This window comes from Camellia sinensis, chromosome 8 (genome assembly GCF_055761805.1).
Source record: "Camellia sinensis isolate YWXY chromosome 8, ASM5576180v1, whole genome shotgun sequence".
NCBI lineage: Eukaryota > Viridiplantae > Streptophyta > Magnoliopsida > Ericales > Theaceae > Camellia > Camellia sinensis.
Genome location: NC_138968.1, coordinates 174,733,147 through 174,877,325, shown reverse-complemented (window position 1 = coordinate 174,877,325; position 144,179 = coordinate 174,733,147). Strand labels below are relative to the sequence as shown.

Sequence of the window (144,179 nt, the reverse complement as noted above, 5' to 3'; positions counted from 1 at the left end):
TGGGTTTATTGTTATTATTTTGAGGGCGTTACAACTTGGTATCAGAGCGTACCGGGTTCGAATACTTTGGGTACGTGGGAAGTGATTAGGATCACAATGGGTTTGTCTCGCTTGATAGAGACTTAGATGTAGTATCATATGCTATGTGCTTAAATGCTAACATGCTTATGTGACTATGTGGGTATGGGATTTAATTTCTAGGATGTTGATTGAATCCTTGAGTTTCTGGAAGTCTTGTTGGAAAAGCACTTGATCAATGCTGTTTCTAACCGGAACTCTAGTAACGTCTTGGGACTATCATTATCCGGAAATGAAATTCGTAAGTGCTTATGTGTTTATGTGCTTATGTGGAGTGAATTACAGTTGTCCATGCATTAGGACGTGAGTGATTAGTTTCGGCACACCTATGAATGTGCTAACGTTCTGTGTTGCCTTTATTAGGATGTCAGGACGAGGAAGAGGTGCTAGGCGTGGTAGACCTGCGAGGCAGGAAGTACCGTTACAGGGTGAGATTCCGGCAGTGCAGGAGGGAGTTGGGCAGGCCAATGTGGCCGAGCCAGTGGGTCAGCAGGCTATGGGTGCCTTGGCCAGAGAGATAGCAGGAGCTTTGGGTATTCTTCGAGCTGGGAATCAGGCAGCTGAGACAGGGCCTTCCTTCTTGAAGAGGGAGTTCTTTCGGTGTAATCCGGATGAGTTTATCGGGGATCCTAAAGAGCCACTTAAGGCAGATGAATGGCTCGAACAGACAACGAAGACGTTTGAGATGCTTGGCATCAAGGACGGAGCACTGAAAGTGACCTTGGCATCCTTTCAACTGAAGGGAGATGCGGGTCAATGGTGGAAGTACGAGAAAGCTCGTGTTGGTGGTACTTGGGAGGCATTTGTGAATGCTTTTCAGGAGAGGTTTTTATCAGCAGCAGCTAGGGAGAAGCTGAGGGATCAGTTTAGCCGGCTTAATCAGCAGGGCTTGTCAGTGGCCGAGTTTGAGGCTACTTTTACCAGTCTGTCTAGGTTTGCACCTGAACTGGTGGCGTCTGAGGAACGCCGTTGCTATGAGTTTGAGCGGAAGTTGAGGCGGGGCCTCAAGTTGAGAGTTGGTGGGTCTTATATTCGAGAGTATAGACACCTAGTGGATGCTGCAGCTCATATGGAGCTTATGATGCAGGAGGAGGATGAGGGTCAGAGAGGCTCCAAGAGGAGCCAGGATAGTCAGAGTGATGGCAGGAGGCAGAGGGGTTCTAACCCTCACCAGTCTCAGGGTGCAGTCTCTAGATCGACCTTTCCAGTGCCTAGTATAGGCTCGGGGAGAGGCAGTCAGGGAGAATTCACTTGTTACAAGTGTGGCCAGCTGGGTCACAAGGTTTCTGTTTGCCCGCAGAAGGGTGGGGGTCAGAAAGCTGCTTCTTCTTCAGCTAGACCGCCGAGTCAGAGTTTGGGCAGGGGGCAGCTCTTGATTTGTTATCAGTGTGGACAACCTGGGCACATGAAGAGGTTTTGCCCACAGTTGAGTGCCACTTCGGGAGCGTCTGGTTCTAGGCAGACGCAGGGTTTTCAGCCAGCTCAGTCTGTGCAGGCCTCGAGGGCCAATCCGGGAGCTTCGTCATCCCAGTCTGTGCAGCAGTCTTTTGCTCCGAGAGGTGAGCAGGTAGACCAGGGGCCTACGGGACGCGTGTATGCTGTTACCGCGCAGGATTTAGTACCAGCTCCATCAGTAGTGAGAGGTACTTTTTTATTTTGCAACTCGGTTGCTAATGTGTTGATAGACACGGGTGCATCTCATTCTTTTGTATCTGCTGCATTTGCATCTGTTTTGGAATTGGAGTTAGCACAGTTAGCATCTCCTATTTGTGTGGTATCGCCTTTGGGCGGTGAGTTGATTCTGAAACAGGGTGTTAGAGGATGTGATATAGAGGTCGCCGATTATAGGCTTCCTTTTCCGTTTGTTGTCATGCCCATGAAGGGTTTTGATGTTATTTTGGGTATGGACTGGTTATCGTCATACCGGGCTGTTATTGATTGCTACCGCCAGAGGGTTACGTTATGTACCTTGAGCGGGGAGTGGTTCCATTTCTTGGGAGACCGGGTTGGTAGTGTTTTGCCACCGGGGTATGATTCGCGAGGGCGAAGTGAGCTTAGTAGTCTACTTGCTAGCTTTGAGAGTGGTGAGAGTGGTGAGACCCAGCATGTATTGCCGAGGGTGGTTTGTGAGTATTCGGATGTCTTTCCCGAAGATCTTGTTAGTTTGCCACCTCACCGAGAGATAGAGTTCTCTATTGATTTAGTGCCTGGTACGGCGCCGATTTCTATGGCACCTTACCGTTTTGCTCCAGCAGAGTTGGTTGAGTTGAAAGTTCAGCTCCAGGAATTGCTTGATAAGGGCTTTGTTCGCCCTAGTGTTTCACCGTGGGGAGCACCGGCACTCTTTGTTAAAAAGAAAGATGGTGCCTTGAGATTGTGTATAGACTACCGGAAGTTGAATCGGGCTACGGTTAAGAATAAGTACCCTATGCCCCGTATAGATGATTTGTTTGACCAGTTGAAGGGTTCCCGTTGTTTCTCTAAGATAGACTTGAGATCGGGTTACCATCAGTTGAGGGTCAGGGAGGAAGATGTTCCTAAGACGGCATTCCGTACGCGGTATGGCCATTATGAGTTTTTGGTGATGCCATTTGGGCTTACCAATGCACCGGCAGTCTTTATGGACTTGATGAACCGGATTTTCCGGGAGTTCTTAGACCGCTTTGTGGTTGTTTTTGTGGACGATATCCTTATCTATTCGTCATCTAAGGAGGAGCACGAGGAACACTTGAGAGTGGTGCTTGAGTTACTTAGAGCCCATAGGTTGTATGCCAAGTTTGGGAAGTGTGAGTTCTGGCTGGGGGAAGTCAAGTTCTTAGGCCATGTGGTATCCGGGGAAGGGGTGTCTGTTGATACATCCAAGGTTGAGGCAGTGCAAGATTGGGCACAGCCTAAGAGTGTATTTGAGATCCGCAGTTTTCTGGGATTAGCTGGGTATTACCGTCGGTTTGTGAAGGATTTCTCCAGGTTAGCGTCACCGTTGACTAGACTGACTCGGAAGGGAGTCAAGTTTGTGTGGAGTGAGACTTGTGAAAAGTCGTTCCAAGAGCTGAAAGTTAGATTGACCACCGCTCCGGTATTGATTATTCCGGAGAGAGGGTTGGGTTATGCGGTTTATTGTGATGCCTCACGAGAGGGTTTGGGTTGTGTGTTGATGCAAGAGGGGAAAGTGGTAGCTTATGGCTCACGTCAGTTGAAAATACACGAGAAGAATTACCCCACACATGACCTAGAGTTAGCAGCTGTGATCTTTGCCTTGAAAGTCTGGAGGCACTACCTTTATGGTGAGAGGTTCGAGGTATTCTCGGATCATAAGAGTTTGAAGTATCTGTTTACACAGAGAGACTTGAATCTGAGGCAGAGGAGGTGGATGGAATTCATCGAGGATTATGATTTTGAGTTGCATTATCATCCGGGAAAGGCCAATGTTGTGGCCGATGCCCTTAGCAGGAAGACCATTAGTGATGTAGCTCGTATAGCCATCCGGGAATGGGAGATGTTGGGAGCACTTGGCGAGTTTGATTTGCTACTGGGCGAATCTGTCGAGGCTGCGGCCTTGTTTTCTGTTGTTGCGCAGCCTACATTTGTGATTAGAGTGTTAGAGGCACAGAGAGGTGACCTTGAGGTAGAATCCCTCCGAGAGAAGATCTCCAGTGGGAAAGTTGAGAAGGGTTTGACGGTGTATCCCGACCTGAGTGTGAGATACCGAGACCGTTTGTTTGTACCGGAGGCTTGCCGAGAGGAGGTACTCCGAGAGTTTCACCATTCGCGCCTTGCGGTGCATCCGGGAGGTACTAAGATGTATCAGGATTTGGGTCGCCAGTTTTGGTGGCGGGGTATGAAGAGAGATGTGGCTGTTTTCGTATCGAAGTGCCTTACTTGCCAGCAAGTGAAGGCCGAGCATCAGAGGCCAGCGGGTTTGTTGCAACCCTTGCCTATTGCCGAGTGGAAGTGGGAGCATATCACTATGGACTTCGTTGTAGGTCTTCCGAGGACTCAGCGGGGTAGTGATGCTATTTGGGTGGTTGTAGACCGGTTGACTAAGTCGGCGCACTTTATCCCTATGCGCGTGAGAGATTCGGTAGATCATCTTGCCGATTTGTATATTCGGGACGTAGTGAGATTGCACGGGGTCCCAGTGACGATCGTCTCAGATAGAGATCCTCGTTTTACTGCTAGGTTGTGGCAGAGTTTGCAGAGTGCCTTGGGCACTAAGTTGACCTTTAGTACGGCTTATCATCCTCAGACTGACGGGCAGTCCGAGCGTACTATTCAGATCCTCGAGGATATGCTTCGGGGTTGTGTCCTGGACTTCAGTGGGACGTGGGAGAGGCACTTGCCATTGGTAGAGTTTGCCTACAACAACAGTTTTCAGTCTAGCATCGGTATGGCACCGTTTGAGGCCTTGTATGGCCGACCGTGTAGGTCTCCAGTTTGTTGGGCCGAGGTGGGTGATGCACCTTTGTTGGGTCCGGAGTTGGTTAGGGAGACGACGGAGAAAGTTGAGCTTATCCGTAGGAGGCTTGTTACAGCCCAGAGTCGACAAAAGAGTTATGCCGACCATAGGAGGAGGCCTTTGGCGTTTGAGGTAGGTGATCATGTCTTTCTGAAGATATCACCTAGGCGAGGCTTGATGAGGTTTGGGAAGAGTGGAAAGTTATCCCCTCGGTTTATTGGTCCTTTTGAGATCCTTGAGAGGATAGGTGAGGTTGCTTATCGGTTAGCCTTACCGCCGCAGTTGTCCGGAGTGCATGACGTGTTTCATGTGAGTATGCTTCGGAAGTATGAGCCAGATCCATCACATGTGTTGGATTGGACTGATTTAGAGGTAGATGAGGATGCCTCGTATGAGGAGAGACCGGTTCGGGTCTTGGATAGGCGGGATCAGGTCCTGCGTGGTAAGACCATTCCTTTGGTGAAAGTCTTGTGGAAACATCACGGAGTGGAAGAAGCCACTTGGGAACGTGAGTTGGAAGTCCGCGAGAAATATCCGGACTTGTTTATTGATATGTAATCTTGTATTTAAATTTTACATTTTGTTGAACTTAAGAGCTTTTGTATATGTCTTAAGTTGTGAAACATTGAAAATGTTTTAGTTATTGGCAGTATGTTTTGGAACTTGCCTCATATGGAAGTTGAATGTAACATTATAGGTGTTAAGTATATTGTTGGCATTGGAAAGTTAGTGCATAATGTTGATGCATGTTGATAATACATATGTTGTTTACATATTGTGATAAGTCTCTTGTTAAAGGGATGGGATGACCGGTAATGGGTCGAATTGTTGAATGTTAAATTGTAACACTGTTTAAAATGGAGGAAAGCTTGTTTTGCAACTTGTGCTTAATTTCGGGGGCGAAATTCTTTAAGGGGGGGAGGTTATAGCGATCCCGGGTTTACCCTTGTTGTACAGTGATCCGGACATGTGTCCGTGGATGTTGGTAGTTGTTTATTATCTTGTTTACATCCTTTCTTACTTTGTATTTGAGTTATAGGATGTGTTGGGCGGGTTGGTTACAGGTTGGTTGAGTTTAGAAACCAAAACTAGTTGCCCAGATTTTTGGCCTGTCCGCTCGAGCGGAGGTGTTGGCGCTCGAGCGGGGAATACATCCATCCAGTATCTTGTTGTGCAGTGTTGTGAGCTCGAGCGTAGGGTTGGGAGCTCGAGCGGAGGCCTGGTTCTGCAAATGTGCTGAGCGAGTGCATTCTGCGCTCGAGCGGGAGGTTGGCCGCTCGAGCGGAAGTCTGTGAGTGGCCGCTCGAGCGGGGTGTTTTACGCTCGAGCGGAGACCTGGGTTAAAGTCCCGAATTTGTGACTCTTTAAATCACTTTTTCACTTTCTCTTCTCTCTCTTACTTTTCCAAAATCACCATTGTTGAGCCTCTCACTCTAGATACTACCTTCTCTCTAGGTTTTGATCTAGTAAGAGTGATTTACTCACCTTTGGCCTTTACAAAAAAGTTGTTGATCGTCGAGGGCTTCATTTTAATCTGAAAATCTCGGGTTTTGGAGCACGTTGGGTTTTGTCGTCTTCTCCTTTGGGACTCCGAATTTGAGGTAGGGATATCCTACTCCTCTCTATGGGTTTTGTCTTTAAATTTTGGTATTTTGAGATGTTGGGCTTGGTTTGGTAATTTTGTGAAAGTTTGGGGCTTTTGTGTAATTTTACAAAAGTTGGGGTTTTATTCATAATAAACCTAGATGCATGTTTAGCATGAAAAAAAATGGAATGATTGCTGAATCATTGAAGAAAATGGGACCTAAGGGTTGAAATGGTAATTATGGAAAATGGTCTAATTGCATTGTTTAATTAATTGGGATAATTAATTGATGAAAAATGAGGAAATGAAATGTTGATTGAATATCCATTTGTGCATTTATTTTCTGTTTTAGAAATAACTGCTTTGGGCTATCGGTGGAGGATAGTCGTGATTGTTGTAGACAATGTATGTTGATTAGGCAAACTGAAACTAATCAATGGAATGTGTTATGGAACTTGACAGTTGCTAGAATACATTAATTGTTTGTATTGTGTGATTGTATATAGAACCAATGTGTTTATATACGTTATGTGTAGAGGAGGAGATAGGGGATGTACTCCGCGGTTTAGGGGAAGATAGGGGATGGACCTCTAAACCGGATAGGTATTTGGAGGAGATAGGGGATGTACTCCGTAGACAGAGCTCATATGCTTGTCTAGAGAAGTGAAGATAGAGCTCATATGCTTATCTTTGTGAAGTGAAGTGTGGATACAGCTTGTATGCTTATCTGTGGATATTGTTGATATACATATCTGTTGTAGAGTGTGGATACAGCTTGTATGCTTATCTGTAGATATTGTTGGTATACATATCTGTTGAGAATGTGGATATAGCTTTTATGCTTATCTGAATGTGAGATATAGTTTTTATACATATCTGTGGAAATGATGATAGAGCTAGCATGCTTATCTGTGAAAAAGGGAAAATGAAAAGTAATTGGGACTTGTAAGTCGTCGACATAAATATGTAATTTATGTGATTGAATCAGTGTTGACCAACTATCAATTGCTAATGTTTTAGTCATTGTCCATGGTTGGTTTAGTGTATTTCTACTGGGCTGTGGCTCACCCTATATGGGAATATCATTTTCAGGTACAGGAAGCATGCCACCTCCAAGGACGTAGCTGGGAGGCTAGTGGCGGGCATAGTTTTGTCGTTTTACTTTTGATGTATTACATGTAATTTCAAGCCAAGGGCTTAATGTGTAAACGAGTTAGAACTCTTTGTTGTAACCAAGTGTTAACTTGGAAAGCTGTAAGCCCGTAGGGCATTTTGTTATGAGGTTAACATGTAATACTTATGTCTTATCTGATGGGTTTATTGTTATTATTTTGAGGGCGTTACAGTGGTCTTACTCTTTTGATATAACATTTCTCTTTTCATTCGTTTTTTCATCTTCCTGTCTCTTTGTCTCTATCTCTCTCTTTTCTCTTTATCTCTTTCACTCATCACTCTTCTTTCTCTGTTTGTCTGTTTCTCTCTCTCTCATTTTCTCTCTCTCTCTCTCTCTCTTCTCTACCACTGTTGTCACTCCACCTCTACAACTATCATTACTACCACCATCGCTACTACTCCACTACTACTACCATTACCTCTCCTCCACCACCGCTACTCTATCTCCTCTACCACTACCACAACTTCACCATTTATCTCCTTCACCATCACTACCACCGCCACTATTACCTCTTATCCACCACCTTCACCACTACTGTCACCTCCTATCCTCTACCACAAAAAATTAGTTCTTGATTTTTAGTAACAAAAAAAAAAATGGGTCAAAAAAAAATATTTTTCATTGACCACAAAAAATTAACTTTATTTTAATAGAAAATATTATCCCTACTTCTACCAAATTAAAAATAAATAAATTATTCATTAAAATAAATATGAAACAAATAAATTTTCAACCTTACTAAATGAAAAAAAAAATCATTAACTATAAAAAAAAATTATTTTAATAAAAAATAATTTCCTTTGGCAACGGCATTCTCCGTTGCGAAAAAAAAAATCGCTTTATTATTTAAATATTCATTTGTAATGAAAATAAAAAAAAATAAAAAAAATTCTAAAAAATTTCCATTCCTCCTCTCCTCTTTTCCATTCTCGCTCGGGTTCCCCCCACCCCCAAACCCAAAATCCCCAATCTCAAAAATCCCTAATCTCCCCCTACCCCTCATTTTTTCCATTCCTGCTCGGGTTTCCCCCCACCCCAAACCCAAAATCCCCAATCTCTTGAACCAAAATCCCCAATCTCAAAATCCCTAATCTCTTCTTTCGTCTCTCTCTCTCTCTCTCTCCGTCTCAATTTGTTTCAGATGCTGATTCGGATGATTCACGGTCGAGGAGGAAAAGGAAGAGTAGGAGTTCTAGGCGTAGAAGTAGGAAATCGGAATCAGTCGGTGATAGTGAATCGGATGAGTTGAGTGACCAATGCCATTGCCTAGGGCAGGAGGACATATTAGCTATGGAGGGGCACTCAGGCCTGGTGAAGGTGATGCCATTGCTCAGTACGTTCAACAAGGAAAGCGTATCCCACGGAGAGGTGAAGTCGGTCTTTCAGCTGAGGAGATTCAGAAATTTGAGAGCCTTGGGTATGTGATGAAATCGATGGGTTGATTCTTCATCTTCTTCAAATTTTTTTGCAGATTTCTACAAGTTTGAAGGAATCAATTGGTTGATTCACTCTCTATCAAGGTATTTCTGGGCCCTACAAGCTATATTGAGTTTTTAACAAAAAATGTAGCAATTTTGAAAAAAAAAATAAAAAAATAAAAATGACGTCGTCTTACTCTTTTGAACATTTCTCTTTTCATCAATTTTTTCATCTTCTATCTCTCTGTCTATGTCTCTACTCTCTCTCTCTCTTTCTCACTCATCACTCTTCTTTGTCTGTCTGTCTCTTTCTTTCTCTCTATGTCTCTGTCTCTGTCTCCGTCTCTGTCTCTCTTCTCTTTCTCTCTCTCACTTATCACTCTTCTCTGTCTGTCTGTCTGTCTCTCTCTCTCTCTATGTCTCTCGTCCATCTTTCTTCTCTTTATCTCTCTCATCTCTCTTCTCTCTTTCTTCTCTTTATCTCTTTCACTCTCCCGCTCATCTCTCTCCGTCTCTCTCTCGTTTATCTCTTTTCGCTCTTTTCTCTCTCTCTCTCTTTGTCTATATCTTTTCATCCATTTTTTCATCTTCATCTTCATCTCTCTCTTCTCTTTCTCTCTCTTACTCATCACTCTTCTCTCTCTCTGTCTGTTTGTCTATTTCTCTCTCTCTCTCTCTCTCTGTGTCTTTCACTCCTATATCTTCTGTCATATCTTTTCTCTCTCTGTCTCTTTCATTCATCTTTCTTCTTTTTATCTCTCTCGTCCATCTCTCTTCTCTCTATCTCTCTCATCTCTCATCTTTCTCCCTTTCTCTCTCGTTCATCTCTCTTCTCTTTATGTCTCTCTCGCTCATCTCTTTTCTCTCTATCTCTCTCTGTCTCTCTCGTCCATCTTTCTTCTCCCTCTGTCTCTTTTCTGTCTCTCACTATCTATTTCTTTCTTTCTTTTTTTTCTCTCTCTCTCTCCCACTATGTTTGCGTTGCTCACTCTCTCCCTCCCGTCTTCTCAATTTACTGATGAGTTTGTTTGGTGATGAGTTTTCAAAATAGTTTTCAAAACTTAATTCAACCTATAATTGATAATCAAACACACAACTCATAACTCGATATTTGTATTTTTGATCAACAGTCATAACCAAACTATTTTTAAAATACTCAAATAAAAAAATATTTTTTTTTCAATTAATTGTTTTTAAGTAATTTTTTTGAATATTTTTTTTTTCAAATCATTTTTTTTTCAAACAACTTCTATGTCAATTATTTTCTGTCAATTAATTTTTTTGTCAAATCATTTTTTTATGTTAGTTTTTAAATAGAAATTTAAAATTTTGACTAACAAATTTTTTTTTAATTATTTTTGTTTTCAAATAATTTTTTTTCCAAATAATTTTTTTAATTAATTTTTTCCAATCATTTTTTTTTTTCAATTATAATGTGTATGATCTCATTGTCATGAATAATAATAAAAATAAATAAAAATATTTTAAGCCTAGACAAATATGTTTTTTTGTTTATGTTTTAATTTTTTTTTTTAATATTTTGTTCAAACCAAATACATGTGTAATTTATATTTTTTTAAAAAATAAACAGAAATTAATTTATAAAAATTTTATAAACATAAACTAAAAAGGTAAACGTTATCGAAAGCTCCCTCAAATTTTCATTTGTGACCAGAAAAACCAAGGCGCCAAAATGAAAATTAATAAGCGCCAAATTAGAAGATAAGAAATTTTCAACACCTAAAAAGTTAAAATATTAGAATAGGAAAACCCTCTCTCTTTCTCCCAATCGCCAATCTTTGCACCAATCTTTGCACTAGTTTCTAGGGTTCCAATCTCCACACTCATAGTTGCGCACACACAAATGGAGCATCAGTTTTCACAGATTAGACACGGCCTTTAATCGATCTCAGCCTCGGCTTGGAATCTAAAGAGAGAAAGTATGGTGGAGGATGGATCGGAGAGAGAGAACGGGAGGCTATCGACAATGGATTCGATTGAATCTCGATCGGTATTTCAGGACGAGGACAAGTCAGAGATCGAGGACGAGGAGGATGATGAAGATTTGACACCTCGAATAGGCATGGATTCGGACGACGATGATAATTCCGAGCAAAGACTCATTTGGCAGGCCCTCGGATCGATTCCTTTGATGTCAAAGCACTTAAGGTCTCCGAAGCACAACGGAACGACTTTGAGGTACAAATTTTTCTTTATTAGCAATTTTTTTCTGATACTTCACCGAAGTTCATAGCACGTTATGGTAGGATTGCTGATTGCACATCTACTAATTAAATGTCTGGTTGGGTCTCATAGTTACCGTGCAAAACTGTCTAATTTTTTCCTTGAACTTCATTGTCTGTTTATCATGTTCCGCAGATACGCATGCACCATTTCAAATATGTAATTACTAATTGAGACTCTAGACTAGGTTCTTACTTCATTGTTTAGGAAATCTGGCTAGTAATGGAGCCTATCAAGTAGATTTTTTTAGCTATTTATATTGTGAACAATATTTTTAGGTCAGTTTTTGGAGTTTTTTTTTTTAATAAAATTTTATTCAAAATTTTTCTTCTCAGGCAATTGAAGTTTTTATTTTTATTTAAATTTTTCTTTGTGTTGGTGATAAGCTAGGCAATTGAAGATGATCCCAAATACTGGGAAATGTCATAGCCAGGGAAGTTCATTCAAAGAGAGAAGAGTGGGAAATTGATTTAGCTAAATTGGATATAAGAAATGCCATAGCTCATGGGACATATGGTACCGTGTACCGGGGGACTTATGATGGCCAGGATGTTGCAGGTGATTCAACAATTACCTATGCTTCATTCTGTTTAGTCAATCTGGAATTAATTTCATTATCATCAGATTAAAAGATATGTTAAATTCACAATCTGTACTCTAGCTACTTAATGCTTATTTTCTTCGTAATTTCTTGAATTAGTCTACGTTTTTTGTTGGTTTCTTTTTAGTAGGATCATTGAGTTGATAATTTCATTCTCCATGATTGCAATTTTTATTTGGTTTTTTCTCCCCCTGCTTTTCTTTAATGATTTCCATGTGAAAACATTATTTTGTAATGGGTCAAATGATACTTGATTTTTTTTTGTTTGTTTGAATAGTAATGATATTGTATATTTTTTTCTTCTTTGAATAGCAATCAAAATGGAACATAATAAGAAATTGCCCTCCTTACTTCGTTAGAGGTTTTGTCTAGAATGTGTTCTCCTACATTCCCCTCAATCCTTTTCTTTTAATGCTAGATTAGCCATTCAATTAAAAGGGTGTTCAGATTTATCTATCTTTTTTTTTATATAAATATGACATTTCAATATTTTATGCTTTGTGATCTAAAATATATGAACACTACTACTAGAAAATGTTAGAGGGAGTTCAATCTTTTGAATGCATAACTATGATAACATTGCTTATCTATTGCTCTACTTACACTCGGTTCCTGTTTCGATAAAAGGATTTCAAATGAAGCATTTGAGGTTATTAAACTTTATAAAAATCAATGAGAGATTGACCAACTAAATGGAAGATAAAATAGAGCAAGAAGACAAATATTTTGCCATTATAATCATTAGCATGAAGGATTTCAAATAACTAATTTGATATTGTCATTTCAAATCCATCATAATAAAGCTCTCAAATTCAATCTTGAAATCCATATCTAAGTTCAAGTTACGATTATTTTTAGTTACACCATATTGAATATGTCTAATGATTAGTTTTACATCATCTTTATGTAGACGTATCTATAACATATGTTTATACTTATGTTCATGCTTGTTAGGTATATATAATCTATTATAATTTTTTTTATGTGTATGTAATCTGTTGTAAATACCAATGTACTGTTGATTATCAACATGTTTAATTCTTTTAGATTTAACCTTGAAATTGCATTTATCTAGTTAATATCACACATTTTTGTTTATATCAATATTCTCACAACTATATCTTTCATAATATAATAGTGAAGGCATTGGATTGGGGTGAGGATGGTATTGCCACAGCTGCTAAAACTGCTGCTCTTTGGGCATCGTTTCGGCAAGAGGTGGCTGTTTGGCTTAAACTTGACCATCCAAATGTTACAAAGGTAAAGCTTTTTCTTTTTTCTTCATCTTCTCTTCCTCCTCATCTTTTTGTAACATGCATGCGAAGCCTGGTGGATCCAGCTAGAGACCTTTCACAGTTTGATGATTTGAGTACTGTTTTCCTACTTCTCTCAAGGACCATTTATAACTCTTGCCTCATAAGTAGTGATTTGTACCATGATATGTATTGTTGTTCTGTGATTAGAGATAAGTTCATGATTGCAACAATTTCTTATTTTTAAGAAGCATTGACACTTCTAAGAACTTGTTGACCCTCATTCAAATGTGTCTTATTACTTCTTTTAATTTTTTAGACTAGGAAATATTTCAGCAAGGTCGTGAATATGTTAAATTTAAGGTTGGTTTGCATCTCTCTTCCTAAAAAAAATTCTAAACCTAAGTTAGTGAAAGCGCATATGTCAATCACTGCTTGATGTTTCTTTTCATAGAAGAGATGAACTAAGGCATAAAGCAGGATCTTCCTCTTGCTTTTCTATGGATCTTTGTTTCATCAGCCTTTTCTTTTTTCTCTTTTATTTTTTGTTGCTTGTGGAATCGATTATACAATTATCATGTGGTCTTGTTCATTTTTGGGTAAAAGAATTGCTCCTGCTTTTTATATAGATCTTTTTCCTAAATTTTTTTAATGTTCCTTTTTATTTTCCATTTTTTCGGGGCGGAATTTCTTGTAGCTTAATGTTTATTTTCTCTTTCTGATTTTCAAGAGTCGATCGTCATATTAAAACCACGACTAGAATTGCAAAGAATCTTTTTTTTTTAAAAGGTAAAGCTTTCTTTCTTGTCAATTCTTTCTTTTAATTTTCATTTGCTTTTAATGTTTTGGTTCTTACACTTTGAATTTACGTGTTAGTTCAGAATGCACTAATGTTTTTGTGTCCTCAATCATCACCAGACTTCTACCATCACATGAACACTTAGAAATGCCTTGGATATGAAAAGGAGGGATCAAAAGAGAGTAGCTTGACATTTTAGAATCTCAAAAGAATTCCAACTCTACAGTGGTATAAAGAACAAATTTCTTAGGTAAATATGATAAAAGAGGGAAAGATAGTCAGTACTTAGCAAACAAATTTTGTGGTGGAATAATAAGAGGCAAAATAGTTATCTTCATCTCATAGTTTACCAAGATTGTTCACTTGACTTTTGACCATTTTTCAATTAATACTCTTGCTTTGAATATATTTGTGAGATGTTAATTTAAAAACAACTGGATCAAGTATGGTTCTACTCACCTTTGACTTTGAAACACCATCTCCATAAGTGGTTGAACTATGATGATTACTCACAAAACTAGACTTATATAGTAGTTGATTTTTTTATGTTTTTTTGTAATTAAAATATTAACACATAATTATATTGTCATTAATTATTTTTATTTTTTGTTTTCAAATATTTCCCGAGTAGTAGTTTGCTTCTTGTGGAATACAGGCGTGTGAAGATTGCGATTTACTTTTATTTTTGTTATCCACAGAAGAATTGAGGGAAACTTTTGTTTTTGATTGACGTTATTTTGAATTGTGAACAACATTATGTATTTAAACATTGTGTATGCATTATGCAATATTTTGTAGTGGGATAATTTTGCTAATGTTTTTGTAATGAATGAATGCAAAAATATTTTTATTATGGATGAATTGTTATTTTTATACTGAAATTTTTATATTATTATGTAACTGTTGGTTTCTTTTTCAATTATTTTTCATTTAATATAGGTAATTTTCATATTTTTAATAATTTTATTGCAGTAGTAGTAGTTTTTTTTTTTTTTTTTTTTTTTTTGAGACGGCACCACATTGCCGTCGCAAATGATATTGGCAGAATTGAGATAAAAGCCTATTGCGACGGTATTCTTAGCCATCGCAAATACTCTTTTAGCGACGGTAGGTATCCCGTCGCAATAAAAATTCTTTAGCGACGGCATTTTTTCCCGTCGCAAATAACTCCTTTAGCGACGGCAAAATAGTGTCGTCTCAAAAAATCTTGGATTGTTTCATATTAATGGCGACGGAAAAATCCCGTCACAAAAAGGCAACTTTGCCATCGCAAAAAAAAGGTGACGGTAACGTGCCGTCGCTAAAAACTTTTTGCAACCCCCTTTGTTGCGACCCCCCACTTGCCGTCGCTAAAAGTCATCTGCCGTCGCAAAAAATCTTTTGAGACAGCATTTTAAGTATTTGCGACGGCATTTTACCGTCGCAAAAAGTCAAATTTTTTGTAGTGAGAGTATAAGATTTATAATTTTGTGTTTGGTTTGGAATATATTAAATAAGTACATATTTTATCTTTTTATTGTTTCTGAATCATATCATCTCTCTATTTTTCTACACATCTTTTTATAAAAAATTAAAAAGTATATTTATTTAAATTATCTCAAACAACTTATAAAAGTTAAAAATTTAAAAATTACTAAAAAAATTAAAAAGTTCATATTATTTGGGTAAGGCTTGTGGGGAAAGCTTAGAGGAAAAAATTATCATTTTTTTCTTTGAATTCAATTACCCAAAAGTCAATAAGAGTAGAATGATCATTTTTATTTTAGTATAATATTTTGTTGCACATTTTTTGTAAAAAGTCAAAAAGTTATCTCAAACATATATTTTTTTCTCTATTTTTTTAGCTAAAAAGTCAAAAAATACATTTATATAGCGCATTCCAAACTACCCATGGCAACTTATGATTGGTCAGAAACATGTGACATCCCTAGATCAACTAATAATTTTTCATATTATAAGGACAATTTCCTCTTTTGCTTCAATAAAAAGGGCACTTGATCTTTCCAAATAGAAAAATTAAAATAACTTATTAAAATAATCAAATAATAAAAAAGAAAAAAATAATAATTTGGCCAAACTTAAATTTGGTTGGGTTTTTTGTGAGTTGAGAGTAGAAGCAAAACCAATTAATGTCTTCATTTTTTGATAATAATTTTTTTAATTATTTTATTTATAATTATAAAAAAAAATTATATCAAACATACTTGTTAGGTTTTTATTCTTGGCAACCCCGTTTGACAAAACTCCTTTCAGATGTATTTATTTTCGCACTTTTATTTCAGTGAGGCTATGAGTTTATTAGATGCGAATCCAAACCCGAATCGAACCATGCAGAGAAGTTTATGATGTTAATGCTTTCAAGATTGCCACTTCGCTGATTATTACGGGGGTCCGGTCAGCTTGCGGCCGAAGCAAAATGCAAAATTGCATTCAAAATTGCATGTCCGTCGTTGCTCGCTCGAGCCAAGGAATTCTCGCTCGAGCTAGGTCTCGCTCGAGCCAAGGAATGCGCGCTCGAGCCAAGGATTGCGTCCATACAAAAACCTGAAAGAATGTATTCCTCGCTCGAGCCAAGGATCCGTCGCTCGAGCCAAGGCACTAGTAGAAATCATGAAAAATACACTGCTCGCTCGAGCCAGAAAAGCTTCGCTCGAGCGAACCTCAGAATCCGGATTTTTCAAGGAGTTTGTTTTCTTCCCAATCTTGGATTACTTTTGGTTCTCTATAAATACTTGGTTTTCTCCCAAAACTAGGTGATTGAAAGAAGTCCTCCAGATCTTCTTTTTGGTTCTTAAAGTTTATATCTGGGGATATTTTGTTTGTTTTCTTTGATGTTTTTATTGAGTCTTCAACTCATGATTTAAAGAGAGTACATCAAAGGTTTGTTTGTTATACACAAAAGAGAGAGTTATTCTTCAGTTGTGAATTCTGAAGAATTCGAGCCTGAAGCTTTGGTGGAATCCGGAGTGGCTCATCAGAAAGACAATTCCGTGGTGAAGATGGGGTTGGAAGAGGCACATAAAGGTTGGTTCAATTAGGCGTTGTGGATTCGCTAGGTAATTGAGAGTATACCTGTGTAATTCCTTTAATTCTTCTTAGTGGATTGTCTTGTGGCTGTTGCCCGTGGTTTTTTGATCACAGTTGGAGGTGTCCAATTGTGATTTTTTCCACGTTAAAATCGTTGTGTCTCTTTGTCTTGATTGTTTGATTGGGATTGTTATATTCTGCTTAAATTGATACATAATCACAAATCAACATCAAGGGGATTTCTAGATTTTTCAATTAGTATCAGAGCGGGTCGTTCTTTTTTTTAAAAAAAAAAAATTCTTTTAGAACGAGATCTTGTTTGATTTGTGATAATGGATACAATTCGTGAAGGAAATTCTATGGTTCGACCACCCCTACTTGACGGATCCAATTATTCTTTTTGGAAAGCTCGGATGAGATCTTTTTTAAAATCTATTGATGAAAAAGTTTGGCAATCCGTCATGAATGGGTGGACTGAACCAACAATTACCGTTGATGGAGTTACAATCCCCAAACCAATTGATAAGTGGGACACAACTGATTACCAAAATAGTAGCTGGAATAGTAAAGCTATCAATTCTCTCTTTTGCGCTGTCACACCTAAAGAATTTAGTCGTATTTGTAATTGTGAAGTCGCAAAAGAGGCTTGGGATATCTTACAAACTATTCATGAGGGCACTCCTTCTGTTAAACGCTCAAAACTTCAAAGGCTCACATCTAGTTTCGAAAACCTTTCTATGAAAGATAGTGAGACCTTTGATGAATTTTATGCGAAGTTGAGTGACATTGTAAATTCCAGCTTCAATTTAGGTGAAAAAATTCCATAATCCAAAATTGTGGGAAAAATTTTGAGATCCTTGCCCGATCGGTTCCAACCAAAAGTTACGGCTATCGAGGAGGCTCAAGATGTTGACAACCTCAAGCTGGATCAGTTGGTTGGAAATCTCCAAACTTATGAGGCACATAGGAATTTCAAAAAGAAACAAAAAGATATTGCTTTTAGTAGTACTCATAAAGTGGAAGAGGATTCTGATGAGGATTGCGAGATAGATTCCAAGATTATGGCTGCTTTTGTTAAACAATTTAAAAAATCTTTTTTGAAAAAGAATCCTAATCTTTTGGAATCTACTCATTCTCATAAATCCAAAGGCAAAGATAAACTCAAAATTAGTCCTATAGCCAAGAAGGAGAAAGGAAAGATACAAGAGAACTCTGAAAGACTCCAATGCTATGAATGCCAAGGATTTGGCCACTTTGCTTCAGAATGCCCCACTCGGTTGAGGAAGAAGAAAGCCCTTGCTGTCACTTGGGATGATGAATCAGAATCTGATGACGATGATAGTGACAACGAAGATCAAGGCGAAGAGGGACATAAGCAATTTCTTGCTTTCATGGCAGCTTCCGAAGCTGAAGGACAAACAGATCCTCCGAAGATGTCAGTTGAGAATATCACTGATGATGAATCCTCAGAGAGTGATCATGAAGAGCTTGAGCAAGCTTATGAAAAGTTGTATCAGGAGTCTCTTAATTTATTCAAATTGAATGACAAACTCACAAAGAAACTCAAAGCATGTGAAAGTGAGAATGTCAAACTTAAGGAGGAGATTTCCGAGGCCAGGATTAATGCCATCAAGGTAGCTGATGATTGACAAGTTCTTTGTGCAAAACTGTTGACTTGTGAGACAGAGAGGAATGAGCTACTGCAAACCCATGCCATGTATGAAGAAAAGATTGAATCTCTCGAGATGTCACAAGTTGCTTTGGAAGAACTAATGATCAAGAAAGAGGAAGAGCTCAAGTGTGCTATGGCTACCATTGGTCTTTGGAACAAAGGATCAAAGACCTTGGAGGATATCATTGGGTCTCAACAAACAAGTTGTGACAAGAGTGGCATTGGCTTTGGTGGTAAGAAAGAGCAAAAACAGAGTGCTTCAACTTCACATGATACAAGAACTCAAGGAAAGGGGGGACAAAAGATTCAACAAGAGAAAAGACTTCTCAAACTCCCTAGAGTTGGTAAGGTAAAAGAAAAAAAGGTACACCCTGTTTTTATTTGTCATCATTGTGGTTTGCATGGTCATATTCGCCCTTATTGTTATAAGTTGCATGGGAAAGTGTCTTAAAAGGGTAGAAATTTGAATACTTTTTGGGTTAGGAGACAGCCTTACATGTCTAAGCGGAATACCAAGATTCATGAGGGTGTTCACAACACCGCGACATTTACCAAGACCGCTAGACCTAATTTTGTTAAGATCAAAAAGATTTGAGTGAGAAAACTTGACTTGTGTTAATTTGTTTATTTATTTTTGCTTTTGGTTTTTTGTGTCTTGTTTTTAATGGAAAAAAAAAATCCCAAAAAGATTTTCTTAGTATGGTTTTGCAAGCTTGAAATTTTTTGAGTGGTCCTTGGTGCATATTGGATTTGATGAGAATATCCATTACCTGTTAATATATGTGTGCTTTCTATGGTCATTACTCATTTTGGAGTGTGTGTTTTTTGATTAGTATGTCTCATTCTGTACACACTCTTGGATTAGCAAATTTTGGAGTCTTCCGTCTTAGTGATTATTTTTTCTCTATGGACTTCTGTCATTGATCTTTTGCGTTTCTAGAGGAATTGACCTATACTAGCATATCTTGGGTGATGTTGAGTCTCTTAACCACCTACCATCCTTTTGCATCTCCATGGCTTTCCCCTTAATTCTTTGCAGTCTAGCCATGAGGAAAAGGCTACCTCAGAGTCACCAACCAGGCCATCCTTATTATATCCATGCTTCTCTGGTTCGGTTTCCATACTCTTGAGCGTGTCAGCCACCAATGATTGTGCAAAAGAAAAAGAAAAAGAAAAAGAAAAAGAAAAGGAAAAAGAAAAAAAAGAAGAAAACAAAATATGCAAAAGAAAGAAAAAAATGTGCAAAAGAAAGAAAACAAAAAAAAAAAAGGGAAAAGATTCATTGATTGAGGGGGAGCCTCCGCCTTTACTCACCAAATACCTCTTGATTCCTAGTGGTTTGACTTTCCTTTGTTGTGCTTAGATTCTCTTGTCGGAGGTCCGGCTTTCATATCACTACTAGGATTGAATCTAGTGTTTGTCGAACTCCAAGAGTCACACACACACGTTTTATCATGGGATCTATGCTTTTCACATAATGCATCACTTTCTTGCATGAGGAATATTCTACAGACTGTGCACATTATGTTTTCTTGTAATGTTGCTTCTTGGATAGTCTTGTGTGTTTTAAAGTACTAATCTGAAATTTCTTGCTTGCTCCACCATATTTTTTTTGTCGTTTTTGTCTTGTTCACTGTTTTCAGTGTTTGTGGTTGCTTTTAGTAAGGGGGAGTTTGGTTCATCTTGTTTTGGGTTGATAAGGGAGCTTGGTTTATCATTGCAAGAGTTTGTTTAGCATGAACACTTTGATATGTTTGGTAAGGGAGATTGGCTATATGTTTTGCATGTTGCTATGCACTATTTGCTCTTCTTGTATGTTCATGGTATTTACATCGTCATATCATTGTTTGTGTGGTTTATGATCTTGCTTTGGCTGTTTGAGAGTTGTTTTTCATGAGTCTTAGTTTTCATCTATTCATGTTTTCCATCTCATGTTTCAAGATAATCATGTCATATATCTATTGCTTTTTCATATACTCTTGTGGGACTAATAGTTGTTTTGGAGATTGTGGCACTAATGACTGTTTTGCATATCATGACCTTGAGAAAGAAGTTTGTTTTTGTTGGATGTAATGGGTTGGGGTGATTAGGATTTTATTTGTTAGATGTGTTTTGTCACGGCATTGCCAAAGGGGGAGATTGTTAGGTTTTTATTCTTGGCAACCCCGTTTGACAAAACTCCTTTCAGATGTATTTATTTTCGCACTTTTATTTCAGTGAGGCTATGAGTTTATTAGATGCGAATCCAAACCCGAATCGAACCATGCAGAGAAGTTTGTGATGTTAATGCTTTCAAGATTGCCACTTCGCTGATTATTACGGGGGTCCGGTCAGCTCGCGGCCGAAGCAAAATGCAAAATTGCATTCAAAATTGCATGTCCGTCGTTGCTCGCTCGAGCCAAGGAATTCTCGCTCGAGCTAGGTCTCGCTCGAGCCAAAGAATGCGCGCTCGAGCCAAGGATTGCGTCCATACAAAAACCTGAAAGAATGTATTCCTCGCTCGAGCCAAGGATCCGTCGCTCGAGCCAAGGCACTAGTAGAAATCATGAAAAATACACTGCTCGCTCGAGCCAGAAAAGCTTCGCTCGAGCGAACCTCAGAATCCGGATTTTTCAAGGAGTTTGTTTTCTTCCCAATCTTGGATTACTTTTAATTCTCTATAAATACTTGGTTTTCTCCCAAAACTAGGTGATTGAAAGAAGTCCTCCAGATCTTCTTTTTGGTTCTTAAAGTTTATATCTGGGGATATTTTGTTTGTTTTCTTTGATGTTTTTATTGAGTCTTCAACTCATGATTTAAAGAGAGTACATCAAAGGTTTGTTTGTTATACACAAAAGAGAGAGTTATTCTTCAGTTGTGAATTCTGAAGAATTCGAGCCTGAAGCTTTGGTGGAATCCGGAGTGGCTCATCAGAAAGACAATTCCGTGGTGAAGATGGGGTTGGAAGAGGCACATAAAGGTTGGTTCAATTAGGCGTTGTGGATTCGCTAGGTAATTGAGAGTATACCTGTGTAATTCCTTTAATTCTTCTTAGTGGATTGTCTTGTGGCTGTTGCCCGTGGTTTTTTGATCACAGTTGGAGGTGTCCAATTGTGGTTTTTTCCACGTTAAAATCGTTGTGTCTCTTTGTCTTGATTGTTTGATTGTTTGATTGGGATTGTTATATTCTGCTTAAATTGATACATAATCACAAATCAACATCTAGGGGATTTCTAGATTTTTCAATACTAACACAAAATTTTAAAATAAAAATACTTTATTAAAACCTTTGAATCAAAAAAATAAAAAATAAAAAAAATCAGAAGGAACTAGAGACTTCAGTAACCAGCTGGATTAAATTTGAAAATTGTCTTACGTTATTGTTCTATCATTTCAATTATTATTCATATTGTGAGTCTTTATTCTCACTCTACTTTTATAAAAATATATATTTTTTGTCATTTATTATACATACATTAATACTCTCTCATACAAAATATATTTTTTTTAAAAAAATTAAAATATTAATATAACTATTTATAATAAATACAAACTCTTCGTATATTTCTAAAAGCTACTTATAAAAATTATTAGAAGTGTATATTGGTTGACCATCATTTATCTATGCAGCTGGCAACAAAGACGGTTGACTCTATCTTCTACTTTTATCCGTCAATATTTTTTGATTTTCTATTTTACACACTATGTTAATATTTTGTAATAAAAGAAATTTACAACTTTTTAAAAATTAAATAAAAAATTTCAATGGCAAAGCCATGAAACGATAATAAGGTGAATGTTATGCCCACAATAGTGTACATCACTCTCGTTGTGGCTCATCCTAAAACACTTGGGCATTATTTGGGATAGTATATTTTTTTATATTTTTATTTTTTTTGTATATTTTTTTGGATAAAAAATTAAAAAAATACACTTATTTAAATCATCTAAGGCCATCTCCAACCGTTCACCAAATCCAAGATCAAATTCAAATTTGATGAAAAAAAGCTGCTTTTTGTGCTCCAACGGTTGCACAAAAACAATATCAAATTGAAAAAATATCAAACGTTTCACTAAACTGAGGACGACTTGCTCCTTTCACCAATTCACTGTGCATAGCCGTTAAAGCAGAAATTTGTGAAAATTTTACACTATAGGGTCGACCACCCGGTCGACCCCGTGGTTGACCACCCGGTCGACCGGCTTATGCAAAAATTAACCCGCGAACTGGTTCAAATGGTTCAAATTATTGTTTCAAACGGTTCAAAAAAAATTAAACCGATCGACCCACCGGTTGTTCCTTTCCTTTTTTTATGCACACTACAGTAACCATAACCATTGGAGCTACGCGTATCAGATCAAGAAAATCAACTTTTTTTTACTCAAATTTGATAAAAATTTTGCTAAACTGTTGGAGATGCTCTAAATAATCACTTAATCTCCCATCATAATCATGACATTAAACTTGGATGGTTATGGTTGTTCTTAAAGAAAAGCAAGTGCTTTATTTAGATAGTAATGATAGAGACTCCCACAAAAAATAACCCTCACAACTCTCAAAATTATTTGAACTATTTATGTCACTGTCAGACACAATTCTAAAAAAAATTCAAACACATCAATGACCAACACATCAGTAGAGGTCATAAATGTCATATTTTGTGGGGTCCCAAACATTTTTCTTATTTAGAATGGCTATGCACCAGACCCCACAATCCTCACCCTCTCCTCCCACGACAACATTTGTGAAAGAGAGAGAGGGAGGAGAGAAAAAATAAAAAACAAAATGAGTGGTCACAAATCAATTGGAGTTAGGGGGTCTCCAAAAATGGGGATCTCAAGCATTTTTCTATAGAAATGCCATCAAATAGCGGCGTTGTTTGGGAAGTTTGTTTTTTGTTTTTTGTTTTTTTTCACTAAAAGACAAATTGGTTACAAAATTAAAAAAAAATAAATTCAAACAAAATATCACATTAAACTTTATAATTATTTCACTTTTTCTTTCACAAATATCATATCCAACCATAAAAAATCTAACTATCTTCCCAAACACAATTTTTTTTTCTTCAATAATATGCTACAACTAAAAAAACTTACAAAAAAACTTATTTCCCAAACACCCCACAGTATGTGATGTTTTGAGAAGTTGATAAAAAATTAACTTTTTAAGTTTTTGTGACTTTTTGGTTTTTTTGTTGTTTTTTGGCTTTTTTTATGTTAAAAAATCTGACTTTTTTGTAACCTTTTTCTGTACTATAAAAAATCTAAAAGCCAAAAACTAATTTTTTTTGTGTTGTTCCCGAAACACCCCTATGTAATGGGTGTTTTGGGAAGGAAAAAAAAGAGATAACTTTTAGGTTTTTATCTATTTTGAGTCATATAACATCTCACATTTTTTATCTATAAAAAAATAAAATAAACTAAAAAAGTTAAAAATTTAATTTTTTACTAACTTTCCAAAACACCACTCTATCTACTTGTGTACAAATTTATCACATAAGAAAAAATTAGCAAAGCATTTTCAAAAATATTTAAAATAAACATTTAAAGATAAACTTTACAGTATAAAATAGGAGATTTTAAAATCATTTGTAGATTGTCATTTTCCAATATATCAAGCGCTAAAAAGTGTGATCAAAAGAAATTGATCGTTAATACATTTTTAATTACAAATAAAAAAAATTGAGACATAATTATATATAATTTGAGAACAAAGTAGACAATAATTTAGAACAGAATATCCCCCAATCAGCCCTCAGATTCTAAATTTTCACTTAGACACTTGTTAACTTGCAATGAATGCAAAGTGGGTATGAACTTAGAAGATAATTTGAGCACACCATTGAGATGGTTTGGTTTCATAACTCTAGATTTACTTTTTAGAAAATTAAAATTTTTTATTTTTCATATTTTTTTTTTGTTTTTATTGAATTTTTTTAATATTTTAAACAATTATTTTAATTGTTAGATACACTTAATATAAATACACTTAAAAAGTAAAATATTTGTGAAAAAAATCTTTAAAAAATTCACTAAATATCAAAAATATAAAAATTCAATATATTTTTTGTATTCTTGTGTTTTTATTGAGTTTTAAAAATATTTTTATATAAATATTTTACTTTTTAGATATATCTAAATAAGATGTATCTAAAAAAAATAAAAAAAATTATATAAAATCTTAAAAATATTTACTAAAAATAAAAAAATATGGAGAATAAAAAATTTAATTTCTAAACAATTGAATTCATTGCATTTCTACTAATTGTTATTGTGCCTGTTTGGTGCAGCTTAAAAGCTGTTTATTTCAGCTTTCAGCTTAATTTAAGCTATTTTGATGTGTTTGATTTAACTTAACAATGCAGCTTATAACTTTTTGTAAGTCAGAAATCAACTTATTCTTTGAGTGAGACAGAAGAAGCTTAATTTATAAGTCAGAAATCAACTTATGTTCATAATTATAAGTTATAAGTTGTTAAGGCATAAGTTATAAGCACCTTTCTACAACTCTACCACACGGAGCCATTATTAATACTAATTCTCGTAATGGGAATTGGTGGTGAGTGAGAAACAAGAATTCAAAGTCCATTCAAAATGCACGAGGACAAACTCAGCAATCTATTAAATGGTACAGCCAACTCATCATTTGCTATTGCTCGTGGTCAAATAATTTTATTAAGAAATAAAAAATAAAAAATTAAGCAACCAAGGAGACAGTACCATCGATACAAATGCAAAATTACTTTCTTAAAGCAAAGTTAAATTATATACATTTGCGATGATATTTTAATAGAAGCAGCTAAAGAAAAGCTGAGCAACCCAATAAGCAATCGTTAGCATTTTCCTAGAATAAAAAAATCCCAATAAATTAAGGCTTAAGTTTATTAAAATAAAGAAAAGAAAAGAAAAATAAAAATAAATCAAACTTCAATGCAAACGTAAACGCGCTGTTTTGTTCTTTGAAATAGTAGTTGATCAGGATAACCCTACACATCAACCATCTCTCAATTATTTTTTATAAAAAAAATAATAATATCACAAGAATTATATCATTTAACTATATAAAAAAAAAAGTCTAACATATAGCTAGAACAACAAAACCAAGGACTAATTCATACAAAGACAGAAAAAATTTCGCATAAATAAAAAATTAATCATAATCGAATCATCTGTAAACCACCGATAATACCTACAAGTCAAGCTCTCATTCCTTCCCTCTTAGGTTAGATTAATGGAAAATGTAATTTATATAAAATTTGTCATAAAAATAATATAACAATGATATTTTTGTAAATACATATCATTGAAATGGACATTTTATTTTAAAATAATAATGCCTCGTTTGGGAACCTTTCTTTTTAGTCAAAAAGTCAAAAAGTTACTAAATTAACCAAAAAGCCAACAACCCATATTAAAAAGTCAAATATTCTCTTTTCTCTCTACTTTTTGCACATATTTTCGTAAAAAGTCAAAAAGTCACCCCAAACATACTAGTTTTTTTTAGCTCATATTTTAGTCAAATAGCCAAAAAGTTACTAAATTAGCCTGTTCCCAAACAAGATGTCAATGACGTCACATCATTTGATATGTAAATTTTATATAATTTTTTTTATCTGTATATCACTATTTTCAATTAAAATAATTGACAAACTGCAATTTATTCCACTTAAAAACTTAAAAATTGTAGAATTTGTCAACTATGCTTCACAAGTGTAGATGGTGACACATCATCACACAATTTCCATATGAAATTAGTTTCTTGATATAAGTATAGAATTATTTATATATGTGTCATATTCAATAACCCCCTCTCTCTCTCTCTCTCTCTCTCATAAAAATAAAATCAAAAGTCTTTGTCCAGTTTGTTCTCGCACACATTTAAACTCACAATCAATACAACCTCCAAGACCGAGTCAGACTTTCTCTACATTATATTACTCATTTAAAGCATCTCACAGTCATCGTCTGTTGGGAATTTATACATACACTCGGTGTTCAAACACGAAGCTCTCTTTCACCTATGCATCATGATCATGATGATCTTCCCACAACTCCTCGCTTCAGTTGTTGGATTCATTTGCTTCGCAACTCTTGCATCTAGAGCCACTCTTCTCCCCAATGATGAAGGTATGAAATATATATATGCTCACATATTGCTTATAGGTGTGTCTTGAATTTGATCCTATTTGTTAACGACTTAAAAAAGGCATATATAAAAATAAGTGGGTGATGAACTAAACCACTTGTGCTTTTAAAGTACTAATTAGAGTTTGTACATTGTAATTTCTTAAGAATGTATAAAATGTTCCATTTTAATGATGAGGTTTTCTTGCACATGCTATAGTCTTGATTTAGTATTTGTATTTGGGTCTATTTTGATTTGATTTGTTACTTTGAGATTTTAGAATTACAATGGTGTGAGTTTTTATATGAGAATTGTTAACAGTAAGACTCATTTTAATATATATTTCACCAGTGAATATAAATTTATTGAACCTTTTAAATTATTATGTATTTGTGTGTCTATTTTATTTTCTCATCTTCATGTTTCATAACAAAAATAATTTATATGATTGTTGATTATGTTTTTGGTAAATTACACTAACCACTTTTAAAGTTTGGAGAAAATATATCAAGCGTTATAAATTCAACATAGTTGATGTAACATAATTTTTTTAAAAAAGAGATTGATGTAATTAAACCAAAAACTTATAAGAATTATAAATTGTATTTTTATTTTTATTTTTTAAAATCTTTGTTTCTTGACGTACTTTAACATGAAGATCATAGATTCATAGTCAATTCAGATTCTTCTATTTTAATTGTTGAGTTTTACAGTGCAAGCTTTACAGCAAATTGCAAATACATTGGGAAAGACAGATTGGAATTTCAGTGCAAATCCATGCAGTGGAGAGTATGGTTGGGCCACACCACACCCAGTATCAGGTTCTGAGAATTCAGTCACCTGTAACTGCTCCTTCAATAATAACACCCTCTGCCACATCGTTAGCATGTATGTCTCTCTATCTCACCATCTTCTTTTCTTTTTCTTTTTTTCATTTTATTTTTAAAAAATTTTCATACTTTCATTTTTTTAATATATTTGTATAATTTTTTTATACACGTAACATTTTAAGAAAATGATAACACTAATTTACGGTGCCCCAATAGTTGTCTAAAAATTTGTCACAGAATAGTAGACCCTCCTCAAATTTGTTTGCGGCATAACTTAAAAAACTTTAAGCCTCCGTTTGGGCAGTGGGTTGATTTTTTTATTTTTTTGGTTTTTTTTGTTATTTTAGCCTGGGCTTAAAAGCTTGGTTTGGGAAGGGCTTTTTGACTTTTTTGAGTTTTTTTATGAGGGAAGAATGTAATGATTATGGGTTGGATGTGATGTTTTGTTTGTTATGACTAAAATAGCCTATTTTATTTTTTGTGACTAAAATAACTAAAAAAACTTGCAAATTCACTTGCCAAACACAGGCTAAGTGAAACTTTTTATTTTTAATTGATACTATGACGGATCTTTTGTTTTTCTTGTGACTTGTACAATCAATCTTAAATATGATGTCATCAGTTTTAATTTATTTTTTTATTTTTTTATACAAAACCAAACGCTAATGCACACATTTTTTTAACAAAAAAGATACTCCCTCCGTCCGAAAATATTAGTCCCTTATTCCATTTTTTATTGTCCCAAAATATTAGTCCTTCTTTATAAATCAAGTACAAAAATAATGTAAATTTCTCATTTTGCCCTTCTTTTAAATTAATAAACAATTTAAAAAGTACAATTATGACATTGATATTCCCAAAAAATGTACTATCAAAAGGGTAATTTTGGAAAACCAATTTTTTTCAAATGCAATAAGTGTACTACCAAAAAAAGTTGGATTCCTCAAAAGGGACCAATATTTTGGGACGGGAGAGTATAAAAGAAACGAGAATATATTTTGCACAAAATTTTAGGCGAGCACGTAAGTTGTCTAATGCTCTGTAATTATAATTTAACACTAATTTTACAGTGCCGTAAAAATTATACCGAAAATTTATTACAAAACAGTCACTCAGTATGGGAACCCTATTCGTTATGCTTTAATTTTCTCGTATTTTGTTTTTCTTTTTAATAATGACGAATAACAAGCTAATGTAACTCAAGTGATAATCATATGCTAATCTATACTATATATTAAGTAAAAGAAGATTTTTAATCTCAAATTTTTTGGAAATTTCAATCTCTCAATCTAAATTTTTGGTTTAAAAAAAAAACTCAGCATTTATAGATTTGGTCAAAATCTTTTGATCCTCATTTATTAATTTTTTTCAATCCACATGCCTACATTTATTGATTTAGTCAAAATCTTTAATTAGCATTTAAAACCCCCTCATACAAATAATTATAGATACAGCCCGTGCATAGTTACTGCAGTAGTTTTTTTAATTTCTCCTGTACACTATGGTTGGTGATAAGATTGTTAAATTATTTTTATAAAAAATCTTAAAAAACATAATTTATATATTAAAAAAATTAAAACAAATATAAATATCTATAATTATCCTGTGTATAGTACGGGTGATAAGCTATCTATACTATATATTAAGTAAAAGAGGGTTTTTAACTCCAAGACTTGTGGGAGCTTCAATATCCCAATATGAATTTTTTAATTTTTTATGTAAAAAAAAAAAAACTCAGCATTTATTGATTTGGTCAAAATCTCCTGATCAGCATTTATTAATTTTTTTCAATCCACATGTCTTTCCACATGCCTGTATTTATTGATTTGGTCAAATTTTTTTGATCAGCATTTAAAATCCCCTTATACAAATAATTATAGATACAATCCGTGTATGGTTACTGCAGTATCCTTTTTAACTTCTCCCATACACTATGGCTAGATTGTTAAATTATTTTTATAAAAAATCTTAAAAAACATAATTTATATATTAAAAAAATCTAAAATAAATATAAATATCAATAATTATCCCATGCATAACACGGGTGATAAGCTAATATGAAATATGATAATGTATATATAAAAATACAGCAATACAAAACCAACATGCGTGTCCCAACGAATTATTAGTCATTGCGAAACTGGGCCATAGAAACGGCTTGGACCGCTATAAATATATTTATGTTTAATTACGGAATTTGAGAAGGGATTTAAGAAATAAAAGAAAAAGAAAAAGAAAAAATATACGTGAAATTAGTGCATTAATTAGTGTATCAATTGATGGTGTGATATAATTTAAAAATTTTTAGTCTTTGTAATTTATATAATAAGTGGGATTAATAATAATATCATAACTAGTGTTGGTACACTAGTTAGTGCATTAATTGATACATGTAGCACCAATAAACTATTTTAGTTGATTATTTAATTTTTTGACTATTTTAACTTGGCGAAAAAAGTTGTATTTAAGATAATAATTTTTTGTTTTGTGTTGTTTTTTTGTTTGTTTGTTTTTTTTTAATTGATTTGCTGGTTGTAGAAAAAAATTAAATAATTATGAGTTAAATATAATGTTTTATTTTATTAGTCATTTTAAATCTACTTTGGGGGTGTTTGACGAGGATTTTTTTTTTTTTTTTTTAGACTAAAATTTTAAAAAAACAAAATAAGTTAATTAATAAGACAAAATATCATATTAAATTTATAATCATTTTTTTTTCTTAAAAACATCACATTCAATTAAAAAAAATTCAACTATCTTCCTAAGCCTCCGTTTGGGAAGTGGGTTGACTTTTTAGCTTTTTTGACTATTTTAGCCTGGATTAAAAAGTTTGGTTTGGGAAGGACTTTTTAGCTTTTTAGCTTTTGTGACTTTTTTTGTGAGAGAAGAATGTAATGATTATGGGTTGAATGTGATATTTTGTCTTTTGTGACTAAAATAGCCTATTTTGTCTTTTGTGGCTAAAATAGCCAAAAAAGTCCCGTTTAGCTCTTGCCAAACGGAGCTTAAATATAAAAATTTTAACCTACTAAAATAATCAAAAACTAAAATAACCTACTAAAATAGCAACTTCTCAAACCTCTGCTTTGTCTTCTAATTTAGCGAAACAACATGCGAAACAAGCCTAATGTAACTGCGAAACCGGGCCTAAAAAAGGGCTCGAACCGCTGGGCTAAGACTAGGCCAAGTTTGACATGTTAAAAAAAAATTAAAAAGTTATTTAAAAAGTTAAAAAATTATCACTATTCATCAAAAGTCAAAAATTACGCTTGCACAACTCCTAATTCTATTTTTTCCCTACACACTAATTTATACAATTTTTTAATACACATTTTTTCATAAAAAATTAAAAAGTTAATCTAAACATCCATATTTTTTTCTTTAATTTTTTAGTCTAAAAAAATAAAAAATACACTTATTTAAGACACTCTAAACAATCCTTGTGCAAATTGCAGAGTCCTGAAAGCACAGAGTCTTCCCGGGACCCTCCCGCCGGAGTTGATCAAGCTCCCTTACCTCCAAGAAATGTGAGTATAATTCCCCCCCCCCCCAAAAAAAAAAAAAACCCCTAATTTCCTCATCACTGTACTTAATTTCTTTACGATTCTATCAGTGGAAGATATTTTATCTGTATCATTTACATATCTTTCTTTCATTCGTACAGTGATCTCACTCGCAACTACCTTAACGGAAATATTCCCCCAGAATGGGGTTCTATGCAACTAGTCAACATGTATTGCTCTCTCTCTCTTTCTCTCTCTATGTATATATACTATGAAGCACGTGTATGGACACTGTAACTCGATACCATAAAATGTAAACAAAAATTAGAGTACACGTGGGTACTTTTGTAAAGGGATATTTATTTTTAATTTAAAGTAATGTGAAAATTATTTGATACCAAAACATGAAGGTGTCATTGTATTAAATAACCTATAAATTATAGTTTAATTTAAAAAATTTACTAAGCATTAAAATAGATAAATAAATAAAGTCTAATGAAATTAATTTTAACTTTGTATTAAAAGAAAATATTGCTTCTACTTGACTAGGTATATTTTGTATATGGAAAAAGCTAGAAGAAGAATTTGATAGTTATTTTGTGTATACGGTATATATAGACAACGGTAAAGTCAGGAAAATAAATCAGAATGGGCACTTATTGATTACAATTTTAATTTTTTTTCTATAACCAACAATAAGAAGATAATAATAATTTTTGAATTAATAATAAGTACAAAAACTTAAATAAATTATTACAAAAGTATTTCACATAAAATTTTATAATTAATTTCGAGTAAAATCGAAAAGAAAGTATTGCGTGTAATTAGTGTATCATAGACAATATAAAAAAATATATATACTTACATCTTAAAATAAATTATATAATGATAAGATAAATCAAATTTTTACAAAATTTTAGTAAAATTTTTATATAATAGTGATATCACGTCATTATTGACATATAATATTACCAATCAATAGTAAAGTAACATATGAAAGGTGAATTTCACATGTAAATATAACTAACACTCTAGTAATTTTTATATATATATAGTAAGATTAATTATATTTACATATCAATAATGATGAATATTACTTTTATATTGAGATTTTTTCACAAAATTTTTATACGTAAAAATATAATTTGAAGTAATCACTTCATTTTCAATAAAACAATCACTATTATTTTCATAAATTTAAAAATATCATTAATATTTTATTCCAAATATTATTTTTGTTTAAAATTTTACAGTGGTGCTACATACCACTAAAAAGGGATCACTAAGCCAGCTCTAATGAGCTGGCAGTGCTGAAAATTAAAAAAAATAAAACAAAAAATAAAACATCACATCAATTGAGACTACAGTATTTTTAAAATTATTAGAACTCATTATTTTAGAGCTCTTAAACAATTTTCAAAATTTTATATATACACATATGTAAAAATAAAAAAATAAAAAAGGGGGGGGAGCTCCGCCACTGTATACAAAAGTATCATATCAGATACTGAGGGTACGGCATATTTGTGGAAATATAATACGAAGTATCAGTACACGGTACGGCACGTTTGTCCAAGTAACTATGCTTCATAGTATATAGAGATTTATACACTTTATATTGGAGATTTTCTTGAAGTTTCTGATAGCCAATGGTGTCACGGCAGATCGCTACTTGGGAACCGATTAACGGGTTCAATCCCAAAAGAATTTGGAAACATCAGCACACTCACAAATCTGTAAAAATTTTGATTACCCTTTTCTTTCCTGGATCTGGTATGAAAATTTGATGTCATTTTGTTGTAAATAGTTTGAATTTTGATGTTTGTAGAACCCTAGAGTTCAATCAACTGTCAGGACCAATCCCTTCAGAGCTTGGGAGTCTTCCTCGCATACAGAAACTGTGAGAACCCTTTTGTTATTTTGCTATATATATATATATATATATATATATGTATAAATATATATTTTAAATTTCCAATCATTTACAAGTTCCTAGTGTTTTGGGATATTTCAACTGTTTGATATCGGAGAGCAGCTTGGTTTTGTGCTTGAATCATGTCATGGTCCTAAAGTATGTAACTTTGTTCACGCCAATGCCGTGTTCAGGAGATGATACTCTTGGAAATAGCCTTGCAAATTGTTGTCATATGCATGCCCCCCTAACAAATTTAAGTCTGGAAAAAGCTACTCTTACAGAAAATTCATGCAAAATCTTCCACCAGAATGACGTGGAAGTGACATCTGGGTGGTTTCTTTATTTTGAAGTGATAGGCCCACAATGCACATCATTTTGCGCGCGCGCACACACACACACATATTTGTTTGCACGACATTACTTTGTAAGTTTTTCGAGTAATTGTTCCGTAGCACTACAGTTTAAGATTAATTAATTCATTGGTTGAGTCTTGATTCGTGACTGCATTTTGTTGTGGAAGATTTTTGACTTCAAACAATTTTACTGGGGAGCTTCCGGGAACACTGGCAAACCTAGACACTTTGAAGAGCTTGTAAGTTTTTTATTTTTTATTTTATTTTTTATGGGTGATTTTAATATTCTTGAATTTGTTCTCCACTTTTCCATTTAAGTGACATTCGTTAAATTAGTTACATTAATGCAGTCGGATTGGTGACAACAGCTTTACTGGAAGCATACCCAATTACATCCAAAATTGGACAAATCTTGAAAATTTGTGAGAGCTTGACCTCTTTTGATATATTCAGTTGTTGTTTAATGTTAGAATTTTATATTGACCATTTTTTCATTTCAAATTCTGGTGTGCAGAGTGATTCAGGGTAGTGGTTTAGATGGTCCAATTCCTCCTGGCATTGCTTTTTTGACAAATTTGTCTGACTTGTTAGTAAAACTTTGTAATCCCTGAGCGTTTACTCATTTTATAGTTGTCTATGTTTAATGATGCTGTTCTTAGCTGAATTAAAAATGCAGGAGAATAAGTGACTTAAATGGAACCCAATCAACTTTTCCACCCCTTAATAATTTGACAAACCTTCAAGTACTGTAAGTTGATTCCCTCTTTAGAACTCTCTTTTGAACAATATACCAATCTCTTCTTGTTGACTTGAACTGGTGTGTATTTGATTGCATTGCAGGATTTTGAGGAGTTGCAATATTATTGGACCATTACCTGAATATCTTGGGCCGATGACAAATTTGAAAACCTTGTTAGTAGATTTATACCTTTTCCCCTTATCGACATGCGTAGTGATGCGACAAATAATTTTATGTTGTCAAATATCTCAGTTCATCACCATGTGTTGGTAGACTGTTCATCCCACTCCATTTGTGGACAATTCTCGTATAAAGTACAAAACAAAAACAGTAGGCAACTGATGAACTGTGAATCTTTAAAGATGACAACAAACACTTCTCATTTGGAAGAGTCTGAAAGCCATCACAACTTCATGAGAATTTGAGTACACCTTAGACACTATTATGCTGTAAAAAAATTTACTTCCGTTGTTATGAAACTTCAATTCATAGTACTGATTATCTGTTTTTGGTTTTTGACAGCTGTAAGCTGTTAAATAAGAAAAAAGAAGAAAGAAATCATTTTGAAATCTACTTATCTATTATTTTTCTTGCAGAGATCTCAGCTTCAACAAGTTAAGTGGAGAAATTCCAAGCAGCTTTGTCAGTCTGTCAAAAACAAACTACATGTATGTACACCGACATCTCATACTATTTTCTAAGTTTTGGTTGCTAATTTTACTTGCCTGCAGTATGGTTAGAGCTGACCAAACTGCTTAAATTGTCCCATAAAGGGATGTTGAAGTAGAGAACTGATCAGTGGCCCAAAGCAACCAATCAAAGTTAAAAAGTAACACATTAAATTGATCAAGTGGTAACTCTACATAATTAGCAGCCTGAAATAAGCTAAATATAAGGCCAAGCTGATGGCCAAACCTCCTTGCTTTTCAGATCCTTTCACCTCTTGGTTATGAAACCAGCGAGAGATTTTAGGTGTAAAGCAGGACCACCGTACCATCGTTTGGCCTAAAAGTCTTGTATTATCACATTGGCCCCGTTTGGTAGAGATGTGGGAAAGTGATTATAGTTTATAGTTTAACAGCTTATAATTTATAACTGTGAACATAAGCTGATTTTTGACTTATAAATTAAGCTTCTCCTCCCTCACTCAAAGAATAAGTTGATTTTTGACTTACAAAAAGTCATAAGTTGTATTGTTAAGCTGAACCAAACACATCAAAATAGCTTAAATTAAGCTAAAAGCTGAAATAAGCCTTACCAAACAGAGCCATTGTCCTATACCAGGAGGCAAGAAATAGACACATAGGTGGCTTGTAAGCCTCCTAAAAGATATCCAACTTTGTGTAATAAAAAGTATATTTAGAAATTCCTAGTTTGCAAAAGATAAAATAAGAAAGAACCTTTTCTGTCCTGCCTCTACAACAAATGGAGAATAGCTTAGGTTTTAAATTGTATTTCCTTTGATATGAATTAGGATAATTCTTTCATTTGAGTTATTTCAAAAGACAAACCAACTCTTTCTTTAATGAATTAAACCTGCAAAGGTCACAAAGAAGCTTGTTACTCACAATAGATGTTCTCTACTCTCTTCTTACCTGACCATGTTCCTCACTCAAAAGAGAGGAATATGATTATCAGTAACTAATTCAGTGGTATTGGATTTGTTTAGTTATTTAACCGGGAACTTACTAAGTGGACCCGTGCCTGATTGGATTTTGCAAAGTGGAGAAAACATGTAAGTTATCTTCTAAAGCCATAGAGTGCCTTCTCTGTTGGTTTTCATGGGCATTAATTAATCCATTATTCACGTTGTGATTACACTTGTAGATTATTGATTGCTTATGGTTCTAGTTATTTATTGATTGACTGCATTCCTTGGCATTGAATTTTCTGTGACTCTCTTGAAGTACACTTCATTATTCTTTAACATTAAATTTTATCTATGTATTTGTTTGATGCAGATGTTGGTTCAATTTTGTAGAAATTTAATGTATAAAGAGAAATAAAGAATTGTATTATTGATTCATGTATTGATTGATATTCTGTCTATTACAAATGGTTCCTTATATAGATGTAGGTGTAGTGGATGGTGGTAGTGGTGTAGTGGGTTAGGTTTAGTGGAGTAGGTGAGGTGGTAGTGGTGTAGTGGGTTAGGTTTAGTGGAGTAGGTGAGGTGGTAGTGGTGGTAGGTGATGGTAAATTCTAACAGCCCCCCGCAAACTCAAGGAGGATAGAAACTAACCAACTTGAGTTTGAAGAGAGGAACAAAACAAGAAAATACATAAAAATAAAAAAGGATAGGAGACACTGTATGGTCGTGTCAGACCATTGGTGAAGACACTGAATGGGGGTGTCATAACGTTGTAGAAGACACTGTATGGAGGTGTCATAACGTTGTAGAGGACACTGTATGGTGGTGTCATAACGTTGTAGAAGACACTGTATGGGGGTGTCATAACGTTGTAGAGGACACTGTATGGTGGTGTCATAACGGTGTAGAGGACACTGGATGGCGGTGCCAGACCGATGTAGAAGACAGTTTATGGGGTCATGTCGGACCGTTGTAGCAGACAATGTTGTGACAGTTTACAGAGTCTTGCTGGACCCTTGTAGAAACTAACCGGAATCAATGTCGGGACAGTTTACAGAGTCTTGTCGGACCCATAAAGGAACTAACCGAAATTAATGTCGGGACAGTTTACAGAGTCTTGTCGGACCCATGAAGGAGCTAACCGGAATCAATGTCGGGACAGTTTACAGAGTCTTGTCGGACCCTTAAAAAGTCGCACACTCAAAAGGTGTGCCCAATCTTTCAAAAAGGCGTGCCATCAAAAGGCGTGCCCAATCCATAAAAAGGCGTGCCATCAAAAGGCGAGCCCAAGTCATAAAAAGATGTGCCGGACATGATGGCGAGGCACGTGAGTGCCTGGACTGGCGCGCCCGTTTGTCGTCTGGTGTCAAGTGGCGCGCGATACGCGTGGCTGCCTCGCTATTTAACCAAGGTTGATGCTGAGGCTGAGGCAGACAAAAAAACTTCTGAAAATCCTCTGAAAACAACTCTTCCTTTGCTGAGAAAGAAACTCTGTAATACTCTGTAACCAACCCGTCTCTGAAACACTCAGCAACATGGCCTCTTCTTCCCGTTCAGCTACCCAGAATATGGCCTCTTCATCCCGTGGTCTACTCACTCTCTTTCCCGACCTCAATGAGTCAACAAGAGAGAGAACTGGTGCGGTGGCCAGTGAACCTCAACCAAACACCTCTGTGTTTGCTCCGTTGAACTTTCCGATGCGGTCGGTGGAGCAAAAAATGGCGGTGCAAACTGATATTGAGGCCAATCAGTATACTCTGAAGTCATGTGTGGAAACCATGACTGCGGTCACAAACTTGTCGCACCGGCTGCAGAGCAGGACAAATGAGGTGCAACAGTTAAACTCCCAGCTGGCTCTGCTCCAACGCATGTATAAGGATGCGCGAGCAGAGATAAGTGTGCTAAAGGCAGAAAACAAGGAGCTGAAGCGGAAGGCCACCGTTATGTTCCGATTTGGAGGGCCGCCATATGCTATAGTGGAGGAGCAGAGAGGAGGCAACTTGCTTGGTGGTCTAGGAAGCATGGAGGCTGGGCAGTCACGGGACAATCAAGAGAAAAGCAAGAAGAAGAGACCCGCAGTAGAGTAGAGAAGAAAAATCCCACTGTGGGTGCGGTTGTTTTGTTTTTTGTTTGTTTGTTTGTTTGTTTGTTTTTTTTTTTTTTTTTTTTTTTTTTTTTTGGATGTAAAATGGTGATCGGGGTGAGTCCCGATATGAATAAAGCAAGTGTGTTTGGCAAACTCGAATGGTAGGTGTGGTAATGCAAAAAAATTAACTGGAATGAAATTTTTTTTTTTTTTGTTTTTTTTTTTTTGATATTGGTATCATGGAGTGGGCGGTGGTACAAAAATATTGTGTAGAAAAAGAGGGAGATGGTGGAAAATTATTGTTTAGACAGAGAGAAGGCATGTGAGGTGTAAAGTGGAGGACAAAATAAAAGAAAAAAAGGTGAGAAATGTGATGATTTCTGTCCCTTCGCACAAAAACAGTACCACTAAAAGATGTTGTGGCTGCAAAGCCTGAAAAACTCAATGCATCAGTGGTTGATGGCGGAGACAATTGGAGTGTGGGACAGAGACAGCTTCTGTGCTTGGGGAGAGTCATGCTAAAACACAACAAGATTCTGTTTATGGACGAAGCAACGGCTTCTGTCGACTCCCAGACCGATGTTGTCATTCAGAAAACCATTCGCGAGGACTTTGTGTCGTTTACAATAATCAGCATAGCTCACAGAATACCCACAGTTATGGACTGTGACAAAGTGATGGTTATGGATGCTAGATGGGCAAGGGAATATGAAGCCCCATCTCAGTTGCTCGAGAGGCCTTCGTTATTAGCCCAGCAATACTCAGATTACTATGCATTTAGAGGCCATGAGGTGTACCAAACACCATTCAAGGAGGGGAAGAAAAGAGGGTCTGAGAAGCTTGATCAGAAGCAGGTTGTCCATAGGAAGTCCATTGATGCATTTGGACAGAGGACTTCACAGTATAGAGGTGTCACAAGGCATAGATGGACCGGTAGATATGAAGCCCATCTATGGGACAACAGTTGTAAGAAAGTTGGAAGAGGCAGGAAAGTGAAGGTATGTGTACAAAATTCCAGCGGGCAGCGGAGGCAAGGTTGCCGGCCGGCTGCCCGCCAGTGAGAAAACAAAATACGGGCCTAAATCTTATGGCTCTGATACCATGTAGAAATTTAATGTATAAAGAGAAATAAAGAATTGTATTATTGATTTATATATTGATTGATATTCTGTCTATTACAAATGGTTCCTTATATAGATGTGGGTGTAGTGGATGGTGGTAGTGGTGTAGTGGGTTAGGTTTAGTGGAGTAGGTGAGGTGGTAGTGGTGTAGTGGGTTAGGTTTAGTGGAGTAGGTGAGGTGGTAGTGGTGGTAGGTGATGGTAAATTCTAACAAATTTTTATTTTTTATTTTTCATTTTCTTCATGGGCTTTATTACTTCTTGAACCTTGTGAACTCCGCTTGGATGAAAGAAGTCCTCATTTTAATTTGTGGGAACCCATTGGTCTGGAAGATATGTGAATATTTTTCATTTGTATTGTATTGCCTCTACAAGAATATGACTTCTAATAACCAATCATCTTGGAAGTTGATAATCTGATCGTACCATCTTAGACAAGCCTCTAGCATGGGGTGAAATTTTCGGGGCGGAGGCACATGAGGCCCAGAGGGGTCACGTGCCCCCCCTCAATTTTTAAAAAATTATTCTTTTGCCTCTTATAAAAATATATATTTTAATTTAATCCTTTTAAGTAATATCATGAAATTTTTATATCACTATTTTCTTTACTTTTTTTATATAAAAAATGTTTAATTTATTACTTTAAATGTTTAATTATGCTAAAAAAAAATTCTTATAAATTTTATAGTAGAGAAATGTTATATATCACTTATATTTTGTCACTGTTTTATATCACCTTTTATACGACACATAATTATTACACAATTAATGACAACTAATAATATATTGTCATGTAATTCAATTATTCAAAACGGTGAAAAAAACAAGTAATATATAATAGCTTCTGTATATTATTATTCACCTTCCTCTCATTTCTTTCTCTATTGTCACTATATCTCTTTATGTGTGCGTGCATCTTAATATAATTTCGTTCTCATATTTTATGAGGGTATATGTAATTATTTTTTAAACCGTGATGATCATCATACATAAAATAAATTAATAACAATAAAGATAATGATTAGTTAACTTGACCTTATATTTAAATATAACTATTGCATCACACTAATTTTTAGTTCTACCATCAAATAAAAATTAAGTTAAATTATGATTTTTGGTTAAGATTTCAATTCAATAGTGCCCCTTCTCTTTCTCATAATTAACTAAATAAAATCCAATATGGCCACCTAAGTATTAGAAGCCATGGATAGATCATAGCCTTTTCTTAGATTAGAGTGGTGGATATAGCAATTAAGACTTCAAGTGGTTTATTGCCACTGCCCATGGTTTATTGCCACTGCCCATTGTTACCAATCAAGTTATTAGTTAAGCTGAGTGGAAAATAATAAGTACCCACATAGAAGGCTGAGGTAAAATTGTTACAACTTAGAATTATTATTGTTCCCTTTTCAATTATGTCATCAACTAAAATGGATGAAATATAGTTCTTATCTCATGTTATATTCAAGCCTGGGATGAATCATGGTGTGAATTCTCCATGCAGTGATCTTTCCTATAACAACTTTAGCTTGTTGGGCCCAAGTTGTCAACAAAGGACTGTGTAAGATTACTTACAACTTAGAATTATTATCATTTCTCCAAAATCTTCTCTGAACTTTTCGTTCTCTGTATTTTTATGCAGGAACTTATTTGAAAGCTCTTCAACGGGTAATACATCGTAAGTTGTTAACCTTTTGTAAGCACATTCATCATAAATTTCTGTTGCTTTCATAATCAATTTGAGCATTGCTTCCAATTATGTTCTTGTTATAACTCATTATGACCCCACTTGATTGAGATACAAAACTTAGTTTGGTTTGGTTATAACTCATTTTATGATATGACATGATGCTGACTAGTTCATGATCTCACATTGTTGTGCCAGTGGTATTGTGTCCTGCTTGAGAAGCTTTCAGTGCCCACAAAGTAAGTTAAAATTTTGTTTTTCCCTTTGCATTGCTATTTGATTTGATTTCTCTGGTCATTTATACTGTCATGAACTATATAGAAAAGCTTTAAGTAGAATAGGCACAGACAAGGGACACACATGACAAAACATGAATATGGCACATGAAAAATCCTAAAACAGTAAAATATGGACACAGCAAGGACACAAAAAGTATAATATATATTTAGATAATATTAAAATAATATATATTTTTAGATAAATATATTTTTGTTGTTTATCTGTATTTAATGATGGATAATCTTCTTCTTCTTACTTTTTTTTTTTTTTTTTTTTTGAGTGTCAGATTGGTATTCCTTCCATATAAATTGTGGTGGTAAAGAGGTAACTCTTGGTGGAAATATGAAATATGAAGCTGATACAGATTCAAGTGGGCCTTCAAGGTTCTTCTTAAGTGGAACTAACTGGGCATTTAGTAGCACTGGTTACTTCTTGGATACCAGCAGCAGCTCAGATTCCTTTATCTGCACAAATACTTCAAGGCTTTCCATGAAGGATTCCGATTTGTATGTGGATGCACGACTTTCTCCTATATCTCTAACTTATTATGGTTTTTGTCTACTAAATGGAAGCTACACAGTAAATCTTCACTTTGCGGAAATCATGTTTACTGATGACAAAACATATAGCAGCCTTGGAAGGCGTATATTTGATGTTTACATTCAGGTAGATTTTTGCAATATACTACTAACCATTTATGTAGAAAGGTTTCCTTAGTTCTTTTTCTTTCTTTTTTTTTTTTTTTTTTTTTTTTTTTTGGGGGGGGGGGGGGGGGTGGGTTTCTGTTGTTATTTGTAATTGGGTAATGTTGAAGTGAATGGGATCATGGTGGCTATGATGGTTAAGAAGAAATGATTTCCATGCAATTTGTTATTTTATTTTTCATATCGAGCAACATCACGATTTTGTAAGGAAATTCTTGCAGGGAAAGCAAGTGCTGAAGGATTTCAACATTGAGAATGAAGCAGGTGGGGTTGGTAAGGAAATCATAAAAAATTTTACTGCGCTTGTGACTGATATGACATTGGAGATACGTTTCTATTGGGCTGGGAAAGGGACAACTGCTATCCCTACCAGAGGAGTATATGGTCCTCTAATTTCGGCTATATCTGTGAACCCTGGTAAGATGTATGTTTCTCATGTCAATGGTTGGACAGAAAATGCTTTCACATTTTTTTGTTGCAGTTTCATTGTAGTTAAGGCTATTGACTCAGATGGTGCCAGTCCTGTTTCATGGTGGACTAATCGAAACTCTGTGGAACTGGAATCATCTCTCATTTCATTATTATTATGAGTCTGTTTTGATTTTCCATAATATCATGTAATTTTTTTTTCTTTACATTCCTTTTTGTTTTCAAATGTTTGGGACATCAAAGAAATAACTCAATTCACTGTTAGAATTGTCATCTTTTGGTGATCACTCAATTACCACGAGGTACATAAAAGAACACAATCATATTCAGTGGCGACTCCACATGGATTTTTAAAACCTATCACCTACTTCACCCACTTAAACCTAACCCACTACACCACTACCACCTCACCTACTCCACTAAACCTAACCCACTACACCACTACCACCTCCACTTCACCTACTCCTTACCTACTACACACTCACCCTCTTCTATATATAGGAATCATGAATCATTGTAAAAATATAACATACAACATGAATCAATAATACAATAATTTCTCTTTATACATTAAATTTCTTACATGGTATCAGAGCAATAGGTTAAAGATCTTGGTGTTCTTCGCCTTCCGGCGGGCGGCAACCTTGCCTTGACCGCCCGCCGGATCTCAACCAATTCAAACCTCCCAGAATGCTTTGCTGCTTCTTGCTTTTGACTGCTTTGGAGATTCTCTCCAGTGAGATGGAGCCTGTGAATCAACCTTCCTTCACGAACATCCTTTGGAGCTCACTATATTCAGCCAAAAAAAAAAATCATTTGAATCTCCATATGAATCAGAGGAAAGGCCTCTGTAATGGGTGTTTGCCACCCATCACAGGTAAGAGCTATGGTTGTGTTAGTTGCCCTTTTTTCATCCACATATCATGTGCCCAATTGCCTCAAGGTCTGAATCAGAGGTGGGCTTTGATCCGGTGAAGACGCCTTTGATCTTGTCCATCCACGAGGAGTTGTCGAGATGTGCGGTGGAGAAGATCCAGCGGTGCTGTGACTGTGTGCGGTGCTTTGACGCACATGAACACACCCAGAAATTACACCAGCTGCATGTGCTCTCTCTCTCTCTCTCTTCACTTTTGGAAGACGAACAAGACGACGCGAAAGCACGTTACGATCGCTCTATGTTATACCACGACGCCGCAGATGCTGTGGCGGAGGTTTCAGCACCTGGAGTCGCTGAAATTGAAGGGGAAGCCGAGAGAGGCGATGTTTAATCTGGTTCCACTATGTGACTCCCTGGGTGGAAGAGATTTCGAGGTCGTTTAGTTGCTTGAAGGCTCTTCACTTTCGCCGGATGATTGTGATGGACTCGGATCTTGAGCTCCTTGCTCATTCTCGTGGTCGAGCTTTACAATCGCTCAAGCTTGACAGATGCTCTGGATTTTCCACTGATGGTCTTCTTCATGTCGGACCGACATGAAGAAATTGTCGCTCTCTTGTCTCGGTGAAAATTAGTGAGTGTGAATTACTGGATCTTATTGGTTTCTTTAGTGCTGCAGCTGCATTAGAAGAGTTTTGTGGGGGTTCTTTTGGCTCTTTCTCTCTCCTCCTTTGTTGTGTGAGACTGATGATGGGTAGCACAGCAGAGATGCTCCACTACGATGGTGGTGTCTATTTTTTAAAAAAAACATAATCATCTCATCCCACTCAAACCCATCAGGAAAGCGGCCCAGCTGTTGCACACTTCCACAAACAAATATAATATATTATATAAATATTATGTTAAATATTATATAATATAATATATTATATTTTGATAGCCAAAACCGGCCCACGGTATTAAAAAACCCCCATACACTCCAAACCCGCGGGAAAATCAAACTTGAATCTTCCTTTACAATGCACTACACCCTCTCTCTCCACTTTATCACATGGGCTTGTCCCCTCTCTCTCCTCCGTTTGATTTCAAAATTAATTATTTTTATTTATTTTCTCTAAATCATTTTTAATCTTTTTCAAATACCCAACTTTCTTTATTTTCTATCTATATATCTATCTCTTTTTATTATACTATATTACCCAAACACAACACTCTCTCGTTTTTGATTTCCCATATATTCTTATTATTTCTTTCTTTTTTATTTTTATTTGTTCTTTCACTTTATTAACAAAAAATAAAAAATAAAAAATAAAAGAAGACGAACTGCACACCAAACTCATTTTCTTCATATCAGGGGATCAACTCCGATCATAATTTTACATCCACAAAAAAAAAAAAAAAAAAAAAAAAACAACAACAACAACAACAACAAACACACAACCAACCAAAACAACCACATCCACAGGCGAGATTTTTCTCTACTCTGCCGCCGGTCTCTTCTTCTTGCCTCCGTCCTGGGCGGCCCTTGACGGTGTTGCCTCTTTGTTTCCCACTCCACTGGGCACGATCACTCCACCCTGCTCCTCCACTACAGCATATGGCGGACCTCCAAATCGGAACATCACGGTGGCCTTCCGCTTCAGCTCCTTGTTTTCTGTCTTTAGCACACTTATCTCTGCTCGCGCATCCTTATACATGCGTTGGAGCAGAGCCAGCTGGGAGTTTAACTGTTGCACCTCATTTGTCCTGCTCTGCAGCCGGTGCGACAAGTTTGTGACCGCCGTCATGGTCTCCACACAGGACTTCAAAGTATACTGATTGGCCTCAATATCAGTTTGCACCGCCATTTTTTGCTCCACAGACCGCATCGGAAAGTTCAACGGAGCAAAACCAGAGGTGTTTGGTTGAGGTTCACTGGCCACCGCACCAGTTATTTCTCTTGTGGACTCGTTCAGGTCTGGAAAGAGCGTGAGCAGACCACGGGAAGAGGAGGCCATGTTCTGGGTAGCTGGACGGGAAGAAGAGGCCATGTTTTTTGGGTTGCTGAGTGTTTCAGCGAAGGAGCGATTTCCGACTGGTACTTTCAGAGAAGGACTGGGCACCAGAGTGTTACAGCGTATCTCTCTCAGAAAAGGAAGAGTTTTTCAGAGGATTTTAGCATGTTTTTTTGTCTCAGCCTCAGCCTCCGCCTCAGTTTATAAAGACCCTGACGAAGAGGCAGACACGCGCATCATGCGCCTCTCGGCGCTCGCCGACAACATGGGCGCTCTTTTTGATAGGCACGCCTTTTGATGGCACGCCTTTTTATGGATTGGGCACGCCTTTTGATGGCACGCCTTTTGAAAAATTGGGCACACCTTTTGAGGGTGCGACTTTTTAAGGGTCCGACAAGACTCTGTAAACTGTCCCGACATTGATTCCGGTTAGCTCCTTTATGGGTCCGACAAGACTCTGTAAACTGTCCCGACATTGATTCCGGTTAGCTCCTGTATGGGTCCGACAAGACTCTGTAAACTGTCCCGACATTGATTCCAGTTAGTTTCTACAAAGGTCCAGCAAGACTCTGTAAACTGTCACAACATTGTCTGCTACAACGGTCCGACATGACCCCATAAACTGTCTTCTACATCGGTCTGACACCGCCATCTAGTGTCCTCTACACCGTTATGACACCACCATACAGTGTCCTCTACAACGTTATGACACCCCCATACAGTGTCCTCTACAACGTTATGACACCACCATCCAGTGTCTTCACCAATGGTCTGACACGACCATACAGTGTCTCCTATCCTCTTTTATTTTTATGTATTTTCTTGTTTTGTTACTCTCTCCAAACTCAAGTTGGCTAGTTCCTATCCCCCTTGAGTTTGCGGGGGGCTGTTAAAACCTATCACCTACTTCACCCACTTAAACCTACTCCACTAAACCTAACCCACTACACCACTACCACCTCACCTACTCCACTAAACCTAACCCACTACACCACTACCACCTCCACTTCACCTACTCCTTTCCTACTACACACTCACCCTCTTCTATATATAGGAATCATGAATCATTGTAAAAATATAACATACAACATGAATCAATAATACAATCATTTCTCTTTATACATTAAATTTCTTACATGGATGTTGATGGGGTCCCATGACCCCTGGTTTAAAAAAAAAAAAAAATATTATATTGTTAATATTTTATTTCATGTTGTTTAATTTCATTGAAAAATTAAGGGACCCCATCAAATTTTGATCCACACCCATTAAAGACCTATTGTTTGATAAGTTTAAATCACTCTGTTTGATTAAGGCCTCGTTTGGGAACAGGCTAATTTAGTAACTTTTTGGCTATTTGGCTAAAAAGGTAGGTAAAAAAAACTTGTATGTTTGGGATGACTTTTTGGCTAATTACAAAAAGATATGCAAAAAGTAGAGAGAAAAGAGAATCTTTGACTTTTTGGTATGGGTTGTTGGCTTTTTGGCTAATTTAGTAACTTTTTGGCTAATTTGCTAAAATAGCCTCTTGCCAAACGAGGCCTAAGTGTTTAAAAAAATATTTTTTGAGTTTTTATATTTTTCATTCATATTTTTTTATCTTTGGTGAACTTTTTAAATATTTTAACTAAATTATTTTACTTTTTAGATTCACTTAATCTAGATATATTTAAAAAGTAAAATATTATTCAATATAGTTTCTGAATTTTTCTTAGATTTTTTCACAAATATTTTACGTTTTAAGTATATCTAGATTAGGTGCATTTAAAAAAAAAAAAAAAAGGACTAAAATATGAAAAAAAAATTCCTAAAGACAATAAAACACCAAGAATAAAAAATTCAAACTTGTGAAGTGGCTCTATCTATAAAAATTCCTAGAGTCGCCACTGTTCATATTTATGTTGTTTTTGGAACATTAGCCTTTAGAATTAGTTAAGTAAAGCATAATACAAATGGATATTTGTTAGAATTTCCCATCTTTACCTTCACCTACTCCACTACACACTCCACTTCACCTACCTCCACTTCACCACACACTCCACTTCACCTAACCCACTATCACCTCCACTACACCTACTACCACATTTTCTTCTATATATAGATTGTATAGGAATTGTAATTAATCAATCTTGTAATACAACAAACATAAATCAATCATTAATACAATTCTCTATTTCTCTTTATACATTAAATTTCTACATGGTATCAAAGCAAGGTTAACAACCTAGTCATTCTGCTTCACCGGCGGGCGGCAGTCTCGCCTTGACCGCCCGCCGGACCTCTACACATACCTTGATCACTCTGCATGTGCTTCCTCCCCAGCTGCCGTCCTTCTATCTCTCTTTCAAGTCCCAAGCTGAGAGAGAGAGAGAGACCTCTCCTCTCTGCTCTCACCTTCTTCTCTCAGCATTGTTCCATAGCCTAATGACAGATGATAGTAGCAGAAGTACCACTTTCATTTCTGCTGATAATCCTTTTGGGAAGCTTCCAGATCATCTACTGATAGAAATATTCATTCGTGTTCCCATATCGGAATGGTTGCAACTATCTTGTGTGAAGAAGCAGTGGGCTAACCTGTTTCGGGAAGAATGTTTGTGGCATGCTGCCCTTCTTAGGACTTTTCCTTTGGCTGGCCATGCTACAAGGTGGCCTGGACCTATCCCTCGAGGATTGAGCAAAAGGAGGTATACTGCTTTATACATCAGTAAGCACATATTCTCACTTGATGATGAATTGGATGAGATTGTGGGGCATACTTATTTGTTTTTGAAGGAGCAGGGAGAGTCATATCCTTTTCTGGGGTGATGAATTCACAGTCCATGATGGTCCCCACAAAAACAAACATTATATATATATAAATAAGCACCAGGCACCCTCCTTCATTTTATTATTCTCCTTAGAACACCATGTGACCCATGATTCTTTTCCTTACTCTTGTTCCACACTTTCTCTTATTTTACTATATCTCTCACTTTCCAGCCCACCGTTTTGATTCCCACTTTCCTTTTCTTTTTTATTTTATTTTTTGTAATCATTTTCAACTCTTATCCCCACTCATCCACACCCCCCTTTCCTTTTCTTTATCTTATTTTATTTTTTCGTCATAAAAAAAAAAAAAACAAAAAAAAAAACAAAAAAAAAACAACAACAACAATTTATAAATTTGCACAACACCCATATTTTATTCATCTCCGGGATCAACCCCGTTCACAATTTTACACACACACACAAAAAACAAAAAAAAAAAAAAAAAAAAAAAAAAAAAACAACAAAACAAAACAAACCAACACATCCACAGGCGGAATTTTTCTTCTCTACTCTGCCGCCGGTCTCTTCTTCTTGCCTCCGTCCTGGGCGGTCCTTGACGGTGTTGCCTCCGTGTTTCCTAGTCCACCGAGCACGTTCACACCCCCATGCTCCTCCACTGCAGCATATGGCGGACCTCCAAATCGGAACATCACGGTGGCCTTCCGCTTCAGCTCCTTGTTTTCTGCCCTTAGCACGCTTATCTCTGCTCGCGCATCCTTATACATGCGTTGGAGCAGAGCCAGCTGGGAGTTTAAATGCTGCACCTCATTTGTCCTACTTTGCAGCCGGTTCGACAAATTTGTGACCGCCGTCATGCTTTCCACACATGCCTTCAAAGTATACTGATTGGCCTCCACATCCGACTGCACTGCCATTTTTTGCTCCACCGACCGCATAGGAAAGTTCAACGGAGCAAACCCTGGTGCGCTTGGTTGAGGTTCCAGTGCCACCGCACCAGTTGTCTCTCTTGTTGACTCATTGAGGTCGGGAAAGAGAGTGAGCAGACTCCGGGAAGATGAAGCCATTTTCTGGGCCACAGAGTATTACAGTGTATCTCTCTCAGAAATCTCTCTCAGACAACAGAGTGTTACGGACTATCTCTCTCAGCAAAACGAAGAGGAGTTTTTTGTTTTTTTCCGAGGTTTTTCGCAGCTTTTTCTCTGCCTCAGCCTCAGCCTCTGTCTTATAGCCGAGGCAGCCACGCGCATCGCGCGCCTCTTATCACCAGCCGACAAACGGGCACGCAAGCCAAGGCGCCCACGTGCCTCGCCATCATGTCCGGCACACCTTTTGATGAATTGGGCACGCCTTTTGAGGGCACATCTTTTGATAAAGTGGGCGCGCCTTTTGAGGGCGCGACTTTTTGAGGGCTCACTATATATATCCATATATCTATATATTTGGGCAGCCTATATACACCATCATACAGTGTATTTTTTAGGGGTCCGACAAGACTCTGTAAACTGTCCCGACATTGATTCCGGTTAGCTCCTTTATGGGTCCGACAAGACTCTGTAAACTGTCCCGACATTGATTCCGGTTAGCTCCTTTATGGGTCCGACAAGACTCTGTAAACTGTCCCGACATTGATTCCGGTTAGTTTCTACAAGGGTCCAGCAAGACCCCATAAACTGTCTTCTAAAACGGTCCGACATGACCCCATAAACTGTCTTCTACAACGGTCCGACATGACCCCATAAACTGTCTTCTACAAACGGTCCGACATGACCCCATAAACTGTCTTCTACAACGGTCCGACATGACCCCATAAACTGTCTTCTACAAACGGTCCGACATGACCCCATAAACTGTTTTTCTACAACGGTCCGACATGACCCCATAAACTGTCTTCTACAACGGTCCGACATGACCCCATAAACTGTCTTCTACAACGGTCTGACACGACCATACAGTGTCTCCTATCCTTTTTTATTTTTATGTATTTTCTTGTTTTGTTACTCTCTCCAAACTCAAGTTGGTTAGTTTCTCTCCTCCTTGAGTTTGCGGGGGGCTGTTAGAATTTCCCATCTTTACCTTCACCTACTCCACTACACACTCCACTTCACCTACCTCCACTTCACCACACACTCCACTTCACCTAACCCACTATCACCTCCACTACACCTACTACCACATTTTCTTCTATATATAGATTGTATAGGAATTGTAATTAATCAATCTTGTAATACAACAAACATAAATCAATCATTAATACAATTCTCTATTTCTCTTTATACATTAAATTTCTACAATATTTTTCGTGTTTATAATGCAGCGGATATGTTTTCTTTTGTTGTGATGCTCTGTCAAAGAACATTTTTTTCTCTTGTAAGATGAAATATCTTAGAAGCTGGCGCACAAAAATGATGTTCTGCAGGAACAGGAACTTACAAATTTATAGAGCTTATGACCCCTTTGCATGTTGTTTCATTTATGTCATCTTACTTTGAACCAAACAATTTACATTTAAGTGTTTGGTTTGGGTAAATGGCTTCAAGGCATTTCTTTAGCAGACAATTAGTCTATTGTAATAAGAGGTTCCACCCTGTTTCAAATTATTTATTTATTTATTGGTATTACCGTGTTTCAAATTTGCTAAAACAGTAAAAATAGAACTGAATGTTGAATAGAATTCAGGCTAATAGGGTTTTGTAACTTGTAAGTCTTTTGAAATGCATTGAACATCTCAAGGGTCAATGTCCAAAAACATTTGAACTCCATTTAGAAAGTAAAAATATTTAGCTTGTTTGGTTTTATCCTCTTTTTTGAAAATTAAGTTTTTTGTTTTTCATTTTTTTTTTTTGGTTTTCACCAAAATTTTTTAATATTTTAAGCAATTTTTTTAGTTTTTAGATATACTTGATATAAATACCCTTAAAATGTATAATATTTGTATAAAAAATTCACTAAATATCAAAAATACAAAATTTTAGTATATTTTCATATTCTTGTATATTTATTAGTATATTTTAGTGATTTTTTTTAATATTTTTCATTGGTTTTATCCTCTTTATTATTTTTTTTTTTTAGGTACATTTAGGTTAGGTGCATCTAAAAAGTAAAAAATGTACTTAAAATATTAAAAAAAATCACTAAAACAAAATCAATTTTCAGAAATCAATCAAAACCAAACAAGGTGATTGTAATTTAAAATAATAATACTATATGTACCAATTAATGTACTAATTAGTATATAACAGATGATGTGACATAATTTTAGAGGTTTTAGATATTTATAATTTGTATAATAAGTGGGGTTAATAATAATAGCATAACACTAGTTGGTACACTAGTGTATACATTAATTGGTGCATGTAGCACTACCGAATTTAAAATATTAGTAATGATCAATTCATTTGTTTCTTGTCAATTTGTTGCGTTTTAGTGTTGATCGCCTCATAATAATCCTTTCATTGGTATTTCTGTTTTTATCCATGCAGATTTTGTGCCACCTTCAGAAACTAGAAATAGTATATCTGTGGGTGCTGTGGTTGGGATTGTGGCTGCAGTTGTTATTTTTCTAATCATGCTTCTGGGTATCCTTTGGTGGAGAGGTTGCCTACGACGCAAAGATACAATGGAACAAGGTATCTGCAAACCCTATAATTGTAGTAAATAGCAATTCTTTTGTCATTGTCATTGTCATTTTCATCTTTCTAATTTAATATATATATATATATATATATTTATAGACTCCTTTATCCATGTGAGTGCTATGCAACCTCATAATAATGTCTTCATTCATCTCTAACTGGTACAAAAAATATTTGTTGTGTCAAATATTATTTAGATATCAGACTGCTTAACACTTCATGCTGCAAGAAATGGCTTGATTTACTATTTGCTGGCAATCCAGGCAGAGACATTTAACTCTCTGTGGATTTAGTGTTTAAACGAATCCGTCTCAAAATACGAAGAATATATATATATATTTTTCCGAAAATTCTTCTTATCTTACTTGGCTTCTTCCACAGGTCTAAGGGGTTTAGATCTGATGACTGGTTCATTTACCTTGAGGCAAATTAAAGCTGCCACAAACAATTTTGATGCTGCTAATAAGATTGGAGAAGGTGGTTTTGGTTATGTTTATAAGGTATTCTACACATGGATTACGTCGCCAGTTTTATCATCTCATTCAAACTATTGTAATGCATCTTTTTTCATTAAAATTCTTCTAATGTGAAAAGCCCCCACATTGTATCTTAAATTCTAGGGGCTTCTATCAGATGGCACCGTAATTGCTGTAAAGAAACTTTCTTCCAAATCAAAGCAAGGAAATCGTGAGTTTGTGAATGAAATAGGAATGATTTCTGCTCTGCAACACCCTCATCTCGTAAAGCTGTATGGATGTTGTATTGAAGGAAATGAATTGTTGCTAATATACGAATACATGGAAAATAATAGCCTTGCCCGTGCCTTGTTCGGTAAACTTCAAAGCTTTATTCAACTTCTTTTCATATCAAAACATCTGTACACGTGCACTTTTTTAACACGCACAATTTAGCTGACTAGAAATTCTTTGTGCTTGTTAATCTGGTTATTTGAAGGCCCAGACGAATTCCAATTGAACTTAGATTGGCCAACAAGGTACAAGATCTGCATTGGTATAGCTAAAGGTTTGGCTTTTCTCCATGGAGAGTCAAGAATTAAGATTGTCCACAGAGACATCAAGTCCACAAATGTGCTGCTTGATAAGAATCTCAACCCTAAGATATCCGACTTTGGTCTGGCCAAACTTGATGAAGAGGATAATACTCACATAAGCACCAGAATTGCTGGAACTTAGTGAGTGCTTGTTCTTTGGTTCATAATCAATGGGTTATTGATGTTGTTATGTCGTTACCATTATTATCATATTTCTTGTCGTTACAGTTTTATTTTTACACAATCTTACCATATATCATTCATATGGAAAATAATAATTTTGATATGCAGTGGATATATGGCTCCTGAATATGCAATGCGTGGTTACTTAACTGACAAAGCAGATGTTTACAGTTTTGGAATTGTCGCATTAGAAATTGTCAGTGGGAAAAGTAACACTGGTCACAGGCCAAAGGAGGACTGTTTTTATATTCTTGATTGGGTAAGTTGAATACCCTTCTTTCTTGCATTGGTTGTTACTCCCATATCTCCTTTTTGTCTATCAAGTTGAGCCCGACGTTTAGAAAAATTTAAATCAAAAGGCTAGGCAGATTAATATATATATATACTTATTATTGAAATTACATAGCATGCAATCTTCTTAAACTAGTCTGCATGTAAACAAAAAAATTATAATGATGTCTACATTGTTGGAACTCAGACCCTTTTATCAAGTTTTTAGTCTTTATTGAAACAACAAATCTTAGGGTCCTTGAATTCCAATCACTAAGCATACATGTTGATACTTTTGATTTCTAATGTGGAAATATGTTTCTCCTTAGGCACTTGTGTTGAAGCAGAAGGGGAATTTGATGGAGCTAGTGGATCCAAGGTTGGGATCAGACTTCAACAAAAAGGAGGTTGTGGCGATGATTGATGTTGCTCTCTTGTGCACTAATGTCTCTCCCGCAGTTAGACCTAGTATGTCTTCAGTTCTAGGCATGCTTGAAAGCAGGACGGTCACAGAGGAGTTGGTTTCAGATTCAATGGTCTCAAGCGATAAGATGGAACCGAAGGAAATGATGATTGAGCTGCAACAAAGCCATGAAACAAACTCGAATGACAACCAAATTCACAGTATGTCGAATGACGGGCCATGGACTGTTTCTAAATCTGTTGATGATCTCTACCCACTCATTATGGATTCTGGTTATTGGGCCAACAGAGATTAGAAAAATGGTGCATATTGGCTTGACTAGTTTTCATTTTTTAATCTTATCCTTACAATCCTCTCGTTTTGATTTTTATTCTTCTTTAGAAATTCCTTTACAACAGATGACTGTATAGTGCTTCTGATAAACTGTACATGTATAATTGTAGCAAGATGTGCACTTCTTTAATCTTTTGGCTAAAAGATGATTTCCTTTATTTTAAATTGAAGAACGATTAGGAAAGTTCTAACATTTATAATAACATAATAGTTATATACTGTTTATTTTAGAATTTAACGAGGTGTTCTAATTAAAAAAAGAATGACAAATCTCTAACTCATATATTAAATGAAGAGGATAACCATTTAATTTTGTCTAGTCTTCTTATCTCCCTCTATACTTGTAAATGAGGCATTTGTGTTTTTACAACCATAACTTTTACAATAAAGTTAGAGCTCTAAATTCATACGCGGTCTATATTTAGTTTTTATATGATATAATTCACATTTAAAATGAATTTGACTATGTACTATTTTTTTACTAAAAAATTCTGTTGAATTATTCTAATCTCTAGTTCTACTTTTTACATATCAATAAATTTAAAATACCATTTGATATGTGCCATTTATATTTTTTATATGATAAATAAGAATGGAATTAAGATTTCATTATTAGAGGGGTCAAAAGCAAAATAATTTTTTTTCATCATACAAACATGTATGTACAATATAATATATATATGTAAATTATATATACATAGCAAAAAAATTTAAATACAATTTCTAATAGGTGAAAAAGTTTTTTTGGTGCAAAATAGAAAGAGAATGCAAGATGGGTGAAGAATGACTTATATTTATTATACTGAAGGGTCATTTTATATATAAAATGGTATATATATTTTTAAAATTCTATGAGAAATAATATTTTTCATAGAAACAGAGGGTCATGATCACCATAATCTTCTTCTAATTCTGTCCTTGCTCATGAAGAAAAAATTTGCAATGCTTTTAGTGTCAATGATAGAATTATGACTATTTTGAAAAGATAGTTAAAAGTCATCTTTCAATTTTTAACCCATTTTATATGTTTTAAAAAAAAATTAAAAATAAAAAAATTAACTTTTAATTATCTTCTCAAAATAACCTCGTAATGTGTTTTTGTCTCGTAAAAGGAAATTTTCAATTCCTCGCCTTGAACCTTTCTTGATCACATGTATATTTGCGGTATGAAAGAGCCAAATATCAAACATGGCGGTCTATTTTGGAAAACAGGTCAAAAAATAGTTTTTAAATGTTTTTAACTTTCTTAAAAAAATATCGGCGACGATTCGTAGCTCGAATTCGAGGCTCGAATTTGGCTCGAATTCGTCGGAGTCGGAGGAGGAGGGAGGAGGAGGAGGAGGAAGGGGGAGGGAGGGGAGGGGGCCATAAAAATGGCTGGAGGAGGAGTCGGGGCTGCACGGAGCTGTGGCGTGCTGCGACGATCGGAGCTTCTGCGACGATCGGCGGCGTGCTGCGACGGGGACGGCGGGCGGAGGCGGCGGAGGCGACGAGCTCCTTGCGACGAGGACGGCGGGCGAAGGCGGGGGAGCTCCCTCTCTCCTCTTCCCCTCTGTTCCTAGTTTCAACGAAGAAGACGAAGAAGAAAAGAAGAAAAGAAAGAAAGAAAAGGAAGAAAAAGAAAGGGAAAAAAAAAAAATTGTAAAACGACGTCGTTTTACAGATTCGAGCCAAAAGTCGAGCCAATTATTCGAGCTACCAGGAATTATCCAAAAAATATATACAAAAAGTAGATAGGTCTAACTCAAAAAAACATCAAAAAACTTAAAAAAAATTACTTTAAGCCTAATTGACAAAACAAGCCGTAATCTTTAAATTCACATCTAAAATTGATTTAAAGTAATCAATAATTAATATGAAATAATTTGCATTCACTAACAAATTTAAAAATTATATTTTATAGGTCACAAATTTTTTATTAATTATCTAAATTCTTTGCTACCATTTGTTTATTAGTTTTTATATATTTTTTACATTCAAAAGAGCCAATAAAAAACCGACTAAATATTATTTATTAAATATCTTTTCGATATTTATAAAACAACTCTCACATTTTCACTTCATTTGTCATAGATATAAAACTTTTCAATTTTTTACAATTTTTTTAGGCAGCGTTTGATTTTGTTTTCAAATCATGATTTGAGTCAAAAAATTTCAAAACTTATAACCAAACAAAGTTTCCATAACTTTTTTCAAAAATTTATATAAAAAAACTCATAACTAAACAAATTTTCAAAATTCTATTTAAAGTTTTTTTAAAAAAAATTCTTTAAAATTTTTATTTTTTCTTTTTTTTTTAATTTTTGAAAACAAATACATATATATATGTATATATATTTTTGAAAATAACTTTTGTTATTTTTTTAAATATTGACCAAATAATTTTTTATGATTTAGATATATATATGGGCGATCTAAAATTTTCTAAAATTTGAAAAAAAATAAACATTTAAAATAAAAAATAAAATTTTAAATATTTAAAAAAATTAATTTTTTTAAAAAGTAACTCGTGTCTAAATTTTTTTAAATAATTTTAAAAAATAAAAAATATTTTGTTCGAAAAATAAAAAATTCAAAAAAAATAAATTAAATAAAAAAGTTAGTTTTAAATTTTTTTTCAAAACTTATAACCAAATAAGTTTTCAAAATATACAATTTAAAAACTAGTTTCAAAACTCATGACTGAACAAGTTTTTTGTTTTCAAAACTCATTTTAAGAATTTATTTTTCAAAATACAATTCAAAACTCAAGATTCATTTAAAAAACTAAATCAAATAGAGGCTTAATGTCTCGTGTGAATCTTTCTTTTACACTAAAAAAATTTAAAAATTAAACCATAGCATGAGATAGTTTCGCATATTTTAAACGAAACGTAGTTACGCATTGTTTTTTAGTTTTTTTAGTTTTTTTAAAATTTTTATAGGTATTTTGAATCTCTACGGCCACGTTCGGTGAATCAAGTTGGATGATATTGTTAGGAATTGTTTGAGATGTTTTAAATAATTATACTTTTTGACTTTTTAGATTAAAAAGTTGAAAAAAATATAATTGTTTGTGATAACTTTTTAACTTTTACGAAAAAAAATATGTATTAAAAAATGATATAATTTAATGTATAGGAGAACGAAGAGAGAAATAGGCCGTACGTTGGGCAGAGCCATGGCAGACTAGCATATAAGATATGTTTGCCTCCTTTTAAGGCATAGAATTGGACGGTGATGTTCGGCCTGTGGCGGCCACCACGGGTCTCGTTTTGGTAATCAGAACCGTTCAATATGTAGAATTCGTCGAGTACTATATGTCTGTAGAAAATCACGTTGATCGGATATCGATAACTATTTGATCGGATTAGTTTTTGTCAACCATTAACTATAATACCATCTATTTTTTTTATACAAAACTGATTTGATCATGTAGTTAGCTATATCCGATCAATCTGATTTTCTAAGTCATATAGTACTCAATGAGTTCTACACATTGTACGGTTCAGATTATCAAAACGGGAGTCGTGATGGGCCCCCACGGGCCAAACAACACTGTTCTTAAGCTTGCCTCCACCTGTGTAATTTGTTCTCACCAAAGTCAGCAAAAGGCAACTCACGTCAACGTGATTTGTACCTTTTTTGTATAAAAATAATTTTTTTATAATTTTTTTGATAAATAGTGATAACTTTTTAACTTTTTAGTATTTTTTTGTCTTTTTATTTTTTTTTTAAATATCCCAAATCAGGCCTCAGTGAAAGGATTGTTAGTGAAGAGATTATTAATGTAGGGATTGTTACTGAGGGAATTAAGTAAAAGTGTATTTGTTTTGATGATAGTATGGAAGATGATTAGTGATGAGATTATTAAATTATTTTTATATAAATAAATAAATAAATTATTTCTATATTAAAAAAATTAGAACAAATATTAAAACAAACATGTGCACTTAGTAAAAAAAATAAAATTCAAAAAATAAATTTTTTATATAAAATAGACTCAATCCACTTATTATTTTCTTAATCCCACTCAAAATCCAACCAAGTTATCCCTCTATGTGAAAGTATTTATAGTCCCATGGGACTATTAGTGCCCTTCTATTTTTGTCAATCAAACATGGGCTATGTAAAACCTATAAGATTGATAGTCCAACCCCCAATTTACGGAGCCAAACAAACATAACCTACCAGAGTTGGTCGTCTATTAGGCGAGTTTAAAAACCACTATTAGGCGAGTTTAAAAACCACTGAAGACCCATAATTGAGAAGGCTCCAAAAATTTTAGAATCTATACTATATATATAACCAAATGTAGTTGTTTTGTCAAAAGCCTTCAAATATTTGTTTCAAAATTCTTATAATTTTAAAATTCTCTCTTTCCTACGTGGCAACCTTCTACATTCCCTTTCATGTTTTCTATTTTTCTTCATTTTCTATTTGTTTGATTAATTAAAATTAAAATTAATTTCATTGCTTGTGGATAAAGATTTGAATTTTAAAATTCCTCCATATAGATAAACTTATAAAAACTGAAAATTAATTTTATAGTCTACAGATAAAGATAAAAAATAAATAATTAATTAAAAAAATTAATTTCATAACTTATAGATAATTTAAAATTTCTTCCTATAAATAAACAAATAAAAGTTGATAAATAACTTATAAAAATTAATTTCATGGCCTACAAATAAAGATAAAGATTAAATAATTGATTTTTTTTTTAAAAAAAAAGAAATTACTCCTTTTTTTCCCCCTTCATTTCGTACTTTAATTAATTTCATTATGGATAAACATATAAAAATTCATAAATAATTTATGAAAATTTATTTCATGACCTATAGATAAAGATAAAAATTAAAAAAAAAATATTTTTAAAAAATAATTTCATGATTTATAGATAAATAAACATATAAAATTGATAAATAATTTATAAAGATTAAATAATTGATTTTTAAAAAAATTAAAATAATAAAATTTAGATAAAGATATGATTAGTTAATCTATATATCTATTAAAAAAAAATATTGGCCCTGAATGAGAAAAGTATTAATAATGAAATTGATTCACTATGAATGAGAAGAGTATTGATAATGAAATAATAAAGGCTACATGGGAGAAGGCATCACAAAAATCTCACAAAATTAATTTTCTTCACTATATTTATAAAATGTAATAATTTGATATTCTTTTTATTAGTTATTAAAAATAATTTGCATTAGATCATTGTTATTTTTTTAAATTTTTTTTTATAAGGTTATCATTCGTTATAGTATTTCTTCAATCCCTTCTCTAAATTTTCTCTTTGAAATTTTTGTTTTTTCAATAATTAAGTTTAGAATCAATTTCTTATCAAATTTGTTTTCTTGATCCTTATTTTATTGAAGGATTGATACGAATAAAACTTTCATATAATATATGAAATTAATGAATATAATACAAAGATGATAGAGAAGTACTACATATTTGTCAATATCTCTATGTTATTATTAGTTGATTTGTTAGATTATACTATCAATTTAGAGCCCATATGATATAATTCAATGTCCATGACTCTATTTGTATTCGACCATTTTTTCGTTGAGTAACCGATATAATTTTTTGGGGGGTATATACTGATTAAAGCTATCATTTGTTATATTTCTTTAAGTACAATTCAAATAATTTTTTATCATTTTTTTATAAATAAAATGGATTATAACTATTCTCTTATATAATTTTTATAATATTATGAAATTCTTATCTTGATTAATTTTTTTAAAATGACGTAGGAACTATGCAAGTATTATTCAAACTGTGGAGAAGGATTTATACTTTGATACGATATGCGTGTGTCATTGATAGAGGAAATCAAAGATAGAGAGTTCCTAATATAATCAATTAATGATTTGTTTGAGAAGTTCTTTTTATAAGTAAGGTAATAAACTTAGATTAAAATTTTTTAAAAACTACTTGTGCGGAAAATCCCACATCGGTCTATGAGGGACTACTTTCCCACCTTATAAGCAGGCTGGCTCCTCTTACCTTGCATAGGCCTTTTTCCCCAGTGGGGGAGGAACAAAACCGTACGGTCGGAATGCCAAAGCGGACAATATGTGCAAGGCAGGGGGACCGGTGGCTTTATTTGGCGCCGTCTGTGGGAAGTTTGATAGATAAAACCTTGTCTTTCAAGCTCATCTGATCGCCTTCCATGGCGAACAACAACGAGATACCGTTGTCCGCCATCGACGGTGTTATCCCAGAGTCAGCCAGACGGAGACACGGACTCCCTGCCGTTCCAAACATGGCGGGCCTGGAGACTTCGCCAAGAGGACATTCAAGAGACGCGCGGGATAAGCATGGTAGAAGTTTTGGTAACTCTCGGAGCCCAGACGGGCACCGGCGGCGATGAAAATCGCACGTAGGCGTCTGGAGCACAAGTTAAGGGACCAAGACGCCGTCATCCGAAGAATGGCGGTGGAGATGGAAGATCTCAAACGGCATGTCAAAGGGAAGGGTGTTGCTGGACTGGGAGACCATAATGAGCGCACCCAACCATGCCATTCAGGCAGTCAGAGCCAGCAGCACACTCCTTCCCTTTCTATCACTAGAAGCCACAGGGTTGGAGAATCCGACGCGCTTGTAGAGAAGTCTAACGCGTAAGATAGTACCTATCAACCCTCACGTCCGACGACGACGTCAAGGTATTCCTATTCTGCTCATTCAGAGGACTTGGGGACAGTCTTGAAGGAGCGGGCTCGCCGGCGGGAGACTTAAAGGGTGCCGGCGCTCCAATGGCTATCTTACGAGGGCCGCACCAGTGAAGAGGTCATAATGCCACCACCCCGCCCAGTCGTGCCTCTCCCTTTAGACACAGATTTGGCGCAGCTGAGCGCCACCCCCTTCTCCCTTGAGATAGAAACCACTCCTTTCCCCACGGGCTTCCACCAGCCCAAGTTTACGCTCTACGACGGAAAGACCGATCCATACATGCATGTAAGCCACTTCCGGCAAGTCATGGCCAGACATAGGCCCAATGACGCTCTTATGTGCCTTATCTTCCCGTCAAGTTTGGGTGAGCTGGGCTTGAAATGGTTTGAGTGGCTGTCGGAGGGAAGCATCGAAAGGTGGCAACAGTTGGCGGAAGCATTTGTGACTCGTTTCAAGACCAACACCAAAACTCCGAAGGAGGTGGACCACCTGCTCAGTGTCAAAATGGAGTCGAGCGACACACTCAAGGCATACAACTCTAGATACTGGGAAACCTTCAACGAGATTTTAGATTGCCCAATCAATCTGGCAATCACCCAATATAAGCGCAGTCTCTCGGTCGAACATAGGCTACGGGACTCGCTTACCATGAACCAGCCGACATCCATGGGCCAACTAATACAGCTCATCAATGAGAACACCCGGGTAGAGGACGATGCAGCGGCATCCACCGTGAAGACAACTCTGGTGGTAATAGACAAGAGGTTAGTTGGCAAGGTATACGCGGTCGGACAGGAGTCTAACCGACCAAATGATCGCGCCGAGAAATCTGACTGTGGGTCAAATCATCGGAACCGAGGAAGGGGCCGTCAGAATGACCGAGCTGAATACCCCCGCAATGACGTAGCTGATGTGAATAGAAGGTTGAAAGCTCGGACGGGCATCACCATGGTCTTTAAAATTCCAATCTATCGCATACTTAGAGCAATCCGTGACAAGGATTACGTCCGGTTTCCTACTAAGATAGGCGACGCGCAAAAGGGCTTCAATCCACGGTACCGTTGTACATATCACCGGGAGCGAGGACACCGGACAGAGGACTGTTTGCTTCTGAAGCAACACTTGGAGGAGTTAGTCGTAGCCAGACACTTGGATCTTTACATTGATAGGGGAGTTACGGCCGCACATCCCGCCCTGGTTAATCAGCATGAACCGGATGACTTGGAGGCACGCCCCTCACGGAGTGGTTAATATGATCCACATCATAGTGGAGCCGGCGCGTGTATGTGAGCTCCGAGGAATGATCAAAAAGGCCGAACACATGAGGGAAGTTTTGTCAGTCCAGCCCGCGATCAAAAGGGGGAAGACCAAACAAAAAGACGTGATTAGTTTCTCTACCAGGGACCTGGAGCGCATTCAAATGCCACACAACGACGCCTTAGTGGTCACTTTTCGCGTCAAAGAGTTCGTTGTCAAGCGCATCTTAATTGACCAGGGAAGTTCGGTTGAGATTATGTACTACGATGCGTTCAAGCAACTCAAACTCCGTGATACAAACTTGGCTCCGGCGACTTTGCCACTAGTAGGTTTCAACTTGCAACCAGAATGGCCTTTGGGAAAGATAATTTTACTAGTCAAAGCCAGAACCGTGGTCAAGCATGTGGAGTTCTGGGTACTGCAGGTGCCGTCTACATACAATCTGATCCTCAGTAGGGGATGACTTCACGCTATGCAAGCTGTAGCGTTGACCTACCACTAGGTTATGAGATTCCTCTCGACTATGGGAGAAATTGAGGAAATTTGGGGCAATCAAGTCATATCGAAGCAATGTTTCGTGGCAGTGAACGGGAGTCAGGCTGCCAAAGGCTTCGTCCAAATGATCGAAGGACCGGAGGACCAGGAAGTCCTTGAAGACGTGGGCGCCAAGGCCGAGGACAAAGCTGTTGAAGAGTTGGTAAAAGTGCGGATTGACACGGAAAGTCCGAACAAGTTCTTTTTGCTTGGATCAAGCCTTACTGCCCAAGAAAGAACCGAGATGGTAAAGTTCTTGATGGCAAATGTCGAAGTCTTCGCATGGTCGCCCTATGACATGCCCGGTATCAATCCAAGCTTTATTTGTCATCACCTCAATGTTTTCCCCGGTGCACGGCCGGTCATTCAGAGAATGAGAAGATCGACGCTGCACCACGCCGAGGTAGTCGCGGAGGAGGTAAAGAACTTGCTTGAGGCACGGGCTATTCAAGAAGTGCACTACCCTCGGTGGATTTCAAACACGGTCGTAGTGCCCAAGAAGAATGGGAAGTGGCGAGTTTGCGTCGACTACAAGACCGTCAACTGAGCTTGCCCTAAAGACAGCTTTTCTTTGCCCCGAATAGACCAGCTGGTGGATCTAACGGCCGGACATAACAGGCTCAGTTTCTTGGATGCTTACCGCGGTTATCATCAGATTGCCATACATGGCCCCGACCGTGAAATCACCTCTTTCACTACTCCAAGGGGGCTCTTCTGCTACTGAGTCATGCCTTTTGGTTTGAAGAACGCCGGGGCGACTTTCCAAAGGATGGTGACCAAAATGTTCGCTCCTCTGCTAGGCCAAACGATGGAGGCTTATATCGATGACATGGTGGTCAAAAGCCGGCATCAAGCAAACCACTTGTCCGACTTAGCCGAGATGTTCGCCAGTCTTAAATAGCACAAGCTACGCCTGAATGCGTCCAAGTGTGCCTTTGGTGTGGGATCCGAAAAATTCTTGGGCTTCCTAGTCACAAACCGAGGCATCGAGGCAGACCCCACACAAATCAGAGCCGTACAAGAGTTAAAGCAGCCAAACTCAGCGAAGGACGTGCGGCATCTTGCCGGTATGGCAGCCACGCTTAACAAATTCATAAGTCGGTCATCAGATCGCTGCCGCATTTTCTTTCGAGCCTTAAAATCCAAGTTTTCATGGGATGAGGAATGCGACAAGGCTTTGGCCGAGCTAAAGGCATATCTGTCTTCTGCTCTATTATTGGTGACGCCAAAGCTCGGCAAAGAACTCTACCTTTATCTGGCCGTCTCTTAGCATGCAGTTAGCGCGGTGCTTGTCCAGTCAGAAGGCATCCAGCATTTTCCCATTTTTTACGTTAGCAAAACCATGCTACCGGCAGAGTCGAGATACTTGCCGCTGGAAAAACTTGCCTTGGCATTGATGATGGCCTCAAGAAAATTAGCACACTATTTTCATTCTCACATAATCATCGTTTTGACCGAGTTCCTCCTCAAAGCCTTGTTCGAGCAGGCGGATTTCTCCGGTCAAATCCTCAAGTGGGCGGTCGAATTGGGACAATTTGACGTCAAGTTCCAACCACGAACTGCCATAAAAGCATAGACCTTGGCCGATTTCGTTGCTGAATTCTCACCTGGCATTCATCCGATATGCCCCGTGGATCTTGCCGCGGCAGCTGAGGAGGTGAATGCAGGTTCAATCGAAATTACACAGCAAGGCGATGTTAGTAACGCGAAACCTGTGCGCCCCGCGGTAGAACCTCCAGCCAGCATGATACTGCAGACCGGCGATGTGGCGATGGACTTGGACATAACAAACCAACCTGTTGGGTCCGGTGCCGCATCACCGAGGGGGAAGGAATTGGAACCGATCAACATTGAACCTGAAGTCGAACAACCGAGTGACCGTGATCCCCTTAACCTTCAAGCCTCCCAAGACCCCTCAGAGTGTTGGAAGTTCTTTGTCAGCGAAATGTGAAAACTTTTTGTAAATGGAGCCTCGAACCGTCACGGTGCCGGGCTGGGCATAGTTCTGATTTCACCAGATGGTCTGACCATCGAATACTCCATCACCCTCGGGTTCCCTACATCAAACAATGATGTTGAGTACGAGGCGCTGTTGGTCGGGCTCAAAAGTGCCCTTCTGGTGCACACATCCGAGCTGTTGGTTTACAGCGATTCCCAACTCGTTGTCAACCAAGTGTCTGGGGTTTACGAAGCTAAAGATGGCAGAATAACAAAGTACCAAGCTCTTGTGAGAAAACACATCAAGCGATTCCAGGCAATCAGGGTCCAATAAATTAGCCGGGAAGACAACGGTCGTGCGGATGAGTTAGCCGGTTTAGCTTCCATGGTCGATAAAACATCTCCCAGCCCTCTATTGATTGAGTTTCTTCCTCGGCCTAGCATCGAGGAAACCGAGCAGATAGAGGTACTTTGCATCAAGCTAGGTCCTTCTTGGATGAACCCTATTATCCTCTTCCTTAAGAAGCGGACCCTTCCAGCCGATAAAAAGGAAGCGCATAAAGTCTGGGTGAAGTCAGAGCGGTTTTGGCTCTCTCCATCTGGCGCTTTATACAAGAAGTCTTTCACCGGCCCTTATCTCAAGTGTGTACACCCAAACAGCATGGAAGCTTTCCTGTACAAAATTCATGAAGGCATATGCGGCAGTCACATCGGGGGCAGATCTTTGGCCTACCGAGCTATCTCGCAAGGGTATTGTTGCCGTGCATGCAAGCGGACGCTCAGAAATATGTTCGCAAATGTGAGAAGTGCCAGAAGTTCGCCCACCAAATTCACCAGCCGGCCAGAGAACTTCTTCCCCTCACAAGCCCTTAGCCTTTTGCGATGTGGAGGTTGGACATAGTGGGATCACTCCCAATGGCACCAGGCAACCAGAAGTTCTTCATCGCGGCTACGGACTACTTCACTAAATGGGTTGAAGCTGAGCCCTTAGCAACTATCAAGGAGAAAGACGTCAAATGGTTTGTCTGGCAGAATGTGATAACGCGGTTTGGTGTCCCTAAAATTCTGATCTCTGACAATGGCACCCAATTTGACAGGCGCCTATTCGGAGGATTTTGTGAAGAATTGAAGATCGAATTCTACAACTCCACCTCGGCTTACCCGCAGTCCAACGGCCAAGCCGAAGCATCAAACAAGACCATTCTTGATGGGTTGAAGAAAAGACTTGAGAAAGCTAAAGGAAAATGGGCCGAGGAACTCCCAAGTGTCCTTTGGGCATATCGGACGACCCCGCGATGATCTACCGGGGAAACTCCTTTTGCCCTGGCATACGGCATGGAGGCGGTCATCCTGTTAAAAATCAGCATGCCCACCATCCGTAGTGAAAATTTTGAGCCGGAGCTAAACTCAGAAACAGTAGCCCTGGAATTCGACCTTGCTGAAGAGCGCCGAGAAAAAGCTTTGATTCACGTGGCTGCGTACCAACAAGAATTGTCCAGAAAATACAACAAAACCGTGCACCCCAGACCATTTAAAGTAGGCGACTGGGTTTTAAGGAAGGTCATGGGCAACACCCTGGTGCCAGGCGAAGGCAAGCTAGAGGCAAACTGGGAAGGACCCTACAAGATAACCGGTCTAGCGGGTAAGGGGGCATACCACTTAGAAGATTTGGATGGCAAAGGCATGCCCCGGCCATGGAATGCAGCCAACCTCAAACTGTACTATTTTTAAAGTTTTTCATAGTTTTTATGTTATTCTTTTGAGCAAGGACTTGTTTGCCTTACACTTCAGAATGTAATGCCCTTTTTGTTAATATAATAGAAGTGACTTATTCTTGCTGAAGCATTCTGTTGTTTTCGATGCTTATTTTGTGATTTTAACCGAGATGTCTTATTCTGGTTGAACGAGTCGATGATTTACTCAGCTTAGACTGAGATGTTTTATTCCGGTTGAATGAGTTAGCTTAAACCGATATGTTTTACTCCGGTTAAGTGAGTTGATGATTTGCTCAACTCTGTGATTTAATGCCGAGATGTTTTACTCCAGTTAAGTGAGTTGATGATTTGCTCAACTCTGTGATTTAAACCGAGATGTTTTATCCTGATTAAGTGAGTTGATGATTTACTTAGCTTAGACCGAGATGTTTTATTTCGGTTGAATGAGTTGATGATTTACTCAGCTTAAACCGAGATGTTTTTCTTCGGTTACGTGAGTTGATGATTTGCTCAACTTTGTGATTTAGACCGAGATGATTTTGCTCTGGTTAAACGTGTTGATGATTTACTCAACTTAGACCGAGATGTTTTATTCCGGTTGAATGAGTTGATGATTTACTCAGCTTAAACCGAGATATTTTTCTCCGATTACGTGAGTTGATGATTTGCTCAACTCTGTGATTTAGACCGAGATGATTTTGCTCTGGTTAAATGAGTTGATGTTTTATCAACCGAGATGGTTTATCTCGGCTATATGAGTTGATAATTCGTTCAAGGACGAGTTGATGATTCGCTAAGCCAAGGTGCTTTATCCTGGCCAAAGTTGTTTAGTTTAAACACAGTGCAAACACTTAACGAAATCAGAACTTTTCATTTATGAAGAATAGAATTACATACGGTGGGGCTGGCAGCCCGGTTACATTCTTAAAAACAAAGAAGAAAAAGACAGAAAACTAAACCAAGGGGGACAGGCCGGCAAAGTCATCCCTGGTTGAGGTGGCCTCTAGGTCGACCGTGGTTGTGGTTTCTTTGACGCCGATCTCAACTTGGCCGGCCTGCTTTGGGCGGTTATCTCCCTCAGTGGTTTCCTCGGCCTCCTTCTTCCTCGGCCTCAGCCTGCAACGCGCTGAAGACGTCATTGGCATATGGCACCATATATGTCGGCAAAAAGGCAATGGGGGAGAGGCAAACACGTCGGTCCCAGACCCTTGGCCGAGCTATTCGCAAGCAGCTTTCCACCCGGATTTGAAGAAAATGTCCTTGGTGGCCTCCACTTGCTTCCTCAACGTCATTGAAACCTTCGTTGTTTGCCTTGTTCAGTTCGTCCTTTTTTGATTGCTTCAATGCTTCCAGCTCGACCCGGAGAGCGTCCCTTTCTTTCTCGATGGCACCCAATTGGGCAAACAATCTGGAGTTGTCAGAGTTCGCGATCTCCAAATAAGCTTTTGATCGTCCTAGCTCGGTCTGAAGGTGCTTAACCTGGCTGGCAGTGTCGATTGCCTTCTACCAGAGTCTGTGAATCCGCTCCAGTACAAGGTGTTGTTTTTGGATGGCCTGCAAGAAGAGAGTTTGATTAGAGATGGAACCAAGCAAACACTTGGAAAAATTTGAATAAAGCATGCAAAACTCTTACCCGGGTCATGAACTTGACCGAGGACTTCACTAGCCGGGTGTCGGGCACGTGATCGCTGCCGACCACGTCACTCGGTAGTAAGAGGGCTTTTGTCAGGTCGAAGGCTAGGAGGTGTTCCTTGTCGCCTTTGACCGAGGAGGTTGTCGGGATCTTCTTACCCAGGTGCTTCAACTGGGGATACCAGGGCGGTGGTAGCTCGGTTGTGACCGCGGGTTGCTCAATGTTCAGCTCCGCGACGAGCTCGGCTGAAGGATCGGCGGTTCAAGGCCTTTTTCCAGCTCGGCGGGTGTTCTTGCTGGCCTGTGATGGGGGGGTTGAGGCCAAGGCAATAACGGCCTCAGATGTTTTCCCGGCTCTTGAAGTGCGAGATAGGATGCTTGGTAGCTCGATGGATGTGGCAGTGATAAGATTCTTAATGCGGCTTCGTTTGGACATCTTCTCTACCTCGGTCAGCTGGATGAGGGGCACGTCAGATAATATGGGGTCAGGAGGTGGCGATGGCCCTCGAACAAAGTCTGTCACTCTACTCTGACGTGTAGCGGAGTATCGGTAGATCGGTACGTCGCCGAAAAGTTCGTGACAATCTCGGTTTCGGTACCGCAGCACGGTTCTGATGGCTGCTTCGTTGGGATAATGGTAGTTGGCTTGCAAAGTCTTAATTGCTGCAAAAGAAGAAAATATATTAAGTACGGAATTTAGAAATGAAGAAATTTGACCGAGTAGTTAGCACGACTTACATGTTTCACTGAAGTTTTTGCTTATATACCAGCCCGGCATGTCGGCCGTTTCATAATTACTGGACACCCAGAAAAAGTTGTCGTCGTGCATGTCTTTGTCCGGGGTGCCGGTCACTATCTTCTCCTTGCCCGGTCTGATCTTTAAATAATAGGCAAGGCTGTCGCCCGTATGCCCGAGGGTATACTGGCAAATATTTCGGCTAATCCTAGGTTGGTTCCTAGCCGGTTGTTCAGTTCGTGGATCCCGTTAATTATCCTGTAAGTGTTGGTTGAGACTTGGGTTGGCGCTAGCCCGGTGCGCCGCAAGAACTCGCACAAAAGGGGGTTAATCGGGAAGCGGAGGCCACCTTCTATTATGGAGAGCACGGTGAAAGGGCACTGGTCCAGTCTGCCCTACGGGGTTGTTTCCTCTGCTCCGAGCTCGAGATGTACGTCGATTGGGATACCGTATTCTTCCCAGAACGCAGCTAGAGCGACCGGGGTGTTGACTAGGAAGTGGTAGCGCCCCATGTGTAGCCGGCTGGTTTTAGTACGGCTGTGTTAGTTTGGCACAAACTCTTGTTTGGTGGCTACTCGGTCTTTGAAAGCCTCAGTGTTGGTGCGTGGTCCCCTTGGACTCTTTAGGAAAATGAGGGTAAGTGTAAGAGGGAGCGCAGTTGCGCAAAACGAGCTTGACTTTAGCTCGGTCAATGGAGTGCCTGACCACCCCGGCCATGAAGGTAAATCCAGAAGCTCGGCCGCTCAAGCGGACCAGATGTTAGCTCGGTCAAGCTGTCAAACCCTCTACCTACCTCGGTTCCTACAGGAGTTTTTACAAACTTGTAATTTGCTCGATTTAGATGTTTTTTGGGATTAAAAGAAGACCTGGAGTCCGGTCCGTCCCAGATCTTCATGTGTTCATCACTGGAGCTGAAGAACAGCAAGGAGAACAGGGGGCATGAGAGGTTTTTGGGAGCTATATCCTAAAACCTATTACTTTTGTGCCTTAAGATGTGAAATACCGAAGGAAAAAACAATAATGGGGTTTGAAGAACTTACCAGAATGGGGCAGAAGTCGAATCTTCGAGCACGAATGCAGCAGAGGGCAACAATGGAGCTTGATGAGAGCACCGCGACGTTAGGTTGTCTGGAATGGAAGTGAGTCAGTAAGAAGAAAATGAAGGGAGAGTTGGCGGGTTTGTAGGGGAAAACAACCGCCAAAATTAGAATATGAAAGGACGTCAGGGTTGGCTGCTCGACGCCAATAAATGATCAACGCGTGTCCATATTGACGGCGGTGTCAGTATTAAAGGGACAGACAGGCGAGTTGAGGCGTCGACTGTGCAAGTCTAGAAACCGAGCATGTCGACTAGCGCGGTACACAACTTGTGGAGGAAAGACTTGCGGGAATGTACCCCGGTTAGGTCACATAATCCCAGTCACGCTTTTGCGTGGACGAAATTAAGGGGCAATTGAGAGGGAGATTTACGAGCTGGAATGGGCCATGGTAAAGGCCAGGCAAATTGAGGGCCGAGCGCGTTTGGGTCGTGATAGCTTGGGCCTGTCTGGAGATGGTTCTGCTCGGTTGAGGCCCAGGGCCATATTGGGACCGAGCTACTTGAGCTACTCGGCCGAGGTGATCCCTGCCATTCGGGGTTCCACAATTCGTGCATTTAGCTCGGCAGGAAGGGCTTCGGTTTACCAGCTCGACCTGCCTTGAGCTCGGTTATGCCGGAATGCAACAGAGCACGGTCGTTATGGAGCTCGACGAGTGGAGTGCTCGAACTCGTTATCCAACACGGTTGTGTGAGGCCGAGGTGATGCCGCCGGGCTGCCGAGCTCCCACTAATGTAGTCTGCCGGTTTGGTTAGGTGGTGATTGCGGGATTTGTGCTGACAGATAGGAGAGTAGCTCTATGTGTCAAGAGGCTAATGGGGGCAGATTTGAGCGCAGAAAGTATATAAGCATGACTGCGCCCCCATGTTGGGGATGGAACATCATTTGGTGAGAAACACTCATTGTGATTTATCTTTCTTTTTCTCTCTCTCTCTCCCTGAGTGTGTGTGCTAACTTGACCGTCGGAGGGGTTTTCCGGCCACACACCGCGGGGTAGCTCACCGCCGTTGTGCTCACAGGTCGATCGGACAGATAAGAAGCTTGGACGAAAGGAGTACGGGCTCCGCAAAATATTTGCTCCCCGTACACTACTTATAAATTATAATTAAAAGTTTATGTTTATTCATAATTTGATCCCACAATAATAATATACACCATTGATTTAAAAGTCCAAGTAAATTTATGATAACTTTTCTAAGCTTATAGAATTTTTCTCTTTTAATGTTTTGTTTAGTTTGATACGAGTTATTTATGTTATCAAGTAATTGTGATGTTATTATTCTGAACAATTTTTATAATTAATAATTTCTTATGCAATCAAATTTTATTATGAAATTTTGTGGGTTAATTATTGTTAACATCTATCCAGATGGCTTAATATCATGGCTTGTCGCTATTAAGACATAATTTAAGATTAAGATAATTTATTTATTACACAAAATATATATAATCTATTTTTATGTGCATCACACGGATTACCGCTAGTACTTATATATATTGTTGTATTAAGCAAATGCAAGTAATGGGAAAGCTCAAAATATTTGTTATTTGCTCGGGCTTAAAAATAAAGTTGATGAAGTCTCACATGTTCAAATCATAATTACAAATGGAAAAATGAAACCTTATATATATATATATATATATATTTGCTTTCTTCTATAAATGGATTAGTTCAAATAAATAAAAGGCACATGCTGTGTTGAAATGTAATAGATAAATTTCTGATCTCTGACAATGACACCCAATTTGACAGGCACCTATTTAGAGGATTTTGTGAAGAATTGAAGATCGAATTCTACAACTCCACCCCGGCTTACCCGCAGTCCAACGGCCAAGCCGAAGTATCAAACAAGACCATTCTTGATGGGTTGAAGAAAAGACTTGAGAAAGCTAAAGGAAAATGGGCCGAGGAACTCCCAAGTGTCCTTTGGGCATATCGGACGACCCCGCGACGATCTACCGGGGAAACTCCTTTTGCCCTGGCATACGGCATAGAGGCGGTCATCCCGTTAAAAATCGCCATGCCCACCATCCGTAGTGAAAATTTTGAGCCGGAGCTAAACTCAGAAGTAGTAGCCCTGGAATTCGACCTTGCTGAAGAGCGCCGAGAAAAAGCTTTGATTCACGTGGCTGCGTACGAACAAGAATTGTCCAGAAAATACAACAAAACCGTACACCCCAGACCGTTTAAAGTAGGCGACTGGATTTTAAGGAAGGTCATGGGCAACACCCTGGTACCAGGCGAAGGCAAGCTAGGGGCAAACTGGGAAGGACCCTACAGGATAACCGGTCTGACGGGTAAGGGGGCATACCATTTGGAAGATTTGGATGGCAAAGGCATGCCCCGGCCATGGAATGCAGCCAACCTCAAACTGTACTATTTTTAAAGTTTTTCATAGTTTTTATGTTATTCTTTTGAGCAAGGACTTGTTTGCCTTACACTTCAGAATGTAATGCCCTTTTTGTTAATATAGTAGAAGTGACTTATTCTTGCTGAAGCATTCTGTTGTTTTCGATGCTTATTTTGTGATTTTAACCGAGATGTCTTATTCTGGTTGAACGAGTCGATGATTTACTCTGCTTAGACTGAGATGTTTTATTCTGGTTGAATGAGTTAGCTTAAACCGATATGTTTTACTCCGGTTAAGTGAGTTGATGATTTGCTCAACTCTGTGATTTAATGCCGAGATGTTTTACTCCAGTTAAGTGAGTTGATGATTTGCTCAACTCTGTGATTTAAGTCGAGATGTTTTACTCCGGTTAAGTGAGTTGATGATTTACTCAGCTTAGACCGAGATGTTTTATTTCGGTTGAATGAGTTGATGATTTACTCAGCTTAAACCGAGATGTTTTTCTTCGGTTACGTGAGTTGATGATTTGCTCAACTCTGTGATTTAGACCGAGATGATTTTGCTCTGGTTAAACGTGTTGATGATTTACTCAACTTAGATCGAGATGTTTTATTCAGGTTGAATGAGTTGATGATTTACTCAACTTAAACCGAGATGTTTTTCTCCGATTACGTGAGTTGATGATTTGCTCAACTCTGTGATTTAGACCGAGATGATTTTGCTCTGGTTAAATGAGTTGATGTTTTATCAACCGAGATGGTTTATCTCGGCTATATGAGTGGATAATTCGTTCAAGGACGAGTTGATGATTCGCTAAGCCAAGGTGCTTTACCCCGGCCAAAGTTGTTTAGTTTAAACACAGTGCAAACACTTAACGAAATCAGAACTTTTCATTTATGAAGAATAGAATTACATACGGTGGGGCTGGCAGCCCGGTTACATTCTTAAAAACAAAGAAGAAAAAGACAGAAAACTAAACCAAGGAGGACAGGTCGGCGAAGTCATCCCTGGTTGAGGTGGCCTCCAGGTCGACCGTGGTTGTGGTTTCTTTGACGCCGGTCTCAACTTGGCCGGCCTGCTTTGGGCGGTTATCTCCCTCAGTGGTTTCCTCGGCCTCCTTCTTCCTCGGCCTCAGCCTGCAACGTGCTAAAGACGTCATTGGCATATGGCACCATGTATGTCGGCAGAAAGGCAATGGGGGGAGAGGCAAACACGTCGGTCCCAGATCCTTGGCCGAGCTATTCGCAAGCATCTTTCCACCCGGATTTGAAGAAAATGTCCTTGGTGGCCTCCACTTGCTTCTTCGACGTCATTGAAACCTTCGTTGTTTGCCTTGTCCAGTTCGTCCTTCTTCGATTGCTTCAACGCTTCCAGCTCGACCCGGAGAGCGTCCCTTTGTTTCTCGGTGGCACCCAGTTGGGCGAACAATCTGGAGTTGTCAGAGTTTGCGATCTCTAAAGAAGCTTTTGATCGTCCCAGCTCGGTCTGAAGGTGCTCAACCTGGCTGGCAGTGTCGGTTGCCTTCTGCCAGAGTTTGTGAATTCGCTCCAGTACAAGGTGTTGTTTTTGGATGGCCTGCAAGAAGAGAGTTTGATTAGAGATAGAACCAAGCAAACACTTGGAAAAATTTGAATAAAGCATGCAAAGCTCTTACCCGGGTCATGAACTTGACCGAGGACTTCACCAACCGGGTGTCGGGCACATGATCGCTGCCAACCATGTCGCTCGGCAGTAGGAGGGCTTTTGTCAGGTCGAAGGCTAGGAGGTGTTCCTTGTCGCCTTTGACCGAGGAGGTTGTCGGGATCTTCTTACCCCGGTGCTTCAACTGGGGCTACCAGGGCGGTGGTAGCTCGGTTGTGACCGCGGATTGCTCGATGTTCAGCTCCGCGACGAGCTCGGCTGAAGGATCGGCGGTTCGAGGCCTTTTTCCAGCTCGGCGGGTGTTCTTGCTGGCCTGTGATGGGGGGGTTGAGGCCAAGGCAATGACGGCCTCAGATGTTTTCCCGGCTCTTGAAGTGCAAGGTAGGATGCTCGGTAGCTCGATGGATGTAGTAGTGATAAGATTCTTGATGCGGCTTCGTTTGGCCATCTTCTCTACCTCAGTCAGCCAGATGAGGGGCACGTCGGATAATATGGGGTCAGGAGGTGGCGATGGCCCTCGAAGAAAGTCTGTCACTCTACTTTGACGTGGAGCGGAGTATCAGTAGGTCGGTACGTAGCCGAGAAGTTCGTGACAATCTCGGTTTCGGTACCGCAGCACGGTTCTGATGGCTGCTTCGTTGGGATAATGGTAGTTAGCTTGCAAAGCCTCAATTGCTGCAAAAGAAGAAAAGATATTAAGTACGGAATTTAGAAATGAAGAAATTTGACCGAGCAGTTAGCACGGCTTACATGTTTCACTGAAGTTTTTGCTTATATACAAGCTCGGCACGTCGGCCGTTTCATAATTACCGGACACCCAGAAAAAGTCGTCGTCATGCATGTCTTTGTCCAGAGTGCCGGTCACTATCTTCTCATTGCCCGGTCTGATCTTTAAATAATAGACAAGGTTGTCGCCCGTATGCCCGAGGGTATACTAGCAAGTATTTCGGCTAATCCTAGGTTGGTTCCTCACCGGTTGTTCAGTTCGTGGATCCCGTTAATTATCCTGTAAGTGTTGGTTGAGACTTGGGTTGGTGCTAGCCCGGTGCGCCGCAAGAACTCACACAAAAGGGGGTTAACCGGGAAGCGGAGGCCGCCTTCTATTATGGAGAGCACGGTGAAAGGGCACTGGTCCAGTCTGCCCTACGGGGTTGTTTCCTCTGCTCTGAGCTCGAGATGTACGTCGATTGGGATACCGTATTCTTCTCAGAATGCGGCTAGAGCGACCGGCGTGTCGACTAGGAAGTGGTAGCGCCCCATGTGTAGCTGGCTGGTTTTAGCACGGCTGTGTTGGTTTGGCACAAACTCTTGTTTGGTGGCTACTCGGTCTTTGAAAACCTCAGTGTTGGTGCGTGGTCCCCTTGGACTCTGTAGGAAAATGAGGGTAAGTGTAAGAGGGAGCGTAGTCGTGTAAAACGAGCTTGACTTTAGCTCGGTCAGTGGAGTGCCAGACCACCCTGGTCATGAAGGTAAATCCAGAAGCTCGGCCGCTCAAGCGGACCAGATGTTAGCCCGATCAAGCTGTCAAACCCTCTATCTACCTCGGTTCCTACAGGAGTTTTTACAAACTTGTAATTTGCTCGATTTAGATGTTTTTGGGATCAAAAGAAGACCTGGAGCCCGGTCCGCCCCAGATCTTCATGTGTTCATCACTGGAGCTGAAGAACAGCAAGGAGAACAGGGGGCATAAGAGGTTTTTGGGAGCTATATCCTAAAACCTATTACTTTTGTGCCTTAAGATGTGAAATACCGAAGGAAAAAACAATAATGGGGTTTGAAGAACTTACCAGAATAGGGCAGAAGTCGAATCTTCGAGCACGAATGCAGCAGAGGGCAACAATGGAGCTTGATGAGGGTACCGCGACGTTAGGTTGTTTGGAATGGAAGTGAGTCAGTAAGAAGAAAATGAAGGGGGAGTTGGCGGGTTTGTAGGGGAAAACAACCGCCAAAATTCGAATATGAAAGGACGTCAGGGTTGGCTGCTCGACGCCAATAAATGATCAACGCGTGTCCCTATTGACGGTGGTGTCAGTACTGAAGGGACAAACATGCGAGTTGCGGCGTCGATCGGGCAAGTCTAGAAACTGAGCATGTCGACTAGCGCGGTATACAACTTGTGGAGGAAAGACCTGCGGAAATGTACCCCGGTTAGGTCACGTAATCCCAGTCATGCTTTTGCGTGGACGAAATTAAGGGGCAATTGAGAGGGAGATTTACAAGTTGGAATGGGCCATGGTAAAGGCCGGGCAAATTGAGGGTTGAGCGCGTTTGGGCCGTGATAGCTTGGGCCTGTCCGGAGATGATTCTGCTCGGTTGAGGCCCAGGGCCATGTTGGAACCGAGCTACTTGAGCTACTCGGCCGAGCTGATCCCTGCCATTCGGGATTCCACGGTTCGTGCATTTAGCTCGGCAAGAAGGGCTTCGGTTTACCAGCTCGACCTGTCTTGAGCTCGGTTATGCCGGAATGCAACCGAGCACGGTCATTATGGAGCTCGACGAGTGGAGTACTCGAACTCATTATCCAACACGGTTGTGTGAGGCCGAGGTGATACCGCCGGGCTGCCGAGCTCCCACTAATGTAGTCTGCCGGTTTGGTTAGGTGGTGATTGTGGGATTTGTGCTGACAGATAGGATAGTAGCTCCACGTGTCAAGAGGCTAATGGGGGCAGATTTGAGCGCAGAAAGTATATAAGCATGACTGCGCCCCCATGCTGGGGATGGAACATCATTTGGTGAGAAACACTCATTGTGATTTATCTTTCTTTTCCTCTCTCTCTCCCTGAGTGTGTGTGCTAACTTGACCGTCGGAGGGGTTTTCCGGCCATATACCGCTGGGTAGCTCACTGCCGTTGTGCTCATAGGTCGATCGGACAAATAAGGAGCTTGGACGAAAAGAGTACGGGCTCCGCAAAATATTTGCTCCCCGTACACTAATTATAAATTATAATTAAAAGTTTATGTTTATTCATAATTTGATCCCACAATAATAATATACACCATTGATTTAAAAGTCTAAGTAAATTTATGATAACTTTTCTAAGCTTATAGAATTTTTCTCTTTTAATGTTTTGTTTAGTTTGATACAAGTTATTTATGTTATCAAGTAATTGTGATATTATTATTCTGAATAATTTTTATAATTAATAATTTCTTATGCATATCAAATTTTATTATGAAATTTTGTGGATTAATTATTGTTAACATCTATCCAGATGGCTTAATATCATGACTTGTCGCTATTAAGACATAATTTAAGATTAAGATAATTTATTTATTACATAAAATATATATAATCTATTTTTCTGTGCATCACACGAGTTACCACAAGTACTTATATATATTGTTGTATTAAGCAAATGCAAGTAATGGGAAAGCTCAAAATATTTATTTTTTGCTCGGGCTTAAAAATAAAGTTGATGAAGTCTCACATGTTCAAATCATAATTACAAATGGAAAAATGAAACCTCATATATATATATATATATATATATTTGCTTTCTTCTATAAATGGATTAGTTCAAATAAATAAAAGGCACATGCTGTGTTGAAATGTAATAGATAAAATCATTTTTGTTCAATTTAGGCCTCAAAATAATGATGTAGGCTGCTAGAAGCCTAATATCAATCAATAGTATCAACATTTCTTCTCTCTAAAGATAATTTTTTACGATAATTTTTTTATACGTTACTAAAAATTAATAATTAGAAATTTTTTTGTCATAATTTTTATAAATTGTCGTTAAAACTTATAATTAGTGATATTTTCTGTGATGAATTTTATGAATTGTCGCTGAAAGTTCAAAATTAATGACATTTTTTATGACAATTTTCAAATTGTCTATAAAAATTAATAATTAGTGACTTTTCTTAATAGCTTTTGATGAAAAATATCATTAATTATCATAGAATTTATTAGACAATAAATTCACCACCTGCATATAAATACTCCAAAAATATATTAGAACATTTTCATTGTAAGAATTTAATTAATAATTCAGCATCATCAAAAGTAAAAAATTAAAAATTAAAAATTAAAAAATAGGAAATTTAATATTTAAAAGTTAAGTAATAATAATTTAAATGTTAAAAGACCTCCATTCAATACGTCACCTAAAACCCTAAAATAATTATGTTGTCCCTAATCTCTAACACTACTTTTTACACATAAAAACTCTAAACATATTTAAATCATCACATTTTATACTTTTCAATGAAGCTCACTTTTTAATTAAGCCATCGCCGCGTGGATAAAATCCAACCTTCACATATGCTCTCTCTCCTAAAAAGAAAAGTAAAAGGGTACTACATGCATTGTTCCTAGTCAATAATTTCATTTGATTATAATCTTTGTAGAAAGCCACCAAACACATGGATATGAGTAACTTTCACACATCATTAATATAAGACCCAAAATACAGAATTGTAAAATATATAGGGATCCCCCCCTCTCTCTCTCTCTCTCCCCCCCTCTCAACTCAGAGAACTTGTAATAATGTTCCTCACTCGGCTTCTTCCTTCAGTTGCTGTAATCGTTTTCTTGGCTACTTTCGCTTCCGGAGCCACTCCACTTCCCTCTTCTGAAGGTATATATATACACATACATATGAATATAAGATTAGGAACACCAACAAGGGTTGGTTTAAGACTTTTGGATTCCATACTCAAAATTTGAGTTCGAGTCTCCATAATCCCTCGTTAAAATTAAATATATTGTTTAGTGTTTAGAGCACACAGAGCCTTAGTTTTTGTCCTGATGTAAGTTCAGTGGGATTCTGTGCATATGCAGTGTGAGTATTAAGGATAATATAAATTAATGTGCGTTTTATTTTTGCAGTGGAAGCTCTGAACGAAATAGCGAAGAAGTTGGGAAAGAAGAATTGGGATTTCAGTGTAGATCCATGCAGTGGAGAATCAGGTTGGGCCAACCGGAGTGAGCCTAACGGGTTTGAGAATGCTGTCACCTGTGGTAACTGCACCTCCGATAACACCACCTGCCATGTTGTCAGCATGTAAGCTCTCTCTCTCTCTCTCTCTCTCTCTCTCTCGGATAATTTATAGATTATACTTGTAGTTGGTTTAAACATGAGAATATAAAATATGGTTTCAAGATTAATTTTTCATATGAAAATTAAAACCAATCTCTATTCGGTCTTAGGATGCCTTTTTGCTCGTCTGTTTGTTTATTTGTTATTGTTGTTGTTTATCTTGATCAAAAAGCGAAGTTCAAGTTGTCCTTGTATGCACAATAAATGACAAATCACAGCTTATGATCATTTTTCATTTTTTAATCATTTAATAAAAATGATTTGAGAAATACTGTTATTTTTATAAATATAAATCATTTTATGCGTGTTTTATTTTAAATTAAAAAAATTTCAATATAAAATTATTTATAAATATTCTATTTATATATTAGGAGAAATAATATAAAAAAAATCCTAGGGTTTGAGTCTTAAAACAAAATAATTTTTAAATTTTATCAATTTAAACTTCAATCTTTTGATTTGTTTTCAATTTAAATTATTTATCTATTTTTGTTAAATAAAATTGACCAAAAACTGATATTGTAGTCATTATACTCTATGTAAATGTACCAAATATGTCTAAAATACTCATTTTTATTAAGTTTAATAAATAAAATATTATTTCTTCGATAATTTTACTTAATAAAAATAAACAAATAGTCTAGATTAAAAACAAATCAAAAGATTAATTTTAAACTGATAAAAATAAAACTTTGTTATTTATTTTGTTAAAAGGCTCAAATTTTAAATATTTTTTTTTTATAATTTTTCCTATATATTATTGCTCCAATATATTATTACTCTTTTTCAAGACATTATTTGCATAGTATTAGTAATAGTAAGGGGTGACTTTCAATTTCTTGTTTCGGTGGCTCTTGGCTGCTCACAAAGTAGGTTTCATCAACTTTGTTGAAATAAAAAATTAATAAAATAATTGGCTTGATTGACTTTGTTTGGTTCGAATGTTAGGTAGAGAGGGGTTTTTGAAAGAATTAAACTAAACATTGTTTGTAATTTTATGCATGAGAATTTTTTTTTTCCCCTTTAGACACTGGAGGTTTCATCAACTTTGTTGAAACAAAAAATTAATAAAACGTCACTACAAGAATTAACACTTTTGGCAACAAAAAATTAGTCACTAAAAGTCTATTTTTAGTCGGCAAAAGTTATCCGTGAGCAATTTTTTTGGTCGCCAATTGAGGGTCGGCAAAAGTAATTCGCGACCAAAATTTTGGTTGGTCGGCAAAAGTTGGATTTGCCGACTAAATTTTTGGTCGCTAAATATTTAATTATTGCGACTAATTCATTTTGTCGCTAAAACACTTTGGTCGCGAAAAGTGATATTTTCCCGACCAAATTTCTTAGTCGCCAATTGTCACATATCACGATCAAAAAGTTTGGTCGCCAATTATCACATTTAGCGACCAAAAAGTTTGGTCGACAATAGATGTATTTTTTGCGACCAAAACTCTTGGTCGGCAATTGTCATTTTTTGCGAAAAAAAATTATTTTTGATGTCGCGACTAATAAATTGATCGCCAAAGCAGGAAAACAATACACCTGTAATTCCTAATAATGCATTCAATCCATAATAAACCTATAATTTTAAAACATCATTCAAATTAACTGAATCATTAACATTCGACACAATACATAATTCATTAACATTCAACACAATACAACTATTCTAAGTTTTCAATTCATAATCGACACAATACATTAAGTTGCCTTGATAGCCAATCAAAAAGATCCACTAAGTTTTAATTCATTAACTATTCGACACAATACATAATTCATATTCGAAGTTTTAATCCACTAAGTTGCCTTGATAGCCAATCAAAAAGATCCTTGCGCCCTTCCGTGCCTAGCTTCGCATCCATCAAAGCAGTAGTGATGTAAGGCACCTAATAAAGAAACAGAATTGGAAAATTTATCAGAGAAGCATGATAGTGGCAGCAACACTGGATTGCAAACCTGTATCTTTGCAAAAATCAATTAAATCCTATAAACATGTACATCGTATTGAGACAACTAGCTGGCATAATAAAACTGTACTTATTGTTGTACCTGCAAATTTCAGTACACGATGATTAATAAGCTAACAACCATAATAACCCTGCCAGTAAGATAAGCAAAACCATAGATATATGTATAACCATAAACCAAGGTAGATACATTTGATAAATTCTAAATTAAAGAATTCAAAATGAATCAAATCTTTACCTATAAATATATGTATAATCTCAATGATTCAATAGAATTGTTGATGGTATGAGAATTTGAGATTGCATTTGTGTGTGATTGGTTTAACCCTTGTGCGGGGTAAGGCACCTCTTCTCTCTCTTCTTCTTCTTCTTCTCTTATTCTTTGCGCACATACCCGAGTAATTATTCGCAGGTTACTATTCACAGTCCACTAAAAGTGCAGTCTCAACACCAACGCGTTGAAATAAAAAATTAATAAAATAAATGGCTTTATTACCTTTGTTTGGTTGGAATGTTAGGTAGAGAGGGGTCTTTGAAAGAATTAAACTAAACATTATATGGAATTTCATGCATGAGATTTTTTTCTCTTTTTTAAGTTAGCAGTGTACATGACCCACAAATTATTTATACCATTAAGCATCATCAACATATAAACAATACTAATGTTTGGACCTATCAAGAATAATGTGATAATAATATTTGAGAAAACATAAACTACTTTGATATATTTTTTTGTTAAAATGATAAAATCGAAAGTTATACCATATCATTTTATGTTAGCTTTATATAATATATCAATTATTTCATGGAATCCATATGCTTTTATTTGGTGGGGGTAACCAAAGGCACACTCGTTAAATTGGTGGATATTAAAAGCCCTCACCTACATATGATTTTATTGGGTTAAGAAAATAGGCATGACTCACAGTCCACTGTAAAAGAAAATAAAACAAAATTAGTACATCAAATTTATTTATTTTTAACCTAAGCCCAACACCACTATCACTAAGCTTCCGTTTGGAAAGTGGGTTGGCTTTTTGGCTTTCTGACTTTTTGACTATTTTAGCCTGGGCTATTTTAGCCTGATTTGGGAAGGGCTTTTTGACTTTTTGACTTTTTTGACTTTTTTTGTGAGAGAGGATTGTAATGATTATGAGTTGGATTTGATGTTTTGTTTTTTGTGGCTAAAATAGCCTATTTTATTTTTTGTGACTATTTTAGACAAAAAAAACCTGGCTTTTTTCTTCCCAAACGGAGCCTGAGTTTCATAATGGGAGAGAAGTAAACTATCACAAAAAATATCAATTCTTCCTCATACAATTTGAACTCAAGATTTCACATCAAAAATGGTGGTACACAACTATTAGGCCAAATGTCCTGATTCTATCTTATTATTAGAACTTTGTGAATAAAGGTGCCAGAATATACTTGATTTTTTTTTTCTTTTACACAACAATTTTATGAATTTTCAAAAACTTAGTCGAAAAAAGCTGAAAAAAGAGAGAGCATAGATTAGATTTATATTTGAAAGTGATTCACTTCACATTAAATTAAATTTTTACTACATTTTTTTATTAAGTTTTAAATTATCTTTTTCCAGCTTCGTAAGTTGATTTATATGATTAGATACCCTTTTTTTTTTTCTTCAGTCTCTTATCTTTAAAAAATTAATGGATTAATTTGTTGGTACAAGCATATAATTGATATAATAAACGCCCTTCAAAATTTACTAAACGTGTTGAATATATATAGTTTGATCTTTTAATGAGTTATTTTAAAAGCCATATTTAGACTGTAGCATTCAAAAGTAACTTATCATTTTAACACAATTAAATTTCACATTAACATTATTTAATTGATTTCTGCACAGCAAACTTTGGTAGGAAATGGTAATTGAGTTTTTAGCAAAAAAGAGTGATGTGATAAAAATAATTTTGTCAAATTTTGAAACAAATTTGGCATAATTTTTTATTTTGTTATTTTTTAAAAATAAATTTGATTAAAGAGAAAATTTTGTAAAGTCTAACCATTTTTTAATTTTAATTTGACAACCTTTTTGACTTTGACTATAGATGTTGCTTGTTTTTTGGGAAGTTAGTTTTTAGTTTTTTTTTAAAAAAAAGACAACAAAAAAAAAGGGGGAAGTAAAAAATTAAAGCCATTAAAAAAATAAAAAAAAATACTAAAAAGTACGTCATACACATCAATTTTCATATATATATATATATATATATATTTTTTTTTTTGGATAAATTACACTGATATTCCTTAAGATTTCTCTTTAATATAGTTTCTCTCTCACATTTGAAAAATTAATATTCCTTTTCCCGAGATTTATAATCTCATTACAAATTACCCTATGGATTGTTGATGTCATGCATTAAAATTTTCTAAATGACAATATCATTTTTCCTATCATTTTTTCTTCCGATCATCATGATTACATATCTACAACTTTTCATCATTAAATTCTATCTGAACATATTTTTAGTGAGTGATGATATACAAATATAAATTTTATACAAGATTTTCAAACACAATGATATAGTTTAATCGTGACTTTTCACTTTAAAACAAAACATCCATAAACATGATTTATATTTTTTGTATAAATTTTTATATATGAATATAATTTTTCATTTTTATTTCCACCGTTATATCTAGATTAGATCAGTTTAATCTAGATATATTTAAAAGGTATAAAATTTGTACAAAAAACTTTTAAAAAAAATCCATTGAATATAACAAAATAAGATAATGTATTAAACTTTTGTATTTTGTTGTATTTTTTTCTTGTTTTTTTTTTTTGTATTTGGTGAATTTAAAAAAAAATCACAAAATATTATACTTCTTAAGTATATCTAGATTAGACGTATCTAAAAATTAAAAAAATTGCTTAAAGTATTAAAAGAATTCAATAAAAAAAATACCTAAAAAAAAAAACTCAATTTCTTGTGTGAGTTAAATTAAAGAAAATAATTATTATTTCTCTTGAAATGATATGAACAAAATACTTGTATAATTTTATTATTTTATATGTATAAAGACTAAGAAATAGATATGTCATTTTAATCTGACAGAGTATAAGTATAATTTTTTAACTGTGACAGAGATTTATATTAAATAGAAATATGTCAATGTAATTTACCTTATTTTTTCATACAACTTAAGAAAGTCCATCCTAGACATATTTCATTTTTTTTCATCTTATAAAATAATTGAACCAATGATCTAAGACAGTTGCCCAAATAGTCATATGAAGGACACTCAGGTGGCAAGGTGAATGAAATTTCGTGTTTTGTCTATGGAAAAATATTAGCATGTCTTAAAAAATCTAATTATTAATATATTATCCATCATCTTGTAAAAAAAATAGGGCGATTTATTAAGAATTCATTTTTCAAGTACTTGTATCTTAATTAGTTCATAACATATTCTAATATTTCAATAAGTCATATTTGATTTACCAAATCTTAATTATCATATTTAAGATATTTTATGGATAATTTTACCCTTACAAATATTTTATGAACGCCTAGTAATTTGGTGATGTAAAAAATTCATATTTTATAAGTGTAAATGTTCACATTGACGGTGTGAACACAGAATATTCACACTGTTAATATGAATATTACTATTGGGGATATTTTGATAATAATATCGTTCATAAAACTTATTAAAATATAAAAAATAATTTATATTAATGAAACATAAGTAAGTGAAGAGAAATTTATAAATAAGTACTTAAAAAATAACAATAATCAACCCAATATTTATTTATTTATATATGTTTTTTGTGTGGGGAAGAAATATAATGGGGTGTTTTGGAAAAATGATAAAAAGTGATTTTTTGACTTTTATCCAAACTTTTGACTTTTTTAGATAAGTCATTTGGGAAGTTGGTAAAAAGTTACTTTTAAATTTTTTGATTAATATTTGTTATGATATCAAATCACAATAAAATGACAAAACTACCCCATTCAATTTAAAATATTTACAACTTTACTCATGTAACGCATTTTGACCCATGAGGGATAGAATTGTAATGTTACTATTAGTTAAAAACCAACTTCTCAAATGTCTTTAAACTCAAAAAAATTAAATTTTAATTTTTGTTACAAATTTAAAAAAGTGACTAAAAACTAAGTAATAAAAACAAAGGCCAATATAATGAATATTTCTATCCTATTTCTATCCTAAAAAAGGAAAGGAGACTAGTGGTGAGAGTTGAAAGCCCCAGCCCAGCCACTAATGTATCAAAAAAAAAAAAAAAAAGCCCCAGCCACTTGGCCCATAAATATCCCATTCTCTCTCATGCTTTTATGAGGTTGGTTGGGTTGGGACATCTGTACTACAACTGCACGCGTTTGAGTCAAACATGCCGTCTGTGTCCGGGGTACTGCTGCGCCCAACTCACAGCAGTTACTGCTGTTAGTTAAAACGTCGTCGTTTCGGCATTAAATAAAAAAAAAAAAAAATTGTCTTTTTTTTGCTTGGCTGTTCTGAGGGTTTGAACGCAGGAATCCGGATCTTCTGTCGCATTCCCCTATCGCCTTCCCCTGTCGCCCCCAAAACGACGTCGTTTTGGGGGCGAAATTTCAAAAAAAAAAACGCAGAAGAGGGAGGAAGGAGAGGAAGAGGGAGGGAGGAGGGAGGAGGGAGGAGGGAGGAGGAGGAGGAAGGCCGGCCGGACTGGAGGGGGCCATAAATACAGGGGAGGAGGAGGAGGCGGAGCTCGACGGCGGTCGCAGCACCTGCGACGAGGTGGAGCTGCTGCAACGGCTGCGACGGCGGCTACGACGGCGGCGAGGGACGACGACGGTTGCGACGGCGGCGAGGGCGGCAGCCTCCTCCTCCTCCTCCTCCCTCCTCCCTCTCCCTCTTCCTCCCTCTCCCTCTTCCTCTTCCTCTCCTTCCTCCCTCTTCTCTGCGTCTCTTCTCTGCATTTTTTTTTTTTTGAAAATTCGCCCCCAAAACGACGTCGTTTTGGGGGCGACAGGGGTAAGGCGACGGGTGATCCGGATTCTTGAACGCAGGCCAGTGAGGGAGCAAAACAAACTTTAATCACTGTGCTATTCAGACATCCTATCAATATTTTAGATATATATTATATTTATTACAATTTTTATTCTAGCATAAAAACAAATTTACAACTTGCTGTTATTACCATCTGTATTTCAACATAATTTTTTTTTTTACAATCTACTAATATTACAATCTGTATTCTACCATAAAAAAGAAATTTACAATCTATTATTATTACAATCTGTATTCCAGCATAAAAAAAAAATAATAATTTACAATTAGATACAACCACCATAAAGCTTATAAAATAAAACAAAAAATCCTTTCCATCTTAAAAAAAAAAAAAATTCCAATCTACACAATATCAGTGGTGGCTTCTTCTTAAATAAACCTTGAATCCATATCAAACACAAATAAAATAAAACACAATGACAATGGTTTCTCCTTAAATAAACCTTGAATCCATATCTAATATGCACAATTTGATGTTCTATTATGTATCAAACACAAATAAAATAAAACATAATAACAGTGGTGGCTTCTCCTTAAATAAACCTTGAATCTATTTCAATTTAATATATGTAATAAATATAATCTACGTCCAATCTACCTACGTATCGTCTGAGTAGCACAGTTCCAGCTGGCCTGCGTTCAAACCCTTCGAACAGCCAAATAAAATTTTCTCTTTTTTTTTAATTATTTAATGCCGAAACGACGCCGTTTCAACTCACAACAATAACTGCTGTGAGTTGGGCGCAACAAGTACCCCCGATGCGTCTTTGGCCAGGGCCGGTCTTGAGATTTGTGAGGCCTAAGGCGAACTATGAAAATGGGGCCCCTCTAATATATTTTTTTTAATAAAAAACTTATGATTAAAATGATAAGTATTCACAAATTTTTTATTTAAGTATACTTGCACATATAATCATTAATATTATAAACTAAAATTTACTTTCATATATTAAGTGAACAATGTTGTATATTATATGTATGGTTTGGGCCCAAACACTTTATTTGTTGTTGTTTTTTTTTTATATATATTTTCATTTTAATAAATGTGGGCCAAAACCACATAAACATGGACTAAACCAAACATGGACCCAATAAAACATTTTTGGGCCCTTTAAATTGATCCTAAAACAAAAAAAATAAAAAATTGAGCCTATAACAATTTATTAAATTTTGGGACCCTTTTTTTGGGCCAAAATTGTGGGGCCTAAGGCACAAGCCTTATTGACCTTAGGCCAGGGCGGGCCTGTCTTTGGCCGATAATATGTACGTTAAAAGTTATTTTCTAATTTATTTGAGATTATATTAATTTCATTATATATTTTTATAAAAAAAATTAAAAAAATTAACTCTTAATTATTTTCTCAAAATCCTCCTGTGTCATTTTTATCAGTGTCATGAAGAAAAAATTTGCAACACGTTTAGTGTCAATGATAGAATTGATGTTGTTTTTTTTTTTTTTTTTTTTTTTTTTTTTTTTTTTTTTTTTTTTTTTTTTGTCTCTCTGTCTCTGTTTTGTCACGTAAAAAGAAATTTTCAATTCCTTGCGTTGGACTTTTCGTAATCACACGTAGATTTGCCATATGAAAAAGTCAAATGTCAAAGAATATGAATGTAATCTTTAAATTCACATCTAAAATTGATTTTAAACTAATCAATAATTAGAATTGATTTAGGAGGTTCTAAATAAATATACTTTTTAATTTTTTTATAAAAAGATATGTAAAAAAATAAAAAAAAATATTGATTAATATGACCAAAATAAATACACGTATGTAAAAAAGTATACATATATAATTTAACTCAAACAAGACTTTAATATAAAATAATTCACACCATTAACAAATTTAAAAGTTATATTTATAGGTTTCAATTTTTTTTTTATTAATTGTCTAAATTCTTTGTAGTCTTTGCTACCATTTGTTTATTAGTTTTTAAATATTTTTACATTCAAAAGAGTCAACAGAAAAAAGGGACTAAATATTATATATATATATATATATATATATTAAAATATCTTTTGGATATTTATAACCTACTCTCACATTTTCACTTCAGTTGTCTTTGATATAAAACTTATAAAAATTTTAATGCATCGTGTGGATCTTTCTTTTACATTAAAAAATTAAAAAAATTAAGCCATAGCGATTAATTGTAGTTTCGCAATTAAACTATGGTGTTTATCTTTTTTATAAAATGATGTGATAGTGATATTATTATAAATAAAAATAATTTTTATAATATTTTATTTTAAAATAAAATAATTTTATTAACAGTAGTGATTGGGGGCCCGAAAACGGGACCCCCGAATCCCCCGAAATTTTTTTTTTTTTTTTTTTTTTTTCAGCAGACGAAGAAGAGAAGGAGGAGAGGGGAGGGGAGGGGGAGGGGGAGGGGGAGGGGGGAGGAGGAGGGGGAGGAAGGACTGGAGGGGGCCTAAAAAATGGAGGAAGAAGACGGAGGAAGAAGAGGTGGCGATCGGCTACAGAGGCGGAGGCGCGGCGACGAGCAGAGGCGGCGATCGGCGACGGAGGCGGAGGCGCGGCGACGAGCAGAGGCGGCGATCGGCGACGGAGGCGCGGCTACGCGATCGGCGACCGGCGACCTGTCTTCCCTCTCTCTCTCTTTCTCTCTTCTCTTTCTCTCCCTCTCCCTCTCTGTCTCTGCGAAGAAGAAGAAAGAAGAAGAAAATGGCGGAAGGGAAGAAAAGAAAAAAAAAAAAAAAAAAATCAAAACCCAAAACGACGTCGTTTTGGGTTTTGAGCCAAATTCGAGCCACCATTTTCGGGCCCTCAAACATTACTCTTTTATTAAACCACACCATTATATATATATATATATATAATAAATTCTCAGTATCATCAATAATGAATAATGAAAAGGAATAGATGATGGTGAATATTGAAGCAGGATTTTTTGTTATTAGCGAGGAGTTTTTTTGTAATAAATTCTTAGCGAGGAGTTTTTTTGTTTTTTATTCTTTATATTTTTTGGCGTTGAGTGTCACAGGATTTTTTATTATTATTAAAATGAAAAATGTTTTGCATTTTCAAAAAGTAAAATCTTTTGGTGAATTTGTTGTTTTTCTTGCATGATTTGTGTGGTCCTTTCGAATCTTGTTTTGTATGTTATTTTTAATATAAATATTTTTCATATAATAATAATAAAAAAAAAGTAGAAATCATTTTTCAAAATCTTACAAAACTAATTGAGGCGTTATCATTGCCATTGTCCAACCACCACTACTACTGCCAATGCCACACTACCTCAACACAATATCCTAGCCCTAACAGCACTGCCTCTACCATCTCACCATCCAGCCCAGTCCAGCCCGCCCCACTCTTGTTACTACTATCTCATCTTTACTACTATCACCATTACTAATGTAATTACTTGTACATTAGTACTGTGTTAACTGAAGCCCCCAAGTCATGAGGCTCAAAGTAAAGATGATACACTTATCTGAGCTGTTTAGGTTTATGGATTAAAAAACTGTAAAGAAATTGAAAGAGAGAAAAATTGTATGTATTATTGATTGATTTATATTTCTGCTGTCTATTACAAATGGTTCCTTATATAGATGTAGGTGTAGTGGAGTAGGTGGTGGTAGGTGAGGAGTAGGTGAGTGTAGTAGGTGAGTGTGTGGTAGGTGATGGTAAGTGTGTGGTAGGTGATGGTAAATTTTAACAGTCCCCCGCAAACTCAAGGAGGATAGAAACTAACCAACTTGAGTTTGGAGAGAGGAACAAAATAATAAAATACATAAAAGTAAAAAGGATAGGAGACACTGTATGGTCGTGTCAGACCGTTGATGAAGACACTGGATGGTTGTGTCATAACGTTGTAGAGGACACTAGATGGTTGTGTCATAACGTGGTAGAGGACACGGGATGGTTGTGTCATAATGGTGTAGAGGACACTGGATGGCAGTGTCAGACCGATGTAGAAGACAGTTTATGGGGTCATGTCGGACCGTTGTAGCAGACAATGTTGTGACAGTTGTGGTGACAGTTTACGGAGTCTTGCTGAACCCTTGTAGAAACTAACCGGAATCAATGTCGGGACAGTTTACAGAGTCTTGTCGGACCCATGAAGAAGCTAACCGGAATCAATGTCGGGACAGTTTATGGGGTCATGTCGGACCGTTGTAAAAGTTGCACCCTCAAAAGGTGTGCCCAATCTTTCAAAAGGCGTGCCCAATTCATCAAAAGGCGTGCCATCAAAAGGCGTGCCATCAAAAGACGTGCCATCAAAAGGCGCGCCCATATTGTCGGCGAGCGTCGAGCGGCGCATGATGCGCGTGTCTGCCGCTTCGTCATGTTCTATATAAATCAATGCGGAGGCTGAGGCAGAAAACCTGCTAAAACCTTCTGAAAAACTCTTCCTTGCCTGTGAGAGAAACTCTGTAATACGCTGTAACCAACCCGTCTCTAAAACACTCAGCAACATGGCCTCTTCTTCCCGTCTAACTACCCAAAACATGGCCTCCTCTTCCCGTGGTCTGCTTACGCTCTTTCCAGAACTGAACGAGCCCACAAGAGAAATAACTGGTGCGGTGGCCAGTGAACCTCAACCAAACACCTCTGGTTTTGCTCCGTTGAACTTTCCGATGCGGTCGGTGGAGCAAAAAATGGCGGTGCAAACTGATATTGAGACCAATCAGTATACTCTGAAGTCATGTGTGGAAACCATGACTGCGGTCACAAACTTGTCGCACCGGCTGCAGAGCAGGACAAATGAGGTGCAACAGTTAAACTCCCAACTGGCTCTGCTCCAACGCATGTATAAGGATGCGCGAGCAGAGATAAGTGTGCTGAAGGCGGAAAACAAGGAGCTGAAGCGGAAGGCCACCGTGATGTTTCGATTTGGAGGTCCTCCATATGCTGCAGTGGAGGAGCAGGGGGGAGTGAATGTGCTTGGTGGATTAGGAAGCACAGAGGCAGCACCGTCAAGGACCGCCCAGGACGGAGGCAAAAAGAAGAGACCGGCGGCAGAGTAGAGAAGAAAAATCCCATTGTTCCGATTTGTGTTTGTTTTGTTTTTTTTTTGTGTTTTTTTTTTTTTTTTTTTTTTGGGTGTAAAATGGTGATCGGGGTGAGCCCCCGACATGAATAAAATGAGTGTGGTGTGCAGTCCGTCTTCTGCCCCTTTTTTTTTTGAGAGAAAATAATAATGAAAAAAAAGATGAAAAATAAAGTGAAAGAAAAATAAAAAAGAAAGAAAGAATAAGAAGAGAATCACGTGAGTTGCTTGTAATGGAATCAGAGAAATGATGAAAGTGGGTTTAGTGGATAGAAAAAGGGATGAGAGAGAGAGGGAGTGGATTGAATTAAAAAATAAAAAAATAAAGAAAAATAATGTTATCAGAAAGTGCATGTGCAAAGCAATGTGTGTGTCGTGTGTTTTGCAAAAAGTGTGGTTTATAATAAAAAAATAAAGTGTGGTTTTTATTTGTTTTTTTTTTTTTTTTTGTTTTGAAATGAAATAAACAAAAGATTTTGGGGCAGCTAAGTTTTAGTGGGGGACACGAGCGGATGAGCTTGGTGTTAAAGGGATTAAAAGAAATAAATAAAGAAAGAAAGAAAAGAATCAAAGAACATGGGTTTGGACTATGTGCGCGGAGAGAGAGAGAAGAAGTTGGGTCACATGGGTTGCCTTTTCGAGTCAAGTGGAATTAAAAAGCTTGAAGTGGCACCATTGGTGCTAATGGAGTTCGTAGACCAAATACCGGAACTGCAGGCATGATGGATGCCTGTACTGGGTCCTCAGCCATGCTATCCTCCATGCTCATCTGATCACCATTACCTGAGGCAGCCGTGAAGACAGGAACAACACTACCAAACATGGGCTGTGCTTGGGAAGAGGCAGTGGCAGTAGAAGCAGTTGAAGTGAACATGAAAATGGAATCCAATGAGCCACTAGTAGGAGTGGATGATCCAAACACCATAGGGGCACTGTTGGTAGCAGCAACAGAAACCGAGGATGCTCCAAAGGAGAACCCAGTTGACGGAGACGCAGAACTAAATGTTGAGTTAAATGAAGGCTTGGTGGGCTGTGGGCTGTGTGACGAAGCCAAAAGAGTTTGAAGAACGAGGCTGGCGGCACGTTGTCGGAGACAAAGGAGGTGGTGAAAGGCAAGGTTGGGGAGAGGTGGAAGATGCAGGAAAGTAAAGGTATGTGTAGAAAATGCCAGCGGGCAGCGAAAGCAAGGTTGCCGGCCGGCTGCTCGCCGGTGAGAAAACAAAATACGGACCTAAATCTTACTGCTCTGATACCATGTAAAGAAATTGAAAGAGAGAAAAATTGTATATATTATTGATTGATTTATATTTCTGCTGTCTATTACAAATGGTTCCTTATATAGATGTAGGTGTAGTGGAGTAGGTGGTGGTAGGTGAGGAGTAGGTGAGTGTAGTAGGTGAGTGTGTGGTAGGTGATGGTAAGTGTGTGGTAGGTGATGGTAAATTTTAACAAAAACCAATTACTAATGTTTGTTTATTAACAAAGGGAAAGCCTATGGTACACACTGTGTACCATATGCACCTATAATTAAATATATATATATATATATATATATAATTTTATACTTTTTAAGTCCTAATTAAAAAAATCATAATTAAAATATCACACGAGTCATGAGCCATAATTAAAAAAAGAAAATTAATAATAATTAAATAATAAAATGACATAATTAAGAGTGCATATGATATACCCTTTTCAAAGAGTGTGTATAGTAAAATTTTCCATTAAGAAAATAATTATTCTATGTTTCTAATTATAATACAAGAAATGTAGTAAATAAATTACACTCCCAAAAGATGGGTATACGGGTGATTCTATTTCACACTAGACTTTGTCAAGGTACATATTATTTATATCGTTCGGATATCAACTTTCAAACAAAATATAACTATTTGAATATTTACTCTCGAACAAAATATAAATATTCATATATCAATTGTCGAACAAGATTTTTGTTTGAATAATTGATTTTTATTCAGAAAATTGATATTCGAACATTTTATTTTTATTAAGAGGTTAATGTTCAAAAGGGCTACTATTAGTACCTACCTAATTTTTTTGGACCCCCACTTTTTTGAACCCCTACCCACTTAATTGAGTCCCACACATTTTCTCTTTGAACCCCTGCTTTAATCCCAATTATACCCATCTTCTTTGAACCCCCAACTCATCACCTCTTCTCATCGTTGACCACCGCCGTTCTCTACATCGTCGCCACCTTCCCAACTCATCACTCCATTGCCATTGTCGTCACTTTCCTAGCTCATCACTCCACCAATCCTCAGTCTCTCTCCTCTCCAAAACCACCTCCATTACCACAAACCTTAGATTTTCCACCGCCTACTTCTCTACTTCCGACGATGGCGCTTCCGCGGGAGAAACTGAGCAACCGATAAAGTTGTCCATTGTCGTCGCCTTTCCACTACTTCGCGAGCACCACCATCATACCTCCAAACCCTAGCGACCCAACCAGGCACAGAGAAGGAGAGATAGCTGTGGCGGCGAAGTTTGAGATCACGATCTGAAAATTTTGAAAATCCCTGAGATATTGATTTATGATTATGTATCTATTTTAAATAGTAAATAACAATATCAATCAAACAATCAAAGACGAATCGACACAACGATTTAATATGAAAAAATCACAATTGGAGCGCCTTCAATTGTGATAAAAAAATTACGGGCCAAAGCCATAAAACAATCCACTAAGAGGACAAAAAAAGAATTATACAACTGTACTCTCAATTACCTAGTGAATCCACACCTAAATTGAACCGATCTAATGTGCTTTTTCTGTTGGTACAAAACTGGTAAGGAGATAAAATAGAAAATAATTAGTATTACTTCAAGGCGAGTTACAATGTCGCTTTCCTTAAGACGATATTCGCCCTCACTAATTCTGCCAAATATGGTGTGCATCGGGTTACCTGCGAATTTGCCTCCAGGATATAATGAAGCCCAGCCTAAAGACTAATGTCTGATTGCAGTATACACAAATGAAATCAGATCCCGAATACCTTTGGATTTTTCTAATCCACCAAGTATAGAGGAAAATAACAATGATAGAGAGAAATTCAATGGATTTCATATGGATGATTTCTTATCCAAATGCCAACCCATTCCGCCTTTATATAGGCATGGATTTGTATCCCTTAGACCAAAGGTCGTGTCCTTTAAATTCAAAAGTGATACCCTTTAAATCTAAAAGTCATGTCTTTTTGTTTAAATCTAAAAGACACACCTTTTTGTTAAAACTCAATGATTACATCATTTGGTTTAAACCCAAAAATCACATCTCTTTAATCATTCATATAACTATATTATATATTCAAATATGTATAAATATATTATGAAAATGTTCTAACATTCCCCCACCATTTTCAAGATATATGAAAATAACAACTTGGATAGATTAGGAAAATTTATGCATAAATGAAGATATCTTTCGATTTGAATCATTCACTTAGTGACAACACATCACAGTTAATCAAGATGACATAGTAGACTTGTTTTTGAACTAGCAATCTTATACGATTAACCGGACATGTCTCACACACAAATTTTCTTCTCCTTAGGTTGTTGGAAATTAGGCCGGGTATTGAACCCGAATTTGGGCGCCCATGTGGCATGACCCATGACCAATTAATTATCTATTAAGTTTGAATTTGAATTTGAATTATTTGGATAACCCACAATCTATTTCTATATCTACCATATCTTATCAAGAGATATGGATAGATGGATAGATAGATATTGATTGTTATATATTTGATTATATACATCTGATATGATGGGATCGATATAATATACGTTATGTGGCTTTTACCCATAACCTTTTATCTCAGACTCTCTCTCTAACTCTCTCCCATATGAGAACGATCCAGCCTCTGCACTGTGACTTGTGTGGGTGATACTCATATTGTAGTATCACTCCACTGCTAGGTTCGTTGTTCGCATTCTTGAAGCACGTGATTTACCTACGAGATTCTTCGCTTCAAATTCTATCACCTAAGTTATGATCTGATAATATTTTTATCCGCTGCGTTATACTTTGATATATCTTACGTAATTCAAAAAGACAACATGTGGATTGGCCTTGTGTCTATATCTTGTTTCATAAGTACTCCAGAGTCAAGCCTTTAGACTCATAGGAAACGGCATCACCTCCCACACTCATATAGGTAAGTTTACGGAGAGTACCCCTGTAAATAAAGTACCCTAACTCACCATTGCAAACTTATTAAGAGCTAAGGAGCTCAACCTCCTCGTTTGCATTACAGGTCCCAAGCACTTTATACCTTGGGATGGTCATAAAAATAAAAATCTAAGTGCTTGCAATCACGACATATGGTATACTTGGGCTTATTGAACTCAAGGACTTGATGTTTCTTCAAATGTTGAGTCGAGTTTCCACCAGGAGTGATATATTACTTGGGCTTAAGACCCATCCCATTTGATGATCTCACATCAAATTTCTTGAATAATTTCTTAAGATAATTTTCTTAAGATAATTTACACTCACATGGATAAATTTTTTACATAGGTATGTATTACCACAGTTTATGACTTGATCAACATGTCGGGATTAACAATCACTATCATAACTATCAACTCATATTGATGATGAGTTTGCATCTTGAAAAATTCAAGAAAAATCCGTGACAAAAATACTATGTCAGTCCATCTCTTTTGTTACAAGAGACTAAGAACCATCTCTTCAATTCTAAGAAATAAACCTCCACCAAGAGTAATCTTTATTTACTCTAAGCCATAGTTTTTCAAATAACAAGATACCCACTTTAACATATAAATTAACCATTCGCAATAACTTTAAGAAATTAAATTGTGGGACTTAAACAATCAATACTTTAGACATGAAGAACCAACACTTTCTTATATCTTAAGTTTCATGATTTGTGCTTGTATTTGTATTGAATAAAATTGACCAATCAATATAAAATTTCCATTCAAATACAAGTTACATAAATTTGAAATTCTAATTTTTACATTAGAAATTTTTTCCAAGTATATAATATATACTCTATATTTTCTCAAGTTCAATAAATCACAATTCAAAAACCATACCTTGATTTTAACAGTTAAGATCATAACCTAATTTTAAAACATATTCTTGAAAACTTTCACAAAATATATTCCAAAAATTTTGTGCCTTTCCTTAAATCCAGAACAAGGATCTTGATATACTTACTTACAAACAATTATACATAATTGAAAAATCTCACAATTATAAAATTTAAATACATAATATTCATCAAATAAAAGAAGAGTCATATTAGAAACTTGTTCAGTGACCAATATACTAGGCCCATTATAAAGAGTTCAATTCTAAAGAAAAATATGATAGGTCCAAGCACCAATTCAAATGCAAATTTAACGACACCGTTTGGCATCTTTCGACATTCACACATGGCAACCTGACTCCCTAACCAATAACTTCACTGTGAACATACATCATGGATCAAACCTAGACTCATAATATTTAAAAAGTTTATATGAACAAAAATGTAAATATAAAACAAGTGTCAAATAAATCTGAAAATTTAGACAGAAACATGTTAACAGAATTATTAGTATCATAAGAAGATTGTTGGAGCAGCAACTGTCATGACCTATCAGTTCGTCGTTTTGCATCAAAAGCACCGACATAAAATTTGATCACTAGTCTATTGACAAATAGTGAGTGCCATCATTTTATGTCTCTTTTGAAAAATAACAAGATGAGTATGTAGAAAAATATTTCAAAACTATCAAATAATTTCTCTAAAATATCGGAAAAAACCATTGTGCCAAACACACAAATAGGCCATATTTATATATTTATTTTAAATTAGAAAATTTAATTTAAAAAATTTCCAGTTGACTTTCCAAAATTTTGATCATTATGCTCAACTAATAATTGACAATATAATTTCCCTTATAAAACAGTGATGTCATGAATAAAGCATATAATATATACACACATAGAACACAGACACGTATCAAATCAAATCTAAAAATTACAAATTTTGTCGTAAAGAAACTGACAGTCATACAATCAGAAAATTCACTCATATATATTGTTTAGACCAATAACAAGAGCAGGTTGTCAAGTATAAACATAGGCACAACACCTTTGCATATACATGATTGCAATAGTCAAAATTCAAAAATTAGAATCAAAGACTTCTTATCATACAACTAATCATAAAATCATATAAGATCCAAAAATTCCAGAAGCAACAAAATCTATACATATATTATTGAACAAATAAAGTGTTTATTTTAATGACAATTATAAGTAAACATAGTTTTCATACAAACTATGAACTTTTGTGATGTTCAAATTGTAAGCATGGTCTTCAAATAAAAATCACAAAGCAAAGCATTAGACATACCTTTGCCAATAATAAATTGAAGCAAATTATTTTATCACCTTGATTGTAATTTGACGGTCAAAAACCAAATTAGAATTAAAAGTCAATCTTTTAATTGTTTCTAATATTTTCAAATAAATATTAATCATATCCATCTCTTCGAGAATATCGTCTTAAGATTGTTGGTACAAAACTGGTAAATGTGATGGAAGGAGATAAAACAAAAAATAATTAGTATTACTTTAAGGCGAGTTACAACATCGCTTTCCTTAAGACGATATTCGCCCTCACCAATTCTGTCAAATATGGTGTGCATCGGGTTACCTGCGAATTCGCATCTAGGATACAATGAAACCCAGTCTAAAGACTGATATCTGACTACAGTATGCACAAATGAAACCCGAATACTTTTGGATTTTTCTAATCCACCAAGTATAGAGGAAAATAACAATGTTAGAGAGAAATTCCATGGATTTCATATGGATGATTTCTTATCCAAATGCCAACCCATTTTGCCTTTATATAAGTATAGGTTTGTATCCCTTAGACCAAAGGTCGTGTCCTTTAAATTCAAAAGTGATACCCTTTAAACTTAAGAGTCATGTCTTTTTGTTTAAATCCAATGGTTACACCCTATGGTTTAAATCCAAAAGGCACACCTTTTTGTTTAAATTCAATGATTACATCCTTTGGTTTAAACCCAAAAATCACATCTCTTTAATCATGTATATAACTATATTATATATTTAAATATATATAAATATATTATGAAAATGTTCCAACATCTTCTACCACTATCTTCAGCTTAGAATTGTCCTGTCTAATGTTGAATCTACAACGTTGATGTTGAATCCACGACAATGAGCCTCTCCGAAATCCATCAAAGTGTCAGACCCAAGTTTCCCAGATGAACAAACAAGAAAACACTCATAAAATTCATAGAGCCACTCCGAAAAACAACTCTCTCTTTTGTGAATAAAAGAAAATAAACAAACCCCTTGGTGATGTTTCTATAAAATTCATGGATTCATTGATCACTTTTAAACCATCAAGAAAACACTCATAAAGCATCCTCTAATATAAAACACTTTGTATTTTCTTCATTTTTGAAAATCTGGACGGCACAAATCCTAAAAATAGCGACAATGCACTTTATAGAAAACTGGATCGCATAGACCGCTCGAGCGCACATTTCATCGCTTGAGCGATGTGATTAAGGCGGTAAGCTGGCCGAGCGAGGGTAACTTTCACTGCTCGAGCAGTAAATTTTTTTTTTTAGAAGTTCAAGCGCTTTGCAAAAATATTGGATAATCATTTTCTTCACTCAAGCACACAAATGACCGCTTGGGTAGTCAAACAACTTTAACTGCAATTTTTCTTTTTGCTTCGGGGTCGTTGCCTTTCGACCCCGCTTGGGTGCTGCCCCTTCGACCCCCGCGAGCTAACTGAGCAGCTCGATCTCTGTACTTAGTCAGCGAAGTGGCAAACATGAAAAGATTAAGATCACAAACTCCTTTACATATGCACAATGCTGGTTAGATTTGCATCTAAATACTCACATCTTCACTGAAACATAAAAGCGAAAAAAATTACAACTGAACGAATTTTTGTCAAACGAGATTGCCCATGACAAAAACCTAACACGATTGATGGGAGTAGAGATCGCAATTTGCAGTGGCAGTGGCTAGGGGTAGATCGGGGGTCATGGTAGCCATTGATGGGGCTGAAAACTGGAGAGAGAGAGAGAGAAAGAGAGAGAGTGATGAAAACCCAGGGTTTTGAGAAGAAGAAGAAAAAGAGAAGAAGGAAGAGAAAAAGGGAGAGAGAGATGAAGGTGGAGGTATTGGCGGTGACATGTTGAGGTAGGTTGAAGGGCAATGTCAGGATGAAAAGATTGGTGGTGACATGGATGGGCTGCAACAAGGGAGTTGCTAATGGTGGAAGTTAAGGTGAGGCTAAAGTAAAAGTGAAATTTTATATTGAGATAAAATTAGAATTAAATAAAAATGAAAGATTTGGGAGCTCTAAAAAGAAATGTAAGACTAAATAGCAAGCCTCATATTCAAAAGGAAACAAATGAAGCGTACACGAGTATACTCCTTGCACCGATTTTTCAGCAAATGAAGCCCTCTTCTTGGGAGCTTCTATTTACACACACCCATTCCCCTCTTTATACATCTTTTTCAATAAATAATTGGTTCGGAAGTAGATTTTCGAAAATAAGTAATTGGTTCGGAAGTTGCTTTCCGAAAATAAACAATTGGTTCAGAAGTAGACTTCCGAATTTTTATTATTTTTTCGACACTCAACTTCCGAATGTGTTTATTTGATGTCTATAATAGTAATTTCACTTGAAAAAAAATTTATAATAAAAATAATTTTTATGAAGTGTGTGCAAAGAGGGGAAGGTGGATGTGTAAATAGAAGCTCCCCTCTTCTTACAACTCACATTTTCAATTTTTTTTAATTACATTTTTATCCCTTTTCAAAATTACCAATACAACCCTCAAGAGTTTAACCCTAATCCACCTTTCACCACAATTTCTATGGCCACCACCACTGCAACTACTGCCGGCGACCCCTCCCCGGCACGCCTGACACTGCGCCCTCGACCTCTGCACAGGCCTCGCAGCAAACAATTCCTCCCATCATCAAATCCAGGCAAGCCCAAACAGTTCATTCGGTACATTGCCTTCAAACTCATTGAATCAAAGATCTAAGAACTTCAACATCGGCAATTTCAGTACCACCAGAGGGAATTTTTCGGCTAAATGATTGTTACTCAGATCGAGCTTGAAGAGAAGCTTCAAGTTCTTGAACTTGTGAGGCACAGTTTCACAAAACTGATTCGAATTTATGTGAAAGAATGCGAGATCGGTGAGGAGTCCAAGCTCCTCCGGGAGGTACCCAGTGATGTCACCATGATAGAGATCGATTCTAGAAACGGTTCCAGTCGAGTGGTTGTCGAGCATTGCAGCGCAAAAAAGTTCGGTGTTGTGACACATCAGATACGACCCAATTTTCGGTGAGAGGTCGGTCGCAGTGGTCGGAGATGGTAAGGAGTGTTGCATGAAATCTGAATTTTTAGATTCCATTGATTATGTATGCGCATCGAAGCATATGAGGCAACATTCGAAGTTGAGAAAGTGTGTGGACGAACTGTTTGATGAAAATCCCAAGTGGGTTTTGTGCTTGTAGTCATCAACTCAAATCATGTGAGTGTTGATTTATCAAGAGAGAAGGGGTGACAATTGCACATAGGAGGCTGCTCTTTGCTTGATTTGTCTGGAATGGTGGTGTTTTTGTCTTGGTTGAGTGAGATACAAGGTTAAAACTGGCATTTAAAAAAAATTAATTGCTGACATAATCAAAATTCCTTGATTGGCTAAGTGTTGACTAATGGAGGGTGTAATTTGCAATGCATCTATTAACTTCGAGCTGATGTAATTTTCAGAATGATAAGAGGATTCCTATATTAAATGTAAAGTTTAAGAAATATTATTATAATTTATCTTTACATTAGGGGATCCAATTAACCCGATGGTAAAAATTACCTTGAGGAGTGATTTGCCCGCTGAGAGGAAAAAGAATGAGGTGTGCAATGTAGAAATTATATTATTTTTCATTTTTTTCTTTTATTTATCCCTGACAAATTTCTTCACAAATTCATAATACAAACACTGTAAGAAGGTGTGTACTTAAAAGGCAAACTATAAAAAGGTTTTCCATGATTTCATCCTTATTGCCATATTGCAAGTAGTATGAGTAAACTAATTTTTGTTTTGAAGTGCAGAGTTCTCAAATCACAAAATCTTGGTGGCATTCTCCCTCCAGAATTGGTCAAACTCCCTCATCTCCAAGAATTGTAAGTATTTACTTTCCCCTTACAAGGTATCAGAAACAATGGATCAGTAATTACAATGAGAATCAAATTCAACATAAAATACAATTACATGTAAATTCCTAAAGTGGGAGAGAAATATCCTAACTAATACGAGGAAAGTAAGAATGAAATGCAACCTTCTAGTGAGGTGCAAGTGTTCTAGCCAATCTGGTCCATCGATGAAAAACTGTAATTGCTTTTTCATTCTACACCGGCGTATACAGTAGAATTGGCCATTATTTGCTGATTACTCTCTCTTTTGTGCAGTGACATCAGCCGCAACTACGTTAATGGTACTATCCCTCCAGAATGGGGTTCCTTGCCACTAGTAGACATGTATGTAAATACACAAATTTAATGAGACATGTACATATATGTCATTTTGTGCTGTGTTTTTTTATTATTTTTATTATTATTTTATTTTATTTATGAATGGATTTGCAGATTAAAAAGAAAAGCAAAAAGAAATTTTTTATTTATCCTCTATAAATCCATTCACAATTTTAAGATTTAAATGCAACCTTGAAGTTTTTCTATTCATGTTTCTAATACTAAAAATGGTGTTATTGCAGATCCCTCCTTGGAAACCGAATAACTGGTTCAATCCCATCACAAATTGGAAACATCACCACACTTAACAGCCTGTGAAATTCTAATCACTCATATCTTTTTATTTTTAATTATTTTTTATTCTTATGCATATGAAAAATTTCACGCACGCTCTTGTTAAGATTGGGAGTTTTGATGATTGTAGAATCCTCGAGTTCAATGAACTGTCGGGAGACCTTCCTCAGGAGCTTGGTAACCTTTCCAGCATTACGAGACTGTAATACCTTTTTACTTGCTTTTATTTCCCTTCCTTTCTAAATATGTTACGTCATAAAGTTGTTAAATAAATGTGCTAGTCCTAATAGTGTTGAAATAGATGTTACAACTTATGCCCTACTCTAATAGATTGGGCTTTCGGAGCATCCATTTGTTGGCACCCGAAGTCAAGGACAATTAAACCTTTCGATATGTATATATATATTTGAACTCATAGTGTGTCCAGGTCTTCACCCCAGCGAATTCTCAATTCCCAGTACATGTAGTCTTCCATCCTGCATATACACTCAGTAATTACTGGGCCTAGGCCCCTGGGGTGACCTCAAAGGAGTGGGAAATGAACTTTTAATGTCCATCATTGAGGATTGAACCCATGACATTGTATATGAGAGTCATAGACCCCGAAAACTAGGACTACCCAATTGGTTTTTTGATCCTTTGGATGAACTTTATTTTGTTTTTGTTTTTTGAAGGTATTTAACCTCAAATAATTTTTCTGGGGACTTGCCGGGAACACTAGCAAAGCTGACCACTTTGAAGGACTTGTGAGTTTTTATAAGTTATTGTTTTTTTTTTTCATTTTTTGTGGGATTTTAATATTCCTAAACTAGTTACCAATGTTTATATTTTGAAATCTGTTGTTCAATTATTGTTTACCACAATGCAGTCGGATCGAGGACAACTTCTTTACAGGAAGCATACCCAATTTCATCCAAAACTGGATACATCTTGAAACTTTGTGAGTCCTTGACGTGTTTTGATGTCACTTGTTTTTCATTCAACAACTTATTTAAATAAACATATGGTAATGGCAGATTGATTCAGGCTAGTGGTTTGGATGGTCCAATTCCTTCTGGCATTGCCTTTCTGACTAATATGACCGACTTGTCAGTGAGAAACCTTTCACTCTTTCAGATTTTATCCATATTGTATGCATTGGTGGTGTTTGAATAATAATTTTCTTGGTAACTGATGTTTCATTTATTTTGTTCTTTGTTGAAATACAATATGTAGGAGAATTAGCGACTTGAATGGAAGCAAAGTGTCTGATTTTCCATCCGTTGGTAACATGACAAAACTGAAGAGACTGTAAGTTGGATGCTTCTATATAATAGCCTTAGAAAGAGTATGAAAATGTCTTCTTGGTGACTTGAACTCATGTATTCTTGATCGCATTGCAGGTTGTTGAAAAGTTGCAACATTAATGGAAGCTTACCATTGTATCTTGGGATGACTCAATGGACTGAATTAAAATTTTTGTTAGTATATTGTTATTCCTTTCTTCCATTATCTATTAGCATGTGCAGTAGTAATAGTTAGTTCTCTTGTAAGAGCTTTTTGGTCCTTGCTTGTCCGAGGATAATTTAATGTCATGTTTTGTAAATTAGCTATCTTGTCTTGGTATGTAATGTATCAAACTTTTTATAGCAGTGAAACAAACCAAGTTTTTAACCCTGTAGATTAGATATCTGATAATTGAAGGAACCTCGAGTAGCATGTGTGTATGTACAACTACTAGTAGCAGTGATGATAAATTCAAATGTGGAAGCATAATATAGAATTTAGATTTATAACAAACCAACTAATGAAGAAATGAAACCTGTATTGGCAATTTTTATACTACTCCACTTGGGAGAAATGTCTTATAATTTAATTCAAAGATAAAGGTAGCAATTGATCAGCTGAGAATTTGTTGTTCTGCCAAATACTCCATCATGTTGCAAAGATGTACAATTACTTCTGTGGGGTTGAAAATTTCAATTCATTGTATTGACTCTCTGGTTCAGAGTCAATTTTACTGAAATGAAATTGTTGTGAAATAAAAATTATTCTGAATAGTCATTCTAAACTTTTTTCTTTATGATTTCTCTTGCAGAGACCTTAGCTTTAACAAACTAAGTGGAGGAATTCCAAGCAACTTTCAGAATCTGAGCACTTTGACTTCCATGTAAGCCCTCTTTTCTTGTTTGGCTTCAGTTAAATTTTGTAATAAGGCAATAAGGTTGAATATAGAGAGATAATGTAGACAGAAAAGAGGAAAGTAAGAACACAAAGGTTTAATGTAGTTCAGCCAATATTGGCTTACGTCCACACACACAAAGCCCTAAAGGGCTACACTATATCTTTCATTCATTCAACTTGATACTCTTTGTTTACATGATACACCATATATATAGAGTAGGAGATACAATCAGATCTTTTCAGTTAGGAATTGAAATATATTAAAGATATAGAAAGTGATAATAAGTATAAATCATGGGATCTCCATATATTCTAATATCTTCTATATCTTCTGATATCTTTGACAACAATCTTATCTCCAACACTCCCCCTCAAGTTGGAACACGGAACGATTGAAGTGAAGTATCCAACTTGAACTTGAAAATAGTATGATCATTACAAACAACTACAATGAATTGCCAAAAGATAACAACAATTGTAATAACTCCCTTCAATGATAACTTCATTGAGCATAGTAAGGATTCAACATCTTGGAACGGAGAAACATGCATTGAATCAATCATGATGGTAGTAAGAGTAACCAATGGGGAGAGAGAAAGCAATGAGGCCAAAGCAACGACAAATCATCACAAACAAAAAGGCCGAAAAACGGCATCCCACAAAGAATGCTATTGAACACACCAGTAGCCCAAAAATAAAAAAGAACTAAATATGTACTTATCACATCAGCACAGGGACCCTAAAAGGGTAGAGAAATAGTTGGAAAACTCGGCGTATCACTAAATAATGCTACTAAACCCACTGGCAACCCCGAAATAAGTAAAAATCATATATTTTGCTTACCACATCAGCAAACTAGTGATCAACTCAAGGAAGAGGGAAAAACACCTTGATAACAAAAAATGTAGAGTGAGAGAGTTCTCTATAGAGAGACATGCCTAGGATTCAGTAGGCTCTGATACCAAGTTGAATTTTGTAATAAGACAATAAGGTTGAATATAGAGATAATTTTTTTTTTGTTGATAAATTGAATATAGAGAGATAATAGAGACATACAAGATAAAAGTAAGAACATAAAGGTTTAATGTGGTTCGGCTAATATTGACTTACATCCACACACACAAAGTAGTAAAAGGATACATCTTTCATTCACTCAACTTGTTGTTTACATGATACACCATATATATAGAGTGGGAGATACAATCAAATCTCTTCAATTAAGAAATTGAAATAAATCAAAGATACAAAAAATTGTAATAAGTATAAATCATGGGATCTTTATATATTCTAATATCTTCCATATCTTCTGATATTTTTGACAATATAATTTTTTCTCCATCAGTTTCCTTATGCCAAGTCCTGGATGCTGATTATCAAAAGGCACCAAAAATCAAATTCATTAAGCGATGAACCTGAACAGATTAGCTTGAAATTTATTGACTTAAATGAATGTTAGATTAACTCTTAGAGTCTTGGATATGAAACCAAGGAAGTTATTTGGGTATAAAGCAGGACAATCCTTTGGCCCAAAGAGTCTTCTCATGTGGTACTATTAGAAAGCAAGCAAGAAGCAGACAAACAGGCACTTTGTAACCCTCTGGACTACTTGAAAAAGTATGTGACACGAGAATCCTGCTTTGCTTTGCAAAGAAGAAAAAGAAAAGCTACTTTTTATCTCTAATATTTGACCATAGTTGTCAAATTGGGATTTGAATCGTAAATTGAAATGGAATTGTACCGAATCACGAATCGAATCGAATCAAATTGTGAATCATAAAGATTCGGTCACATTTATTAAATTACATAGAAAAATATATTTACATACTTAGATATTAAATACTAGTGAAAAACCCGTACTATGCACGGTGAGAAATATTTGAAGTCATTAAAATACATCAATAAAAAGAAAGAAGAAGTTGTGCTTTACACTCATAATATTTGTTAATTATTATTTTAAATTTTAAAATTTAAAAATTGTAACTTTCCATTTAAATTTTTTTTTATTAGGATTATGATATTTACCAATTGAGTGGGTTTGTTAGGGTATTGGCTTTTTTAGTAGTGTTTTGGCTAAAATGCAAGATGAAAAAAATTCAAAAGTGTTTGCTAGTTTTTAAGTGTATCTACATTAAAAAAATTCAAATTCTAATTATGCTATAGTTATTAGTAAACTTTTATACTTAGCCTAAGTTTAGTTATTGATAAATTGTCTTGTTTAGTGCTCAAATCTCATGAGTTGCTTGGCATGTGTATTATTTATTTTTAATCAATACATATATTTTTCAATATTTTTGAAATCAAAATAAAAAAAATTGTATATATTTTTTATATATTTATTAATTTGGTAAACTTTAAATAAAAATTTCAGCAAAATCTATTTTACTTTCCTGTGGTATGGCTTGATAGCACTTTACCTCCTGTCTTTTAAAAATAGCCATATGCCTCCCATGTGAGTTTAGACTAAAATGCAGCTATTAACACCATTAACTCTAGATATGAAATGACTTTAAAACCTTATATTTTTATTATCTTCTTACTCTCTCATCTCCCATACATATAATTTATAATGTATAGTATTTATTCAATTAAATCACAATAAATTATAAATTCTTAATTATTTATTGTAATTCTTAAATTTTTATTCTAATTTTAATTTAATTATAGTTTAGATCACAACTAAGCAATGCCCAATTAGTACACATTAATGTGTGTTTGGGAGGGGAAAGATTGGGTACACACCTAACCTCTGACATAGTGTGCAAAGTGGTTGCCCTGTGACTTGAACCCATAACCTCAAGGCTATTAGGCCAAAGTTTTACAATTGAACCAATGGTCACCCCTAATCATTGTAATTACTAACTTTTTAATCTAATTTTAATTTAATTACATTTTATATCAATTCTTAATTATTGTTTTTCTTTTATATTTTATATTTTAGATCAATTCTTAATTATATTATATTTTATTTATTTTGATTAACATATTAATCAAAATTTAGGTTTGGACAAAATGAGGCTAAAATTACCTTTTTGTTGTATTCATTTCATTCTATTTTTTCAGAAAACAAAGCCCACTATAAAAAATAGTGTGTTACCTTCCGTTAGTTTGGATGGAAAAACTAGCGGTAATACTTTAGTCTAAAATTACATGGGGATTTTCTGGTTATATTTGAATTATCAAGGGTAAAGTGCTCCAGTCCTAAACCATAAGGGGGTAAAACGAATTTAACCCTAAAATTTTTATAGATTTATTCTTCAAATATGATTAATATCGATTATATGAAATTTGTAAACTTTAATTAATATATAATTACATTTGAAAAACCTATTATGGATCAAATCAAGCTAACTCATGTGTAGGACCGCAGTGCTTACCATCTCACCAAAACCCGTAGGTAGTGGTGAAGGCGCAACTTTATTCCCTTAAAGGGTACAGCGCCAAGCATCACAAGTCGATTGTGACTTAGCCTTATCCCGAGCCTCCGCCACGGCAGGATGCTGGCCCAAACCCAGGCCAACACCATGGACTATGTTTTATCTAAGAATTTAGTCAAGAGTAGTGATATGGTACTTTGTAAAAATATTTGTTAATTATTATTTTAAACTTAATTTAAAAATTTCCCGTTAATTTTTTTTTTCAATGGGATTATGATATTTACTAATTTGATTGGGTTCGTTAGGGAAATGGCTTTTTTAGTGGCATTTTGGGTAAAACATACATGAAAACAAGCGGAGTATTTATTATTTTTTAAGTGTATATAAATTAAATATATCTAAAAAATAAAAATATTAATTAAAATATTTAAAAAACTCATTAAAATAAAAAAATACGGATTTTGAAATTTTCAAACCAAACACAGTGATTGAATTGGTAAACCTAAAATTCATAAAACAAATTAAACAAATTAATGAACTCAAGTGTACTTAAAAATGCTTGCTTTTAAAATTTAGTGATATGTAGATAGATTCAAAAATTGATTTACTTTCCAAATTAAAGTGATTTAATGATTATTACCATATGAACCAAATAATTAATTATTAATTACATTTGAAATACAATAACTGATGATTGAATGACATGTGTATTTATGTATTTTATAAATTAAAAAAATTGTGTTGAGAGTTTCAAGCTCAATGAGGGTAGAACGTTTTTGCTTATATTATATAATATCTAATAAATATGAAATATTTAGACTTAAATCAATGAAAATATTGTTTTAAATGATAGTCATGTGGTCTAAGTAAGAAGTCAACACGGGTTTACATGTTTACCACTTCCCTTTTTCCCTTTTAGATACTATTTGTTATCAACCATTCTTAATAAAGAAAGTAAATAAAGACAAACTTTCAATTTCCAACTTCTAAGTAACAATAACTCAACAACAGTGTTTTTAACTTTTTACAAAGTTAAAAAATCAAAATCTTCGAACTTTTAAAAAAATCTCACTTCCAAATATTCATTTTGTAAATGCAAGTATTTAGATAAAATTGAATATGTAAGCCTAGAATATTGTAGAGAGAGAGAGTTCCATTTTTTCGGCTAAGGTTTGAGTATTTAAGAGTAAATAGGGAGGGAGAAAGTCAAAAGATGGCATATAGTAAATCCTAAAGACCTTAAAAATGTTGCGTGAACCCTTCTCCAACAATAAAAAACCAAAAAAGAAAGCCAAACATCGATGTTAGCGAATCGAATCGATTCATGATTCACCGATTCACCTACGATTCATAGCTATTTGCGATTCACACAACCTGTTTGTATCGATAACCCACTGAATCGAATCAAATTGTAGGGTTTGAATTGCGAATCGTACGATTCTAATAACAAAGTATTTGACTGTGTGAGACTAAAATTAGGTTTTATTTGTACTTTGATGAAAATATGGATTGTTCTTTTGTGTGAGTTATGTAAGAGGAGGAATGCATTCTTTCTTTGAAAATTAAACTTGAAAAGGTCACATTAAAATGTGTTAGCTGCTAACCATAGACCTTTTCTTCATTCTCTTCTAATTAATTGAAGAATGTCTTCCTCTCTAGAGGACAGGAAATATTAGTAATAGTTTGATTTCTGCAGGCCAAAAATTGGATTTTCACTTCAAAATATCAAATCTGGATTTAAATTCATTTTTGTAATGTTTGAGGGTGCAAATGTCATGTGATCCATTTTGAAAAGCTCAAATTTTGTATGGCCCCCAATACTTTGTGTGAGATTCTTGGCTGTATTTCTTGTCACAATACTAATGGTCCAGTTGTGCAGAAATCTAAGAGCCCGGACTAATTGATGATATCGCTTTTGTTTAGTTATTTAACTGGTAACTTGCTCAGTGGATCTGTGCCTACTTGGATGCTGGATAGTAAACTGAAGGTGTCAATGTAAGTTTCTCTTCCAAACCCTTAATCAAGGTGTCTATGTTATGTGAAATTGTCTAATCTCATTCCACATGAAATCAATCATTAATCTACTTTGATTATTAGTTCTTTCCATGTTGGTACTTGTGTGCTTTTGTTTGCATGATGTGTGAAACACTTGGGCCGAATGCGATTTGTGCCGGGCATGCCAGGACCGAATGCAATCCAATTGGAATAAAGCATGACTTCTAATCAAGATTGATTGTGTGTGATTAAGAGAATGGACCACTTGGTTTGGGTTTTGTCTCAATGAAGAGGACTGCTATAATTTTGTAACTGTGTGAAAATAAATGGAATTGAAATGAGTGCTGGAAAATGAAGAAAATGGAACTTGCATTAACTGGTAATGAAATACAATTGAAATTGAACATGAATTGAAATTGAAAGATAAGTATGGGGATTAAAAATAAATAAATTGGATAATTGAAATGATATGAGTTGATCTTGAGTTGTGTTGGTGCTTGACCTTTTGCGTATTGCCATTTGACGTCATTATATAGTGTTCCATCCTACTAATAGCTAGAAACTTCTTTCTCACTCAATTGTACGTCGATCAAACCATTCTAATTGCACCAAGTGGACAACGCTTGTCTCCCACTAACCTAACAATGCTATGGTCCCTATTGCAAATCAAGATTGCTCATTGGATGGTGATACCACCGCGTGGTATCACCGTTATGTGAGTGTCACTGATCATGGGTACACCATGTCACCCAACAACTGGACCTATCGGCCTAGCCGGCCACCGACGCCAACGGTACACCGTCACCCCATGGGTGGAGAGTCTTGCTTCGGTGACACAGTCACAAGCAAGAGTTCCCATGTGTGATACGCCTGCACTCAAGTGATAGGTCAACTAGCTCTGATACCAAGACACCATCCCTTTTTGGTGATAATCCAACTTCAACGAATTATCTCCATCGCCTAATGCACAATGCACCCCAAGGCCAAAACAACTATTACTACTCTGAGACCTTAACAAAATGAAACAATACCTCTTCAAAAGCACTAATCACTAACTCAAAAAGTGACCGCCAATCGTTACAAGACGAACAACACTTAACCAACGCTAGGGTGATGCTACAACCCATAACCCAAACAAAATAAAATCAATTTGGACAATGAGATAGGATTTCCTTCAACAAGACTACAAATCAACATTAACGGTTCCACTCCGATGTGAGGTTTACAAAATGGTCTCTACAATATACCTTAAGTCTAAGCAAGACTCAACACAACTAGGCAAACACCCAAGCCATACATGGCCCTTAAGCTAAAAGCTAATTCAACTCAACTTCTAAGACATTTACTCCAAGTTACAATACAAACTCTGGTGACTCACAAGGTCCACTCTAAATGCAACCATGATTCAACTGACACAAACTCACGGGATACTGAAAACAAAAGTGCCATTCCCTTGGCCAACCAACAAGAGATCTTAGTTCTCTTCTAGGACATACCCATAATTCATCCTTGAAGCACCCTCCAAGGTTTAGCAAACAAACCAATAATCCATTCCAACTCACCAAATTGCAAGGAAAAGGGAACCTAGTTCTCAAGGCCACCCAAATTGCACAATGATGAAATCAACTTCCATTCTAAACTGCCCACGGGCCAAAACAATTTAAAATCTAGATTACCCCGTCAAACCATCACACTTGTAGAGTCATTCCAAAACTCCATTTGGAAACCGCTAGACTAGCCAACCGGGCATAAGATGATCCCAAAAGAAAACCTAACCATGGATTAAAATACTACTCATTCCCTTTAAGATAATTCTTTTACCATCGAGTGTTGGACACTCCCTCATGACACCCAAGGACAAAAATAAATAAATAAGGATAACAACAATTATGAATACTGTCTGTTTCAAATCTCTTCTTAAAACCTTACATAGTTTGCACTTTATAGATTTTACAACCAAATCTCAAAACAATCAATCTCTTTTGGGAAATACACCCTTTACCACCATTCACAATCTTTACCATGTTGAGGACACGCCTCTTCCCAAATACACACAAGGGTATACAACCCAAGCTTTAGGAACAACTCCACACATACCCAAGTAAATAGAACAATTTCACAATCATGTAAGGCCATACATATAACCATGCATAACATTTAGCATCAACACCTCCCACTAAGGTACATTCTCATGTTCCAACACGAAACTCAACATATGCCCATCAAGTAGCATAAAATCACATAACCACATAACAAATAACAGGTTGCCACTACGAAGATGGTTAGTCGTTCTAGAAATCCTTTTAGACCTCTAATTAGAAATCACGTTGATCAAGCGCATTTCCAATGAGATTTCTAAGAAAATTTCTGGAACCGACACAACATCCTCGAGACTCAACCCCATGCCCACATAAACACATAACATCTTAGCACATAAGCATGTTATCACATAGAATGCAAACGTCGCTTACAATCATGAGGTAAACCCATCTGTGGTCAAAACCACTTCCCACGAACCAAGGTATTTAAACCCGGTTCGCTCTGATACCAAGTTGTCACGCCCCGTATTTTATTACTCGGATAACATTATCAATATTCATTAATTAAGTTCATTTACAAATAACATTTCATCCTTGGATGAAATGATGAATAATTAAATATACATGTTCCCTCTCTTTATACAACAATGACATTTACATACAAATAAAAGAAATGCCTTGAGGCTTACAATAAAAAAGAAGACACTACTCTTTACAAAAAAATAGCACTCAGCCAAACAACAAATGAAGTAGTACAATCCATCACTACATTACACTTATGAAATGGTAAAACCCATTGTTTGATCTTCAAATCCGAAAAGCATTCTCTGTACACATGTACAGGCAGGGGGTGAGCAACCACTAGCTCACTAAGCAATTTCATATTAAAACATTAGAAGATATGCGGGTACAAAAATACTCATACATATACGTGAAATCATATCATGTCAAAACCATATGATTTTATTACATTATCTCTTAAATCCAATTTATTTAATTAATCACAAGAAGTTAAATAAATAAACATGTTTCAATAGCAATAGCACATCCTTTTCAATTAATTCAATTATCTCATTATCAATTGAATCAAATAATTAAACAATTCGTCAAATCCATTTATACGGTCTTATGAGATGAATGCATATGTTATGTCATGCTCAAAATATTTTTCTCATGTTTTGAAAATCTTACGCACCATGCCATTTTAAAAACATATTAATCCAACAATTTCAATAAAATTTCAAGATGATAAATACGACTCAGGTAATCCCTAGGCTGGTGTCTGCAAGTAGACTATACAAGTACTACCAATTTGTCATTTTTACCAGTATTAACTGGAAGGCTCGACACCTGTAATCTGTCATTTTTACCAGTATTAACTGGAAGGCTCGACACCTATCATCTACACCACATTTTAAGACTTACCATCGTATTTACCCTAAAATCATTTCTTGAAAACTTGTTTCCCAACATTCATTTCTCAATGCAAAGTTTTCAAATCAAATTTCAAAGCTTATCATTATCAAATGAATTGATATGCCAATGTAATGATTAATAATACAATGCAATATTTCTTCCACTTTCAATACTTCCACACAATATTTCCATTGTGATCAAAATTTTCAATTTTCAATTCTCATTTCAATATAATTTCTCAAGATGAATATAAATACTTTTATTCCAATTCATCTATGGGACAACAAAATTCCCACACTTAGAGTAATCTCAACTATTTAGTCACATCAAGACTATATCAACATTTTGAACAATTTCCAAAACTTCAACAATTCACATATTCCATGAAAACCATCATTTATATGTAAACAAATAAATAATTTTTCAAACATCATTTATTTTGGCACACAAAATAAATATAACATCCTCAAAGATTGTCAACATCCTTCTTAAAAATTCCCAATTTCTAGATTTTCTCACCAAATCCACTCTTCATTTATTGAAAGAAAGTCACCAAAAACATCTCTCTTTAATCCTCATAATTCAAAACCCTCAATTTCTATTTTAAAAGGAACAAGAAAGTAAACCCACTTTCAAAAAAAATTTCTCATCTTCTTGAATCCACAATCAATTTTCAAAACGAATCAAAGGATGATTTCGAAAGTCATCTAGATCTTGCAAAAACATATATATAACTCAAAGAAAATCTCTACTTATTAAATATTATCATTTTCATCCTACTATGTCAAAAGTTATGGTATAATCTTAATAACACACTTTTAACCATAATGGATATAACCTTTTAACCAAAACTAATTTAATCCACTAAATAAGTAAGTTTATTATATTCAAAAAATTTCAAATTAATAATACCAAACCTAACTTCACATGCCTCATTCCTCAAACATAACTATATTTCAACATAACTATTTTTCCTACCAAGCTATTTAAAGAGGTAATATTTTTCCAAAATTCTCTACCAATAACAATTTCACAACTTTTTCTGAAATTACTTAACAAACATGATATTTACATTAAAAATTAAGAAATATGCCCAATAGTAACATTTTCAAGGTTATGAGTTTGAAAGCCCACATTTGACATTTTTATTTCCATAAAAATGAACACAGCTTATTCATCAACCTACCATCTTTTATAAAATATTATGAATATAACAATTTTAGATTTTTTAATCCCAAAACAACTCTATAATTCCTAATTAAGCATTTACTCCATATTCCTCGACATCAATTTATTTTTCTCAAAAATAAATTCCAAATCAAAGATAAAAAAAAATCAACTTTATATTTTTCAAAATAAATTATCTAATCATAATATGATGTAAATACAATCATACAACTGTTAAATTTTATTTTCGGATTTCTTTGCAAAATTATCAACACAAAATGATTTTTCTAAATCAATCTCAAAATGTCAACATTCTTAACATTTCAACATAATTTTTCTTCCAAAAATTACCAAACAAAAATTTGAATATATATATATATATATGCAATACCTCTTATAATGATATATTTTTTCAAAATAACCCTAACATAGTGTTAATGTAAATATGAAGAAAGTTCCTACCTCAAATAATGAAAAGGAGCAGATCTAGAAGGCAAATCTAGCTCGATCATGAATCCGAGACTACCATTGCAAAGATCACGACGTGCTCTCCAACTTTCGTTTACGGCACTCTTGCAAAATCTCACTCTAAAGACTCCTATTTCAAGCTCAAAGGTTGAGCCAACAATGGAGGAATAAGGAAAGAGAGAGATGGTAGAGAAGAAAGAGAGCAAAAGCTCTCTGCTCAAGAAAGAAAAAAAAAAACAAAAGTAAAATGAAGTAGAAGGAAAGAAGAGATAGGGAGAAAGGAAGTTGGGAACAACCCCATGTGGGCTAGTTTCCCTAGATAGTCACCAAACTTAACATCACCCAATCCAATACAAAATATACGACAATAATATCTTCAAAATTTTGTACATAAATTGTATAATGATATAATTTTATTTCACCACAAAATATAACATTTTGTACATCATAAAATATTATCTTTTGTTCACTATGAAATATACAACAATTTTTATTAACTACAAAAATATATAATTTTTCACCGTATGGTACACCTCATAAATTTAACTTTCAAATATATATTATAATCTTATATAATAAATAATAACAACTCCCAATGTGATCACTACCAATCACATAATTAAAATAGACCGAATAGTTAAATATGAGTCATTAAACAAACTCAAATTAAATTGAATCTAAGTTATGGGTCTTGAATTAAATTCTCACCCATAAGCCAGATATAGCCCAATTATATACCTAAATATACCCAACAAATTTTATCTCAAGTCATGGTCTAAACATTCAAAATTTAATAACAAAATTCTGGTATGAATTAAACTGAATACCAATCAGTTCGCGAATTTTCATAAAATAAATACTCATCAATAATTCAGAAATTTTTATCCAACGTGCTAGACTCATATGGGAATAATATATAAAAATTTCATAATTTTTTGAGATCGGGAACTATTTTTAAAAAATACAAAACCGAACTGTTTTTTCACAGAATTTACACAGCAATCAAATTCGAAAATTTGCTCGATTAAATTATGCACTGGCTATTTAAAAAAAAAAACTGGATCATTACAGTGAGTGTAAATTCTTAATTTGTCATTACGATGTTAGTTGCAAGCTAGAGCACTTTCCACATGGAGAAAAAGAAAACCTCATTAACAATTTGACTTTCAATGCCCTTGAACTTGGATGATTATTCATTCATGCCACCATCCGTGCGCAGGGGGGGGGGGGGTGGTTTCTTGCTAGAGTCCATTCCTTGATCCTCCGTCAAACAGTTTTCTATTTTGCCCAAAAACCTATTTCCAAATTCCAATAGCATATTGTACCACAAAAATGGTAATTTATCAAAAATAAATTAAAATTTTGGACCACATAAATAGTTAAATGCATAGATGGTTAAAATATTCTTCTAAGTTAGGTGTGTTGTGCTAATTTGTATGTTTAAATTGAAGAAGAAAGTATCTCAAAACCTTGTGTACTTTATTGAAACATCTAATGTGTAATAAGTTTAAAGCCCTAACAGATCTTCTTATTTAGTATTTAGACTTTTCATTGAAGTTTATTTCCTTAATCTTCAAAATGCAAATAAAAATTGTGAGTTGGCACCTGCCAGCATGGGGTGAAAAAAATTCGACCTTCCATTTTCTGCTGCACAATTACCTAAAACAAAAGAAAAATTGGCCATCTCAATGTTAGAAGGCATCGATGCATCATAGAATTTTCCTTGATTGGAGTTGAAGATGTAGACATTATGGCACAATCAGATGAACAAATTAGCTATTAGATGCATCCCTTAAGACTCTTAACAACTGAGAGGAAATAAAAATCCCATTTTTTGGATTGTCAGATAGTTACACGGCTTTTACCCACACACACCGGGGGAAAAAAAAAAAAAGAAAAAAAAAGGGGCCAAGATTAGTATGTTGTTTTTAATATTTTTTTTTAATAGTTTAATTTCACTTCCAACTAGCATGCATGAAACATAGTTCTTACTTTTATATTGCATTCAAGATAAGAAGAATCCTAATGTGCATTCTGTGTGCAGCGATCTATCCTATAACAACTTAAGCTCATCAGTTGATTCAGATTCATTTTGCCAACGCCAACAAAGTAAATTGTAAGTGTAGAAATTTAATGTATAAAGAGAAATAGAGAATTGTATTATTGATTGATTTATATTGATATATGTTGTTGTATATTACAATGATTCATGATTCCTATATATAGAAAAGGGTGAGTGTGTAGTAGGTAAGGAGTAGGTGAAGTGGAGGTGGTAGTGGTAGTGGTGTAGTGGGTTAGGTTTAGTGGAGTAGGTGAGGTGGTAGTGGTGTAGTGGGTTTGGTTTAGTGGAGTAGGTTTAAGTGGGTGAAGTAGGTGGAGAGTAGGTGGATTTTAACAGCCCCCCGCAAACTCAAGGGGGATAGGAACTAACCAACTTGAGTTTGGAGAGAGTAACAAAACAAGAAAATACATAAAAATAAAAGAGGATAGGAGACACTGTATGGTCGTGTCAGACCATTGGTGAAGACACTGGATGGTGGTGTCATAACGTTGTAGAGGACACTGTATGGGGGTGTCATAACGTTGTAGAGGACACTGTATGGTGGTGTCATAACGGTGTAGAGGAAACTGGATTGCGGTGTCAGACCGATGTAGAAGACAGTTTATGGGGTCATGTCGGACCGTTGTAGAAGACAGTTTACGGGGTCATGTCGGACCGTTGTAGCAGACAATGTTGTGACAGTTGTTGTGACAGTTTACGGAGTCTTGCTGGACCCTTGTAGAAACTAACCGGAATCAATGTCGGGACAGTTTACAAAGTCTTGTCGGACCTTTGTAGAAACTAACCGGAATCAATGTCGGGACAGTTTACAGAGTCTTGTCGGACCCTTGTAGAAACTAACCGGAATCTATGTCGGGACAGTTTACAGAGTCTTGTCGGACCCTTGTAGAAACTAACCGGAATCTATGTCGGGACAGTTTACAGAGTCTTGTCGGACCCATAAAGGAGCTAACCGGAATCAATGTCGGGACAGTTTACAGAGTCGTGTCGGACCCCTAAAAAGTCGCACCCTCAAAAGGTGTGCCCATTTTTGTCAAAAGGCGTGCCATCAAAAGGCGTGCCCAATTCATCAAAAGACGAGCCATCAAAAGGCGCGCCAGACACGCGGCGATGCACGTGATCGACAATGCGCGTGTCGGCCGCTTCGTCAGTGTCGATATAAACCATTGCGGAGGCTGTGGAAACCAGTCTGAAACTCTCTGAACATTGTCATTCTGAAACACTCGATAAAGACTTTGTATCCAACCCTTCTCTGAAACATCTGAACAATGGCCTCTTCTTCCCGTTCAGCTACCCAGAATACGGCATCTTCATCCCGTGGTCTACTCACTCTCTTTCCCGACCTCAATGAGTCAACAAGAGAGATAACTGGTGCGGTGGCACTGGAAACTCAACCAAGCGCCCCGGAGTTTGCTCCGTTGAACTTTCCGATGCGGTCTGTGGAGCAAAGAATGGCAGTACAGTCGGATGTGGAGGCCAATCAGTATACTTTGAAGTCATGTGTAGAAACCATGACGGCGGTCACAAACTTGTCGAACCGGCTGCAGAGTAGGACAAATGAGGTGCAGCAGTTAAACGCCCAACTGGCTCTGCTCCAACGCATGTATAAGGATGCGCGAGCAGAGATTAGTGTGCTAAAGGCAGAAAACAAGGAGCTGAAGCGGAAGGCCACCGTTATGTTCCGATTTGGAGGTCTGCCATATGCTGTAGTGGAGGAGCAGGGTGGAGTGATCGTGCCCAGTGGAGTGGGAAACATGGAGGCAACACCGTCAAGGGCCGCCCAGGACGGAGGCAAGAAGAAAAGACCGGCGGAATAGGCGAAAAAGTGAGGTCGGTGGGTGGCCGTCTGCAGAAAAGAAAACAAATCTTGTGGTGTTGTGGTTTGTGTTGTTGTGGTTGTTTTTTTTTTTTTTTTTTTTTTTTTGTTAAAATTGTGATCGGGGTTGATCCCTGAGATGAATAAAAGATGATTTGGTGTGCAAAGCTATATGGTATGAATGGAATTTGAAAAAGATTAAAAAATAATGTGAAAGAAAAATAAAGAAAGAAATAATAAAAATATATTTGAAATCAAAATGAAAGATGGGGGAAATAAGGAAAGTGGTTTGGAGAAAATAAATAAAAATAATGGATTTTGAAATCAAACGGAGGAGAGAGAGGGGACAAGCCCATGTGAGAGAAAGAGGGGAAAAATGATAGCCAATGCACCCAAAAATAATCTAGTTGCTATCCACAGGCGCTTAGGGGAAGGAAATGGTAGCAAGAGACGGCCAACACCATATATGGCTATAGCAAAGAAATGGAGTATCATGCTCAATGGGCTAGGATTTAGACCAGAGAGTAAAGCCACTGGTCCTGTTGAACACACACCTCCAAGGCTCAAATAATCAAAACATGCTTCACGCATTTCCTTCCTTGCTTGATCAGGAGATGCACAAAACACCTTATACAGGGCTCCAGTCATTCCTCCACCAGTTAAAGGATGACGCATGTTGAAAGCATCACCTATTAATAGTGCTCCAGGAGTAGGGTAAGGAGCAGCTGGCATACTTCTATTGGGCATTGTTCTAATACTTCCCTTATCAATTGCAGCTATAAATGAATCATGCAGCTCAGGTGGAACCTGGGGAGCCACCAGAGGGAAGCAAAGCCGAAGGCTGCTGCAAAGCCGAAGGCTGTAAAAGCGAAAAAGGAAAAGAAGGCTCCGGCTAAGACAAAAGCTGCTGCGCCAAAAGCTAAAGCCGCTGTGAAGCCCAAGCCAACGGCAAAGGCCAAGCCAGCTGCGAAGCCAAAAGCTGCTGTGAAACCGAAGGCTGCCGTGAAGCTGAAAGCTGCAGTGAAGCTCAAGGCTGTGGCGAAGCCCAAACCAAAGCTGAAGGCGAAGGATCCTAACAAGAGGCAAATGAGCATGGAGGAGAAGCATAGATTGAGTGTTGGGTTGCAGAGTTTGCCCCAGGAAAAGATGCCACAGTTAGTGCAGATTATGAAGAAGAGGAATTCACATTGGCTTCAAGAGAGAGGATTTAGGCAGTGATGGGAAGGTATGTGTAGAAAATAAGCGGAATAGGTTGAGGTCCGGCGGGCGGCCAAGGCGAGGTTGCCGCCCGCCGGTGAAACGAAAAATACTAAGTGCTTAACCTTGCTCTGATACCATGTAGAAATTTAATGTATAAAGAAAAATAGAGAATTGTATTATTGATTGATTTATATTGATATATGTTGTTGTATATTACAATGATTCATGATTCCTATATATAGAAAAGGGTGAGTGTGTAGTAGGTAAGGAGTAGGTGAAGTGGAGGTGGTAGTGGTAGTGGTGTAGTGGGTTAGGTTTAGTGGAGTAGGTGAGGTGGTAGTGGTGTAGTGGGTTAGGTTTAGTGGAGTAGGTTTAAGTGGGTGAAGTAGGTGGAGAGTAGGTGGATTTTAACCGTAAGAATACTTTTGTCCTACTTAATAACTACTACCATAATCTCTCAAAAAATTTCGGTGTATCCAGCTCAACTTTTCACTCTCTATTTTCTATAGGAACTTGTTTGGAAGCTCTTCAGAGGACAATGCTTCGTAAATTTCTGAAACTTTGGAAGAAGTTCATTCATAATATTTTTTTATTGTTTTCATAAATTATTTGGGCAGTATTTCAGTTTATTTCTTTCCTATCTAACCTAAATTCTAATGTAATATGTTGCTGACTGGTTCATGATCTCATGTTGATCTGTCAGTGGAATTCTTACCTGCACTGTTTGTCAGCGAAGTAAGTAGAAATATTCTTTATTTCCTTGTGTTGATAGTTTGACCAGTTAACTCTCAGTCATACTATTCTTCTTTTTATTTTTTCCCGTCTCCATCAACTTATCATTGCCGTGTAAAGCATTTACCTGTTTTTAAGGCTTACACACTGAAAATATGATGTTGGGATTCCATTGGTCTTCTTTCCAGGTGTAGCAAGTGGATAAAAAATGGTGGCTTAAAGAAGATTTTTTTTAGAAAAAAATGTTTAGTGTCTTTTAGATTAAAATCACAAATAAGGACAAAAATGTAATTGATTGTTTATTTTTTGGGGGGTTAGGGGGAGGGTGTTATCGAGTAATTCTTTCCTAGATCTCTTTGTTTGCTATCTTTCTTTTTATTTCAAAGTTAAATAATCAGGTTATGTTTTTGTCTCAGATGTCTCTTCTTTCCATATAAATTGTGGTGGAACTGAAGTAGCGGTTGATGGAAAAACATATGAAAAGGATACAGATTCAGCTGGGTCTTCAAGGCTTTTCATAAGCCGAACTAATTGGGCATTTAGCAGCACTGGTGACTTTGTGGAAGATAATAGCCCTACATACATTTGGACAAATACTTCGAGGCTCTCTATGAAGAATTCCGAGTTGTACATGAATGCACGGCTTTCTCCCCTCTCCCTGACTTACTATGGTTTCTGTCTACAAAATGGAAAATACACAGTAAACCTTCACTTTGCAGAGATCATGTTTACTGATGATGAAACATATTCCAGCATTGGAAGACGCATATTTGATGTTTACATTCAGGTAACATTATACTTTCACACCCATAAAATTTGATGTAGAAAGGTTTCGTTTTCTCATATTATATTTTTGTTGGTAACTCATTTTGAAGTGGTACTCTTAAAGGAGATGTTGTCCGTGTTAATGGCCAAGTATTTAGCATTCAATTTTTCATCGATTACTATAAGAAATGAATTATTATTAATTTTCTTTGGCAAGCTTAACATAACAGATCCCTGCCAAAGTGAAATTTAAACAGTTGCCTTGCATATCGAGTTCATTTGTGATTGGATTAAGTTGCTGCAGGGAAAGCTGGTGCTGAAGGATTTTAATATTGAGCATGAAGCAGGTGGCGTTGGTAAGGAAACCATACAAAATTTTACAGCAGAAGTGACTAAAAGCACATTAGATATACGGTTCTATTGGGCAGGAAGAGGGACAACTGCTATCCCTTTTAAAGGAGCATATGGTCCTCTCATTTCAGCCATTTCTGTGAATCCTAGTATGTTCTACAACTTCTACTACCTTGTTTTTTCTTGTGTTAATGATTCGGGATTGACCTCATCTGAACTTAACAAATTTCACAATATTTCTACATCATGCATCGATTGTAGTAAACCACAGAAAATGGAATTACCTATTTATTATAATGAGTCTTCCCCTTTCACTAAATGTTTAGTAAAGAAATGACCTCATTTTAAAGTATCAACCATAGTTACTGTTTATTTTGAGAAGAGAAAAGTTAGAGGTATGAGTGGTATCTCATCCCTTTCTATATTAGATCATTAGCATAATTACAGGAGCATCTTAAGGCATAAATAAAGATACTAAATATACATCAGGATGAAATAGGAAATATTTCTAACATTCTAACACTCCCTCTCAAGCTGGTGCGAAGATATCTCTCATGCCTAGCTTGTTGAGAATGTCACGAAATGGTTTATTCCCTAATCCTTTGGTGAGAACATCAACCAGTTGGTCCCTAGACCTCACGAATGGCGTACATATAGTGCCACTAGTGAGCTTTTCCTTGATAAAATGCCTATCCATGTCCACATGCTTGGTCCTGTCATGTTGAACTGGATTGTGAGCTATATTGATGGCTGCCTTGTTGTCACAGTATAGCCTCATCGAATCTGTTTGATGAATCCCCAAAGCCATCAAAAATAATCTCATCCATAATAGCTCACACACACCCTGAGCCATAGCTCTGAATTCAGCCTCTGCACTGGACCGCGCAACTACATTTTGTTTCTTGCTTCTCCAAGTAACTAGATTTCCTCTAACAAAGGTACAATAGCCAGAGATTGATCGTTTATCAGTGACTGATCTAGCCCAATCTGCATCTATATATGCCTCCACACTAAGATGACCATGTTTTGAGGAAGACTTCAAGTACCTCAAAATCCGCATAACGGCCTCTAAGTGAATTGCACGTGGAGCATGCATAAACTGACTAACAATACTCACTGCAATAGCAATGTCAGGTCGCGAATGAGATAAGTAAATTAGCTTACCCACTAGCTTCTGGTGCCTCACTAAGCTTCGGTCCAGGCTCTAGTGGTGTATCACAAGCTTCACTGCCAAGCATCATTCTAGTTTCCTTTAGCAAATCAAGCACATACTTTCTTTGATATATGAAGATGCCATCTATGGACCGAGCAATCTCAATCCCTAGAAAGTACTTCAAGCTGCCTAGGTCTTTGATTTTAAACTCATTGGTCAAATACTCCTTTAACCGAGGAACCTTCTCAACATCTTCCCTTGTGAGTACAATGTCATCTACATAGACAATAAGAGCTGTTGTCTTTCCATGTGAGGAGTGTTTCACGAACAAAGTATGATTAGCTTGATTCTGTTTGAAACCACATTGCAGCATAGCCTAAGTAAATCTCTCAAACCAAGCCTTAGGAGACTGTTTAAGTCCATAAAGTGACTTGCGTAGTCGGCACACTTTTCCTTTGGTTTTAACATCCTCAAAGCCTAGGGGAATGTCCATGTACACTTCTTCTTCCAAATCACCATGGAGGAAAGCATGCTTCACATCAAATTGATGGAGAGGCCAGTCAAGATTAGAGGCAAGGGAGAGGACTCTGACAAAGTTCATCTTAGCAACAGATACAAATGTCTCCTGGTAATCTACTTCATAAGTTTACGTAAAGCCCTTGGTCACCAATCTTGCCTTATTACGTTCAATTGAACCATCGGCTTTGTGTTTCACAGTGTACACCCACTTACATCCAACAGGTCATTTGTCCTTAGGTAACTCAGCCAATTCCCAAGTGCCATGTTTTGCAAGAGCTCGCATTTCCTCTATCATGGCATGCTTTCACTTAGGAGTAGAAAGAGCATCCTGAAAATTAGAAGGAAGACTCACAAAAGAAACTTTAGACAAGAAAGCTTTATAGGAAGAAGACAGATTAGTATAGGAGACAAAATGAGAAATAGGATGCTGAGTGCAAAACCTAACCCCCTTCCTATTAGCAATGGGAACATCTAGATTAGAAAGAATCGAGTTACCTGGAGGTTCATCAGCAGAAGAGGATTCTGGACACTAATTAGAAGGAGAAGATAGCAGTGGAGATTCTAAACTGGTCTCTTTTATCCAAGTAACTTGTTTTCTATCTCTGTCCCTGACATAAACTTTGCTATCTTTCACTATGGATTCAGATTCAGACTCAACAGTCGCAATAGCTGAGACACCCTTAACATCCTGCTCAATTACTGATGGTAGTGATACAGGAATCGCTTTACACCAATGCTCCCCCTGAAAGGATGACTGAGACACCGGTGAGGACAGGAAGTAGGATAGAGACTCAAAGAAAGACACATCCATAGAGACAAACCATTTCTGAGAGGGTGGATGATAACACTTGTAACCTTTTTGGGTGGTAGAGTAACCCAGGAAGACATACCGAAGGGACTTAGGATCCAACTTACCACATGTAGGAGAATGGTTGTGAAAAAAGCACACACACCCAAAGGTTTTGGGAGGAATGAAGAAACTAGAAGAGGAGTGTGTTTGTTGAGAACTTGGGTAGGCAGACAATTGATGAGGAAGGCTGCAGTGAGAATAGCTTTCCCCCAATATGATCGAGGAACACGCATTTCAAAGGACAGACGACGTGCAATATCAAGAAGATGGCGGTTTTTACGCTCGGCAACACCATTCTGTTGAGGGGTTTTGGTACAAGAAGTTTGGTGAATAATACCATGAGTGGCAAAATAGCTGGCAAGGCCAGAGTCAATGTATTCTTCCCCATTATCAGAATGTAGAATTTTGACAACCGCCCCAAACCGAGCGCAAATCATTGTATGAAAATTTTGAATCATAGAAAAAACCTCACATTTGTCCTTCATAAGATATACCCAGATGGTCCTAGAACAATCATCAATAAAGGTAACAAACCATCTTTGACCCTTCAAAGACATAAAACGAGAGGGACCCCATACATCAGAATGAATCAATGAAAAAGGGAATAAACTTTTATTAATAGAAGGAGCAAAAAAAGTTTGGTGTTGTTTTCCAAATTGACACGACTCAGTGAAACTCAGAAACATTGGCTGTGTTTGGTACAGCTTTTGAATCATGATTCTACCTTTTAGTTTGAGTGCGGTGTTTGTTTACAATTTTCAAAAATCATTTCCACACCTGCGTTTGAAAATTCGTGTACCCGGATGTCCCTCCGGCCGGTTGACCAGAACAATGTTCATGATTTTATTTTTTTTTTGCACTTGTTATTTTTATATTTTAAATAAAAAATATTTTCAAATTTTTTAATTTTTTTTTAATGAGTTTTGAATAGAATTTTGGGTTGTGTTTGGTTATGAGTTGTAAGTTTTTGTATAAAAAATTATGTCACATCACTCAATTCAAAAACTCTTTTCAAAACTCATTCACCAAACAAATTTTCTACACTCAAATCATAATTCCAAAACTCACAAACTCAAAATACAACTCATATTCTCAAATCATATTTAGAAAATTCTACCAAACGCAACCATTATTTTTCAAAGCAATTGAAGGAAAAAGATGCTGAAGTAACAAAAAAGATGGATACCCAAGACGACGGTGCCACGACTGTAGGTCTTTCTTAGTAGATGGTAACTGAATGGAGGAATGAGCTAACTTTTCTGCTTGATCCAGGATATACAGACCATTTGCGTTTCTACTACTGCCAATCATCTTCCTCGTGATAAGGTTCTGAAACAGACAATGATCAAGAAAAAAAGTCACACTATAATTCAAGTCTCGAGTAATACGACTCAAAGACAAAAGATTAACCATAAAATTGGGAACATGTAGTACAGAAGACAAAGGAAGGGAAGCAGTGGCATGAATTAAACCTTTCCCAGACACGGAAGAAATTGTACCGTTAGCAATTCGAACTTTATCCTGTCCTGAAGAAGGGGTATATGCTGAGAGCAAATCAAAAGACTCAGACATATGGTCGGAAGCACCAGAATCAATAATCCAAGGCAATGTTTGATGAGATAAGAAAGTACTTGTAGAAGAAGCTAAATTACCTGAATGGACAAAGTTACCTGAAGATGAACTAGATGTCCGACGGTCGAGCAAGTGGCGAAGAGTAACCTCTAGTTCAGAAGTAGAAAAACTAGAGATATCAACGGAAGAAACAACCGGAGTTGGGGGATGTGGCTTAACTATATCAGAATGATGGGCTCAGGCATTGGGCTTGCGGCCTCTAGACTGACCGGAGCGACCCTCACGAAAACCAGAACGATCTCCACGACCCCCAGATGACGGTCCATGCAACTTCCAACAAGTCTCACGGGTGTGGCAAGGGCGACGACTGTTAGAATCTATGTATTATTGATTTATTGATTGATTATTGATATGTTACAAATCAGAGTGGCATTATATAGGAGAGGGTTTGGGTAGTAGGTGAGGAGTAGGTGAGGGTAAATTGGTGGTAGGTGGAGTGTAGTAGGTGAGTGTGAATGGTAAATTCTAACAGCCCCCCGCAAACTCAAGGAGGATAGGAACTAACCAACTTGAGTTTGGAGAGAGTTACAAAACAAGAAAATACATAAAAATAAACAAGAAAATACATAAAAATAAAAAATAAAAAAAAAGATAGGAGACACTGTATGGTCGTGTCAGACCGTTGGTGAAGACTCTGAAAGGTGGTGCCATAACGTGGTAGAGGACACTGGATGGTGGTGTCATAACATTGTAGAGGACACTGATGGTGGTGCCATAACGGTGTAGAGGACACTGAAGGGGGTGTCATAACGGTGTAGAGGACACTGTATGGGGGTGTCATAACGGTGTAGAGGATACTGGATGCTAACCGGAATCAATGTCGGGACAGTTTATAGGGTCATGTCGGACCGTTGGAGATGCTAACCGGAATCAAATGTCGGGACAGTTTATGGGGTCATGTCGGACCGTTGTAGATGCTAACCGGAATCAAATGTCGGGACAGTTTATAGGGTCATGTCGGACCGTTGTAAAAGTTGCACCCTCAAAAGGTGTGCCCAATTTTTCAAAAGGCGTGCCATTAAAAGGCGTGCCCATTTTATCAAAAGGTGTACCGGACATGATGGCGAGGCACGTGGGCGCCTTGGCTTGCGTGCCCGTTTGTCGGCTGGTGGCAAGAGGCGCGCGATGCGCGTGGCTGCCTTGGCTATAAGACGGAGGCTGAGGCTGAGGCAGAGAAAAGCTGCGAAAAACCTCTGAAAAAAACTTCGTTGTGCTGAGAGAGAGAGTCTGAAAAACTCTTCGTTGTGCTGAGAGAGAGAGTCTGTAACACTCAGTTGCCCAGAAAATGGCCTCGTCCTCGTCTTCCCGTGGACTGCTCACCCTCTTTCCCGACCTCAATGAGTCAACAAGAGAGAGAATTGGTGCGGTGGCACTGGAACCTCAACCAAGCGCCCCGGAGTTTGCCCCGTTGAACTTTCCGATGCGGTCGGTGGAGCAAAGAATGGCAGTGCAAACGGATGTGGAGGCGAATCAGTATACTTTTAAGGCATGTGTGGAGAGCATGACGGCGGTCACAAACTTGTCGAACCGGCTGCAGAGTAGGACAAATGAGGTGCAGCATTTAAACTCCCAGCTGGCTCTGCTCCAACGCATGTATAAGGATGCGCGAGCAGAGATAAGCGTGCTAAGGGCAGAAAACCAGGAGCTGAAGCGGAAGGCCACCGTGATGTTCCGATTTGGAGGTCCTCCATATGCGGCAGTGGAGGAGTATGGGGGAGTGAACGTGCTCAGTGGACAAGGAAACACGGAGACCGGACTGGCACGGGACACCCAAGATAAAAGTAAGAAGAAGAGACCTGCAGTAGAATAGAGAAGGGAAAAGAAAAATCCCACTGTGGGTGTGGTTGTGTTTTTTTTTTTTTTTTTTTTTTTTTTTGTGTAAAATGATGATCGGGGTGAGGCCCGATATGAATAAAATGAGTTTGCAGTTCGTCTTCTTCGTCCTCCGTGTTTGTTGGTGTTTTTTTTTTTTTTTTTTTTTTTTTTTTTTTTTTTGTTATAATAAAATAAATAAATAAATAAAGAAAATAAAAGAAAAGAAAGAAAGTGGAGCAACGGGTGAGGTGCAAAAGGTGATGATAATATTTTGTGAGTGGAGAATAAAGAAAAGAAAAGAAAGGGATGGTGTGCTATGGCTAGTGCGGGTGGTGCTGTTTTCAAGCCCCGTGATGATAAAGTGTAATACAGAGCATCTTCCCCTTTTGGGTTATATGCGCAAGTAGCTTAGAGGCTGCCTCGTCTTTTTGTTTTTTTTTTGTTTTTTTTTTTTTTTTTTTGTTTTAACTGAAATTCTGAACAATGCCGGGGTTGTCGGAGTTTGACAAAGTAAAAAAATGAGAATCAGGAGAGGGGTGCAACTTTTGGCTGTGTAGAGAGAGGGTTGGTTGGGAAATAATAATAAGAATAATAATAAAAATATATGAGTGGGAAAGCCTGGTGGGAGAGAGATGAGTAGGCACCCCGGTTTTGTTTTCTCTGTGCGTCTTTATTCTCCGCAAGAGAGAGAGAGATGGTGAGGTCCCCCTCTGTGCATCTTTATTGTCTTCTCCGATCTGCGTCAGAGCTGTGATTGCCGAAGAGGGCTTCGCGAGTCCCTCAGTCGAATCGCTAGCAACGTGAGGTACCGACTTGATGCGGTGGCCGCGAGCCATGACGAGGGAGGGAACGGCGGAGCGGTTCTGGGTGATGGTGATGCGGCGGTGCCCGCGGACGCCAGATCTTCGTCGGAGCGAACATGCGGCCGCCGCGACACATGGTTCCGAAGGCACCGGGGAGACGGCGTAGGGCTAGCGACTGTGCTTGGACATGTTGGTGTGGACGAAGGTGATGATATCGGGGCGGATCGAGGATTGCATGACGTCCGGCAAGGGGAGGGTGGTGGTGGCGCCGTCGGCGACTATGTCGGAGTCGAGGTTGTGGACGAAGACCCGAGGGCGGGCCGCGGCCATTGCTGGTGGCGGAGAGGGAAATGACGTCATGGCCAATGGCAATGCCATAGTTTTCCATTGTGAAGAAGATGGCATAACTTTCAGTAGTATAAAGAGGAAAGAGACTACAGAGAGAGAGAGAGAGAGGAATTTGAAGGTATGTGTAGAAAATTCCAGCGGGCAGCAAAGGCAAAGTTGCCGGCCGGCTGCCCGCCGGTGACAAAGAAATACAGGCTTAAATCTTATTTCTGCTCTGATACCATGTTAGAATCTATGTATTATTGATTTATTGATTGATTATTGATATGTTACAAATCAGAGTGGCATTATATAGGAGAGGGTTTGGGTAGTAGGTGAGGAGTAGGTGAGGGTAAATTGGTGGTAGGTGGAGTGTAGTAGGTGAGTGTGAATGGTAAATTCTAACAACGACAATAGTCACAGAAGAGGGTATCCTTCTCAGAAGGAGGACGGGAACCATGATCTCCATCTCTAGAGGGTGCAGAAACTAGGGCAGAGTGGTAAGAAGAGGTAGATGGAAGCATAGCAGAACGACGACTCTCCTCATTCTGCACATAAGCAAACGCTTCTTGGAGAGAAGGAAGTATATCCATACCAAGCACATGACTCCGAACAGGATCATACTCTACATTCAGACCTTCCAAAAACTTGAAAACCCGCACTTGTTCAACAAATTTCTAGTAACCAGCAGAATCAGTGGGATAGACCGCCTTGTAGTCCTGAAGATGATTAAGTCTCTTCCACCCATTGCTAAGAAAAGTGAAATATTGGAGGATAGCCATCTCACCCTGGACAGACCGGTCAATGGAGTGTCGCAACTCAAAAGTCTGTGAAAAATTGCCTTTGTGAGAATACGTAGTGGCCACAGCCTTCCAAATATCTTGGGCTGTGTCCATAGACAAGTATCCCTTACCAATCTCTAAAATCATGGAATGTATCTGTGAAAAATTGAAGTATTATTGATTGAAGTGTATTACAAGATTGATTAATTACAATTCCTATACAATCTATATATAGAAGAAAATGTGGTAGTAGGTGTAGTGGAGGTGATAGTGGGTTAGGTGAAGTGGAGTGTGTGGTGAAGTGGAGGTAGGTGAAGTGGAGTGTGTAGTGGAGTAGGTGAAGGTAAAGATGGGAAATTCTAACAGCCCCCCGCAAACTCAAGGAGGAGAGAAACTAACCAACTTGAGTTTGGAGAGAGTAACAAAACAAGAAAATACATAAAAATAAAAGAGGATAAGAGACACTGTATGGTCGTGTCAGACCATTGGTGAAGACACTGGATGGTGGTGTCATAACGTTGTAGAGGACACTGTATGGGGGTGTCATAACCATGTAGAGGACACTGTATGGTGGTGTCATAACGGTGTAGAGGACACTGGATGGCAGTGTCAGACCGATGTAGAAGACAGTTTATGGGGTCATGTCGGACCGTTGTAGAAGACAGTTTACGGAGTCTTGCTGGACCCTTGTAGAAACTAACCGGAATCAATGTCGGGACAGTTTACAGAGTCTTGTCGGACCCATAAAGGAGCTAACCGGAATCAATGTAGGGACAGTTTACAGAGTCTTGTCGGACCCATGAAGGAGCTAACCGGAATCAATGTCGGGACAGTTTACAGAGTCTTGTCGGACCCATGAAGGAGCTAACCGGAATCAATGTCGGGACAGTTTACAGAGTCTTGTCGGACCCATGAAGGAGCTAACCGGAATCAATGTCGGGACAGTTTACAGAGTCTTGTCGGACCCATAAAAAGTCGCACCCTCAAAAGGTGTGCCCAATTTTTCAAAAAGGCGTGCCATCAAAAGGCGTGCCCAATCCATAAAAAAATGTGCCATCAAAAGGCGTGTCCATTTTATCAAAAGATGTGCCATGAAAAGGCGTGCCAGTGTGTCGGGCGGCAAGAGGCGCGCCATGCGCGTGGCTGCCTCGGCTATTTAACCATGACAGAGCCTGAGGCCGAGGCAGAAGCAAAAAAAACTGCGAAATCCTCTGTAAAACTCTTCGTTGTGCTGAGAGAGAGAGGCTGTAACACTGTTGTGCTGAGAGAGAAACTCTGTAATACGCTGTAACACTCTGTTGCCCAGAAAAATGGCCTCGTCCTCGTCTTCCCGTGGACTGCTCACCCTCTTTCCCGACCTCAACGAGTCAACGAGAGAGAGAACTGGTGCGGTGGCACTGGAACCTCAACCAAACACCGCTGGGTATACTCCGTTGAACTTTCCGATGCGGTCTGTGGAGCAAAGAATGGCAGTGCTGTCGGATGTGGAGGCCAATCAGTATACTTTGAAGGTATGTGTGGAAAGCATGACGGCGGTCACAAACCTGTCGAACCGGCTGCAGAGTAGGACAAATGAGGTGCAGCAGTTAAACTCCCAACTGGCTCTGCTCCAACGCATGTATAAGGATGCGCGAGCAGAGATAAGTGTGCTAAAGGCGGAAAACAAGGAGCTGAAGCGGAAGGCCACCGTGATGTTCCGATTTGGAGGGCCGCCATATGCTGCAGTGGAGGAGCAGGGAGTAGTGATCATGCCCAGTGGAGTGGGAAACACGGAGGCAACACCGGCAAGGACTGCCCAGGACGGAGGCAAAAAGAAGAGATCGGCGGCAGAGTAGAGAAGAAAAATCCCACCTGTGGATGTGGTTGTTTGTTTGTATTTTTTTTTTTATTTTTGTTGTGTTTTTTTGTTTGTTTGTTTGTTTATTTATTTATTTATTTTTTTTATATTGTAGTTATTTATTTATTTATTTATTTATTTGAATAAGAATAATAAGAAAAACATCGTAATGGAGAAAGCAGAGGCGCGGGTGGAAGTTACAGAGAAAAGATATAAAGAGGGATTAAAATAAAAATAAAAGAAAATGATGAGGGAATGTCAGGGAAGGAGAGTGCAGAAATGAGATGATGATGTTTGTTTAAAAAAAAAAGAAGAGAAGGGGAAATATAAAAAAATATATATAGAGATTAAAATAAAAAAATATATCTAAATGCTGTCAACCACTATCTCAGGTGCATGAACCTTTGCTTTATCTGCATACTCCTCCTTTGCAGAGTGCACAACATGCTCCACGTGATTTAGGTCTTCTTTTCGACAACGCAACAAGACGGCAGGCTCTTTCAGCCTCAGCAAACTCTGAACAATGAGCTCTTGTAGAAGCTTTGATACGAGATGCATTGAGCTGCATAGAGTACTCGAATTTTTTTTTTTTTTTTTCGAACTTCGACTTGCTTCTCTGACCGACGGGATCCCCTCGCGGGTTGCACCGTCGACCGACCTTGATCTTCCGAGAAGGGTTCGAGTGCGAGTTGGGCGTGAAGGTGGTGGACCCGAAGAAATTTCAAGGTATGTGTAAAAAATTCTATCAGACTAGGTTGAGGTCCGGCGGGCGGCTAAGGTGAGGTTGCCGCCCGCCGGGGAAGCGAAAATATTAGGTTCTAAACCTGCTCTGATACCAGGTGAAAAATTGAAGTATTATTGATTGAAGTGTATTACAAGATTGATTAATTACAATTCCTATACAATCTATATATAGAAGAAAATGTGGTAGTAGGTGTAGTGGAGGTGATAGTGGGTTAGGTGAAGTGGAGTGTGTGGTGAAGTGGAGGTAGGTGAAGTGGAGTGTGTAGTGGAGTAGGTGAAGGTAAAGATGGGAAATTCTAACAGTATCAACCAACCAATGATAAGAGAATTGGTAATCTCCCACTGATCATAACCCGGATCTGTGGTACTGGGGGGCTGAACACGCCCATCAACATATCCCATCTTCCTTTTCCTCTTAAAAAAAAATAGTCAAACGCTGTGCCTATGCTAGATAATTCTGACCATTAAAGAGATGTGGTGATTTTCTGGCTAGAGTGGAGAGAATCTGTCATAGTAGGAGGCAAAACAGAACTCGCGCCTTGAGAAGCAGGTTGCGAAGTAGTAGACTCACTAGTCAATTCTGCCATGAATACTCTACTAAGGAACCCTCACAAACAAACATTGGTTTAATCACAAACCCAGAAGAGGGAAGAATACAATAACCAGAACCAAAAAAATAATAATTTAATAGTACATTTTTTTTCCCCTTTTTTTTTAGAACACAAAAAAGAAAAACAGAGAGACAGAAAAACAAAAAACAAATTACATAAAGAGAGAGAGATTAAAAGTTCACATCACCCCAGACCCACGAAAGAGAGAGCAGCAGCAACCCAGACCCACGAGAGATGGAGGCTTGATTGAACCAAGGCTTCTTAGAGTCTGTCGTCTGCCTGAGAAGGGAGGAACGACACCCATGACTGGCCCTCCAAACCTGCCGACAGACTTGGGCTGGGAAAAGAAGGCTCCGACGAGCCCTAGGGTGCTGCCGAAGCCCTAGGGAGCTGTGACTAGGACTGCTAACAGCCTAGCTGACGACGACTGCTGACGTCGGAACCCTAGGGGGCTGCAGTTGGTGCTGTGGTGGTGAGACGGGGTTGCGGTGGTCCTGTGGTTGTGCGACTGGTGGCAGTGGCTGGTGTGATGGTGCTGTGGTTTCTAGGGTTTCAGAGAGGCTCTGATACCAGTTTATTTTGAGAAGAGAAAAATTAGAAGTATGAGTGGTATCTCATCCCCTTTAATATTAAATCATTAGCATAATTACACGAGCATCTTAAGGTATAAATAAAGATAATATACATCAGGATGAAATAGGAAATATTTCTAACATTAAATCTCTTTGATGGAGGAACTAGTTCTGTGAAAACTTGATTTTGGAAAGGAGACGAACCCAACATGAATTTTAAAGAACTTGTCATAAGCTCTTAGGAAATGTTGGAAAAACTTCGTAGAAACACTTTTATCATAACTTTTTCTATTTTTATTGCATGCAAAGCTTATTTTTTAACAACAATTAGTTTTTTCATATATTGTTTAACATTTGTATTTTAATCGAGTATGAAAGTAGTCAAAGGCTTTATATTGTTATTTCAAGGCTTCTAAAATATTTGCTTTTACATATTCTACTCAATCCTATATGACCTGTCATTTCTAGTTTTCTATAATATTTTTTTAACCATTTTTCACATTTCTGTTTCCCGTATCTATTTCCCATAATGACAACTGTGATTTCAACTATCAGCATTAGGTGATTACTCCTTTACCTTTATAAGTCTGATGATTCACAAAAACGGATGCATTCGTATCAATGCTGTTTCTGAAGAGCCTTCTAAAATAGTTAGGCAAACCATAATACTAATAAATGGATTTTGATGATACTGAAAGGTTGAAAAAGAAGACAGTGCAATTGCTTTTATCACTTCTTTATGTTTGTTTTGATTACATTGCCAATGGAACAAATTTTCTTACAGGCAGCAAGATATCATTCTTCTGGAAATAGAAATTGACATCTCAATAATTTTATTCATGTCAAAATGTGGTCATTTTTTGTCGGCCTTCTCATCTTTGCTGGGGTTATTGTTGGGATAGTTCCACATTCCAACTAAGCAAAATGATTTTACATTTATGTTCATTTACAATTGCTAGTTAATAAAAGTGATTCAAATTGTGGGATTCCTTCTGAGTAATTGACTTTTGAACAAGAATTAACGATGTGGCTGCGTGGTAATGGAATTATTTTAGTTGTATCTTAGCCTTACTGCAATGTCAGGCAAACCAGGAAACCAATAAATGTAAGCATGAGGTTTTTCTGTACATTTAAAATGTGAAGTTTAAAGACAGAAAAGGGATAATAAATTATTGTCCTTTTTCCCTTTTGATTGTTTTTTGTTCACTTGGATCCCATTCATTAATCACCTTAACAATTTCATCTCATTGGTGTATCTGTTTTCGGTTCATGCAGATTTTGATCCATCAGAGAATGGGAGTAATGCATCTGTATCAGGAAAGGGAAATACTATATCTGCAGGCGGTATAGTTGGAATTGTGGCTGGAGTAGTATTTGCTATCATCCTAATGCTGGGTATTCTTTGGTGGAAAGGATGTCTACAACACAATAATACGATGGAACATGGTAATTTAAAATCAACTATAGATAATTATGATAGTAATGATTATCATACTCACCATCAATGGTGTTTCTTTTTTTTTTTGGGGTGGGGAGTGGATAAAAATTCAATGTCTATTATGTTATTTACCCCAATAAGCACATTATGTAAACATGTCATGGTTCAATAATTTTTATTGTCCAAAACTTTTTTAGAATCCAAACGAGTGTTTGGTTCATTGGAATAAAGGTTGGAATGGAATTGTCATTTGATTAGAACATTCATTCCCATGTTTGGTTCGGTAAAAAGGAAAGAAATGTACATTCCAAATTGACTCATCATTCACCAATTTAGGAGAATGGTCATTCCATTGGGAGGTCGATGAATAGCCATTCCATTCCTGCCCAAAATCATCAAGTCTACCAAACACTACCTTAGGAATTAGGATTAATGCAATACAAGTTTGGTTTGCTCATTGCGGGAGTGCTTTATTTAGACAAAATTACGATGTCCAGGTCAAGTGGGACTTGTTGATTTCTCTGAGCTTAGAAGATGAAAAAGCAACGCCCAATTAGTACACATTAATGTGTGTTTGGGAGAGGAAAGATTGAGTACACACCTAACCTTTAGCATAATGCACAAAGTGGTGGCCCCAAGACTTGAAACCATTATTAGGATGATTTTTTTTTTTTAATGCAAATTATTAGGAATGAGCCTCTTGACTTTATTGAATGTGCTTACTTATCTAGTTGAGCTTCTTCCACAGATCTGAAGGGTCTAGACCTACATACTGGTTCATTTACCTTAAGGCAAATTAAAGCTGCCACAAAGAATTTTGATGTTGCTAATAAGATTGGAGAGGGTGGTTTTGGTTCTGTGTACAAGGTATCTTGTGGTAGATTTACTTTTTCCCTGGTGTTAATAGTAATTCAACTCTTCATAATTGACATTGTTTTGAAATGAAGGGCCTTTTATTGGATGGCACTGTGATTGCTGTGAAGCAGCTTTCTTCCAAATCAAAGCAAGGAAATCGTGAGTTTGTGAATGAGATAGGCATGATTTCTGCCTTACAACACCCTAATTTGGTAAAGCTCTATGGATGTTGCATTGAAGGAAATCAACTGTTGCTGGTATATGAGTACATGGAAAATAACAGCCTTGCTCGTGCTTTGTTTGGTAAATTTCAACCTCATGCTTCACTCTATTGCATGCTTTTGGTATTAGAAAATAAACACATATTTTAGCGTATTAAGATTTTTGAGTTTTTAATCATTTGGTGATCTGAAGGACCTGAAGAACACCGGTTAACACTAGACTGGCCAACTAGGAACAGGATCTGTATTGGCATTGCAAAAGGTTTGGCTTATCTACATGAAGAATCAAGACTGAAGATTGTCCACAGAGACATCAAGGCCACTAATGTGTTGCTTGATAAAAACCTTAATCCTAAGATATCTGACTTTGGTCTTGCAAAGCTTGATGAAGAAGAGAATACCCACATAAGCACTCGGATTGCGGGAACTTAGTAAGCTGTCAAATTCTTATTTTTGGTTGATAATGTTCTTGTTATCATTGTTATGATTATTGTTGTTGCAACCAATGAATTCACTGCCTAAAGTTCCCAAAAAAAAAAAAAAAAATTAGTATCATAATCTGTTTCCCCAGAAATCCTCAAAGGCAATGACCTAATTTTAGATATGCCCTTGTGGAAATAAAGCAGTGAATATTATTGACAACATGTCACAAAAACAATGGTGATGTTTTATTTTGTATTTTGCAGTGGGTATATGGCACCTGAATACGCAATGTGGGGTTACTTAACTGACAAGGCGGATGTTTATAGTTTCGGAGTTGTGGCCTTAGAAATTGTCTGCGGGAGGAGTGCCACTAGTAAGAGAAAGGAGGATTCCATTAATCTTCTTGAGTTGGTAACTTATAAATCTTGCTTTCTTTTGTATATTGTTTCTTGTTTTAATTATTTATATCAAGGAAAATTTTCTTTGAAAAGCTTGTGTTTGCATAAAAAAGGAGGTCAATCCTTTATCAATTAAGAAATATATTTATTCTTAACGATGGGAAAAATTGACCTATTTGGTTAATTAATTCTTATTTGGATGTCCTTTGTATTTGAGTGGTCCTGTTCATAATTATAGAACATTTTAATATAGTAATTAGCTTTAATAAATAATTCCTTTGGTATAAAATGTGAGACTTCCTCATGTTTCTTCATGTGTGGAAATTTTTAGGTTTTCTTGAAATAATAAAATAGAATGTGTTTTAGATATTGAATTTCTATATTAAAAGCTTGCAACTTTTCATTTTCCATTAAAACAAACTGTCCTGTGTGTGTGTAGGCGCTGGACTTAAAGGAGAAAGGGAATTTGATGGAGCTTGTGGATCCGAGGTTGGAATCAGATTTCAACAAAGAACAAGTGATGGTGATGCTTAATGTAGCTCTGCTATGCACTAATGCCACAGCAGCAATCAGGCCTACAATGTCTTCAGTGGTAAGCATGCTTGAAGGCAAAGTTGAGGTTCAAAGTTTTTCAATTGATGGTATAGAGCCCGAGAAGACAGATAACCGGTTCCAATACAGCCCTGAAATGAGCACGAGTGACAGCCATAGCCACGGTATCTCAACTGATGGGCCATGGACTGACACCACATCTGCCTCTGATCTTTACCCACTCAATTTGAGTTCTCAATGGCAAAAGAGAGATTGAAGTGTTTGTTACACATCCTCTCAATTGTTTTTGCATATGTATAGACATTGCTGTTGTATGTCCATTTGGTTATGTTCTTTTGACTATTTTTTTTCTCTTTACTTTCTTAGTGCGTGAATCCATATGAATGCATGTCAGACTCTGTAATGCAAGAGTCGGTTATTTTAGAGTCTTTGTTTTTGGTCCGATGATCTATTTATTAGTATATGTTGTGTAGTTTTTTCTTTTTTTGGGTTGTTGTTGTTGTGTTGTAGGCTGTTTGCTTTTGTTTTAGTTGAGGCTTATTTCGAAGATGGTCTTGTGTTTGTGATGAATCTTGATCTGTATGGTCATATTATCAAAAACTATTGTATCATCTTTATGGTTATTGAAGTTCTTTTCTTGGCAAATGGCAATAATAATAATAATGAAGTGCATGTAATTTACAAAAAATAAAAATTTGAACAATCTACAATGTGTTGAAAAACACAATAGCTGCTTGTTTTTCAATAAATATATTTTTAATAATAAATCATTCATTTTTTTAGAGACAAACATAATAAAATGTAAAAAATATTATGATTATTGGATTGATTTAATTTTTTTTATGAATGATATATATGGATGGTCTTATAAAATGAACAATTCGGACTATCAAAACATGACTCGTGGTTGGTCTTGTAGGCTACTCAACTTCTCTCAAATTCATATTTGAACTTGAGAGAAATTTAACCTTTAAGGCAACAGGACTTTATTTGATTTTGATTGATTTTTTGAAAATTGAGTATTTTATTTTGTGTTTTTAGTAAATTTTTTAAATATTTTAAGTAATTTTGTTTACGTTCTAAATGCACCTAACTTAGATATATTTATAAAGTAAAATATTTGTGAAAAATATTTTAAAAAATTAATAAATAAACAAGAATATAAAAATATATTATTTTTTGTATTTTTTTATTATATTTTTGGTATTTAGTGATTTTTTAAAGGTTTTTTTTCATAAATACTTTTTAATTGTATTTATATTTTGTGTATCTAAAAACTATTTTTTTGAAATATTAAAAAAATTCATGGAAACAAAATAAAAATACGCGAAATAAAAAAATTTAATTTTCAAAAATGAAGAATAAATCAATGGTGAAATATGTTTAGAAATGATTTTTTTAATTTTTAACGAAAATATATATAAAAAGTAGAATGAATAAGAAGGAATTTTTGAATTTTTTATATGCGGTTGTTTTATATGTACCAATTAATGTACATACCATTCTATCAATTAATGTTATGTCATTATTACTGACCTCACCTATTATACAAAATACAAATATCTAAAACCTTTAAAATTATACCATATCATCTATTAGTATACTAGTTAATACATTAATTAATATATATATATATAGCATTATTCTTTTATGGGGCTTTTTTTTTAAGATCCCTAATATTAAGATTTTATGGAAAATTACTCTAAGGTCCCTCCTCCATTTTTAGTAATGGAAAAGATGCACAATATTATTTTATGATGTCTAAGGTCTTTCAACCCTACACTTATATATCACAGAGAAATTTGATTCTCTCAAATCAAATGTCATTTCTCTCTCTCTCTCTCTCTAAATCCAAACTTCACTTCACTCCCTTCAATGGCCACTCCCACCACCACCACCACCACCACCACCTCAAATACCATCAGTGTCGAAGTCGATTTCATCACCGTCGGAATTGCCGCCGATGTAGATCGGCTCACATCTCTGTCTCCCAATGCCAAGGAGAAGGTTCAAGCTCAATTGGGTCACGTAGAAGAAGAAACCAAGCGATTTGTTGAGATTCGCAAAGTACATCACCACATGATCATGCTTGTGTCAAAATAAAGAAACGAATGAAGGTTGATTCAGATATCTCAAGGCCTACTCCATCAGTGCGAAACCACTTGGATGCTCTTGCTAGTCTGAAGGGCGAACAAGTACTAATCAAGTTCTGAAGTGATTCATTTTTTACATTTGTTGTTCTATATCATGCATCCAATTCTTTTCTTGCTCTTGGTGTGAACATATATCTATTTTTTTTTCTTCACTTTTATCCTTTAAGCAGTCCCAGTGTAATCTTTTACGCTGGAGGAACATTACGAACAAAAGCTTATTTTTATATTTTCCATTCAGTATACTTGCTCAGATCTATAGATCCAATGACGCAAGAACACGCAGTGACGGCCTTGTTGAATCTCTCACTTGTTGGAATAAATTCAAATTTCTCTGGATTTATTTTGACTAATTTTCTCTGAATTCAAATTCAAATTTGAATTTTTCTGAGTTCATTTTGGCTAATTTTCTCTGAGTTCAAATTCAAATTCAAATTCAAATTCAAATTCAAATTTCTCTTATAACTTGTGTTTGTAATTTTCACCAATCAACTAGTCTTTGACATTAACTGTCACTAACGGATTGCGTAAGTTTGTAATTGCGGGAGTAATGACTCTGATATCAAAGGTAACTTTAAATCATTTCAAGTATTGTATGCTCAATATCACAAATATGATCAACCTAATCCACCTAGAAGAAAAATATTATTGTTATGAAATTATGAAATTCAATCCTTTCCTGGCAAACGGAAGATGAAATACCTTGATGTAGCAACAAGGAAGTGGCGGACCAACACGCCCAACAGAAGTGTCATCCCACTTAGTAAAAGCAGCTCCAGCACACGTTTCTGTGAGGCCATATCCTTGACCTTGGAGCCCTGAGTAAACCAGAGAAAATTTCTCTAGGTTCATTTATAAACCAGAGAAAATTTAAATTTCTCTGGGTTCATTTTAATTTTCTTTGGATTGTAAAGACACATTATTTTATGAAATACAGAGAAATTCTTGAATACATCTTCAAAAAACCAATCATCACATAAATTTATTCCAACAACTGTTAATAAGTTAAAACAAACCAAAAATCAAATCTGAACAAGACTGGAATTACAAACTACAATATTCACCATTGATCAAATGACCCACAAATTTATGAACTAAAAAGTTCTACAAAAATCTAGAGAAATTTTCTTTGGGGTTTTTGTGAATTTCTTTAGAGCTGAAGTGAATTTCTCTGGACTGAGAGAATTTCTCTAGGTTGAAGTGAGTCTAGAGAAATTCTGGTAAGATTTCTCTATAAAGTTGAATTTTCTTTGGTGTGATTAAATTTTTCATTGAATTTCTCTAGTTTGGACCAGAGAAATTCTTTGATTTGGAAATCTATAGTTTGTTTGTGTATATTTCTTGGTTTCAATGCTCACCAACCATGATGTGCAATGTTTTGGTTTTGAGTAAATTTTAAGCTCATCATGAGATTATAGATGTTTGGGGTTTGAAAGATTTTGACTTGTTTGCAATATATGTTAAAAGAGTTTGAATTCAGTGAAATTTCAATTTTCTCTGACCTGTTTGGAATTTTCTTTGTGATGTATACAGAGAAATTTGAAATTTTCTCTATGATGTGTCCAGAGAAATTCTGTGGATTGAATTTTCTCTAGATCGATGTTGAGAGACCTTAGACATTATGAAAATATTGAGTGTCCTTTATACTATAAAATCTTGGGGATTTTTTTTAAGGTCCCTGGTATTAAGATTTTAGAGTATAAAGAACACTCAATACTTTCATAATGTCTAAGGTCCCTCAACATCAATCCAGAGAAAATTAAGGCCAGAGAAAATTTGATCTAGAGAATTTCTCTGGACACATTACAGAGAAAATTTCAAATTTTTTTAGACACATTATAGAGAAAACTTTACACATCACCGACACTAAATTTCTCTGGACACATCATAGAGAAAATTTTGCACATCACCCACACCAAATTTCTCTGGAGACATCACAGAGAATTTTTACACATGTCCAACACCAAATTTCTCTAGGTTCAAATCAGAGAAAATTGAAATTTCTCTGAGTTTAAACTAGAGAATTTCTTTTCCTTTTCCTTTTCCTTTTCCTATTTCAACTTTTGTTTATTAACAATACTATTGTTGTTGACCATTACTCCATATCCAGTTTATGCAATTATTTATGTACAAACTAATATTTCTACAAAAGCCATTACAATTGACATTAGAATTAAACATTTAAAAAATACAAGGACCAACCAACATTCCAATCCTTAGTGAGCATTTTATGTTGTATGATTTTCTTACCTGGCTAGATCTAGATAATCTTGGCCTCCTTGATCTCGCACGTCTCTAAATATCGAGAGAAATGAGTTGAACCCTTCAGATGAAGCCCCGTTCAAGATCCACAGTAGCAAGTTACTAAACGAATTCATGGTCCCAGCTTTGTTCACAAATTTTTCTGGCTTTGTTCACATAGAATTGAAATTTCTTTGGCTTTATTTATAAAGAATTCCTCTGACTTTGTTCACAAATTTCTCTGTATTTGTTTACAATTTTAAACCAAAGAAAATTATTTTAACTAAACCAGAGAAATTTTAGCACAATGATTTTAAACCAAAGAAATTGTTTTAACCAAACTAGAAAAATTTTAATCAAACTAGAGAAATTGTGTTTGTTCACAATTTTAAACCAAGAAAATTGAGTATAAAAAAAAATCAAATACCTTCTTCGTTGAATAACAAAAATTCTCTCCTTCGCATTTTATCAAACACCTTGTGTATTGAATTCATGTCCCCAACTCCCGAATACATCTTTTTATGTGGATTTCTTCATTGAATTCTGTATGAAGATTTTAAGATTTAGTTGATTGAGATCAACAATAAAGACAATGAAGAAGAAACAAGAAAAAAGTAAGAGAAGCAATGATGAATATTTTCCAGTTGTGCTTGTAGATATGTAACTGATGCATTTTGTTTTTGCTTTCGTATTTGCTATAATGCTTTATAAATCTTACTAGTGCTCTGCTTCTTGATATTTGTCTTCCGAGGGTAGTGATATTTGTCGACGGAGGAATTTTTATCGGAAGACTAGTGATCAGGGGAACAACAATGAGGACTAATGCTCTGCTTCATATAAATCTTGTTGTATAAAGCACTATCAAGAATCTTTATATAAATCGACGATCTCCATCGGCAAAGCTTTATAAATCTTACTAGTGCAAATTCCTCCGTTGTAGTCAATGCCAATGAAGCTTTGAACAATGCTGCGGACGAAGAGAAGAGAGAGAAAGGAGTTGTTTGGTGCAAGAAGAAAGATGAGAGAGAATAAGAGAGTTGGTGTTATATATAGGTATGGGTGAGGGACCTTAGACTACAAAATAATTTATTGTGGACCTCTCTCATTACTAAAAGTTGGAGAGAGATGTTAGACCAATTTTTCTAGATTTTTTATGAGATTTTTTTATCACTAAACAAAACACAATGATGTATTTATTAATATAAACTTCACTATCTTTCTATTTAGTTAAGAAAGGTCAAATAAAAAATCAATTTGTATATAATATTATTTTTACTTTTAAAATTTAATTTCTATGTTTGTAAGAGAACTCCACAAGCTGGACAACCTAACAATTTACTCTTTTAAGACATAGGGATGCAAAATTTTGATACAAGACTCACGTACGTGTGGGTTAGGGGTGCAATTCGGGCGGGTTTGGTAGGATTGGAAGGTTGTTCAAACTCAGTTCAAGTTGTGCTAAGACTTACTCAGGTCCGAATTGTAATCCAAGGTTGTCTGTTCAAGCCCGACCCGAGTTAAACCAAAATTATAAATGAATTTCAATTATTATTTTTATTTTTATTTTTGCAGCTACATTATTAAATTATTAAAATTCAACTCTATTTACATTTTTTATTTATTTATAGAAAATCATTAATACCATCAAAAGAAATAATTTATATAATGTAATAGAGATGCTACTATAGTAGTCTTTATAGTTTATGAGTGAAAAGAAAAAAAAAAAAGATTTTATGTTATTTGTATATATAATATATATTCAATATGATTTAATAATCTAAATTACTTTAATATCATGTAATGATTAATAATTTATATGTATATTTAATATTTTTATATATTTATATATGTATAATTTGGGTTTCGGATTACTCGGGTTGTTTGACGTCTTTGCCTAAGCCTATCCAAATTTAATTCAGGCTTTTGAATTTTTGCCCAAACCTGTACCGAATTTTCAAATATCTTGTTCAAGCCCTAAAAAAATTTGGGTTGGGTTCGGGTTGCTCGGGTTGAGTCCGCCAAAGTTGCACCCCTAGTGTGGGTTGGGTTTTTGTCTTTTTAATTTTTTGACTATTTTATTCTGGGGCTAAAAGGCCTCGTTTGGAATATGTTTTTTGACTTTTTAAATTTTTGTAAGAGAAAAAATGAAATAATTATGAGTTAGATGTGATATTTTACTTATTTAATTAAAATAATATATTTTATCTTATATGGCTATTTAAACCCAAATAAACATCCCAAACAGGGGTTAAGTCTAAGTCTAACACTCATGTAAACGTATGATAAAAATTTTGATAAAAAGTTTGAGTTCACTAACATCACCGAATCACATGGACCAATTGTCTCTCTCCAAACAGGAAAATTATTTAATAATTCCGAAAATTCAAGTCAATTATCAATTATTTAATCCTATGTTGTTCTTCTATCCCAACATAAATTGTGGCCCCTATCTCTTTCTATCAATCAAAATCTTATAGAGTACCATATGTCCATATTTCGGGAATATTGAATAATCACCCCTCCAAACATGTATGTATCTATAATTGTTAATATATATATATATATATATATATATGCATCTGTAAGGTAAGGATAAAAAAGAAAGCAGAGAGCAATACGTTTCCGGCTGTCCCTCATTGCTCCATTTTCTCTCTCTTTAAACGGTTTTGTGGGTTAGTAGCAGTTTTGAACAACTAGCGATTGTGATGATTGTTCTTGTTCTTGTTCATCATCATCATCTAGCAAATGGAAATGCAAATGAAAATATAGAGAACAGGATAAGTAGGTGTGACTTGTTCCAGTCCAGGAGAGTTGGGTGAAAGACATATCGAACCCTCCTCAATACAGCGCAACCACATGTCCTTTCATCGAGAAAGAGTTCAACTGCCAGAACAATGGCCGCCCTGATCACAACTATCTCTATTATAGCTGGCACCCCACTTCCTGCGATTTACCAAGGTACCCATCCCCATCCATCCCCATTTCTTCTATCGTCCTTCTTTAATTGGTGGATTTATTGTGCAATAAGTCCAATGATAATTAATGACATTTTTCATCAAACACTATTAAAATGCATCACTAATTATTAATTTTCAGTGACAGTTTAAAAATTGTCACAAAAATGTCACCAATTATAGGTTTTGGCGATAGTTTAGAAAAATCGTCACAAAAAAAGTCACTAATTTTAACTTCAGCGATAATTTGAAAAATTCGTCATAGAAAAACGTTACTAATTGTAAGTTTTAGCCACAATTTAGAAAACTGTGACAAAAAAAAGTCACTAATTATTAATTTTTAGCGACATGCAAAAAATCGTTACAAAAAATTTATTAAGATTTATTTTTAGTAGGACTCAATGAGAAATAAGTCTAACTATTAGGAGCTATTGATAGTTTATCATTTTTCTTTCTTACATATTATTATTACTATTATTTAAATATATATATATATATATATTAGCTATGAGTGCAATTGTTGTAGGTTCGTAATTTTACATTTAATTTTTTTGATAGTTTGATAAAGGAGAAATATTAGTTTAGGATATATTGGATGTGGAAGCTATTTTGGAAAAATAAAAATGTGACACCATTCGCATCAAATAAAATATACCCTTTATATAATATAATGGATGTTAGGATTCAGTACAGTGTTAATCTATAAAATATGAGTTTTGTTTCATTTTGATTTTTGATATTTTGATTGTGTTAAATTTGTATTTAAATTGTTTTAACATGGCTTTTGTCCAATTTAAAATTTTTTTTTTGTTCAAAATTTATGGAGAGTTTGGGAATTGGAATTTTTAGTGATTTTTTTTTTTATGAAAAAAATGTAAGTATTTTAGCGACTCTCCAAACACCACCAGACAAAACAATGCTTATAAGTACCATTTAAACACAAATTACATAATTTAAAAATCAAATTGAAGCAATTAAAATATAAAGAATCAAAATGAAAAGGACGCAAAATTTGAGGCTAACAATTTGTTTACTTGTACATATTGTAATTTTTTTTTTTT

General features: G+C 36.4%; 2 protein-coding genes and 2 long non-coding RNA genes across 8 annotated transcripts; all 4 read left to right on the top strand.

Annotated features, from left to right (window-relative positions):
• The first annotated feature begins 10,458 nt into the window (after positions 1-10,458).
• LOC145796754 (uncharacterized) lies at positions 10,459-14,458 on the top strand. The gene is made up of 3 exons (XR_014337263.1): positions 10,459-10,910; positions 11,346-11,513; positions 12,695-14,458. It is a non-coding gene; the product is annotated as an uncharacterized LOC145796754 (long non-coding RNA).
• Positions 14,459-26,156: 11,698 nt separating this feature from the next.
• On the top strand, positions 26,157-53,361 carry LOC114302080 (putative leucine-rich repeat receptor-like serine/threonine-protein kinase At3g14840). Of its 4 annotated transcripts, XM_028247047.2 has the most exons (24): positions 26,157-26,413; positions 27,125-27,299; positions 30,697-30,768; positions 30,906-30,974; positions 32,409-32,480; positions 32,573-32,644; positions 33,180-33,251; positions 33,363-33,434; positions 33,527-33,598; positions 33,689-33,760; positions 33,853-33,924; positions 34,348-34,419; positions 35,421-35,486; positions 40,053-40,109; positions 40,191-40,226; positions 40,434-40,474; positions 40,801-41,180; positions 41,440-41,635; positions 50,764-50,910; positions 51,298-51,416; positions 51,537-51,747; positions 51,871-52,108; positions 52,259-52,409; positions 52,750-53,361. In XM_028247047.2, exons 1-24 carry the CDS (start codon positions 26,314-26,316, stop codon positions 53,137-53,139), a joined length of 3,024 nt encoding a protein of 1,007 aa, XP_028102848.2. In that variant the 5' UTR covers positions 26,157-26,313; the 3' UTR covers positions 53,140-53,361. The 4 variants fall into 4 exon arrangements, with proteins under 4 accessions (XP_028102848.2, XP_082740290.1, XP_082740291.1 ...); XM_082884164.1 differs by lacking the exon at positions 40,053-40,109; XM_082884165.1 differs by lacking the exons at positions 26,157-26,413; positions 27,125-27,299; positions 30,697-30,768; positions 30,906-30,974 and adding an exon at positions 32,262-32,301.
• Positions 53,362-76,962: 23,601 nt separating this feature from the next.
• On the top strand, positions 76,963-136,418 carry LOC114302082 (putative leucine-rich repeat receptor-like serine/threonine-protein kinase At3g14840). Of its 2 annotated transcripts, XM_082884160.1 has the most exons (24): positions 76,963-77,330; positions 77,582-77,756; positions 99,980-100,051; positions 100,337-100,405; positions 100,642-100,713; positions 100,824-100,895; positions 101,368-101,439; positions 101,562-101,633; positions 101,710-101,781; positions 101,909-101,983; positions 102,076-102,153; positions 102,771-102,842; positions 108,154-108,225; positions 115,360-115,431; positions 118,903-118,938; positions 119,097-119,128; positions 119,542-119,912; positions 120,195-120,390; positions 133,162-133,332; positions 134,073-134,191; positions 134,272-134,482; positions 134,594-134,831; positions 135,087-135,234; positions 135,661-136,418. In XM_082884160.1, exons 1-24 carry the CDS (start codon positions 77,240-77,242, stop codon positions 136,027-136,029), a joined length of 3,027 nt encoding a protein of 1,008 aa, XP_082740286.1. In that variant the 5' UTR covers positions 76,963-77,239; the 3' UTR covers positions 136,030-136,418. The 2 variants fall into 2 exon arrangements, with proteins under 2 accessions (XP_082740286.1, XP_082740287.1); XM_082884161.1 differs by lacking the exon at positions 118,903-118,938.
• Positions 124,955-125,306, top strand: LOC145797331 (uncharacterized). Its single transcript, XR_014338734.1, has 2 exons — positions 124,955-125,069; positions 125,134-125,306. It is a non-coding gene; the product is annotated as an uncharacterized LOC145797331 (long non-coding RNA).
• Positions 136,419-144,179: the final 7,761 nt, after the last annotated feature.

What these genes read in the sequence shown, in the direction of transcription:
- LOC114302080 (XM_028247047.2), top strand. Translation starts at nt 26,314, where the DNA reads ATGATCATGATGATCTTCCCACAACTCCTCGCTTCAGTTGTTGGATTC. An exon ending in TCTATGCAACTAGTCAACAT is followed by an intron (nt 30,975 to 32,408) that starts GTATTGCTCTCT and finishes GTGTCACGGCAG; the next exon opens with ATCGCTACTTGGGAACCGAT. An exon ending in CAAAGATACAATGGAACAAG is followed by an intron (nt 50,911 to 51,297) that starts GTATCTGCAAAC and finishes CTTCTTCCACAG; the next exon opens with GTCTAAGGGGTTTAGATCTG.
- LOC114302082 (XM_082884160.1), top strand. Translation starts at nt 77,240, where the DNA reads ATGTTCCTCACTCGGCTTCTTCCTTCAGTTGCTGTAATCGTTTTCTTG. An exon ending in ATGACAAAACTGAAGAGACT is followed by an intron (nt 101,984 to 102,075) that starts GTAAGTTGGATG and finishes ATCGCATTGCAG; the next exon opens with GTTGTTGAAAAGTTGCAACA. An exon ending in GTTTTGGTTCTGTGTACAAG is followed by an intron (nt 134,192 to 134,271) that starts GTATCTTGTGGT and finishes TTTGAAATGAAG; the next exon opens with GGCCTTTTATTGGATGGCAC.